The sequence below is a fragment of the Pseudophryne corroboree genome, chromosome 11 (assembly GCF_028390025.1).
Source record: "Pseudophryne corroboree isolate aPseCor3 chromosome 11, aPseCor3.hap2, whole genome shotgun sequence".
Classification (NCBI taxonomy): domain Eukaryota; kingdom Metazoa; phylum Chordata; class Amphibia; order Anura; family Myobatrachidae; genus Pseudophryne; species Pseudophryne corroboree.
The window spans coordinates 199,333,210-199,477,388 of record NC_086454.1 but is presented as its reverse complement, the minus strand read 5'-3'; the positions used below and the strand labels follow the sequence as shown (position 1 = coordinate 199,477,388).

Genomic DNA, 144,179 nt, shown 5'->3' with positions numbered 1-144,179 from the left:
CCAGCTGGGTCCACAGGTTATCCACAGGATAACATTGGGATTTCCCCAAAGCAAATTTTTAGTGGTGGGGACGCTCCTGATTGGACAGTAGAACCTTTTGCCCGAATTCAGTGTCATGAGAGGCAAAGGTATCCAAGGCATAATGTCTAATGTTAATGGAAGACCATGTGGCTGCCTTACATATCTGTTCTGCAGAAGCACCATGTTGTGTTACCCACGAAGGACCTACCTTACATGTAGAGTGAGCAGAGACATTAGCCGGAACAGGGAGATCAGCTCGGGAGTATGCTTTTGAAATAGTCATTCAAAGCCATCTGTCTTTCTGATGGCACTGGTACGATCTACGTAGTTTCTTAATGCACGGACTACGTCCAGTGACGCTTCTCCAGCAGAAAGTCCAGATACCTGAAAAGCCAGGACCACAATCTCTTCATTAAAATGAAACTTTGATACCACCTTTGGAAGATAACCAGACTTAGTTCTGAGAACTGCTTTATCTGGATAAAAACTCAGAAAAGGAGACTTACACGACAGTGCTCCTAAATCTGATACTCTTCTAGCTGATGCCATAGTCAGTAGGAAGAGTACTTTAGCTGTTAACCATTTAAGATCCACTTTTTTTAGTGGTTCAAACAGAGCCCCTTGATGGGCTTTCAGAACCAGACTTATACCCCATGGCACTGCAGGAGGAACAAAAGGTGGCTGAATGCGCAGCATTCCCTGGAAAAAAGTACGCACATCTTGTAAAGTAGCAATTTTCTTTTGAAACCATACATACAGTCAATGCCGACTTTTTCCAATATGCGTGTAAGACGCTGTTAGGAAAAATCACTAAAAACATGGTAAGACTATAGAAATAAATTAAATTTAAAGCTTAGGGCTGCCAAACACAGGAGCCCTGTGACCATGGTCCGACTCCTGCCACACCAAACAAAAAACTGATTTGACTGAGTCGGTGGGCGGGAGTATATGGACGAGCCCGATGCATCCTGGGAGGCCACAAAGCTCGTGATCGATTTGGTGCCAATCCGCTGACGCTCCAGCATATCCCAATGTTATCCTGTGGATAACCTGTGGACCCTGCCAGAGAAAAATTTTTGTTTTTTTTAGAAAACCATCCACTCTCCTATCCATGACATTAATGATGTTGAAGGCAAAAGTAATGTAGATTTTCGCACTAATCAAATTACATGCGTATCTACTTTAGGAGCCACCTCTTTTTAAACAATCCCCAGCTGGAAGAGGATACTTGGAATTCCATTTCTTAGGAAATGGAATTTCCCTAACACTAACTATAGGAGTTCAGGTCCAGGGGGCAGGACACCCCAGAGCCACCCAGCCAGACAACCCCAGGGCATCGCAAGGGTGATACAAATAAAGGGTTAAAAAAGTAGGAGCAGCTGCCTGTACCTGCCGTGGCTGGACGTCCCTGGGGCATCGCAACCTAACACTATTTAATTACACTATGGCACTTAGTTTTATATATATGTAACACTTTCACATTTTCTTTTACTCCTCACATTACTCACATGCAGCAGCAGCTGCTCCTACTTCTTTAACCCTTTATTTGTATCACTCTTGCGATGCCCTGGGGTTGTCTGGCTGGGTGGCTCTGGGGTGTCCTGCCCCTGGACCTGAATCTTTATAGTTAGTGTTAGGGACTTACCAAATGAGAGGCTACCTTGATGCGGTGGGTAAGCTCATAGCCCTGGCCAGGAATATGCTAAACGCCTCTGGTTATTACAGGTTGAGCTAGTGCACCTGCTACTTTTTCCCTCTGCACACTGTATTAAGTCTCAAGCAGAGTAGCAACTCATTACCTAATTAAGGTGTGCAAATTAGGGCCCCCTTCCCCTAGGAAACAGATATGCCAGATGAAAGTCCCATTTCACTGACCGTGCGTTCAAAAGGATCGCTCCGGGGTCTTTTGTTCTTGACCCGTATGCTGGAACTTTGTGGTTCAGATGGAATGCCATGAGGTCTCTCTCTGACAACCCCCACTTGTCTACTAGCGTCTGAAATACTTCTCGGTGTAGAGCCCATTCGGTTTCTTGAATGGTGAGCCGACTGAGAAAGTCCGCTTCCCAGTTTAGGACTCCTGGAACGAACACTGCGGACAATGCTGGAAGATGGAGTTCTGCCCAATTTAGTATGTGACTTACCGCCTTCATTGCCCTTTGGCTGCAAGTTCCGCCCGGATGGTTGAGGTACGCTACTGCCGTTGCATTGTCTGAGCGGATCTGGACTGGTTTTCCTTGCAGAATGTCCTTTGCCTGAATCAGTGCTCTGTGTGTGTGTGTGTGTGTGTGTGTGTGTGTGTGTGTGTGTGTGTGTGTGTATATATATATATATACACATACATACACATATATATACATATATATACACATACATACACACACACACAAATTTATTGGCAGGCAACTTTCCTCTTTGGTCCATTGTCCCTGGAATCATAATTTTCCGGACACTGCTCCCCAGCCCTGAAGACTGGCATCCGTTGTCAGGATCTCCCAATCTGATATCCAAAAGGGTCTCCCCTTTTCTAGATGGGATGTCTGTAGCCACCAGTTTAACAGCCTCTACCGGAAGTACCATCATTTGTTTCTTTATTCTCATGTACTCCATTCCTTCTGGTCAGAATAAGATGTTGCGAAGGTCTTGAGTGGAATTGTGCATATTCCACCATGTCGAATATTGACATCAATCCCATCACTCGCATTGCCGTGTGAACTGATATTGTTTGACTGTGCAACAATTCCTGTGTTACTAACTGCACCTTGGATATTTTTACCACAGGTAAAATTATTTTCTGCAGACCTGAATCCAATACCGCCCCTAAGTGAAACAGCCATTGTGACGGAATCAGAGACTGCTTTGCCCAATTTATGAGCCATCCATGCTTCTGTAGACAAGTTATTGTCTGTTGGAGATGGCTCAAGAGCAATTCCTGGGACTGTGCCAGGATTAAAAGATCGTCGAGGTATGGAAAAAACCTTATCCCCTGCTTGTGGAGATAAGCTGCCATAACCACCATGATCTTGGTAAACACTCTGGGGGCTGTGGCCAACCCAAAGAGTAAAGCCTGGAATTTAAAATGTTGCTGGAGGATAGCGAACCTGAGGTAACCCTGATGAGACAAGGCTATCGGCACATGCAGGTAAGCATCTTGTATATCCAGAGATGCCATGTAATCCCCTGGCTCCATGGCCAAAATTATGGAACGTAATGTTTCCATACGGAACATTGGGACCCAAATGTATTTAACATTTTGAGATGGAGGATGGGTCGAAACGACCCATTTGGCTTCTGGACCAAAAATAGGTTGGAGTAAAACCCCTTCCCCTGTTGTTCCAGAGGTACTGGGACAATTACTCCTGACTGAAGCAATTTGTGAACTGCTTCTTGCAGTGCCCTGGCCTTCGTCTCTATGCGAGACTGGCTGGTACAAAAAAAACCTTCGAGGAGGCTGCTCTTTGAATGGGAAAACATAACCCAGAGATACCACTTCTTGCACCCAAGCGTCTGCCGACCGCTGCCATGTGTGTGCAAACTGAAGATAGCCCCCTACCTTGGAGTCCCCAAAGTGGAGGCCCGCACCATCAGGCTGATGGTTTCTGTTCTGGTTTGGAAGTTGGCCCTCTAGTTGCCCACTGCTTCCTTGTTTTACCAGACTTATTGTGCTGGGTTTGCTTAAACTCATTTTTACCTTTTGCTTTACCTTGCCACCGAAATGGCCTAAATCCTGAACCCTTAGGCTTAGGAGTATAACTGGCAGGAAATTTAACCTTCTTGGATTCAGCTTCTGACTCCAGAATCTGTCAATTCCTTACCAAAAAGAAATGTTCCCAACAAAAGGCAAAGCTTCCAGAACCTTTTTGGCTTCTGAATCAGCTTTCCATGTACGTAGCCAAATTGTTCTGCGAGCAGCTACTGTTAAGGCTGATGCTTTGGAAGCAATTGTACCCATATCCATTGCTGCCTCTTCTAGAAATAGCACAGCCTGTTTCATATGAGCTATATGAGACTCCTGCTCCCTAGTAGGTGCTAAAAGCCCATTCTCTAATTCTTCAGCCCATTCAACTACCGCTTTTGCCATAAAAGCTGTGGCCATAGCAGGCCTTATGACTGCCCCTGACAGAGAAAATATGTTTTGCAAAAAACCATCCACTCTTCTGTGACATTTAATGATGTTGATGGCAAGGGTAAAATAGATTTCTCCTACACTACTTCATGGCAGCCCTTACTCTTGGGAATTGTATCCCATTCCTAAACTTAGACAGGGAATCCTCTCAACACTTTAGGACCACCCACCTTGGGTATATAGCCCTGCTCCTCCCCTTCCTCCATTAGTCTTTTTTCCTGTCTCCTAGCTTGACAGGGGATTATGTGTTTTGTTTTTGAGAACGTTTACCTCTATTCCCAGTAATACGCCTCTGTGTAGCCGTACTGGAAGAGGGTGGCTCCCTGGAGAAGGCAGAGTGTGCTTGGGGCGGTTGTAAGTCCCCGCTGTTCAGCTTAAGGTGTCCGCCCGCTGTATTTGCTGCTGGTCCCTCTCCCTAGCGCCGCTGTCTGAAGCAGTCTCCCCGGGTGCTTTGCTCCGCTAGCCGCAGCGCCTGTATCTCCGGCGAGACCGTAAGTGCGGGTGGCCGGAAGGGCAGCGGGGCGAAGGGGAAGTGGGGCTGGCGGGCAGTGGGGCTGGCGGGCGGAAGCGCTGTGAGAGACAGCGTGCGGCGGCTGGCGGAAGTGCTGGGGCGGCCGTCCTGTAGGCTGGGACGGTCTGCTCAGCGCCGCTCTCTATTATTCTTTTTTGGAGCTTAAATAATGGCGCTGCACACTAGGAGTGAGAGTCTCCTATGAGCTGGGCAGGTGTATGCTTACCAGCAGGATGGATAGAGAGCCTTCTCCCCATAAGCCGATGAGTGCCCGGAAGAGGTAAGTCCTCATAGAGGATATGTTCTTTTTTCAGGTTTTGATTTTTCTGCGTGGTTAGGATTTTAATGTAGTGCTACTGCTGTTCATTTTTTAGTGTGTCTCCTCCTAAGAAGAGGCTATGCAAGAAGAGGCATATGGATATACAGTGTACAGCATGTGATAAGATCTTTTCTTCTACTGAGAATGTGAAGTTCTGTGAGGACTGTATACAGAGTGACATTCAGCAGGCCAGTCAAACCAGTCAGATTCAGGAATTGAAGGACTGGATGAAGAGGTCTTTTGTTACGAGAGAACAGCTGGCTGATTTGCAGGGAAATAAGAGATCTAGGTCCCCTGGCTAGTATTGACTCTCCGGACGAGTCAGCCTCTTTGTATGCTGATTATCAGGTTTCCTCTAGTTCTGGGTCAGAAGAGAAGGAGGAAGTTAGAGAGTTTAATTTGGATCTCGTTGACAGTCTCTTAAAGAATATATTTAAGACCATGAACTATAGGCAAAAGGATAAAGGAGATGAAGATAAGGATGTTTTGTTTGGAGATAAATCCAAAAGGAGCAGATATTTTCCGGTTCACAGAGCATTGAAGGATGTAGTGTCTAAGGAGTGGCAAAACATCGATAAGAGACTTGGAAGTATTAAACGAGTGGATCGGATGTTTCCGGTAGAAGATGAGCAATTTCTGGGCTGGTGCACAGTGCCTAAGATTGATGCAGCAGTGGCAGAAATGGTGTCTAAAACTACGATTCTGTTAGAGGACGGAGCTGTCCTTTAGGATGGCATGGATAAGCGTATGGAGAGTGCGCTGAAAAAATTACATATGTCCTCGGCAGTATCCTTAAAGTCCGGTGTGGCTGTTGCATCTGTTTCCAGAGCTTTGAGAGTTTGGGGATCAGTGTTGTCCACAGATGTTGAAGAGAAAATCTCAAGGCAATATTTGCAGAGAAGCCTGGGTATTATGCTCAAGGGCATAGAGTATCTGTGCGAAGCTTCTTTGGATGTGTTAGATTTCGCAGCGAAATCCATGGCGGCAGGTGTTATGGCTAGAAGAGCTTTGTGGCTTAGATCATGGTCGGCGGATATGCATTCCAAGAACCGGTTGGTGTCATTACCGTATGAGGGTTCCCTATTATTTGGAAATAAGCTTGAGGCTATTATACAAAAGATGTCAGGGGGTAAGTCAGCGAGGCTGCCTCAGGACAAGAGGAATAAATTTCCGTTTCCTTCTTCTAAGCAACAATTTAAGGAAGAGAGAAGTTATAGGCCAGGGCGAGCTTATATGGGAAGGTATTCCTCGGGGACGAATAGGCAGTCCTTTCACCAGGCCTATAGGAGAGGTGGACGAAGACAATGACTGTCGCGGAGTTCCGGTATCCTTTCCGGTGGGAGCCAGGCTCCAGAAGTTTGCCAGTCTCTGGCAGTATTCAATTCAGGACACTTGGGTACTGGATGTGATATCTCAGGGATACCGGATAGAGTTCTCCGAAGTTCCAAAGAGGGACAAATTTGTGAGTTCAAGAAGCCCAGCTGCGAGTCTGGAACTAAAGGCTCTGGAAGACAGTTTGGAAAAATTGATCCAGGTGAATGCGGTAGAGCCTGTTCCGCCTTCAGAAAGAAAGAGGGGATTTTATTCCAGAATTTTTCTGATAAGAAAGGCGTCGGGAGATTTCAGAACGATACTAGATCTCAGACAGCTCAACAATTATGTAAAGACGATAAAATTTTGTATGGAGACGATGAAATCCATTCTGTCAGGGGTAAGGAAAGAGGATTTCCTAGCGTCCATAGACCTAAAGGATGCTTACTTTCATGTGCCGGTACACACACGGCACAGAAGATACCTGAGTTTTTTTCTCATGGGCAAGCATTTTCAGTTTACATGCCTCCCTTTCGGTCTGAAGTCGTCTCCAAGGATATTTACCAAGGTGCTGTCGGCACTGGTAACTGTAATAAGAGGTCAAAGAATTGCAATTTGGGCATATCTAGACGATCTACTAGTGTGCGGAGAGTCAAAACAGGAAGTAAAGATGGCGTTAGAAGTGACGCTGCAGATCCTACAAGGACATGGCTGGTTAATAAATTGGAAGAAAAGTCAACTCGAACCAAGACAAGAAATTCAGTTTCTCGGAGTACAGGTGGATACTGCCAATTATACAATAGGTCTTTCAGAAAAAAGATGCTCGAAGATTCGGAGTCTGGCTTCTTTGCTAAGGGAATGCAACAGTGTGACTCTGCGTCAGGGGATGAGTCTTTTGGGTATGATGGCCTCCTTCATAGACGTGGTCCCGTGGGCGAGATGGAGGATGAGGGGCCTTCAGCTAGAGATACTAGGCTATTGTCGGAGACGTTATTCACTGAATCATCGCATAAGGTTAGGCCAAGGGGCAAAACGTTCCCTAGACTGGTGGATGGAAACAGAACTGGTCGACAGGAAGACGACTTTGTCGGATCGTCACTTCCTCATTCTAACAGATGCAAGTGCAGTCGGTTGGGGGGTGCACCTGTTGCAACAGAACTGCCAAGGAAGGTAGAACCACCAGGAGAGAAGATTATCCTCAAACCACAGGGAAATGAGAGCTGTGTGGAAGGCGATGAAATATTTCCAGAAGCAGTTACAGGGGAAACATCTCAGGATATTTTCAGACAATGTAGCAGTGGTAGCCTATCTCAATCGGCAAGGAGGCACCAGAAGTCATGTATTAATGGAAGAGGTATCAAACATACTGCATTGGGCGGAACGTCATCTCGAATCTCTATCAGCACTACATGTTCCCGGAGTAGACAATTATGTGGCAGATTGTGGCAGATTTCCTCAGCAGACAAGAGGTGTTACCAGGAGAGTGGGAATTGAACGACTCAGTGTTCAATCAGATTGTACAGAGGTTCGGCCAGCCACAGGTGGATCTGATGGCCACACACATCAATACGAAGGTTCCTCTGTTCTCCCGATATCATCTCCCAGGATCAAGCAGGGTGGATGTCTTCTCTCTCCCATGGGGGTTCAGACTAGCATATGTTTTTCCTCCGTTTCCAATGATTGCATGTATTCTAAGGAAGATCAGAGAAGAGAGGGCGCAGGTCATAATAGTTCTTCCATATTGGCCGAAGAGAGCGTGGTTTCCTTCAGTACAGAGGATGGCAGCAGGGGAACCTTTGACGTTGCCGCTAATAACGGAACTGTTGCATCAGGGTCCATTGCTGCACCCGAATTTGCGACAACTTCATTTGACGGCATGGAAATTGAACGGCAATTATTGAGAGATAAAGGGTTGTCTGAGCAAGTTGTTAATTTGCTGATTCAGTCGAGAAAGAAGGTATCCTCTAAGATCTACTATAGAGTCTGGAAAACTTTCATTTCCTGGTCGGCCTCAAGATTTAACCCACAGAAAGCAGAGACATCGCAGGTCCTTCAATTCTTGTTTGATGGATTTGAGAAGGGGCTGGCGGTATCTACCATCAAGGTCCAGATAGCAGCACTGAGTGTCCTATTGGAGAGAAGATTATCTGATGAGAGCTTAGTGAGGAAGTTCTGTCAGGCAATTAAAAGGATAAGACCTCGGCTTCAGGTCGGTGGCCGCTCCGTGGGATCTGAATTTAGTTTTAAATTCATTAATGTTGTCTCCGCTTGAGCCATTGCAGGACGTCTCGGTTAAATTTCTAACTTGGAAAGTAGTGTTCCTGGTAGCCATTACATCAGCCAGAAGAGTTGGAGAGCTACAGGCCCTGCGGTCGGAGGAGCCCTACCTTAATTTCCTCCAGGGTAGACTTGTGTTAAGGACTAATCCAGATTTTTTGCCCAAGGTGGTGTCAGATTTCCATTTGAATCAGGACATCGTGTTACCATCATTCTACCCAAGCCGCAGAATGAGGAGAAGAGAATGCATAGTTTGGATTTAATCAGAGCAATTTCAGTGTATCTGGACAGAGTGAAAGAGTTCCGTAAGACGAAACACCTGTTTGTGTTATATTCAGGTGCAAGGAAGGGTGAGAAACCTACGAAACAGACCATCTCCAGATGGATCACAGAACTCCTGGCGTTTATTTACAAACAGAATGGTCAGGAGGTTCCGGAGCAGCTAAAGGCACACTCTACCAGGGCCATGGCAGCTTTCTGGGCTAAGAAGGCAAAGCTTTCGGCGAAGGATATATGTGCAGCAGCCACATGGTTTTCTATGCATACATTCTCCAGTCAATATGCGGTGGATGTTATTGAGGCACACTTTGGAAAACGTGTCTTTGATGCAGCGTTGAATTAAACAAATTATAATTTTCAGCATTGACAAGATGTCTGTGGTATTTTTTTATTGCCCTCCCTATATTGAGTGTTGGTATATCCCAAGAGTAAGGGCTGCCATGAAGTAGTGTAGGAGAAAAAAGCAAATTATACTTACCGATAATTTCATTTCTCCGAGGTACTTCATGGCAGCCTACAATATACCCTCCCTTAGTAAAGTATAAATATAGCCTGGTCACAGGAGACACTCAAAAGACTAATGGAGGAAGGGGAGGAGCAGGGCTATATACCCAAGGTGGGTGGTCCTAAAGTGTTGAGAGGATTCCCTGTCTAAGTTTAGGAATAGGATACAATTCCCAAGAGTAAAGGCTGCCATGAAGTACCTCGGAGAAATGAAATTTTCGGTAAGTATAATTTTCTTTTTTTCGCACAAGTCTAATGACGTGCGCATCTACTTTAGGAGGCATCTCTTTTTAAACAGTCCCCAGTTGGAAAAGGGTAGTAAGAATCCCATTTTCTTGGAATTCTATATTTCTTATTGGGCGTAGCCCAAGGTTCCTCCATAATTTTCGTCAGTTCTTCTGACCTGGAAACTCAACCCTCACTGTTTTGGGATGTTTAAACACAGGTGCTTTAGTTTTAACTACTGGCTCCACTGAATCTTGAGACAGAATAGCCTTCATTGCTCCAATTAACTCAGCTGTCTTCTGAGCTGAAACCCTCTATTTGTTCTTCATAAGGTGAAGTAGAGTATATGGAGTCATCTGTTGTATCATCTTGTGTAGCCTGTTCCTTAGATGATCTATTTACCCTTGGTTTATCAGCTTGACGACTTGTAGAAGCTGTAGGGACTATACCATAGGATGGGAGCTGCATGTATGGGTTAATCGTATACCCTATTCCTGCGGTTGGAGCTGCAGGAGCCAACCTGTCAGCTATATTGGATAAAGTCTGTGCAAATATGGCCCATGGTGGATCTATTTGTTGTTGAACAGGGATCTGCCTTGTAGTCTGCTGAAATGAAAAAACAATTTGCACACAACCCATTATTTCCTAAGGATTGAGTTATTACCCCCACCTTGCAGGATAAACATGTTTTGAGTGTTGGTGTTACTGTTGTAACTCGTCACCTTTGCCGCTCTTAGACATGATAAATAATCAACTCCTTAACAGTTACTACACAATCTGTGACTGAAAACACTTTATATTGCATAAAGAGTGATAACAATCTGACCCCAACCCAAACACCAGCATTGAGGTTCAGAATAAACACTGACAAACATATAAAGTCAGCAATCACACTAGCAGTCAAGCCACATGATATTAGTCATATGAGCATATTATCAACTACATACACATTTCAAGTATGTAGGCGTACATTTACTGTTCTCTGTAGAATAGTTATCTTATTGTATTCAGACGCACTTGCGGAGAAAAACTACAGCATTGTACCAAACTCATGCAATAGGCACTAAACTTAACTATTCGTACTAACACAGTAGATAGAATTTTAGTGCTGTATAACCCTTACTCTGTCGAGTGGGATACAGGGAGACTCACCCCACTTCCAGGATCGATCAATAAGCTAGCAAACCGCTGAGTTGATCCAGACGCTACTAGTGTACACTGCCGCTCCGGTATTTTTAATTGACACAGACGCTCAGTGAAAGTTTTCGTGTATGCAGGCGCTCATGTCTGCGACCCAGTCCTCTTAGCGGTAAACCTTAATGTATACAGATGCAGCGGCCTATGCTGTGACAGAGTCCCCTCATGGTAGCGTCTGAGATGGAAGTGAGGCAATCAGTTCATGGTGGGAGACGCACGGTAACTGGTCATAAACTGGGGGGAGTGGGCGACCAGGAGAGCGTCTGACTCCCCACTGCTGATATCAACTCTAGGGATCGCGGCCTCAAACTAATCCCGGGGTCTTATGAACCCTAAAGCCTAGCGCTAGAGCACCCGTGGTGACGGCACGCCAGCTTAGCATTTGGTAGTCTCCTCACAAATCAGTGCGGCTTTGTCCGAATCCCCCCTCTAAGCGGAACCGATGCCATACCTTCTCCCCGTGCTCCGGCCACAGCCTGGTAACGTCTGCTGGACCTGCTAGTAACAGCCAACACAGACGCCCTTCCAGACAGCAGTTGTACCGTGGGTAAGCGTTGTTGCGACCCAGCAGAGTTGTTGGAGCGACTTTCCAATATGCGTGTAAGACGCTGTTAGGAAAGCTCACTCAAAAAATTGGTAAGACTATAAAAATAAAATTTAAAGCTTAGGGCTGCCAAACACAGCAGCCCTGTGACCATGGTCCAGACTCCTGCCGCATTAAACAAAAAACTGATTTGACAGAGTCGTGGGCGGGATTATATGGACGAGCCCAGTGCATCCTGGGAGGCCACAAAGCTTGTGATCGATTTGGTGCCAATCCGCTGACGCTCCAGCATATCCCAAAGTTATCCTGTGGATAACCTGTGGACCCAGACAGAGAAAAGCGACTGCTGTGACGCATCTAGAGGGAACTTTAACATGTCCCGTATAGCCAAAATGAGGGGTTCAATACCCTGTGCAGAATGGGAATCCCCAGTAATAGGTTCCAATTCCTCCCCCTCCAGTATTTCCTCATCTGAATCAGAGTGTAAAGCAGGTAACCCACGTTTTTGTGGCCCTGAATTAAGGGTGTGCTCTGCCGTTGCAGCCACGTCTGCAACAGCTTGCTGCAGTTGTTGAGTTTGAGTGAGCGGAGATGACATATCTGACATGTTTTTAATGGCACCTAGCCAGGAAGGCTCTTGATGCTCCCCCCTAGTCCCCTCACTGAGCTGTGAGGACTGACTACATTGTTCACATGATAATGCACCAGACATAGGAGTAGAGAATCTGGTGTGACACTGCATAATTGGTGTTTTACCATCTTTACAGTAAACACATACACAAGTATATGATTGCAAGCCTGCCGTTACTGTATGTGAGAGGGAGATAAGGTACCAGCTAGACAGCTCCAGTGAGGCTGCAAGCGGATATACCATGGTGAAACGCCAGTGTTTTGTGCTATTCAGAACAGATTAGTGTACAAAAGAGGCTCAGCCCCCCCCCCTTTACTACACCCCTGCACCAGTTTTCCTGCGTATCCTGAGTGTCTGGAGGAGCTGTGTGCGCCTGCTGCTGCAGCTGTAAGCAGAGAAAGGCACCAAAATGCTGTTGGTCCAGCTGTGAAGAAGCTCCGCCCGTCTGTAATGGCACCGGAGATTCAGCTATATTTATACTGTCAAAAATCTCCCCATGAGTATAAATCACCACACAAGTGCTAGTTTTACCCACCGCTGCCAGTGTACACAGGGTTCCCGTATGCCGCGCCTGTGTTCTGCCGCACCATGATCCGGGGCCCCCGGTTTGTACACCGATGTCACTTTCAGGCTATCGTTAGGGGGTGTGCTGCAATTGTGACCGCAAAGGCGCAGTGCTCCGTTATACAGCAACCCCTCAGGACGGTGGTACTGCAGCGGGGAAGCAACTGACACCTCGCAAGGCCGGTGATCGACGCCCCCCCCCCCCCCTCCCTCCCCGGCGCAAGTATGCTGTTGCCCAAACAGCGTATTGAAAATAACGAGATTTATGGTAAGAACTTACCTTTGTTAAATCTTTCTGCGAGGTACACTGGGCTCCACAAGGATAGACATTGGGGGTTTAGAGTAGGATCTTGATCAGAGGCACCAACAGGCTCAAAGCTTTGACTTTTCCCAGAATGCACAGCTCCGCCTCCTCTATAACCCCGCCTCCCTGCACAGGAGCTCAGTTTTTAGTAAAACCAGCCCCCTGCAGCAGCAGGAAAAGAGACGACAACAGTTAGTAGCCACATACACCACACTCTCACGACAAGAGAAGTGTCAGCGGCTAATTCCATACCAACCCAAAGAAGCTAAGTGCGTCAGGGTGGGCGCCTTGTGGAGCCCAGTGTACCTCGCAGAAAGATTTAACAAAAGTTCTTACCATAAATCTCGTTTTCTTCTGCAGGGTACACTGGGCTCCACAAGGATAGACATTGGGGATGTCCTAAAGCAGTTCCTTATGGGAGGGGACGCACTGTAGCGGGCACAAGAACCCGGCGTCCAAAGAAAGCATCCTGGGAAGTGGCAGTATCAAAGGCATAGAACCTTATGAACGTGTTCACTGAGGACCACATAGCCGCCTTGCACAATTGTTCAAGGGTCGCACCACGGCGGGCCGCCCAAGAAGGTCCAACAGACCGAGTAGAATGGGCCGTAATGTGAGCAGGAACCGACAGACCAGCCCTCACATAAGCATGTGCAATCACCATTCTAATCCATCTGGCCAACGTTTGCTTGTGAGCAGGCCAGCCCAGTTTGTGAAATCCAAACAGTACATAGAGAATCAGATTTCCTAATAGAAGCAGTTCTCTTCACATAGATACGGAGAGCCCGTACCACATCCAAAGACCTCTCTTTGGGAGACAGATCAGGAGAAACAAGTGCCGGAACCGCAACCTCCTGGTTAAGGTGGAACGAGGAAACCACCTTAGGTAAATATCCGGGATGAGTCCTAAGAACCGCCCGGTCACGGTGAAATATCAGATATGGGGTACTACAGGACAAGGCACCCAAATCAGACACTCTTCTAGCTGAAGCAATAGCCAGCAGAAACACCACCTTAAGGAAAAGCCACTTAAGATCAGCTGAACCAAGAGGTTCAAAAGGAGACTTTTGTAGCGCCTCCAAAACCACCGACAAGTCCCAAGGAGCCACAGGCGGGACATAGGGAGGTTGGATACGCAACACACCCTGAGTAAAGGTATGCACATCAGGTAAGGTCGCAATCTCTCTGAAACCACACCGACAAGGCAGATATTTGAACCTTGAAGAAGTCCAGGCCCTGCTGAAGAAAAGCCAACAACTTGGCTATATTAAACTTGAAGCGTCATAATCGTTAGATGAGCACCAAAGTAAGAATGCCAGACCCTATAGTAAATCAGAGTCGAAGCAGGTTTCTGGGCCCGCAACATAGTTTGAATGACCGCCTCAGAAAACCCCTTAGCCCTTAAGACGGAAGCTTCAAGAGCCACGCCGTCAAAGAAAGCCAGACCAGGTCCTGGTAGACACAGGGGCCCTGAACGAGGTGGTCTGGGCGTTGTGGAAGTAGAATTGGACGCTCTGACGATAGGCCCTGCAGGTCTGAGAACCAGTGCAGTCTGGGCCACGCTGGAGCTATGAGAAGCAGAATTCCTTTTTTTTGCTTGAACTTCCGAATTACCCTGGGCAGGAGTGACACCGGAGGGAACGCGTACGGCAGCCAAAACCTCCATGGCACCGCCAACGCATCCACGAATGCTGCTTGAGGATCCCTTGTCCTTGCTCCGAAGACCAGAACCTTGTGATTGTGTCGCGACGCCATCAGATCCACGTCTGGAAGGCCCCACTTTTCCACTAGTAGTTGAAACTTCTGGATGGAGGCCCCACTCGCCGGCATGTACGTCCTGACGACAGAGTCCGCTTCCCAATTCAGGACTCCCAGAATGAATATTGCCGATATGGCCGGTAAATGGCGTTCTGCCCAATGTAGAATCTGTGAGACTTCCTTCATTGCCAGACGGCTTCTAGTGCTGCCTTGATTATTTATGTAAGCCACTGTGGTGGCGGTGTCCGACTGCACTTGAACAGGACGGTTCTGAATTAAATGCTGGGCTAGGTTCAATGCATTGAAGACTGCCCGCAATTCCAGAATGTTGATTGAGAGGAGGGACTCCTCCTTGGTCCACCAACCCTGAAGGTAGTGTTGCTCCAGCACCGCGCCCCAACCTCTTAGACTGGCATCGGTCGTCAACAGGACCCAGTTGGATAACCAGAAGGGACGGCCCCTGCACAATTGTTGGTCCTGGAGCCACCAGAGCAGCGACAGACGGACCTCCGGAGTCAATGAGATCATTTGAGTCCTGATCCGGTGAGGCAGGCCGTCCCACTTGGCTAGAATCAGCCTCTGGAGGGGGCGAGAATGGAATTGAGCATACTCCACCATGTCGAATGCTGACACCATAAGGCCCAGCACCTGCATCGCTGAATGTATCGACACTTGCGGACGAGAAAGGAAGCAACGAATCCTGTCCTGAAGCTTCAGGACTTTCTCCTGACACAACAACCTCTGGTTGTGAGTGTCCAATAGCGCTCCCAGATGCACCATACTCTGAGCAGGGACCAGGGAGGATTTCTTCCAGTTGATGAGCCACTCGGGGGCTTGTAGAAACCGGACCGTCATATCCAGATGACGTAGGAGTAGTTCTGGGGAATTTGCCAGGATTAACAAGTCATCCAGATACGGCAGCATCCTGGCCCCTTGACGGCGGAGTACCACCGTCATCACTGCCATGACCTTGGTGAAGACTCGCAGGGCCATTGTTAAACCAAAAGGTAACGCCCGAAACTTGTAATGGAGGTTGCCAATCACAAACCTCAGGTATTGCTGATGTGACACTGCTATAGGAATATGCAGGTAAGCATCTTGTATATCCAGGGAGACCATGTAGTCCAAGTTCCAAGGTCAGAACTATAGAGCGAAGGGTTTCCATACGGAACTTGGAAACCTTCACAAACTTGTTCAATGCCTTGAGGTTGAGAATGGGCCCATTCTGTTTCAGGACTAGAAATAGCCGAGAATAGTACCCCCGGCCCCTCTGCGCAAGAGGCACCTGTACTACGACTCCTGTATCCAGGAGGGTCTGTACCACCGAAAGTAGACTGTTTGCCTTTGTCTGGTCCAAAGGGACGTCTGTCCGGCAAAATCGATGAGGTGGTCGGTTTTTGAAGGCTATGGCGTAACGTCAAGTGACAACTTCGCGTACCCAGGCATTTGAAGTGGTCTTCAACCATTCCTGGGTATACCCTAGAAGCCGATCCCCCAGGGGAAGGCCCACCCCATCATGCGGCAGGCTTATCAGCCTTGGAAGCTGGTTGACAGGCCGCCCAATCTCTTCTGGGCTTTGGCTTACCAGGTTTGGAAGTACGGGCCTGCTTGTTGTACGCCTGACCTTTTGCTTTACCTGAAGGATGAAAGGGGCGAAAGGAAGTACCTTTAGCCTTCGACAGTTTTGGCAGTAGCCAAGTCAGCCACTCTTATTTAAGTCCTCCCCAAACAGAATATCTCCCTTGAAAGGGAGTACCTCCAGGGTTTTTCTAGAGTCCAGATCCACAGACCAGGATCTCAGCCACTATATCCGGCGAGCCAGGACTGATGTAGTAGAGGCCTTGGCTGCTAGGATACTGGCATCAGAAGCCGCCTCTTTAATATAGCGAGAAGCTGACAATATATGACAAGCATTGCCTAGCATGGTCAGAAGAGATTTCAGCTTCTAACTCCAAGGCCCATGCTTCAATAGACTCTGCAGCCCATGTTGCTGCAATAGTGGGCCTTTGTGCAGCACCCGTGAGGGTGTAAATCGCTTTCAGACAACCCTCCACACGTTTATCCGTAGGCTCTTTTAGAGACGTGACTGTAGTGACAGATAGAGCTGAGGAAGCCACCATCCTAGCCACATTTGAGTCTACTGGAGGAGGCGTTTCCCAATTCTTAGACCCCTCTGGTGCGTGGGGATAGCGAGCCAGCATCTTCTTTTGAGGCACAAACTTCGTACCCGGGTTTTCCCAGGGTTCCTGACGTATATCCACTAGGTGGTCAGAGTGAGGTAAAACCACCTTCTGACACTTGAACCTATCTGGTTTCTTAGGAGGGACAGATGGCTCGGGATCATCCGTAATCTGCAGAATCAACTTAATAGCCTCCAATAGATCAGGAACATCCACATGTGAACTACCCTCCCCATCAGCCGTATCGGAGTCAGAACCTGTGGGGTCAGTGTAAGTGCAGTCTTCATCAGACGAGGTGTCAGTGACAGCAGTGGATTGTGAGAAGACAAGAGCTCGCTTAGAGGACCCCTTGGGCTTAGGCGAGCAATGGTCAGACTTTTTAGTAGTCGGGGACTGGTTCAATTTCCTCAATTGAGCAGATAAATCGTGCGCCCACGGCGAGTTAGCTGCAGGGACCACATACGGCTGTACCGGCATAAGGGATCACATAGGGGGTGTTCGTTTATTAACTAGCGTATGTAGAAGCGTGGAAAAAGCGGCTCATGGTGGGTCATTATGTACCCCCATTGCCACAGTCCCACTGGAGGGTAAGGAGCCCCCAGCTGCTATATTTTCCTCATAGGGGTCTGTGGCTTCAGCAACACCTGTAGTGTGTTCAGCCCCAGAACCGTTAACCTCAGAAGCAGACGTGATATAACTTGCAGTATCAGGTAACAGTACAATTATCAGCAGCACAATACCTCTTACCCAAACCCCTGTGTAGTGTAGTCAGCACTAGCAGAGATAAAGGAGAGATATGGTGATTAAATCTGTATTAAAGTATATCTTTGTGAAAATCCTATATCAATATAAAACCTGACGCACCAAGCCCCCTCAGGTTATAGAATATAGGGATAGCAAGTTGAGTTAAAGACACGAAATGGACACCACTCAGCTAGCTAATGCACACACAGATAGTCACAGTTTGTACAATGCAGAGGTTATTACTAACAATACTGCACTGTACTAGCATATATTTTATATATATATATTATATATATATATATATATATATATAGTTATGTAGACAATAGATATAACACTGCACAGTAAGAACTGGATGTATATCACAGGGTAATTGTACTAGAAAACCCTGACTAAATGCACTCTCTTAACTAGCACTGTCTAAAAAGGCAGGTAGAATACTTAAGTGTCATGTAAAGTCACAGCACTGACAACCAGGCGGCTTTACACAGGAGCATTTGCCCAAGCAGTCCCAGGAACAGTGAAGCGGAGAGATAATGGCGCCCAGACACTGACAGGGAGTGAGGGAGAGACATATATGCAGCTCCAGGGCGGGAACATCTGCGGGAAATGGCACCGTGGGGCTGGGGCTTCAGGTCTAAGCCCTATCCCCCTGCTGGCAGAACCACCAGGTACTGTGGGCTACTGAAAATGGTTTCGAGAGAAAACCTGACCTGCACCCATGCCCTGGTGATCTAGTGGGATCGCCTGTACAGCGCCACAGTGTCCACCGCCAGCGCGCGCCGGATCGCGATAAAGACCGGGTCCCGCAAGCGGGACCCACTTACCACCTCCGGAAGCACGGCCACGTGGTCCCGGAGAGCCCCCGTCGTGTGTGCCTGACTGAAGAAAACCGGAGTCTACTGCTGTAGTTACCCAGCAACCAGGGCTCAGGAGTGTACAGCGCCGCTGGGGAGAGCTAGAGCTGCAGCAGTGAATGTCTTCTGACATTTACCACCGCTGCTGCCCTTGTAGTCTTCACTTTTTTCTTCAAAAAAAGCTCTTCTTAGGGCTGCCTGGAGCAGCCCCTCTGTTATGTGCCTGCTATCTGCGGCACCAACTACAAAACTGAGCTCCTGTGCAGGGAGGTGGGGTTATAGAGGAGGCGGCGCTGTGCATTCTGGGAACAGTCAAAGCTTTGAGCCTGTTGGTGCCTCGGATAAAGATCCTACTCTACGCCCCCAATGTCTATCCTTGTGGAGCCCAGTGTACCCTGCAGCAGAAAACAAAGATTGAAAAGAAATTGACAAAAACTCTGGAGCTTGCAGTGCGTGCATCCTCTCCTGAGAGCACTTTTTTCTAAACTGCCTGTGGGAGGGGGCATAGAGGGGAGTAGCCAGCACACAGTTGAATTTAAAGAGCACCAGCTCCTTTGGAACCAGTCTATACCCCATCGTACTAAATTCCCTTATGGATGCTAGAGAAACCAAGTAGACAAATTAACATGGTCTCATTGGTGGCTGTCATCAGCCTTGCAAGTGTTGCTGAAACTAGATTTGTGCGCACAAAATAATAAATTATCAAAGCACAGCCACAACTTCATGGTCTAAATGTCACTAAAGCAGATCCAGGAAATATTGTGGACATTGGAAGAGACTAGGTGCAACAACTGGATTCAGAAGTACAATGATGATTGCATGAATGTGGTCATATGATCTACATCACAATATTTAAAATTTTATATCAGATTTGTTTAAATGTGCATAACCTTTAATAGGCTGTAAGTCACCAAGTTACTTAACAGGCTGATATTTATTCAACCAAAAGCAGGTAGCAATCATAGTTTCATAGCCTTGATTAATCATGTGTAAGGTCTTGAGATATTACTCAGCCCTGGAAAGCATAAAAGGCAGCCCAAAGCTCATTTACTCTAGAATAGTAGAGAAAATGGCCTCTAATTAACAAAGCCCTGTTAGTTTAGTTCACCTGCGCAGTAGTCACAGAAACAGTCACTGCCATATCAATGCCACAATTACTGTTCAAATAACTCAAAAACCTTGGGGGGCATGGCTACGACGGCTGAGGAGTAAGCAGCAGAACTCGGGAGCTCCCCGGCCACCAAACTCCTGCAACCGATCCTGATCCTCCTCTGGTGTCTCTGCCCGGCCGGAATCTTCACCACAAGCTGTGGACACCGGCGGGGGCACCTTTTTCCGCGATCTCCGGGACCCGTGGAGCGGCGTTTCCGACCTCCGGCCTACATCTCCTCCGGATCCCCGGCCTCGATTTCGGCGGCCTCGACCGCGGGTCGCCCGGAGCTCGAGCGGCGGGCTGCTGCTGCCGCCGGACGCCACGGGGAGACTGCACACAGGGGGTTACCTCTCTTCTGCCTGTCGGGCTGTGGCTTGGAGCCCTGTTAGCCGGAGAAACTGCAGGTACTCCTGGGGAAGGGGCACGGCGGCCATCTTGGAAGCTGCTTATATGGCCTGCTGCCTGCGCCTGGACATATGAAGAGCTGCCTATTGGGATTCTCATGTGCCTTGTGAACAATAACTAGTGGATTCTAAGGGCTGCTGCTGGGACTCTCCTGTGCCCTGTGAACTATCAATATCTAGATTATCTATAATAACTCAGCATGTTGTTGGAAGCGCAGTCAGATGTTCCCGCTGCACAGCTCTCCCATTCTGTCACATAGGAGCTGTATACAGATTGGAACTGACTACACTGCTGTACTGCACTGATATCCTACAGGGTACTACATACCAATATCCTACCCTTGCCTCCCGGAATTGCTGCAGGATCTTCCCTCTTCAATATTCCCATCCGTATTGTTGCTTTTACACAAGCCTGTATTTTCTATCCATTGATATTTTGGCCTACGGACAGGGCACGGTTGTTTCCCGCCACTGATTGTATACGTCCTTGCTGCTACCGCCTTCTAACTACACTTTTGTTCTGAAAACCCTGCCCTGGGGTGAGTGTGACTGCTCCTGTCCAATATGGTTAAGGGCGGCCAGAGCGCGGCCAAACTAGAAAGATATGCCAGGCAACCCACTCCCAGGGTGTCATCGGCTCCTTCTCAGGGAACCTCTCCGACCCACTCGAACTCCCCCTCTGCATCTGCGGCCGGTTCCCCAGAGGCGGCGGAGGCACAGTCTATTCAACAGGTGCTGGAGGCTATAGCTGGCAGTGAACAGCGTCTCTCCGATAAGATGGAAAAGGTGCAGTGCGACCTCTCCTTGCTCCGACAAGATGTTCAGCGTATCCGTGAGAGAGTGGGTGAGGCGGAGACACGGGTCTCCAACCTGGAAGATATGTGTGGCCCCCTAAAGCAGTCCGTATCCACGGTGACCCAGCAGGTTTCCTCCCTCCAGACCAAGCTTTTAGACATGGAGGGAAGGCTGCGCAGAAATAACGTCAGATTTGTAGGCCTGCCTGAAAGAGAAGAGGGCTCGCAGCCGGAGGACTTCCTCGAATCTTGGCTTAAGGAGATGTATGGCGCTGAGTCCTTTACGGCCCAATTCACGGTGGAGCGTGCACATAGGATACCATCTCGGCCGCTACCTCCTGGTGTCCCTCCTCGCACCTTCATCGCCAAATTCCTGCATTATAAGGACCGGGACTCATTTCTTCGCCTAGGCCGTACAAAGGGCCCGTTGGTCCGTAATGGAGTCAAGGTGTCGGCCTTCCCGGACTTTGCCGCAGACGTCCAGAAGGATCGGGCCCAGTTTATGCCCATTAAACGGCGTCTGCGAGACCTCAACATCCAATATTCCATGCTGTTTCCTTCAAGGCTCCGGGTTGTGGCGGATGGGGAGACCAAGTTTTTTAATTCCCCCAGAGAGGCGGCACAATGGCTGGACAGATTTGCACCAGGTGCTCGACAGCTGGCTCCGGACTGATCTCCTGCGCTGCAGATGCTGGGCTTAGATTACCGGAGGGAACGATCTTAGATCGGGGAGCCCCCCCTCCTTTGCATTGGTGGCTCAAGACTTTTACATCCAAGTGTTGTTGGCTAGAAGAGGGTTAGAGATTTAGTTGAGAATCTAGGCCTTCTTAGCGCTTGGTAGTTTGGGTTGTTGGTTTGGGATATAAGTATGCCGGTGTTCTGGGGGGTGTACGGGGAGGGGAGGGATAATTGGGAAGCTGCCGGTTGCGGCTCCCCTTGCTGCTGTTTTTGGTTTTCTCTCTTTAGTTTGTTATTTTTCTTACCTAAGTTTTTTCTGAAGCAAGGATGTTTACTAGTTCAGACGCTGTGGATTATAACGCAGGGCTTATATACGTCATGTGTTGCTGGTATTAATGATGTTGGTTCTCAGTTACATTTTGGGAAATGTCTATCCGGGAGGTACATAAAGTCTACATGGGGTTATGATTAACTTGAAATTTCTGGCATGGAATGTCCGAGGTCTGAATAACAAAATCAAACGATCTTTGGTTTTAAATATGATTAAGAAATATGACCCGGATATTGCATGCCTCAGTGAGACCCATTTGGAGGGACATAGGTTACTGTCTTTACGACGGGCCTGGGTGGGATGGGCTTACCATGCCTCTCATTCTTCCTTTTCTAGGGGTGTCTCGGTTCTGATTAAAAAGTCAGTGCAATTTGAATTACTGTCGATCAAAACTGACCCGTATGGAAGATTTGTTTTTATGGAATGTAAACTCGAGATGAGCGGATTCGGTTTTACTCGGTTCTCAAAACCGAATCTTATTGGCTATCCAAAACACGTGACATCCGTGAGCCAATAAGATTCGGTTTTGAGAACCGAGTAAAACCGAATCCGCTCATCTCTAATGTAAACTGAGTTCCCAGCCTTATTACATATTAGCGGTGTATGTCCCCCCTCCTTTTTCGTATGCTGTGCTGCAGCAGGCTGCCTCTTTCATTGCTCCATCTCCTACCACCCCAGTGATATGTCTGGGTGATTTTAATAACATCCTAGATTTGTCCTTGGATCGATGGCACTCCCCGCAGGTCGCGCTGGCGGGTGCTGGCCCTACCAAGTTTGCGGATTTCTTGGATAGTATACAGTGGGTTGATGTGTGGAGGCTCCGTCATCCTGCGGCCCGTCAGTTCTCCTGTTTTTCCAGTACTCATGGCTCCTTCTCCAGGATTGACCTGATGCTAGTGTCCCCTGCCCTTGTCCCTGGGATTATTGACATTCACTATGAGGCTCGAGGGGTCTCTGACCACTCCCCTCTGTTGATGACTATTGCTGTGGGAAGTCAGAGGGGGCACTCTTATTGGAAGCTGCACCCCTCTTGGCTGACCCAACTGGGTGACTGCAGCGACCTGGAGACTCAAGTGGGGGGGTACTTTAACGATAATGTAGGGTCAGCCCCGGGTACGATAGTTTGGGATTCATTTAAGGCGTTTTTGAGAGGATCATATATTAGACGCATAGCGGCTCATAAAATATCCTCCAGGGAGAGAGAACAGGCCCTTGAAAGTGACGCCAGGGAACTAGAGTCCCAATATTTGCTAGATGGTACCCCCGCGACGAAGACACGCTGGCTAGTGGCTCAGTCGGCTTGGATGGCCCACCTGTCCGATAAAAACTCACATTCCCTCCTTTTTAAGGCCACTAATATTTACATGCAGGCTGATAGGACGGGGGGACTCCTGGCCCGTCTGATACACTGACCGTCCTGGGTCTACGATCACCCAGATGTCCGATGGGGATAGCTCCTTTGTTGACACCACGCCGGACATTGCACAGTTATTCAGATCTTATTATTCTGAGGTTTATAGCTCACAATTGACGCGCTCTACTCTAGATATCTCATATTACCTGGGGGGTATTGCGCTGCCCGCACTCCCCCCTGAGGCCTGTGGACTGCTGGAGGCGCCCTTGACGCTCGAGGAGGTGACTGCAGCCATTGGTATGTCCCCTAGTGGCAAGGCTCCGGGCAGTGACGGGATTCCCTCTGAGGTTTACAAAAATCATATCGATTTTTTTGGGCCCAGACTCCATGCCCTATACTTAGATATATTTGCCAACAACGAACTTCCCCTCTCTATGTCAGAGGCAATTATAATAGTGATTCCAAAGCCCGGTAAGGACCCTGGGTCTCCAGACTCCTATAGGCAGATTTCCCTGACTCCCACCGACGCTAAGGTCCTGGCAAAGATATTGGCAGTACGGCTTAACACAGTAATCACCTCCCTCGTTAACTCGGACCAAACTGGCTTCATGCCAAGGAAGTCCACATCTATTAACCTACGTAGACTATATACCATTTTGCAACTCCCACATGACTCCCCTTCTGACTCAGCTGTGGTCTCGTTAGACGCGGCCAAGGCTTTTGACAGCATTGAATGGGCTTACTTATGGGAGGTGATGGCTTGTATGGGCTTTGGACCCAACTTTATCAGATGGACTAAATTACTGTATCAACATCCGAGTGCCAGGATCTTGGTGAACGGCTTTGTATCCCCCTCTTTTCAACTGTCCCGTGGTACTAGACAGGGCTGCCCCCTATCCCCCGCACTGTTTGCCCTGGCCATCGAGCCCCTGGCCTGTTTGATACGATCGCACCCAGATATTGTGGGAATCGGTACGGGTCCACGCGAGGATAGAATAGCTCTATATGCCGACAACATGTTTTTGCAGGATTACACCAAGTCAATGCCCACTCTGCTGCGTGTGATTGAGTGCTTTGGTGAGCACTCGGGTCTTAGAATTAACTGGTCTAAATCATACATTATGCCAGTCATAGGCAGCCCCCCCCCCCCCCCCCCTTCTATTCCCAACTTTTCCCTGCCACTATGTTGGACAATACAATTTAAATACCTCGGGATTCAAATTACTAATGACCCTTCTGATTTTGTCCCTCTGAACCTGGACCCAACTATGCAGTGGGTCATGGGCAAAAAACTTGGTGTAAGCTTCCACTGACGGTGTCTGGCAGGGTTAATCTCATTAAAATGATTATACTGCCCAAACTTTTATACATTATTCTCCAGTCCCCGGTATATATTTAAGAGCTGCTTGTCAGTAGTACCTTTTTTGAAGGTTTCCTTCACCCTTCACCCAAGTGAATGTATGTCAAAAAAAATTAAAGGACCTACTTAACTAGCGCTCTGTGGTGCTCTGCTCTTAGCTGAACTTCAACAATCCATTCCTCATTATGTATTAATCGAACCGGATATGCAAAATGGAAAACATTCATATAGTGTAATACAGCTTTAATACATAACTCATAACAAGAGAATAAAAAAATTCATGCAATAGCCCCTTTGACAATGGGCAGTTAATTAGATGTCCAATCTGGAGAACAATTACCGGAGATGTTGGAACTGTAAACAGTTCAGAAACAGCATGAAAGTCCGTGTAAAAAGGGATTCCCGGGATAATCCCCACAGGCAAGCAGCTGTCCTGGTAGTCGTCACCGTTTTTGGATAAGCTTTGAAGTGTCAGGAGTCCACCAACGCGTTTCTACCCTTTACTAGGGTCTTTTTCAAGGTGCAATTAACAACTGACACTCATCCCATTACAATTTAAATACATTCTGTCCAATCGCTGCGCTCCGCCTCCAGCTGAGCCCTATACATTAATTTACTACATGTCCCGTGGTTCTGCTGGCGGCGGGCGTGTTGCCGTGCAGTCATGGAAACCACGGCTCCCCCTTGTCCAATCGCTGCGCTCCGTCTCCAGCTGAACCCTATACCCTTATGACGTCACTTAAAGTGACGTTTTGAATTAGGGGATCGATTTTTATCTTTATTTTTATATTCATGTTTTTATTATTCTAACTAGATGTTAAGATTATCAACTAAATATGGATTTGACTGTACTGCAGTATTTAAGAAACTTTTCTGTTTACATATGCTGAGATCGTAAACAGACGGGAATTGAGAGACGGAGGAGGAGGAAGTACGGGTTTCCATGGTTATAAGCACGACGCGAAACCAAGGGGGAGCCGTGGTCTCCATGACTACATATCCGTCATCCAACGTACAATGACGGCAACACGCACGCCGCCAGCAGAACCATGGGACATGTAGTAAATTAATGTATAGGGTTCAGCTGGAGACGGAGCGCAGCGATTGGACAAGGGGGAGCCGTGGTTTCCATGACTGCACGGCAACACGCCCGCCGCCAGCAGAACCACGGGACATGTAGTAAATTAATGTATAGGGCTCAGCTGGAGGCGGAGCGCAGCGATTGGACAGAATGTATTTAAATTGTAATGGGATGAGTGTCAGTTGTTAAATTGCACCTTGAAAAAGACCCTAGTAAAGTGTAGAAACGCGTTGGTGGACTCCTGACACTTCAAAGCTTATCCAAAAACGGTGACGACTACCAGGACAGCTGCTTGCCTGTGGGGATTATCCCGGGAATCCCTTTTTACACGGACTTTCATGCTGTTTCTGAACTGTTTACAGTTCCAACATCTCCGGTAATTGTTCTCCAGATTGGACATCTAATTAACTGCCCGTTGTCAAAGGGGCTATTGCATGAATTTTTTAATTCTCTTGTTATGAGTTATGTATTAAAGCTGTATTACACTATATGAATGTTTTCCATTTTGCATATCCGGTTCGATTAATACATAATGAGGAATGGATTGTTGAAGTTCAGCTAAGAGCAGAGCACCACAGAGCGCTAGTTAAGTAGTTCCTTTAAAAAATTTTTGACATACATTCACCCGGTATATATTTATCCGCTATTCTTTAGGAAATTAAATAGTGTTCTATCCTCTCTAATATGGGCTAACAAACGACCTAGGATACAGCTAAACACCCTTACCAGGCAGCGCACTGACGGTGGCCTGGCTCTACCTAATTTTCAGATATATTACTACGCTGCTCAGCTGACTCATATTAGTGTGTGGGCGCAGGATTCTGGGGTTAACTCTTTACACTGAGTATATTCGCTGTTACTTTCCTCACCTCTCTCCTGTGCAGGTGCTGCTGAGTGGGAGCATAGCTCGGTTTCTTCCCCCTATTATTTTCCAGGCCTTAAAGATATGGCAGGCCCTGAGAGCCCTCTTGGGATACGATGGTTTGGACCCTGATACCCCGCTTTGGTACTCTGACTGGCTCCCTGAATTACATGCGCTTGAGGGGCGGGAGGTATGGGCCCCTAGATCTTTGGTTTCTATCTCCCAACTTTACCTAGATGGGGTACTCAAATCCTTTCAGCAACTGAGAGATGAGTTTGGGTTACCCAATTCCTATTTTTTCAGGTACCTCCAGCTTAGTCACGCCCTCCAGTCCCAGTTTGCCGAGTCCCCCCCACGAATCGTCCCATTTCCCATCAAGACCTTTGTGGCTACTTTGGGTCGAGCTAAGATGGTCTCCCTTGCGTATGGATATTTGCTTACTAAGCTCCATGCGGACCCTCTGACACGTCTCCGTGGAAGGTGGGAGGAGGATATGGGTTTAATAACTGAGGAGGACTGGGCCCTTGCTCTGGAATACCTTGCCAAAGTTACCAAATCTCTCAGATATCAGAAAATTCAATTCTTCATTTTACACAGAACGTATATGACTCCAGCTAGACTGGCTACTTTTGGTACGGGCGGATCAGGCCTTTGTCCTAAGTGCGGGGGGGAGGTGGGAACATTTTGGCATCTAGTGTGGGATTGCCCGAGGTTGAGGGTGTTCTGGTTGGGGGTCAGGTCAATTCTGGAGAGTACGGGAGTGACTGGCGGACTGCTTACCCCTCAATTCTGTATTCTGGGGATGGGATGCTCTACTTCTCTGTCTGTTTCGATGGGTCTGTATGCTCGCAGTGTATGTGCCTTGGCTAAGGTTTGCATTGCGAGGCTTTGGATGGCCCCTAGAGCCCCTTTGGTTTCTGCGCTTAAGGCCCTAATTAAGGATACAATAATTAAGGAAAGATGTATATATGAAACAAAACGCATCAGCCAAATTTGAAAGGGTCTGGTCTCCGTTGCTTGACTCCCCCCATTCTCACCCGATCCCGCAACTATAGAGGGCACTGAAGTGCTAACTTCCCAAAGATTTACTGTCTAATGACGTTTTTGAGATGCTTGGCGGTTGGGCCCTGCGGGGTCGTCTACTTCATTGCATGATCACTGTGGTCCTGAATCAAAATATTCCTTCTCACCTTGCTTCTGTTTTTTTGTATTTTTTCTCTTTCATTTCATGTTTCTTATAGGTTAGTTTAAGGGCGTAAATATAAAAGTACATGAGGTTTTATATATATGGTTACGGATCTTGCAGACCCAAACGATCTGAACAGGACATTGTGTGTACATTCCCTCATGGACATGTTCAGTTATCCCACAAATGTGAACTTTTTTCAAATGAGGTTCTGCCTCAAGCTAATTGATTTATCTTTTGTGATATGATGATGCTCTGCAATGTCTGTACTTTATTCTCCAGACTGCTGAATAAAAATTACTTCATTAAAAAAAAAAAAAAAAATAACTCAACAACCTTAATTACTTTACTAGGTAAATTACAGACAAGAGGTTTGTTTTATTTTTTTTAAAAATTATTTTAATGTAAGACAGGCTCTTTTTACAGCAGACAAAAAAAGCAAGCATAAAGGCGATAGGATCAGACTAAATGCTACAACTGCTGCTTTTCCTTGACAAAGAACTTTGCACCCATCCACAAGTCACATCAGGGAACGAGGATAGACATACTGCCTTTACTCACACAAGACTAAAGTAACATGGCAAATTAACAATGCATTATTAAAGGTATTTAGAGTTACTAGACAAGTAGTTATGAGTGTGGCAAAGTACCATTTTTGTTCTGCATTGAAAAATAGGAATTAGAACAAAATGTCAGAGGCAGCAATGAGCAACATGTTATCTGTGACAATCCGTAAAAAGATTTACCTATGCTTCACACACTCAGTTTAAATGTTAAAGAACAAGGCTTTGTCATTCTTTAACTAGCATTTAACACCTGTATTAAAAAACTGAATATAAACCATAAAGCCTTACTAGGGTAAAACAAAATGACTACCATCCTGATGGAAGTACAAAGGAGCCCCAACTGAATTCAAAATAAGTGAGCGGTTGGATTGTTAAAGTCTGTATTAAGCACAAATTTATTAAGCATGTGTATGCTGTTCCTCATTTATCATTGGTAGGATTCAACTATTCAGTGTGGAAAATACAGAGTTCTGATGTGAATGGCAGATCACCTTAATAGTGAATGAAAGTAGAAAATGGTGACTCAGTTTTGGGGTGGGGGTGGAGGAGGAGCAGGGGGCATAGAGAATGGAGGTATTCCTGGAACACCCATACCCATCATAGTGACAAAGTTGGAATGATCCATTGGAGGTGGGGGAGGAGGTGGTGGCGCATACAGAAGGCCAGACGTTCCAGGTGGTGGCGGCGGAGGTGGTGGTGGGGCACTAGGGGGCAGTGGGGGTTGGACACCAGGGGGTGGGGGTACAAGAGAGGCACTCGACTGTATGGCAGCACTAGATGAAGCACTAGCCCCTCCTTGTTGCTGCTGCCATGGAGGAAGAGAGCCTGAGGCAGATGTGGTTTGGGAGCCTGGAAGGAAAATATAAAATGAGTAAATTAGTCTAGGATTGAATAGGCAAAACCACCCAAAACTATCTAGGATAGAAAACCTAAGCAAAAAAACCCCAATACTATTAAAAAAGACTAAGAAAAATCTAGTTGTGCGGTTACTCAGCTACTGTACTACCCTGTGATGCTTTATTCACGTATTTTATCAATGGAAAGTCCATACTTACTCTGCTGCCATGGAAGGGGTGCTCCAGGCTGGTGATGTGCTCCTGTAGCTTGTTGTTGCCAAGGAGGCAAAGAGGGACCAGATGGTGGTGGTGGAGGAGCTGGTCCACTAGGTGGTGGAGGCGGAGGTGGCATCAGGCCCATTGGATGTGAATGCAAGAGGCCTGGGGAAGAAAAACAAAAAAAAAAAAAAACTAACTAATGTTGTAGTGATGAAGAAAGAGGTCAAGAACTGCATTCAAGTGCTTACCCATAGGATGACCATGTGGATGTTGTCCATGATGGGGTTGCATCCAGTGATGATGGGGGGCAGGATTAGGCTGGAGGGGTGGACCATTGCCAGCTCCTCCCATTGGATGATGGAAGGAGTGAGGTGAACCATGTAGAGATGGGAATGGACGATCAGTAGCCATCCAGGGTGGCCGGGTCTATATCAAGGAAAACATTTCATAGATCAAAAATCTCCTTCCACTACGATTATAAGTACAGGATTTTTATACTTAAGCTTTTAAGGCCATTCAGGGACACTGGGTTTCTGTTGGTATATAGAAGTTTCAGGAGAGTAAGAGTACATTAAATCTAGATAACTTGTCTACAAAAATAAGAATTTACTCACCGGTAATTCTATTTCTCGTAGTCCGTAGTGGATGCTGGGACTCCGTAAGGACCATGGGGAATAGCGGCTCCGCAGGAGACTGGGCACAACTATAAAGAAAGCTTTAGGTCTAACTGGTGTGCACTGGCTCCTCCCACTATGACCCTCCTCCAGACTTCAGTTAGGATACTGTGCCCGGAAGAGCTGACACAATAAGGAAGGATTTTGAATCCCAGGTAAGACTCATACCAGCCACACCAATCACACCGTATAACTCGTGATACAATACCCAGTTAACAGTATGATAACAACTGAGCCTCCCAGATGGCTCAACAATAACCCTTTAGTTAAGCAATAACTATGAACAAGTATTGCAGACAATCCGCACTTGGGATGGGCGCCCAGCATCCACTACGGACAACGAGAAATAGAATTACCGGTGAGTAAATTCTTATTTTCTCTGACGTCCTAAGTGGATGCTGGGACTCCGTAAGGACCATGGGGATTATACCAAAGCTCCCAAACAGGCGGGAGAGTGCGGATGACTCTGCAGCACCGAATGAGCAAACTCTAGGTCCTCCTCAGCCAGGGTGTCAAACTTGTAGAATTTAGCAAACGTGTTTGACCCCGATCAAGTAGCTGCTCGGCAAAGTTGAAGAGCCGAGACCCCTCGTGGAATGGGCTTTCACTGATTTAGGATGCGGCAGTCCAGCCGCAGAATGTGCAAGCTGAATCGTACTACAGATCCAGCGAGCAATAGTCTGCTTTGAAGCAGGTGCACCCAACTTATTGGGCGCATACAGGATAAAGAGCGATCCAGCTGTCCTGGAAACAGATTTTCAGGGCCCTGACTACGTCCAACAACTTGGAAGCCTCCAAGTCTTTTGTAGCCGCAGGCACCACGATAGGTTGGTTCAGATGAAAAGCCGATACCACTTTAGGGAGAAACTGGGGACGAGTCCTCAATTCTGCCCTATCCATATGGAAAATCAGATAAGGGCTTTTACATGACAAAGCCGCCAATTCTGATACACGCCTGGCCGAAGCCAAGGCCAACAACATGACCACTTTCCACGTGAGATATTTCAAATCCACGGTTTTCAGTGGCTCAAACCAATGTGACTTTAGGAAATCCAACACCACGTTGAGATCCCAAGGTGCCACTGGAGGCACAAAAGGGGGCTGAATATGCAGCACTCCCTTAACAAAAGTTTGAACTTCAGGTAGTGAAGCCAGTTCTCTCTGGAAGAAAATCGATAGAGCCGAAATCTGGACCTTAATGGAACCCAATTTAAGGCCCATAGTCACCCCTGACTGTAGGAAGTGCAGGAAACGGCCCAGCTGAAATTACTCCGTTGGGGCCTTCCTGGCCTCACACCACGCAACATATTTTCGCCATATGCGGTGATAATGGTTTGCGGTTACTTCTTTCCTAGCTTTAATCAGCGTAGGAATGACTTCCTACGGAATGCCCTTTTCCTTCAGGATCCGGTGTTCAACCGCCATGCCGTCAAACGCAGCCGCGGTAAGTCTTGGAACAGACAGGGCCCCTGCTGCAGCAGGTCTTGTCTGAGCGGTAGAGGCCATGGGTCATCTGAGATCAGTTCTTGAAGTTCCGGGTACCAAGCTCTTCTTGGCCAATCCGGAACAATGAGTATAGTTCTTACTCTTCTCCGTATTATCCTCAGTACCTTTGGTATGAGAGGAAGAGGAGGGAACACAAACCGACCGGTACACCCACGGTGTCACTAGAGCGTCCACAGCTATCGCCTGCGGGTCTCTTGACCTGGCGCAATACTTTTATAGCTTTTTGTTGAGACGGGACGCCATCATGTCCACCTGTGGCCTTTCCCAACGGTTTACAATCAGTTGGAAGACTTCTGGATGAAGTCCCCACTCTCCCGGGTGGAGGTCGTGCCTGCTGAGGAAGTCTGCTTCCCAGTTGTCCACTCCCGGAATGAACACTGCTGACAGTGCTAACACGTGATTTTCCGCCCATCGGAGAATCCTTGTGGCTTCTGCCATCGCCGTCCTGCTTCTCGTGCCGCCCTGTCGGTTTACATGGGTGACCGCCGTGATGTTGTCTGACTGGATCAGTACCGGCTGGTTTTGAAGCAGGGGTTTTGCCTGACTTAGGGCATTGTAAATGGCCCTTAGTTCCAGAATATTTATGTGCAGGGAAGTCTCCTGAGTTGACCATAGTCCTTGGAAGTTTCTTCCCTGTGTGACTGCACCCCAGCCTCGAAGGCTGGCATCCGTGGTCACCAGGACCCAGTCCTGTATGCCGAATCTGCGGCCCTCCTGAAGATGAGCACTCTGCAGCCACCACAGCAGAGACACCCTTGTCCTTGGAGACAGGGTTATCAGCCGATGCATCTGAAGATGCGATCCGGACCACTTGTCCAACAGGTCCCACTGAAAGGTTCTTGCATGGAACCTGCCGAACGGAATCGCTTCGTAGGAAGCTACCATCTTTCCCAGGATCCGCGTGCAGTGATGCACCGACACCTGTTTTGGTTTTAGGAGGCCTCTGACTAGAGATGACAGCTCCTTGGCCTTCTCCTCCGGGAGAAACACTTTTTTCTGTTCTGTGTCCAGAACCATCCCCAGGAACAGTAGACGTGTCGTAGGGACCAGCTGCGACTTTGGAATGTTTAGAATCCAGCCGTGCTGTTGTAGCACCTCCCGAGATAGTGCTACCCCGAACAACAACTGCTCTCTGGACCTCGCCTTTAATCAGGAGATCGTCCAAGTACGGGATAATTAAAACTCCCTTCTTTCGAAGGAGTATCATCATTTCGGCCATTACCTTGGTAAAGACCCTCGGAGCCGTGGATAGACCGAACGGCAACGTCTGGAATTGGTAATGACAATCCTATACCACAAATCTGAGGTACTCCTGGTGAGGATGGTAAATGGGGACATGCAGGTAAGCATCCTTGATGTCCAGTGATACCATGTAATCCCCCTCGTCCAGGCTTGCAATAACCGCCCTGAGCGATTCCATCTTGAACTTAAATTTTTTTATATATGTGTTCAAGGATTTCAAATTTAAAATGGGTCTCACCGAACCGTCCGGTTTCGGTACCACAAACATTGTGGAATAGTAACCCCGTCCTTGTTGAAGTAGGGGTACCTTTACTATCACCTGTTGTGAATACAGCTTGTGAATTGCCTGTAACACTGCCTCCCTGCCTGAAGGAGTGGTTGGCAAGGCAGATTTGAGGAAACGGCGGGGGGGAAACGTCTTGAATTCCAGCTTGTACCCCTGAGATACTATCTGAAAAATCCAGGGATCCACCCGTGAGCGAGCCCACTGATTGCTGAAATATTTGAGACGGGCCCCCACCGTACCTGGCTCCGCCTGTGGAGCCCCAGCATCATGCTGTGGACTTGGAGGAAGCGGGGGAGGACTTTTGCTCCTGGGAACTGGCTGTATGCTGCAGCTTTTTTCCCCTACCTCTGCCTCTGGGCAGAAAGGACGCGCCTTTAACCCGCTTGCCCCTATTGGGCCGAAAGAACTGTACCTGATAATACGGTGCTTTCTTTGGCTGTGAGGGAACATGGGGTAAAAATGTAGACTTCCCAGCTGTTGCTGTGGAAACGAGGTCCGAGAGACCATCCCCGAACAACTCCTCACCCTTATAAGGCAAAACTTCCATGTGTCGTTTGGAATCTGCATCTCCTGTCCACTGCGGAGTCCATAACCCTCTCCTGGCAGAAATGGACATTGCACTAATTTTTAATGCCAGCCGGCAAATATCCCTCTGTGCATCCCTCATGTATAAAAGTGCGTCTTTTATATGCTCTACGGTTAGCAATATAGTGTCCCTGTCTAGGGTATCTATATTTTCTGACAGGGAATCTGACCATGCAGCTGCAGCACTGCACATCCATGCTGAAGCAATAGCTGGTCTCAGTATAACACCTGTGTGTGTGTATATATAGATTTCAGGATAGCCTCCTGCTTTCTATCAGCAGATTCCTTCAGGGCGGCCGTATCCGGAGACGGTAGTGCCACCTTCTTTGACAAGCGTGTGTGCGCTTCATCCACTCATGGGGATGTTTCCCAACGTGACCTATCTTCTGGCGGGAAAGGGTACGCCATTAGTAACCTCTTAGAAATTACCAGCTTCTTATCAGGGGAAGCCCACGCTTCTTCACACACTTCATTTAACTCCTCAGATGGAGGAAAAACTACTGGTAGTTTTTTCTCTCCAAACATAATACCCTTTTTTGTGGTACCGGGGGTAACATCAGAAATGTGCAACACATTTTTCATTGCCTCAATCATGTAACGTGTGGCCCTACTGGAAGTTACATTAGTCTCATCGTCGTCGACACTGGAGTCAGTATCCGTGTCGACATCTGTGTCTGCCATCTGAGGTAGCGGGCGTTTTAGAGCCCCTGATGGCTTTTGAGACGCCTGGGCAGGCACAGGCTGAGAAGCCGGCTGTCCCACATTAGGTATGTCGTCAAACCTTTTATGCAAGGAGTCGACACTGTCGCGTAATTCCTTCCACAGCACCATCCACTCAGGTGTCGACCCCGCAGGGGGTGACATCACATTCACAGGTATCTGCTCCGCCTCCACATAAGCCTCCTCAAATATGTCGACACAGCCATACCGACACACCGCAAACACACAGGGAATGCTCTGACAGAGGACAGGACCCCACAAAGCCCTTTGGGGAGACAGAGAGTATGCCAGCACACACCAGAGCGCTATATAACACAGGGATCCCACTATAAATGAGTGTTTTCCCTTATAGCTGCTTTATATATATATATATATCTATCTATCTATCTTTATATCCTGTGCCTAAATTTAGTGTCCCCCCTCTTTTTTACCCTTCGGTAGGTTTCAGACTGCCGGGGAGAGCCAGGGAGCTTCCTTCCAGCGGAGCTGTGAGGGAAAAATGGCGCCAGTGTGCTGAGGGAGATGGCCCCGCCCCTTTTCCGGCGGACTTCTCCCGCTTTTTCTGGAATACTGGCAGGGGTATTTTTACATCTATATAGCCTCTAGGACTATATATGATGTAATCTATATAGCCTCTAGGACTATATATGATGTAGGTGTCATATTGCCCTGAGGGCGCCCCCCCCCAGCGCCCTGCACCCATCAGTGACCGGAGTGTGAGGTGTACATGAGGAGCAATGGGGCACAGCTGCAGTGCGCTACCTTGGTGAAGACCGAAGTCTTCTGCCGCCGATTTTCCGGACCTTTTCTTGCTTCTGGCTCTGTAAGGGGGACGGCGGCGCGGCTCCGGGAACGAACACCAAGGACGGGTCCTGCGGTCGATCCCTCTGGAGCTAATGGTGTCCAGTAGCCTAAGAAGCCCAAACTACCACCTGTTAGGTAGGTTCGCTTCTTCTCCCCTTAGTCCCTCGCTGCAGTGAGTCTGTTGCCAGCAGATCTCGCTGTAAAATAAAAAACCTAAATAAACTTTCTTTCTAGGAGCTCAGGAGAGCCCCTAGTGTGCATCCAGCTCAGCCGGGCACAAGATTCTAACTGAAGTCTGGAGGAGGGTCATAGTGGGAGGAGCCAGTGCACACCAGTTAGACCTAAAGCTTTCTTTATAGTTGTGCCCAGTCTCCTGCGGAGCCGCTATTCCCCATGGTCCTTACGGAGTCCCAGCATCCACTTAGGACGTCAGAGAAAGTTATTTCCAAGGCTACCACTTATACAGCTCCAATATGCAATAGTACAGTAGAGAAACAATTTTGGCAAGACCACAGCAGCAAAAAGGTTGTAGAAATTACACCAAGTTATGTCGAACCGCAAGGGCAATTTAAATAAGAATTTACTTACCGATAATTCTATTTCTCGTAGTCCGTAGTGGATGCTGGGAACTCCGTAAGGACCATGGGGAATAGCGGCTCCGCAGGAGACTGGGCACAAAAAGTAAAAGCTTTAGACTAGCTGGTGTGCACTGGCTCCTCCCCCTATGACCCTCCTCCAAGCCTCAGTTAAGATACTGTGCCCGGACGAGCGTACATAATAAGGAAGGATCTTGAATCCCGGGTAAGACTCATACCAGCCACACCAATCACACCGTACAACTCGTGATCTGAACCCAGTTAACAGTATGACAACCGTAGGAGCCTCTGAAAAGATGGCTTCCAACAATAAACAACCCGATTTGTTTGTAACAATAACTATAAACAAGTATTGCAGACAATCCGCACTTGGGATGGGCACCCAGCATCCACTACGGACTACGAGAAATAGAATTATCGGTAAGTAAATTCTTATTTTCTCTGACGTCCTAGTAGATGCTGGGAACTCCGTAAGGACCATGGGGATTATACCAAAGCTCCCAAAAGGGCGGGAGAGTGCGGATGACTCTGCAGCACCGAATGAGAGAACTCCAGGTCCTCCTCAGCCAGGGTATCAAATTTGTAGAATTTAGCAAACGTGTTTGCCCCTGACCAAGTAGCTGCTCGGCAAAGTTGTAAAGCCGAGACCCCTCGGGCAGCCGCCCAAGATGAGCCCACCTTCCTTGTGGAATGGGCTTTTACAGATTTTGGCTGTGGCAGGCCTGCCACAGAATGTGCAAGTTGAATTGTACTACAAATCCAACGAGCAATCGTCTGCTTAGAAGCAGGAGCACCCAGCTTGTTGGGTGCATACAGTATAAACAGCGAGTCAGATTTTCTGACTCCAGCCGTCCTGGAAACATATTTTCAGGGCCCTGACTACGTCCAGCAACTTGGAGTCCTCCAAGTCCCTAGTAGCCACAGGTACCACAATAGGTTGATTCATGTGAAACGCTGAAACCACCTTAGGGAGAAATTGAGGACGAGTCCTCAATTCCGCCCTATCCGAATGAAATATCAGGTAAGGGCTTTTATAGGATAAAGCCGCCAATTCTGATACGCGCCTGGCTGAAGCCAGGGCCAACAGCATTACCACTTTCCATGCGAGATATTTCAAATCCACTGTGGCAAGTGGTTCAAACCAATGTGATTTTAGGAACCCTAAAACTACATTGAGATCCCAAGGTGCCACTGGAGGCACAAAAGGAGGCTGTATATGCAGTACCCCTTTGACAAATGTCTGAACTTCAGGCACTGAAGCCAGTTCTTTCTGGAAGAAGATCGACAGGGCCGAAATTTGAACCTTAATGGATCCTAATTTTAGGCCCATAGACAATCCTGCTTGCAGGAAATGTAGGAAACGACCCAGTTGAAATTCCTCCGTAGGGACCTTCTTGGCCTCACACCACGCAACATATTTTCGCCAAATGCGATGATAATGTTTTGCAGTTACATCCTTCCTGGCCTTGATCAGGGTAGGGATGACTTCATCTGGAATGCCTTTTTCCTTCAGGATCCGGCGTTCAACCGCCATGCCGTCAAACGCAGCCGCGGTAAGTCTTGGAACAGACAAGGTCCCTGCTGGAGCAGGTCCTTCCTTAGAGGTAGAGGCCACGGGTCCTCCGTGAGCATCTCTTGCAGCTCCGGGTACCAAGTTCTTCTTGGCCAATCCGGAGCCACGAGTATCGTTCTTACTCCTCTCCTTATGATTCTCAGTACTTTTGGTATGAGAGGAAGAGGAGGGAACACATATACCGACTGGAACACCCACGGAGTTACCAGAGCGTCCACCGCTATTGCCTGAGGGTCCCTTGACCTGGCGCAATATCTGTCCAGTTTCTTGTTGAGACGGGACGCCATCATGTCCACCTTTGGTTTTTCCCAACGGTTTACAATCACTTGGAAGACTTCTGGATGAAGTCCCCACTCCCCCGGGTGGAGGTCGTGTCTGCTGAGGAAGTCTGCTTTCCAGTTGTCCACTCCCGGAATGAACACTGCTGACAGTGCTACCACATGATTTTCCGCCCAGCGGAGAATCCTTGCAGCTTCTGCCATTGCCCTCCTGCTTCTTGTGCCGCCCTGTCTGTTTACGTGGGCGGCCGCCGTGATGTTGTCCGACTGGATCAATACCGGTTGACCCTGAAGCAGAGGCCTTGCTTGACTTAGGGCATTGTAAATGGCCCTTAGCTCTAGGATATTTATGTGAAGAGACGTTTCCATGCTTGACCACAAGCCCTGGAAATTTCTTCCCTGTGTGACTGCTCCCCAGCCTCTCAGGCTGGCATCCGTGGTTACTAACATCCAATCCTGAATGCCGAATCTGCGGCCCTCTAGAAGATGAGCCTTCTGTAACCACCACAGGAGAGATACCCTTGTCCTTGGAGATAGGGTTATCCGCTGATGCATCTGAAGATGCGATCCGGACCATTTGTCCAGCAGATCCCACTGAAAAGTTCTTGCATGGAATCTTCCGAATGGAATCGCTTCGTAAGAAGCCACCATTTTTCCCAGGACTCTCGTGCACTGATGCACTGACACTTGTCCTGGTTTTAGGAGGTTCCTGACTAGCTCGGATAACTCCCTGGCCTTCTCCTCCGGGAGAAAATAGGATTTTGGTACTTACCAGGTAAATCCTTTTCTTTGAATCCATAGGGGGCACTGGAGTACTCTTGGGATATGGACGGGCGTAGCCGAACAAAGGCACTGAATATTTAAATTTAGGACTCTCCCCCCCCCCTCCATATCCCCGAGTACCTCAGTGTACTCTGTGTTTTTTACTGAGCGAACAGGAACTATATAGAGAGGTTGACAATGGAGAATACCTATAACATAACGGACAACAACAATGTTGACCCATAACCTTACTGTCAACTAAACAGTTGACACCATAACCGATAGAACTTTATAATTTGAACCAATCGGTGAAAATGTGTTACCATAAGCTCCTCTGAGCTTAATATCAATCAAGTAAAACTTGTTACCCTAAGCTCCCTTGAGCTTAAAACAACCCACGTAAAACTGCTCTGGGTGGGCGTCCAGTGCCCCCTATGGATTCAAAGAAAAGGATTTACCTGGTAAGTACCAAAATCCTATTTTCTTTATCATCCACTAGGGGTCACTGGAGTACTCTTGGGACGTACCAAAGCTTCCCTCGTGGGCGGGAGAGCTGTTTGATACTTGTAACAGTAGGCAGGCCAAAGCTAGATGCTGATGGCGCCACCATTCATAACGTGTAAACGTGCACAAACGTGGTGCACTGAAGGCTATGTAGCCGCGTCGTAGACACTCCACGACCCGCTGGGTCTGACATTCCCACAGAACCTGTGGGATGAGCTATTACTGACGTAGACGATTGTAACTTAGCCTTAAAGTAAGCCTGACTTGTAGTCATTATTATTATCCAACTGGATAATGTCTGCTGAAAAACTGGCTAACCCCAGTTGGCAGTATCATAGAGAACAAACAACGTATTCATCTCACGTACTGTAGACGTTCGGGACATATATAAACGCGTAATGCGTGTAGCACATTCAGAATTCTAGAATGTGCTGTCCACACATGAACCACTATTGGTATATTGATGTGAAGAATACGAAAGCGGAATTCGTCCGAAGATCTGCTTTATCATGAGAAAACTCAAATACGGTGGCTTGGAAAACAAGGCACTCAAATATGAAAGCAAAACCCTTGCCGAAGCCAAGGCTAGAAGGAAAATGTTTTCCAAAGTGAGAAACTTAATCCCCCTTCATGTAAGGGTTCAAAATATGAAAACTATAAGAAATCTGAACCCAACTTCAAGCCACCTGGCGCTGTAGGTGGGATAAATAGAGTCTTGAACTTTGATGACACCTTGTAGAAAAGTGTGTACAGACGTAATAGAGGCAAACGTCTTTGAAAATAAGTTTACCACACAGATACCTGCACCCTTAGTGCAGATAAACGCAGTTTTCCATTCCACCCCGTTTAACAGAATACGGGTAACTTGAAGGATGATGTCGGAAACTTCCGAGGTCTACCACACGAAATTTTGTAATAATGAGCTGCCTAAAGCGGCTTACTAGCTCGTAACCTGGTTGGTATAACCGATACTGTAACGCTCTATTTCTTAAGAGGGCGGTCTGAACCCTCACTCCGTCAACCGCAGCTGCGGTACATGGGTAATAGGTACATTGTAACTATGGTTAAAAGAACGTTCCCTGATGTAACAGGTTGGACGTATTATGAGCGGCCCAAGATCGTGTGCCAGTATTCCTTGGAGATTCGAGAAGCAAGCTCTCCGAAACCCATGAGATATCACCAGTATGACTGTGACGAACTGTCTTATGATCCGTTTTGGCAACGGAAAAAGCAGCGGAAAATGGTGGAGCCAGATACACGATGCTGAATGACCACATGAATGTGAAACACTCCACTGCCACTGCTTTTGTGATCTGTTGTTTTGTACACATACTGAGCTTTTGTAATTTGGCGAGATGCCATCATGTATACCTGAGGGTAACCCCCTTCTGTGGACTCACATATGAAACACCTCTGGATTTAATGTCCAGTTTTCAGGATCCCAATCCTGACGGGTGAGATCATCTGTCTAACAGATGTGCAGTCACGGAATGATCTCTTGACATTTTCACATAATGGTGTTCTGAGCCATTGAGGATTTGAGTTACCTGCCGCATTGCCATGCGGCTTCTTGGTTCTCCCTGGTTGTTGTGTATGCAACTCCCGTTGCCTTGTCTGACTGCCTTGGTCAGACTGAAAACGAAGCATGTAGTGCATTGTAAAATGCACGGAGTTCCAGGACTTTTATCGACAGCAATCTGTCGTGCTTTTAGAACCTCTTTTTTAACTACAACTCCTGAACCTCTGAGACTGTCGTCCAGAGTATATACACCCTCGGCCCTCTGTGGGAAACGCGAGTGAAGGCCGGCGAACTTAAAGCGCTTTGAAACACATCATTATTTTTAACAGGCGAATACACCAATGTATCACTAGTGTGCGTGTTTAGCACTAATTACTAGATGTGCAGTAGGTAAATGTCTTTGATTTACCGTATTTATAATCTTACCTAGGAATCGCTTTGAACATGATCTGCCACCGCAGTATACATTAGTAGCGCAAATTAGAGGAACTGTGTTGAGACAGAGTTTTTATGAGCAGATCATCTAAGTTAGAGGCACTCTGGTGATACAGAGTTCTAACGAGCAGATAGTCTAAGTATGGAAAGATTGTCACTGTCAGGACTCTGAGATGAGCTACCACCAACATCACTCTGGTAAATACCCGAGGCGTTGACCAGAAACCAAACGGTAGACCTGAAATGGTTAATAGTTGTGGCGTTTTGCCAAGGTTAGAACCTATTAACAACCAGAATGGGTAAATACGCATTGTGAAGATCAAATGCAATTATGCAATGTTGTGGCTCCAATATGCAAATGCTAACCGCAGAAAATCCATTTTCAAACTGCATTAAGTGACTTGCTGTTTGTTCCCCCAAACAGAGGGGAATAAGTAACCCTGACTCTGCTGGTGTACTACTGACTGGATATAAAACAGCTGAAAACCAGCAGAGACTAAATGGCAACCTGCCAAATCTGTAAATAGCTGAGACCTCATGAGTTGATGTTTCCCGCAATGTAACGTGTAAAGACACGCTCCACAATAGGAACATGTAGATGGCCTAAGAGGTCATCAAGCCACTGGCTTGCAGACTATAGCGTCTTTACAAGGCGTGACTGTTTTTGTTTTAAAAAACTGAAGTCTAAAGGAATTAAACGCCGGCACAAGTATTTCCGTTTTGATACTGGCTGCAGTAATGTCAAATTTAAGACCAACAAGCTATGGCCTTGTCATGGTTAAACTAGCGACGATGAAAGTGACCGGCGTTAGCAGAAGCTTTACAGCTATACTCTGCAGCTTCTTTAAACCGTGATCGTCCCTGTTTCCATACATATAGTCTAGTAACTGAAATGTATTCTTTGACACAGACGCATTTACCAATGGCGGATCGCGTCATTTTGGAAACTATTAAATAGAGCTTAGAGTGTACTCAGTCTCTGTACAAATAAAGACAGTGACGCACTGGGATTTAGCAATGTATGTTGTCAAAAAACCCCTACTATATGCGTGCTGTGTAATGCACCCTTCTCACTCGTAGTTATTGGTGTGAGATCTGACATAGAATCGTGCATTAAATTATAAGACCAGTTAAATAAACACCCTGGTACCCAAAGGGAATTGGCCCTTTGAAACGACTGTCTTTAGTTAGAGCAGGCGGAGTATCCGAGACTCGGATTTTTACCGCTCTTTAAATTTGAATTGCCAATGTTAACATAGGATCTTTAAAATTATTTTTAGTCTGCGCTAGAGCCTTACTCGCTATGCAGACAGACCCCAAAATAGGCAACGAACAGACACTTGCACGACTTATTGAAGTTCTTGTGTCATATATATATTTTTATTGCTGAAAAGCATATTAAAGGCAGCCGTAGCCAGGCATCAAAAAATAAGAATTTACTTACCGATAATTCTATTTCTCGGAGTCCGTAGTGGATGCTGGGGTTCCTGAAAGGACCATGGGGAATAGCGGCTCCGCAGGAGACAGGGCACAAAAAGTAAAGCTTTCCGATCAGGTGGTGTGCACTGGCTCCTCCCCCTATGACCCTCCTCCAGACTCCAGTTAGGTACTGTGCCCGGACGAGCGTACACAATAAGGGAGGAATTTTGAATCCCGGGTAAGACTCATACCAGCCACACCAATCACACTGTACAACCTGTGATCTGAACCCAGTTAACAGTATGATAACAGCGGAGCCTCTGAAAAGATGGCTCACAACAACAATAACCCGATTTAGTTAGCAATAACTATGTACAAGTATTGCAGATAATCCGCACTTGGGATGGGCGCCCAGCATCCACTACGGACTCCGAGAAATAGAATTATCGGTAAGTAAATTCTTATTTTCTCTATCGTCCTTGTGGATGCTGGGGTTCCTGAAAGGACCATGGGGATTATACCAAAGCTCCCAAACGGGCGGGAGAGTGCGGATGACTCTGCAGCACCGAATGAGAGAACTCCAGGTCCTCTTTTGCCAGGGTATCAAATTTGTAGAATTTTACAAACGTGTTCTCCCCCGACCACGTAGCTGCTCGGCAAAGTTGTAATGCCGAGACCCCTCGAACAGCCGCCCAAGATGAGCCCACCTTCCTTGTGGAATGGGCCTTAACAGATTTAGACTGTGGCAGGCCTGCCACAGAATGTGCAAGTTGAATTGTGCTACCAATCCCACGAGCAATCGACTGCTTAGAAGCAGAAGCACCCAGCATTGTTGGGTGCATACAGGATAAACAGCAAGTCAGATTTCCTGACTCCAGCCAACCTGGAAACTATATTTTCAGGGCCCTGATAACATCCAGCAACTTGGAGTCCTCCAAGTCCCTAGTAGCCGCAGGTACCACAATAAGCTGGTTCAGGTGAAACGCTGACACCACCTTAAGGAGAAACTGGGGACGAGTCCGCAGCTTTGCTCTGTCCGAATGGACAATCAGATATGGCTTTGTGAGATAAAGCCGCCAATTCTGACACTCGCCTGGCCGAGGCCAGGACCAACAGCATGGTCATTTTCCATGTGAGATATATCAAATCCACAGATTTGAGTTGTTTAAACCAATGTGATTTTTTAGGAATCCCAAAACTACGTTGAGATCGCCCAGTGCCACTGGAGACATCAAAGGGGCTGTATATGCAGTACTCCCTTAACAACTTCTGGACTTCAGGAACTGAAGCCAATTTCTTTCTGGAAGAAAATCAACAGGCCGAAATTTGAACCTTAATGGACCCAATTTGAGACCCATAGACACTCCTGTTTGCAGGAAATGTAGAAATTAACCTAGTTGAAATTCTTCCGTGGAGCCTTCCTGGACTCACACCCTGGCACATATTTTCACCTAAGTGGTGATAATGTTGTGCGGTCACCTCCTTCCTGGCTCTGACCAGGGTAGGGATGACCTCTTCCGGAATGCCTCTTTCCCTTAGGATCCGGCGTTCACCCGCCTTGGCGTCAACGCAGCTGCGGTAAGTCCCGGAACAGACACGGTTCTTGCCGAATCAAGACCCTTCTTAGTATCTCTTGAAGTTCCGGGAACCAAGTCCTTCTTGGCCAAACCGGAGCCACGAGTATAGTTCTTATCCTCTCCTTCCTATCATTTTCAATACATTGGGTATGAAAAGCAGAGGATGGAACACATACACCGACTGGTACACCGACGGTGTTACCAGAGCGTCCCAGCTATTGCCTGAGTGTCTCTTGACCTGGCGCTTCAGGTGGGACGCCATCATAACCACCTTTGGTCTTTCCCAACGGTTTACAATCATGTGGAAACTTCCAGATTAAGTTTCCACTTTTCCGGGTGGAATTCTTTATGCTGAGGAAATCTTCCCAGTTGCCCACTCCCGGAATGAACACTGCTGACAGTGTTATCACATGATTTTCCGCCCAGCGAAGAATCCTTGCTGTCATTGCCCTCCTGCTTCTTGTGTCGCCCCGTCTGATAACGTGGGCGACCGCCATGATGATGTCCTACTGGATCAGCACCGGTTGACTTTGAAGCAGGAGTCTTCCTAGGCTCAGAGCATTGTAAATTGCCCTTAGCTCCAGTATATTCATGTGGAGAGAAGTCTCCAGACTTGACCACACTTCCTTGGAAATTTTTTCCCTGTGTGACTACTCCCCAGCCTCTCAGGCTGGTATCCGTGGTCCCCAGAACACAGTCCTGAATGCTGAGTGTGCTGCCCTCTAAAAGATGAGCACTCTGCAGCCCCCACAGAAGAGACACCCTTGTCCTTGGAGACAGGATTATCCGCTGATGCATCTGAAAATGCGATCCGGACCATTCGTCCAGCAAATCCCCTGAGATCTGCCGAATGGAATCGCTTCGTAAGAAGCCACCATTTTTCCCAGGACTCCTGTGCATTGATGCACTGATACTTGGCCTGGTTTTAGGAGGTTTCTGACTAGGTCGAATAACTCCTTGGCTTTTTCCTCCCGGAGGAACACCTTTTTCTGGACTATGCCCAGAATCATTCCTAGGAACAGCAGACGTATCGTCGGAAAACAGCTGCGATTCTTGGAATATTTAGAATCCAGTCGTGCTGTCGTAGAACTACTTTAGATAGTGCTCTTCCGACCTCCAACTGTTCTCTGGAACTTGCCCTTTTCAGGATATCGTCCAAGTAAGGGATAATTTAGATGCCTTTTTTCTTTGAAGAAACATCTTTTCGGCCATTACCTTGGTAAAAGGCCCGGGGTGCCGTGGATAATTCAAACGGCATCGTCTGAAACTGATATTGACAGTTCTGTACCACGAACCAGAGGTACCCTTGTTGAGAAGGGCCAATTTGGACATGGAGGTAATCCTTGATGTCCAGGGACACCATATAGTCCCCTTTTTTCCGGTTCGCCATCACTGCTCTGAGTGACTCCATCTCGATTTGAACCTTTTATGTAAGTGTTCAAAGATTTCAGTTTAGACTATGTCTCACCAAGCCGTCTGGCTTCAGTACCACAATATAGTGTGGAAAAATAATACCCTTTTCCTTGTTGTAGGAGGGGTACTTTGATTATCACCTGCTGGATATACAGCTTGTGAATTGTTTCCAATGCTGCCTCCCTGTCGGAGGGAGCCGTTGGTAAAGCAGACTTCAGAAACCTGCGAGGAGAAGATGTCTCGACTCTCCAATCTGTACCCCTGGGATAATACTTGTACTATCTAGGGGTCAACCTGCGAGTGATCCCACTGCGCGCTGAGACTCTTGAGACTACCCCCCCACCTTGAGTCCGCTTGCATGGCCCCAGCGTCATGCTGAGGACTTGGCAGACGCGGTGGAGGGCTTCTTTTCCTGGGAAGGGGCTGCCTGCTGCAGTCTACTTCCCTTACCTCTATGTCTGGGCAGATATGACTGGCCTTTTGCCTGCATGCCCTCATGGGAAAGGAAGGATAGAGGCTGAAAAGACGGTGTCTTTTTCAGCTGAGATGTAACTTGGGGTAAAAAGGTTGGATTTCCCAGCTGTTGCCGTGGTCCCCAGGTCCGATGGACCGACCCCAACTAACTCCTTCCCTTTATACGGCAATACTTCCATGTGCCGTATGGGATCTGTATCACCTGACCACTGTCGTGTCCATGACATCTTCTGAGTGATATGGACAACGTACTTATCTTGATGCCAGAGAGCAAATATCCCTCTGTGCATCTCACGTACATATATATAGAATGCATCCTATTAAATGCTCTATATGAATAAAATATTTTCAGTCAGGGAATCCGACCAAGCCAACCCAGCACTGCATCTCCAGGCTGATGGCGATCGCTGGTCGCAGTATAACCACCGTATGTGTGTATATACTTTTTAGGATATCTTTCCAGCTTCCTATCAGCTGGCTCCTTGAGGGCGGCCGTATCTGGAGACGGTAACGCCACTTGATAAGCGTGTGAGCGCCTTATCACCCTAAGGGGTGTTTCCCAACGCGCCCTAATTTCTGGCGGGAAAGGGTATAACGCCAATATTTGCTATCGGGGTAACCCCACGCATCATCACACACTTCATTTTATTTTATCTGATTCAGGAAAAACTACAGGTAGTTTTTTCACTCCCACATAATACCCTTTTTTGTGGTACTTGTAGTATCAGAAATATGCAACACCTCCTTCATTGCCCTTAACGTGTGGCCCTAATGAGAAATACGTTTGTTTATTCACCGTCGACACTGGATTCAGTGTCCGTGTCTGTGTCGACCGACTGAGGTAAATGGGCGTTTTTAACGCCCCTGACGGTGTTTCTGAGACGCCTGGACCGGTACTAATAGTTTGTCGGCCGTCTCACGTCGTCAACCGACCTTGCAGCGTGTTGACATTCTCACGTAATTCCCTAAATAAGCCATCCATTCCGGTGTCGACTCCCTAGAGAGTGACATCACCATAACAGGCAATTTCTCCGCCTCCTCACCAACATCGTCCTCATACATGTCGACACACACGTACCGACACACAGCACACACACCGGGAATGCTCTGACAGAGGACAGGACCCACACTAGCCCTTTGGGGAGACAGAGGGAGAGTTTGCCAGCACACACCAAAACGCTATAATTATATAGGGACAACCTTATATAAGTGTTTTCCCTTATAGCATCTTTATATATATCTCAATATCGCCAAAATCAGTGCCCCCCCTCTCTGTTTTAACCCTGTTTCTGTAGTGCAGTGCAGGGGAGAGCCTGGGAGCCTTCTCTCCAGGCTTTCTGTGAGAGAAAATGGCGCTGTGTGCTGAGGAGATAGGCCCCGCCCCTTTTTCGGCGGGCTCGTCTCCCGCTATTTAGTGAATCTTGGCAGGGGTTAAATATCTCCATATAGCCTCTGGGGGCTATATGTGAGGTATTTTTCGCCAAAAAAGGTTTTCATTTGCCTCCCAGGGCGCCCCCCTCCCAGCGCCCTGCACCCTCAGTGACTGCCGTGTGAAGTGTGCTGAGAGGAAAATGGCGCACAGCTGCAGTGCTGTGCGCTACCTTTAGAAGACTGCAGGAGTCTTCAGCCGCCGATTCTGGACCTCTTCTTACTTCAGCATCTGCAAGGGGGCCGGCGGCGCGGCTCCGGTGACCATCCAGGCTGTACCTGTGATCGTCCCTCTGGAGCTGATGTCCAGTAGCCAAGAAGCCAATCCATCCTGCACGCAGGTGAGTTCACTCCTTCTCCCCTAAGTCCCTCGTTGCAGTGATCCTGTTGCCAGCAGGACTCACTGTAAAATAAAAAACCTAAGCTAAACTTTCTCTAAGCAGCTCTTTAGGAGAGCCACCTAGATTGCACCCTTCTCGGCCGGGCACAAAAATCTAACTGGAGTCTGGAGGAGGGTCATAGGGGGAGGAGCCAGTGCACACCACCTGATCGGAAAGCTTTACTTTTTGTGCCCTGTCTCCTGCGGAGCCGCTATTCCCCATGGTCCTTTCAGGAACCCCAGCATCCACAAGGACGATAGAGAAAATTATATGAAACTCATGGTTGTTTCTCTCTACGGAAATCTTTAGTAAAAGGCGAAAGATTTATTCTCTCTGAAGAGAAACCAGAGTATTCTTTATGTGAAAAGTTCACATGGCCATGTGCAATCCGAACCAAATTCCCACTAACACCCCTTCGTCTCTAGTGGCTTAGAGATGTAGGGCAGGAATGTTCCAGAATTATGTGAAAACCTGAACAAAAAATTCCCACTAACACCCCTGCGCCTCCTTGTGGAGTAGAGGCGTATGGCCGGAATGTTCTGGAATTATAAACTGGAAGAAACAGTAATGATTAAACTGGCCCTCCATGCCATGCATACACTGAAAATCACATGACAGGATTCCTGCTGCAGTGTTAATATATATGCTTAATAGCCTATTATACAGTTAATATAGGCTTAATAGCCTATTAAACTGTGATAATCATTTTAGCTTCCCAGTTAATAGAAACACTGTTGTATTAACATTATATGGTAACCATAACAGAAAAAACAGGAAGCATGTTAAAAATGCCTGTGTTTACATCAGAAACATAGTTTAGGTTATTAGCTTAAAAGTGAACAGCCTATCTTATTATCCATGCAGCCTTTATGGTGCTGCTGCTATGGCATTTACTCCCTCACCCTTGCAGCTGCGCTGCTTGTGTTACCTGCAGCGGACGGGAGCGGGTGCAGGGAGCCAAGATGAAGCAGGGAAGCGCTGCTGTAAAGTGCCGGGGAGCTGTGGTCCGGACGAACGGCAGCGCCCTTCATCCTACAGCAGTGGCCGGGTAATCAGCGGCGGCTGCGGTGGCGCTGGGAGAGCGGCCGGCGTCTTTGAGTGACGTGCGGCCGCTCAGAGCTGTGTCCCCGGTAGCGCCTTTCATCCTACAGCAGTGGCCGGGTAATCAGCGGCGGCTGCGGTGGCGCTGGGAGAGCGGCCGGCGTCTTTGAGTGACGTGCGGCCGCCTAGAGCTGTGTCCCCGCGATCTCGTAAAGTGGCTGGCTCGGCTGGTTACAGCGTGTCTAATCAGCGGCGGCGAGCAGCGGCGGGTGCCTGTACTAACGGCTCTCTCATGTAATCAGCGCAGTAAAGTAATACCTTTTCCCCACACAGCAGGGCGGCAGCGTGAGCTGACCGTCCTTACACCCCACCATACCTTGTTTCAGTTTGACGGGCTTTCCTGGCTGTGACGGGGCTTCTTTTGTAAGCTCAGTCCAGCGTGGCTGTGACTGTGACGGGGCTTCTGCTGAATGCTCCGTCCCTCCAGCTCTTTGTCTCTTCTTGGCTGTGACGGGGTTTTCTGTAAGCTCCGTCCAGCTTGCAGGAGACAGTGGCTGCCTGTGGCTGTGAGGGTGCTCTTTGTGAGGACCGACACGCCATGCGCTGCCTTGCAGCGCCTGTGGCTGTGAGGGTGCTCTTTGTGAGGACCGACACGCCATACGCTGCCTTGCAGCGGCACCATCCCGGACCCAAGTTTTTCAAGAAACTGGGAAGGGAAGTGTAAAAATTAAAAATAAAAATAAAAAGTAAAATGAAAAATTTAATAAAATCTTCTCAAATGTGGGCATTCCCACAAGCCGATGTTCGTGCTGTGAGCACCGAAAAAACACAGAGTACAGAGGTACTCGGGGATATGGAGGGGGGGGAGAGTCCTAAATTTAAATATTCAGTGCCTTTGTTCGGCTACGCCCGTCCATATCCCAAGAGTACTCCAGTGACCCCTAGTGGATGATAAAGAAACAGCTTTTTCTGGACTGTGTCCAGAATCATCCCTAGGAACAGTAGATGTGTTGTTGGAATCAGCTGTGATTTTGGGATATTTAGAATCCACCCGTGCTGACGTAGCACTACCTGAGATAGTGCTACTCCGACCTCTAACTGTTCCCTGGACCTTGCCCTTATCAGGAGATCGTCCAAGTAAGGGATAATTAATACGCCTTTTCTTCGAAGAAGAATCATCATTTCGGCCATTACCTTGGTAAAGACCCGTGGTGCCGTGGACAATCCAAACGGCAGCGTCTGAAACGGATAATGACAGTTTTGTATCACAAACCTGAGGTACCCTTGGTGAGAAGGGTAGATTGGGACATGGAGATAAGCATCCTTGATGTCTAGAGATACCATATAGTCCCCTTCTTCCAGGTTCGCTATCACTGCTCTGAGTGACTCCATCTTGAATTTGAACCTTTTTATGTAAGTGTTCAAAGATTTTAGATTTAAAATTGGTCTCACCGAGCCGTCCGGCTTCGGTACCACAAACAGCGTGGAATAATACCCCTTTCCCTGTTGTAGGAGGGGTACCTTGATTATCACCTGCTGGGAATACAGCTTGTGAATAGCTTCCAATACTGCCTCCCTGTCGGAGGGAGACGTTGGTAGAGCAGACTTCAGGAACCGGCGAGGGGGAGACGTCTCGAATTCCAATTTGTACCCCTGTGATACTACCTGCAGAATCCAGGGGTCCACTTGCGAGTGAGCCCACTACGCGCTGAAATTCTTGAGACGGCCCCCCACCGTGCCCGCGTCTGCTTGCAGATCCCCAGCGTCATGCTGAGGACTTGGCAGAAGCGGGGGAGGGCTTCTGCTCTTGGGAAGAGGCTGCATGGTGCAGTCTTTTTCCCCTTCCTCTGCCCCGGGGCAGGAACGAGCGGCCTTATTCCCTCTTGCCCTTATAGGGACGAAAGGACTGGGTTTGAAAAGACGGTGTCTTTTTCTGCTGAGAGGTGACCTGGGGTAAAAAGGTGGATTTTCCAGCCGTTGCCGTGGCCACCAGGTCCGATAGACCGACCCCAAATAACTCCTCCCCTTTATACGGCAATACTTCCATATGTCGTTTGGAATCCGCATCACCTGACCACTGTCGCGTCCATAACGTTCTTCTGGCAGAAATGGACATCGCACTTACTCTAGATGCCAGGGTGCAAATATCCCTCTGTGCATCTCGCATATATAGTAATGCATCCTTTAAATGCTCTATAGTTAATATACTGTCCCTATCCAGGGTATCAATATTTTCAGTCAGGGAATCCGACCAAGCCACTCCAGCGCTGCACATCCAGGCTGAGGCGATCGCTGGTCGCAGTATAACACCGGTATGTGTGTATATACCTTTTAAGATATTTTCCAGCCTTCTATCAGCTGGTTCCTTGAGAGCGGCCGTATCAGGAGACTGTAACGCCACTTGTTTTGATAAGCGTGTGAGCGCCTTATCTACCCTAGGGGGTGTTTCCCAATGTGCCCTAACCTCTGGCGGGAAAGGGTATAGTGCCAATAATTTATTAGAAATCAGCAGTTTTTTATCGGGGGAAACCCACGCTTTATTACACACCTCATTTAATTCATCTGACTCAGGAAAAACCACTGGTAGTTTTTTCACACCCCACATAATACCCTTTTTTGTGGTACTTGTAGTGTCAGAAATGTTCAATGCCTCCTTCATTGCCGTGATCATGTAACGTGTGGCCCTACTGGACATTACGTTTGTCTCGTCACCGTCGACACTGGATTCAGTATCCGTGTCAGGGTCTGTGTCGACCATCTGAGGTAACGGGCGTTTTAGCGCCCCTGACGGTGTCTGAGACGCCTGAACAGGCACTAATTGATTTGTCGGCTGTCTCATGTCGTCAACAGTTTTTTGCAAAGTGCTGACATTGTCACGTAATTCTTTAATTACTACCATCCAGTCAGGTGTCGACTCCCTAGGGGGTGACATCACTAACACAGGCAATTGCTCTGCTTCCACATCATTTTCCTCCTCATACATGTCGACACAATCGTACCGACACCCAGCACACACACAGGGAATGCTCTGATAGAGGACAGGACCCCACTAGCCCTTTGGGGAGACAGAGGGAGAGTTTGCCAGCACACACCAGAGCGCTATATATATACATACAGGGATAACCTTATATAAGTGTTACTCCCTGTTATAGCTGCTGTATTTATATATTAGCTGCCAATAGTGCCCCCCTCTCTGTTTTACCCTGTTTCTGTAGTGCAGGACTGCAGGGGAGAGTCAGGGAGCTGTGAAAGAAAATGGCGCTTGTGTGCTGAGGAGAAAGGCTCCGTCCCCTTCACGGCGGCCTTTTCTCCCGCTTTTTTCAGGAAACTGGAAGGGGATAAATGCATCCATATAGCCCAGGAGCTATATGTGATGCATTTTTTTTAGCCATATAAGGTTTTTATATCGTTTTTATTGCGTCTCAGGGCGCTCCCCCCCCAGCGCCCTGCACCCTCAGTGACCGGAGTGTGAAGTGTGCTGAGAGCAATGGCGCACAGCTGCAGTGCTGTGCGCTACCTTATTTGAAGACAGGAACGTCTTCTGCCGCCGCTTTCTCCGGACCTCTTCGCTCTTCTGGCTCTGTAAGGGGGCCGGCGGCGCGGCTCCGGGACCCATCCAGGCTGAACCTGTGATCATCCCTCTGGAGCCAATGTCCAGTAGCCAAGAAGCCCAATCCACTCTGCAGTCAGGTGAGTTCGCTTCTTCTCCCCTTAGTCCCACGATGCAGTGAGCCTGTTGCCAGCAGGACTCACTGAAAATAAAAAAACCTAGCTTGCACCCTTCTCGTTCGGGCACAAAAATCTAACTGAGGCTTGAAGGAGGGTCATAGGGGGAGGAGCCAGTGCACACAAGCTAGTCTAAAGCTTTTACTTTTTGTGCCCAGTCTCCTGCGGAGCCGCTATTCCCCATGGTCCTTACGGAGTTCCCAGCATCCACTAGGACGTCAGAGAAATAAGGATAGAAATTTTAGGATGTAAACAAGAACGTAGAATACATTGTATAACGCCGTTTGGAATTTTAGTCTACCTTGGCAGACTCCTGTTCATTACTCTGTAGTAAAATGTGTATTCCAGTTTTCACTAACTTCCTCCTCTGCTTTTCAAAATAAATGCCCTGTACACCTGTGTTAAGCTTGTGAATATTACGGCTATCAGTCAAAATCTCTCACTTTCTCTTGATAAATGTCATTGCTTTGCTCTTTTATCTCATTAACATTTCCCAGCATCTCACCAGTGGCTCAGAGTAATGCAGGTCAAAAGTCCTAACCATGTGTTAGCTGTTGTAAATTAACAAAAAAATTGTTCTGTGGAGGAAGCCATACCCCAATATGCTTCTGAACGGTTGCCATAGTTGCTTATTTTAGTCAACTCAGTAAAACGTAGATAGGTAAATCACTTATTTCTGAATACAGGTTGAGTATCCCTTATCCAAAATGCTTGGGACCAGAGGTATTTTGGATATGGGATTTTTCCGTATTTTGGAATAATTGCATACCATAACGAGATATCATGGTGATGGGACCTAAATCTAAGCACAGAATGCATTTATGTTTCATATACACACAGCCTGAAGGTAATTTTAGCCAATATTATTTATAACTTTGTGCATTAAACAAAGTGTGTGTACATTCACACAATTCATTTATGTTTTATATACACCTTAAAAACACAGCCTGAAGGTCATTTAATACAATATTTTTAATAACTGTGTATTAAACAAAGTTTGTGTACATTGAGCCATCAAAAAACCAAAGGTTTCATTATCTCACTCTCACAAGTCCGTATTTCGGAATATTCCGTATTTCGGAATATTTGGATATGGGATACTCAACCTGTATTTGCATGTGCAAGAAAGAGCAGCAGCAGAGGAGGAACTACCACCAGTACAAGAGATGCAGCTGGTAAAGTACATTAATGATACAACCCCTGCAATCACACTAAAACACTAACCGTGCTTTCACTGTGCGTGACCCTAAACAGACTCAGAACAGAAGGACATATCACCATACTACATTTTGTTCTGGAGTTCTGTGATCTACTGTTCTACCCCTAAACGGAAGATTCAATACAGCTTGTTTGGGGCATTAAGTAAAATTGTTAACATATTACACATACAAATAACCGTATATGATTTATACTCAGAGGGCATGTAATAAGGAGGAGCCAGTTAGGACTGATTATGATCGCACATAAATGCAAATTTCAGTAATAAAACCTAAGTAAGATGCAGAAACTTGCCCTTTAAGGAATAAATTATGCAGACAGATTCTCATAAAATAGGAATTGGATCTGCCAGATATACTGCAATACCCTAGATTTACACAAAATCTCTGCAAATCATACTGTAAATATATTTCCAAGTACATTGAGTCTCCACATGCAACTGAAATTCACAAAATTATTTCAAATACAAATTATATTAGACTTCGTGTGTCTGGCTTTGTAACAAAGACCCATATAGAGGAAGTGGTATACGGATACATACCAAGGGTGGCTGGTTCCCAGTCATACCAGTAGGTCTTGGGCTCCCTTGTATGGGATGTGACTGAACCGTTGTTGCACCCATAGAGGAAGGTACCGGGGCTTCTCCCAATTCTGCCATAAGGGAAAGGTATTCTTTATCCATCCTTGCCTTGTCCTGAGCTGATTGGGGCTCTCCAGGACGCACTGATACACTAGAGAAGGAAAAGCATTCATATTTATGTTTTAATTAGGTTCTATACACACACACACAAACACTACCCTGTAAAAATAATTTAAGTATATACACTGTAGCCTTACTACTTATGACCATCATAGCAGACCATCTAAATGGGATCATGCTATATCAGGAAATCCGGTTTATGGTTTTAGAAGTTAAGAGGAGAAGTTGTTCCCACTATTAAATTAATACATAAACTGAGAACACTGCTACATTCTAAAATGTGTTCTAGCAATCACCTTATAAACTTGCAGTCAGAAGCAATATGTCCAGCTCCTCCACACTTCGTACATAGGGTGGTATTCGTGATGCTCCGTGTTTCTGTGCTTTGCCAGGGTCGTAGTATCCTATTAACAAATTAACGTCAGTTTTAATCTTAGATTGGAGCGTTAGGAATACATATCAAAGGGGAAAAAATTAACCTGTTGTCATCTTCACGCAACGTGCCATTGAGGCGCGCTAGCTCGCGTAACTGCATTTTCCGAAGGTCGTTTTGATCCTCTGGAGTCTCTATACCCTGTTTGAGAATATTTCGTATCTGCAGAGAGAAGCAAAGCAACAGATGAGCTCAATAAACCCATAAATGTTTGGGACCAGTGCTATCTTTCAGAAGGAACTGAGCCGCTCGTTGAATATGACACAATCAGGATCCTGAAACTGTCCTGAGCCAAAATGTATCTTCCATAAGAGAAGATCTATTTTACAGTCACTGGTGAATACTGATAGAGACAGATACAGGTTGAGTATCCCATATCCAAATATTCCGAAATACAGACTTTTGAGTGAGACTGAGATAGTGAAACCTTTGTTTCCTGATGGCTCAGTGTACACAAACTTTATTTAATACACAAAATTGAAAAAATTGTATTAAATGACCTTCAGGTTGTGTGTATAAGTTGTATATGAAACATAAATGGTGTGAATGTACACACTTTGTTTAATGCACAAAGTTAATAAACATATTAGCTAAAATGACCTTCAGGCTGTGTGTATAAGGTGTATATGAAACATAAATGCATTCTGTGCTTCGACTTGGGTCCCATCACCATGTTATCTCATTATGGTATGCAATTATTCTAAAATACGGAAAAATCAGATATCCAAAATACTTCTGGTCCCAAGCATTTTGGATATGGGATACTCAACATGTATAGAAACACATCAAATCATTAAATATTGCATTTAAAATTGCTTAAATCACCCAAACATGGCCTGGGTGAGTGATGTTGATACAGCTAGTCACCCCCGAAAGGGAAAGCTTAACAGCTTGTTAAACCCACTTTGGTCGGTTTAGTGCATCACTTTGGTCGTTGAGCTCTCCCTTTCAGGGGAGACAGTGAGCTGCATCAACATCAATCTCACCAATGCCATATTTGTGTGATTTAAGCAGTTTTAAAACCTATATTTAGTTATTTAATATATATTAACCAAGTCCGTAACAAATGATCTAACACACACTTTTGTTGGGTGAACTCTGGCATGAATGTCTCATTCTAGACAAAACAATATATACACACTGTTCTTATTTTGAAAAAGGAGTTAAATCATTTAGACCTCAAGCCACACCAATCCATTGGCCACCACTATATCTAAATTTAGTCTCCACTGGCAAAAGACAAACGCATACGTAAGTATCAGCAGCCATTCCCTGTAAGTGGGCAAATTGTGAACTGCCTGGTATAACTAGCTACCTACTTACTGTACCATCTGGTATTTTCAATGCAAATTAGATATGCATACATACACACATTTTAACCAAGTCAATAACCAATGGTCTAATTGTCATGGCTCTGCTTAGTGAATGCAAGGTTTGCTGAATGGATGGCAATATGGCTTATGCCACTCTTTCAAACACGCGTCGCAGCAGACCACATGAAAATACAAACAAAACAAAAACGTATCCCGTTATAGCAGTCAGCCCATTGTGGCAAGTGCAACTTTAGTGCTGCGTGATTTTGCAAAAAGAGGATTTTCATTACCTACCAGTAAATCCTCTCGTAGTCCGTAGAGGATGCTGGGGTCCACAATAGTACCATGGGGTATAGACGGGTCCACTAGGAGCCACTGGGTTTGAGAGAGTGGGCTGGCTCCTCCCTCTATGCTCCTACCAGATTCAGTCTAGAAACTGTGCCCGAGGAGACAGACATCTTCGAGAGAAGGATTTTACACAGATAGTGGCGAGACTCACACCAGCTCACACACGGGGCAAACCAAGCTAACTAGCTTGAAACATCCGCAACGGCTGAACAATATTACTTACCAAGTAACGAAACAGTACTTACCAAGAACCAAGCAGTACTGAACTAAGTAAAGACTGCAGGATCACAAAGCTCTGGGCGGATGCCCAGCATCCTCTACGGACTACGAGAAAAGGATTTAACGGTAGGTAATTAAAATCCTATTTTCTCTTACGTCCTAGAGGATGCTGGGGTCCATATTAGTACCATGGGGATGTACCAAAGCTCCCAGAAGGGAGGGAGAGCGCGGAGGCTCCTGCAGAACTGATTGACCAAACTTCAGGTCCTCTTGAGGCCAAAGTATCGAACTTGTAGAACTTTGCAAACGTGTTCGACCCAGACCAAGTAGCCGCTCGGCAAAGTTGTAAAGCAGACACCCCGGGCAGCCGCCCAGGAAGAACCCACCTTACGAGTAGAGTGGGCCTTAACAGACGTGGGACACAGCAATCCTGCCGTAAAATACGCATGCTGGATAGTGAACCTGATCCAGCGAGAGATTGTCCGCTTAGAAGCAGGACACCCAAGTTTCTTGGGATCATACAGGACAAACACTCATTTTCTGTGACGAGCAGTCCTCTTCACAGATTTTCAGAGCCCTTACAACATCCAAGGACTTTGAAGAAATTGAGGAGTCAGTAACAACTGGCACCATAATAGGTTGGTTGATATGAAATGCCGATACAACCTTCGGAAGTAACTGCGGACGTGTCTGGAGCTCAGCTCTATCTTCACGGAAGATCAAATAGGGGCTTTTAAATGACAAAGCCCCCAACTCAGACACGACTAGCAGAAGCCAAGGCCAACAAAGTGACAGCCTTCCACGTGAGAAACTTGACCTCAACCTCCTGTAGAGGCTCAAACCAGTCCAACTGGAGGAACTGCAAAACCACATTAAGATCCCAGGGTGCCGTAGGCGGTACAAAGGGAGGCTGGATGTGCAGAAATCCCTTCAAAAAAGTCTGAACCTCAGGAAGGGCAGCCAACTGTTTCTGGAAGAAAATGGATAGGGCCGAAATCTGGACCTTTACAGATCACAACCTCAGGCCCATATCCACACCTGCTTGCAGGAAGAGGAGAAAACATCCCAGTTGAAACTCCACCGTAGGAAACTTCTTGGATTCACACCAAGACATATTTTTTCCAAATGCGATGATAGTGTTTAGATGTCACTCCTTTCCTAGACTGTATCAGGGTAGGAATGACTTTGTTCAGAATGCCCTTCCGAGCTAGTATCTGGCATTCAACCTCCATGCCGTCAAACGTAGCCGCAGCAAGTCCTGATAAGAGAATTGGCCCTGCTGCAACAGGTCCTCCCGAAGAGGCCTTGGCCCTTCTAGCAGTAGATCCACGTTCCAAGCCCTTCTTGGCCAGTCCAAAGCAATGAGGATTGCCTGAACTTTTGTTCTCCTTATGATTTTTAGAACTCTTGGAATGAGTGGAAGTGGAGGAAATCAATACACCGACTGGAACACCCACGGAGTCACTAGATCGTCCACCGCCACGGCTTGCGGGTCCCACAACCTGGAACAATACCGCCGAAGCTTCTTGAGACGAGAGGCCATTTGAGGTACACCCTGAAGACTTATACAAAGAAAATCGATTGCCACAAGGATGTGTGTACTCAAGCAGCTTCAACAAGTAGGATCCCTATACAGGTGTCACCCCACACAAACAAAATAAATGTGTGTGTGTGTGTGTGTGTGTGTGTGTGTGTGTGTGTATATAAATAAATTATATATATATATATATACATATAATAAGAATTTACTTACCGATAATTCTATTTCTCGGAGTCCGTAGTGGATGCTGGGGTTCCTGAAAGGACCATGGGGAATAGCGGCTCCGCAGGAGACAGGGCACAAAAAAGTAAAGCTTTTACCAGATCAGGTGGTGTGCACTGGCTCCTCCCCCTATGACCCTCCTCCAGACTCCAGTTAGGTACTGTGCCCGGACGAGCGTACACAATAAGGGAGGCAATTTGAATCCCGGGTAAGACTCATACCAGCCACACCAATCACACCGTACAACTTGTGATCTAAACCCAGTTAACAGTATGATAACAGAAAGAGCCTCTTAAAGATGGCTCCTTAACAATATAACCCGAATTTGTTAACAATAACTATGTACAGTATTGCAGATAATCCGCACTTGGGATGGGCGCCCAGCATCCACTACGGACTCCGAGAAATAGAATTATCGGTAAGTAAATTCTTATTTTCTCTATCGTCCTAAGTGGATGCTGGGGTTCCTGAAAGGACCATGGGGATTATACCAAAGCTCCCAAACGGGCGGGAGAGTGCGGATGACTCTGCAGCACCGAATGAGAGAATTCCAAGTCCTCTTTTGCCAGGGTATCAAATTTGTAGAATTTTACAAACGTGTTTTCCCCCGACCACGTAGCTGCTCGGCAGAATTGTAATGCCGAGACCCCTCGGGCAGCCGCCCAAGATGAGCCCACCTTCCTTGTGGAATGGGCCTTAACAGATTTAGGCTGTGGCAGGCCTGCCACAGAATGAGCAAGTTGAATTGTGTTACAAATCCAACGAGCAATCGTCTGCTTAGAAGCAGGGGCACCCAACTTGTTGGGTGCATATAGTATCAACAGCGAGTCAGATTTTCTGACTTCAGCCGTCCTTGAAATGTATATTTTTAAGGCTCTGACAACGTCCAACAACTTGGAGTCCTCCAAGTCGCCAGTGGCCGCAGGCACCACAATAGGTTGGTTCAGGTGAAACGCTGATACCACCTTAGGGAGAAAATGCGGACGAGTCCTCAGTTCTGCCCTATCCGAATGGAAGATTAGATAAGGGCTTTTATAAGATAAAGCCGCCAATTCAGATACTTTCCTGGCGGAAGCCAGGGCCAGTAACATAGTCACTTTCCATGTGAGATATTTAAAATCCACCTTATTCAATGGTTCAAACCAATGGGATTTGAGGAAATCTAAAACTACATTTAGATCCCACGGTGCCACCGGAGGCACCACAGGAGGCTGTATATGCAGTACTCCTTTAACAAAAGTCTGTACCTCAGGAACTGAGGCCAATTCTTTTTGGAAGAATATTGACAGGGCCGAAATTTGAACCTTAATAGATCTCAATTTGAGACCCATAGACAATCCTGATTGTAGGAAATGTAGGAAACGACCCAGTTGAAATTCCTCCGTCGGAACACTCCGATCCTCGCACCACGCGACATATTTTCGCCAAATGCGGTGATAATGTTTCGCGGTGACTTCCTTCCTTGCCTTAATCAAGGTAGGAATGACTTCTTCTGGAATGCCTTTCCCTTTTAGGATCTGGCGTTCAACCGCCATGCCGTCAAACGCAGCCGCGGTAAGTCTTGAAAGAGACAGGGACCCTGTTGTAGCAGGTCCCTTCTCAGAAGTAGAGGGCACGGGTCGTCCGTGACCAACTCTTGAAGTTCCGGGTACCAAGTCCTTCTTGGCCAATCCGGAGCCACTAGTATTGTTCTTACTCCTCTTCACCGTATAATCTTCAATACCGTTGGTATGAGAGGCAGAGGAGGAAACACATATACTGATTTGTACACCCAAGGTGTTACCAGTGCGTCCACAGCTATTGCCTGTGGATCTCTTGACCTGGCGCAATACTTGTCCAGTTTCTTGTTGAGGCGAGACGCCATCATGTCTACCATTGGTCTTTCCCAACAGTTTATTAGCATGTGGAAGACTTCTGGATGAAGACCCCCCTCTCCCGGGTGAATATCGTGTCTGCTGAGGAAGTCTGCTTCCCAGTTGTCCACGCCCGGGAAGAACACTGCTGACAGTGCTATTACGTGATTCTCCGCCCAGCGAAGAATCTTGGCAGCTTCTGCCATTGCACTCCTGCTTCTTGTGCCGCCCTGTCTGTTTACATGGGCGACCGCCGTGATGTTGTCCGACTGAATCAACACCGGTTTTCCTTGCAGGAGTGGTTCCGCCTGGCTTAGAGCATTTTAGATTGCTCTTAGTACCAGAATGTTTATGTGAAGAGACTTTTCCAGGTTCGTCCATACCCCCTGGAAGTTTCTTCCTTGTGTGACTGCTCCCCAACCTCTCAGGCTGGCGTCCGTGGTCACCAGGATCAAATCCTGTATGCCGAATCTGCGGCCCTCCAATAGATGAGCCTTTTGCAACCACCACAGAAGATATACCCTTGTCCTTGGCGACAGGGTTATTCGCAGGTGCATCTGAGGATGCGACCCTGACCATTTGTCCAACAGATCCCTTTGGAAAATTCTTGCATGGAATCTGCCGAATGGAATTGCTTCGTAAAAAGCCACCATTTTTCCCAGGACTCTTGTGCATTGATGTACAGACACCTTTCCTGGTTTTAGGAGGTTCCTGACAGGTCGGATAACTCCTTGGCTTTTTCCACGGGAAGAAAAACCTTTTTCTGAACCGTGTCCAGAATCATCCCTAGGAACAGCAGACGTATCGTCGGAAAACAGCTGCGATTCTTGGAATATTTAGAATCCAGTCGTGCCGTCGAAGAACTACTTTAGATAGTGCTCTTCCGACCTCCAACTGTTCTCTGGAACTTGCCCTTTTTAGGTCGTGCAAGTAAGGGATAATTTAGATGCCTTTTTTCTTTGAAGAAACATCTTTTCGGCCATTACCTTGGTAAAAAGGCCCGGGGTGCCGTGGATAATTCAAACGGCATCGTCTGAAACTGATATTGACAGTTCTGTACCACGAACCAGAGGTACCCTTGATGAGAAGGACAAAATTTGGACATGGAGGTAATCCTTGATGTCCAGGGACACCATATAGTCCCCTTTTTTCCGGTTCGCTATCACTGCTCTGAGTGACTATCTCGATTTGAACCTTTTATGTAAGTGTTCAAAACATTTTAGATTTAGACTATGTGTCACCAAGCCGTCTGGCTTCAGTACCACAATATAGTGTGGAAAAATAATACCCTTTTCCTTGTCGTAGGAGGGGTACTTTGATTATCACCTGCTGGATATACAGCTTGTGAATTGTTTCCAATGCTGCCTCCCTGTCGGAGGGAGCCGTTGGTAAAGCAGACTTCAGGAACCTGCGAGGAGAAGATGTCTCGACTCTCCAATCTTTACCCCTGGGATAATACTCGTACGATCTAGGGGTCAACTTGCGAGTGATCCCACTGCGCCCTGAGACTCTTGAGACTACCCCCCCACCTTGAGTCCGCTTGCACGGCCCCAGCGTCATGCTGAGGACTTGGCAGACGCGGTGGAGGGCTTCTTTTCCTGGGAAAGGGCTGCCTGCTGCAGTCTACTTCCCTTACCTCTATGTCTGGGCAGATATGACTGGCCTTTTGCCTGCATGCCCTCATGGGAAAGGAAAGATTGAGGCTGAAAAGACGGTGTCTTTTTTAGCTGAGATGTAACTTGGGGTAAAAAAGGTTGGATTTCCCAGCTGTTGCTGTGGTCCCCAGGTCCGATGGACCGACCCCCAAATAACTCCTTCCCTTTATACAGCAATACTTCCATCTGCCGTATGGGATCTGTATCACCTGACCACTGTCGTGTCCCTGACATCTTCTGGGAGATATGGACAACGCACTTATCTTGATGCCAGAGAGCAAATATCCCTCTGTGCATCTCACATACATATATATAGAATGCATCCTATTAAATGCTCTACATGAATAAAATATTTTCAGTCAGGGAATCCGACCAAGCCAACCCAGCACTGCATCTCCAGGCTGATGGCGATCGCTGGTCGCAGTATAACCACCGTATGTGTGTATATACTTTTTAGGATATTTTTCCAGCTTCCTATCAGCTGGCTCCTTGAGGGCGGCCGTATCTGGAGACGGTAACGCCACTTGATAAGCGTGTGAGCGCCTTATCACCCTAAGGGGTGTTTCCCAACGTACCCTAATTTCTGGCGGGAAAGGGTATAACGCCAATATTTGCTATCGGGGTAACCCTACGCATCATCACACACTTCATTTTATTTTATCTGATTCAGGAAAAACTACAGGTAGTTTTTTCACTCCCACATAATACCCTTTCTTGTGGTACTTGTAGTATCAGAAACACGTAACACCTCCTTCATTGCCCTTAACGTGTGGCCCTAATGAGAAATACGTTTGTTTATTCACCGTCGACACTGTATTCAGTGTCCGTGTCTGTGTCTGTGTCGACCGACTGAGGTAAATGGGCGTTTTTAAAACCCCTGACGGTGTTTCTGAGACGCCTGGACCGGTCCTAATAGATTGTCGGCCGTCTCATGTCGTCAACCGACCTTGCAGCGTGTTGACATTCTCACGTAATTCTCTAAATAAGCCATCCATTCCGGTGTCGACTCCCTAGAGAGTGACATCACCATTACAGGCAATTTCTCCGCCTCCTCACCAACATCGTCCTCATACATGTCGACACACACGTACCGACACACAGCACACACACCGGGAATGCTCTGACAGAGGACAGGACCCACTAGCCCTTTGGGGAGACAGAGGGAGAGTCTGCCAGCACACACCAAAAACGCTATAATTATATAGGGACAACCTTATATAAGTGTTTCTCCCTTATAGCATCTTTTATATATATATACAATATCGCCAAAATCAGTGCCCCCCCTCTCTGTTTTAACCCTGTTTCTGTAGTGCAGTGCAGGGGAGAGCCTGGGAGCCTTCTCTCCAGCTTTTCTGTGAGAGAAAATGGCGCTGTGTGCTGAGGAGATAGGCCCCGCCCCTTTTTCGGCGGGCTCGTCTCCCGCTATTTTTGAAGTTAGGCAGGGGTTAAATATCTCCATATAGCCTCTGTGGGCTATATGTGAGGTATTTTTTGCCTCTAATAAGGTTTTTATTTGCCTCTCAGAGCGCCCCCCCCAGCGCTCTGCACCCTCAGTGACTGTTGTGTGAAGTGTGCTGAGAGGAAAATGGCGCACAGCTGCAGTGCTGTGCGCTACCTTTAGAAGACTGCAGGAGTCTTCAGCCGCCGATTCTGGACCTCTTCTGTCTTCAGCATCTGCAAGGGGGCCGCGGCTCCGGTGACCATCCAGGCTGTACCTGTGATCGTCCCTCTGGAGCTTGATGTCCAGTAGCCAAGAAGCCAATCCATCCTGCACGCAGGTGAGTTGACTCCTTCTCCCCTCAGTCCCTCGCTGCAGTGATCCTGTTGCCAGCAGGAATCACTGTAACATAAAAAACCTAGCTAAACTTTCTCTAAGCAGCTCTTTAGGAGAGCCACCTAGATTGCACCCTTCTCGGCCGGGCACAAAAATCTAACTGGAGTCTGGAGGAGGGTCATAGGGGGAGGAGCCAGTGCACACCACCTGATCTGGTAAAAGCTTTACTTTTTTGTGCCCTGTCTCCTGCGGAGCCGCTATTCCCCATGGTCCTTTCAGGAACCCCAGCATCCACTTAGGACGATAGAGAATATATATATATATATATATATATATATATATATATACATATATATATATATATACACATTATATATATATATATATATATATATATTACACACATACATATATACATACATACACTATTTTTTTTTGCTTTTTTTTCGTTCTCAAATCTTTCCAGTAGTATGTGGAGTCCAATGAACATGTGAAAAAATAAAATCAAAACAAGGTCTGGTATTTTCAAAACAAAATGTCTTCTTCAAACTATACTTCCCCAGTATGGAGGTGTGTATGAGAAGTCAGCAGTGTACCCCAACTCTCACAAGAAGTATATTTACCATTTATATAAAGGTATCTTTTAGAACTTCATAAATCCCATATAGCAGTCACCAAAAATTCAATTAGATGCGTACCCCACTCACTTATAATGAGGAGGTATGTAAACACATAACTATCTTTTATCTGTACATTGTTCCACAGTAAATAAGTGAAAATAGAGTCAATCCTATCTGGGTTTCTTTTTTCCACTGTTACACTCAATCTTTTTCAAATAATCCAAAATTGTCAAAAATCGTGGAGTAGAATATGTGCCCGTTCAAAAAGTGTTTAATTACAAAAACCCCATAATTGGGGTGGAGTAACATCCAAAACAAACCAGGATAAAAATAGCTTAAAAAACAGGAAACAAACCAAGGCACAGACAAAAAGATTTGTTATGCAAGGAGGAATCCGGATCTCCAAACAAAAATTCAAGCTATTACCTTGGGTTCCTGATGTAAAAACGATGTAGTGTCAGTGTCCAATTCTGTCAACGCGTTTCGGCTCTAAGCAGGAGCCTTTGTCAAGACATAAGGACACTGAAAACCATTGCTATTTAAATGAAAGATAGCCAATGGGAAATTACAGGAAGTGACAGATGATAAATTTGCATAAACTGATAACACATTTACAATAAGATAGGCCTACCAAAATCTTTAGCCTAAAAAAAAATTGAAAAAGGGATAATGTCTGAAAAGGAGCTCCATCCTTAGATGGTCCTGTGGAGAACGTCCAACATGATACTTACACCATATTTCATGTTTGATACTGACCAACTGACAAATGTATTTATATAATATGTAACCAATTTTATCTTTGTCGTTTATCCCTTTTGTGTGGTTTCAATTGCTATGAATTAACATATATAAATGTAAAACAGATTTTAATATCGCTTCCATCCTATGGAACGCAAGCGTCGTTTTAGTGACACGTTTTGCACCATTTCTGGGGATTAGAGGTAACAGCATATCATATGTGGCGCTCCTGCTTAGAGCCGAAACACGTTGACAGAACTGGACACTGACAGTACATCGTTTTTAAATCAGGAACCCAAGGTAATAGCTTGAATTCGGGGATCCGGATTCCTCCTTACAGTGAGTGTGGTACGCTTATTTACTGTGGAACAATGTACAGATAAAAGATACAGTTACGCGTTTACATACCTCCTCATAAGTGAGTGGGGCACGCATCTAAATGAATTTTTGGTGACTGCTATATGGGATTTAAGAAGTTATAAAAGATACCTTTATATAAATGGTCAATATACTTCTTGTGCGAGTTGGGGTACGCTGCTGACTTCTCATACACAACTCCATACTGGGGAACAGTATAGTTTGAAGAGATTTTGTTTTGACAATACTAGACATTGTTTTGATTTGTTTTTTTCACATGTACATTGGGCTCAACGACATACCACTGGAAAGATTTTTTGAGAACGAAAAAGAAAAGACCGAAAGGACATACGAGGAATGTATATTTTACTCATTTTATTTTAGCGCTTATACAAGTACCTTTCCATAATCTCTATATCTATATCTATATATATATATACATACACACACACATCTACATCTATATCTATCTATCTATATCTATATCTACACACACCCCAAAGACTTGTCACCTCCGGATGGAGGCCCCACTCTCCTGGATGGAGATCATGTCTGCTGAGGAAGTCTGCTTCCCAGTTGTCTACTCCCAGAATGAAGATTGCCTACAGCGCCAACACGTGTTTTTCTGCACAGAGGATGATTCTTTTTACCTCCGCTCTTCATTCCGCCCTGTCCAGTTTATGTAAGCCACTGTCGTTACATTGTCCGACTGCACTTGAATTGCCCGATTTCTCAGAAGATGGGCCGCTTGGAGAAGCCCGTTGTAGACTGCTCTTAATTCCAGAATGTTTATCGGCAGGCCGGCTTCCAGACTCGACCACCTTCCTTGGAAGGTTTCCCCTTGAGTGACTGCACCGCAGCCCCGGAAACTTGCATCCGTGGTTAGAAAGATCCAGTCCTGAATCCCAAACCTGCGGCCCTCCAGAAGGTGAGGTAATTGCAGCCACCAGAGGAGCGAGAACCTGGCCTTTGGCAACAGACGAATTCTCTGGTGCATGTGCAGATAAAATCACGACCATTTGTCCAGGAGATCCAGCTGGAAGGGCAGAGCATGAAATCTCCCGTACTGCAGAGCCTCGTAAGAGGCCATCATCTTTCCCTGAAGGCGAATGCACTGATGAACTGACACCCAGGCTGGCTTCAGGACATCCTGGACCATTGCTTGTATCACCAACGCCTTTTCCTCTGGAAGAAACACCCTCTGCACTTCTGTGTCGAGGATCATTCCCAGAAATGACAACCTCCTGGTTGGTTCCTATTGTGATTTTGGAAGATTCAGGATCCAACCGTGTTCCTTGAGAAGTTGGGTTGTGAGAGCTATACACTAACAGCTTCTCCTTGGACGATGCCTTTATCAGCAGATCGTCCAGATATGGTATTATGTTCACCTCCTGTCTGCGGAGGAGAACCATAATTTACGCCATCACCTTGGTGAATACCCTTGGTGCTCTGGAGCGGCCGAATGGCAGGGCTGGAATTGAAAATGATAGTCCAACAGTGCGACATGGAGATAAACTTGATGTGGCTGCCAAATCGGAATGTGGAGGTACGCATCCTTGATATCCAGGGATACCAGAAATTCCCCCTCTTACAGACCCGATATCACTGCCCTTAGAGACTCCATTTTGAACTTGAACTCCCTCAGAAAGGGGTTTCGAGAATTTAAGTTCAGAATGGGCCTGACCGAACCATCCGGTTTCAGTACCACGAAAAGGGTCAAATAGTAACCTTTGTTTTGCATCTGGGAAGGAACTGTAGGGTAGCCCTGTCTGCCGGCAAAGCTGGCAAGCCTGATTTGAAGAACCGGTGAGGAGGGAGACCCTGAAACTCCAGTCGGTACCCCTGGGACACAATATCTTGTACCCAGGGATCCAGGCCAGACGACACCCAGACGGTACTGAAATGTTTGAGTTTCGCCCCCACCTCGGGGCCGCACAGTCCACTGTCATGCTGAGGACTTAGGCATACCTGAAGCAGGCTTCTGGTCCTGGTAACCCGCAGCAGGTTTCTTGGATTTTGGTCGACCTCCTCTAAAGAAGCTGTTGGACGGTTTGGCCTTCTTGTTTTAGTAACCCGAAAGGAAAGAAAACTTTCTTCGTAGCAGGTGCAGCTGAGGGGAGAAAAGGTGACTTACCCGCTGTAGCTGTGGAGATACACGCATCCAACGCTTCCCCAAAGAGAGCCTGACCCTGTGTATGGTAGGGTCACCACACCTATCCTGGATTCCACGTCGGCAGACCACTGGCACAGCAACAGTACTCGACGAGCTGAAACAGACATGGAAGATATTCCTGCCAGCGCTGACTGTGCACCTTAATAGGTTACAGAGTCTTTAAACAGCCCCCCACCCCCCTTCTACAACCCCCTGGTACTGTAAGATAGCTGGAGTTGCTGTGGAGGGACAGCTCTTCACTGACAGCATTTCTGCAGGCAAGAAAATGGCGCTGAACACTGCTGGGTCCGCTCGAAGAAGCTCCGCCCCCTTAATGGCGCTGTCTTCCCTCTCTTCATAGGATTATACTGGCCTGAGGAATTGTGCTGGCAACGATCCCGGGACCCTGACAGGCTTGAGAGGTCAGTGTAGGGTGTAGGCGCTGGCTCAGGGCGCACCTCACTATGTACAGCTGAGCCCTGGAGCGCAGTTAGTACTGCGCTCCATACCCTGTTGCCGCCATCTAAACACTGGCTCCCCACTTGCAAGGGGGGCCGGTAACTAACTCGTCACTGATCTGGCTCCGCAAGGGGGTGGCAGCATGCTGCCAGGGTGAGCGATCCCCTGTGGCGGGGAACGTTCTATCCCCTCAGGAGCTCAGTGTCCCGTCAGCAGAGAAAGTGGCTCAGACCCTGCAGGGCGGACACTACTCCCCCCGCCCCCCCCCCTTCCTTCCTTTAGTCCCACGAAGCAGGGAGGCTGTTGCCAGCAGCCTCCCTGTAAAATAATAAACTCTAAAATAAACTTTACTAAAGAAGCTCTGTAGAGCTCCCCTAGCTGTGACCAGCTCCTCCGGGCACATTTTCTAGACAGAGTCTGGTAGGAGGGGCAAAGAGGGAGGAGTCAGCCCACACTCTCAAACTCTTAAAGTGCCAATGGCTCCTAGTGGACCAGTCTATACCCCATGGTACTAATGTGGACCCCAGCATCCTCTAGGACGTAAGAGAAAACTGAAAAGTACCATTTTGTGACAATTTGCCTCTTTGCTTTTACATCTGAAGACCAATTCACATACTGGCAAAAAACAAAGTTGCAACCAGACCATATTAATTCAAAGCTTTACCTACCCATCTAAGATGCAATACTGGCTTATACAACTTGCCATCTTAGTGGTCAGGTGATCTTTCATGTAACAATTACGGCAGCAGGAATACACACCAAGGTTTACCTGATCGACTGCTTTCTTGACATTATCCATGGTATTGGCTGTTACCAGGGCATGGAGTGGCTCGTCCTCCCCTGGTAGCATCTGCCCATCCTTGCGTCCCACTTTACCTTCCTTCACTGAACCTTTACCCCGGATCATTATCTTAGCATTACACTCCTTCTCAATGTTTTTCAGCGTATTGCCCCTTAAAAGAAAAAAGGCATTCCATGAGGAAATATTACATAACAAGCAGGCATTGTATCTATTGAGTGCGTTTCATACCTGGGCCCAATAAGCAGACCCACAAAGTTAATTTCTGGATATTCATCCTGAGGGATCATGACCTTGTCACTGACACGTGTAGCAGGAGGTCTGAAATACAAGGCAGTGTGTGAGTAGTGTATAGTATATACAGACTTCAAGGAAATGGAGCATTACAGACATACAAGGCCAAACGTAATAATCTTACGTTTGGGCCCACAGTTGGGATACAAATAAGGTTACATATCAATGGGACACCTTACTATACATCACAACTAAACCAACACGACTTGACTCACTTGTAGTCTGCAGGGGGTTTGAAGTCTGGGTTCAATCCCACCATTTCAGTGATTAGGTTGTGACGCTCCTCTTCCAGTTTTTTACGCGTCCTGAACTCCCGCGTATTAAGACGTTTCCCTTCACTATTATAAATGGGCTCAGGAGATGGGGATCTGTATGGAGGGAGACCACAGGGCATCAGAACAACGTAAATGCATAAAGTAACACTGAAGAGGCAGTTACCACTAAAAGGAAACTTCCCCATCTTTAAACACATCCTCATGGGTAAACAACATTTACAGTACTATACATGAATGGCATTTTCAGTGTTGTTCAACAGGTAGCTGTACATGAAAGGTTTTACTAATCCCTCTGCCCTAAATCCACTACCTAAACTCAGCACCTGCAACAATACTTTGGAAAGTGCTAGATACATGAAACTAAACATGGGACAACATACACCTTGTAATTAAGCTGCAATACCTAAATGTAAATATTATATTCTTTCCATATTAGCAAGCTATAACCATCTTCATGTATTACTTACAAAAGTCCTATATCAAGCTCTGTAAAATACTTGCAGAGATAACTTCTACTAAGTATTAGCGTAAAGTATTAGACATAAGGGGGTCAGATTCAAGTTGGAGACAAATCTTACAATTTAGAACTATAAATTTAAACGAGGGAAAAGCACCAGTAAAAATAACTAGAGCAGATTTAAGTGAAAAGCTTGTGCCATTTTACATCTTATTTACAACCTGACAGACTTCCATGTTTAGTCTAAGACCATAATATAATGGGGTATCAATTATGGCAACTCAATATTCATTCCTATTATATGTCCTCACAAATAGTGAATTAACTTTTACACTGTACTCGATAGGACGTTAACAAGTTACTGTATAAGTCGTATCAAGTCTGACTTAGAATATTTAGAGTAATGACTCCCTTCAGTAATCTCTAGTTTACCTTACACTATGTAGTAAAAAATAAAACCCTCTTAACTAGCATAATAAGAAGTTTAATTTAAAGTAAAAACAAGAAAGGGCAATAAAACTGGTAGATTTCTCTGAAATGTACAAGTTTTGTTACCATTACATAACTGAATAGATTTAACACTGTAGAGTAACTTCAAACAAATCTTAAGATTTAAGTTACTGAAAAACGTTACAGGAAGATAATCCCATGATCCTGCACTAGTCCCATGTAGCACATGTTTATACAGTGATGCACAGGGAAGAGGGTCAAAAGGCAAACTTGGGCAAAAGGAAAATCACTATCTACTAGAGAGAAAGTCAGCAGGTTAATTATATAAAATATGGTTGAATGTTCGGACGAGAATTAGAGGGCTGCTTTGAGGAAGAAAAAAAAACATTAGTTATTGATACAGTTCTGCTCACAAACCTTATTAAGTGGGGCACAATAGTTTTAAAACCTGTTTAAAAAAGGTGCAAAGGCTGTTAACCATTAAAAATGAAAAAGGGTTAACCTCTAAAACCTGCTTTCCAACAAAAGCAATTGAGAATGCAGTAGGAGCAGAGAGAATAGGGTATGGTTAAAGTTATATAAAATAATAAAGTTGAATTTGGCTAATTCACCCCATAGAGTGTGCACCTATTGACACTGCAATAGTGATGAAGTCAAAACAAAAGGCTGTTGAAGACATTTGAGAGAAACCGGATTGTTAAAAAAAAGAAAGTGGTTATTGATTAAGAAACTGAATCCATAGGTGATTGTTAAACTACTGATGACTATTACAGTTACAAAACTGATATGATCTCTTAGGAACAACCGTAACCTTCAGTTACCTCATTAACTCATGGGGCTGATGCGAATATACAATTCACTGGCATAGACTATTCGCCATTTTCTTTTTAAATGAAAATGCTAATCCTTGTAAAGCATACTTTACCTTAAGCTATCCATCGAGACATTACCCAAGTTATTGATATGATTAACATAACATTTAACTCTGAATGTAAAACATAACCGATATTAAGCTGTATAACTAACTGCTTAAATTGCTAGTAATTCTGAGTTCAGTACTTCTGCTGTCTAGACCTGAATTGTAGTAAATGAGTCATGTGATTGCCGTCAAGCAACAGAAACAAATTTTGCTATTCCTAACTTACATTTTGCATTACTGAATAAAGTATGACTAACACTGTCCCTCAAAAAGGGTTCAAGAATAGTCTCAATGGCTTCAGCAAACACTTTGGAAGCTAGAAACATGAAAACCAGATTTGGCATTAAACTGGAAGAACCGTGAGTCATAAAGGTAAAACAAATATTGATCTCACAACGTAAGTCTACCTTGTGGCCCTGCATGTTTAATGTAATTCTTCAGTTTCCAACTTCCAAGATATAAGACTCCCATTTTCTCATAACTCCCAACTACTTGCAGGCATGAAGAGGGACACACTTGCGTCCAAAATGAGGAAGTTTGGCCTCAGGAATAGTGTCCATGAGCCATGTCTGTTTTCAGTCACTGAGGGGGCATGCCCAGTGCTCCAGGAAACACTGTGCACATGCGTACAGCATATTTACCACAAAGCAGCAAGTAACAGGGTACCCCCGCCTCCCCCAATGCTGCCAGCAGGTCGAGCAATGTGACAGCATCCCTAAAAACAGGACTGTACCACCAAAATAGAGACAGCAGGGAGGTGTGATTTTATAGCACCACCCATTCAAGTGTCTAGAGACCCTTCAAATTATTCTAGAAAGTATACTGAATACTTACTCCAAGTATGAAATATTCTCTAATGGGAGAGGACTGCAGAACCTTATTGGATGGCCTGAAATTATCCAATCTAATGGTGCCATCCAAAGGCACCTCAACAGGCTGACATCTGCAGTCCCTATAAAATCACTATCTTATCAGTAATGGGCCCTACACACTCGGCGATCGGTTGCTGAGCTGCCCGACAGTGGATACAGGCGACCCAGCGGCGGAGGAGTGAAGTTTCTTCACCCCCGCCTCCATAGCAGTGCATGCTAATACGGACGAGATTGTCAATATTGGCCTGCATGCATAAGCGACCCGGCACCAACAATGAACGAGCACGGGGCAGCGCATCATTCTTCGTTGGTGCCTACACACTGAACGATATGAACGAGTTCTCGTTCATTAATGCACGAGAACATTCATATCGTGCAGTAAAATCGGTAAGTGTGTAGGGCCTAAAAGAATGTGGGTTTCAATCAGTGAGGCAGAGCCTTTCCTATCATACTAACATCTGCGCCAGTGTTTTGACTTTATAAAGTATTTGAAAATACAAAGAAATTTGTATTATTCTAATCATTTTATAGTCAAAACTCTATAGTAAAAAGTCTATGGCAGGGGAGGCAGTGCCTACCCTGCCTACCTTATCCACACTTCTCTGACCAACTCACCAAATTTCCAGGCGTTTATACCTCTGCACCTTTGCATAATGCCCACATGAACCATTTGGCTCAATGTGTGTAAATCTGGCTTTGGTACTAGCCAGTGCCCGCTCAGCCATTTACCTCACCACTCGTCACTGGTTTCAATATCAATAAAATTAAAGGCTCAAAATAAGCAAAACTATTATCTCAAGTTAAAATTATATTTTAAAATTACCTTTTAGAATTAAATGTAAATATCAAACTATAAATTAGACTGCATCTTATCTACCAGGTCTCAAACTGGATCATTAAGTTGTGGACATACCAATAAGTTTATAGTGACTAATCCAATGCTGGTAGTATTTCAGTAAACCAAGTAAATCTTAAAATAGTCTTAAACCTATGACAAAAGGTTTATTTAACCTATATTTAAATTCATGTAAATAATTGCTATATTAGCATACTTCCTTCCGACTAATGGAATTAAAAGAATGAAAAAAGTAGCCCTGGAAGTCACTTGCGTGTACATTCTTGTTAGCTTGGATACTGCAATATCCACAATATTGATAACGGATGTAACAAAAGCCAAGCTAAAAATAAGAATTTACTTACCGATAATTCTATTTCTCATAGTCCGTAGTGGATGCTGGGGACTCCGAAAGGACCATGGGGAATAGCGGCTCCGCAGGAGACTGGGCACAAAAGTAAAAAGCTTTAGGACTACCTGGTGTGCACTGGCTCCTCCCCCCATGACCCTCCTCCAAGCCTCAGTTAAGATACTGTGCCCGGACGAGCGTACACAATAAGGAAGGATCTTGAATCCCGGGTAAGACTCACACCGTACAACTTGTGATCTGAACCCAGTTAACAGTATGATAACAGAAGGAGCCTATGAAAAGATGGCTCACAACAACAAAAACCCGATTTTTGTAACAATAACTATGTACAAGTAATGCAGACAATCCGCACTTGGGATGGGCGCCCAGCATCCACTACGGACTATGAGAAATAGAATTATCGGTAAGTAAATTCTTATTTTCTCTAACGTCCTAGTGGATGCTGGGGACTCCCAAAGGACCATGGGGATTATACCAAAGCTCCCAAATGGGCGGGAGAGTGCGGATGACTCTGCAGCACCGAATGAGAGAACTCCAGGTCCTCCTCAGCCAGGGTATCAAATTTGTAGAATTTAGCAAACGTGTTTGCCCCTGACCAAGTAGCTGCTCGGCAAAGTTGTAAAGCCGAGACCCCTCGGGCAGCCGCCCAAGATGAGCCCACTTTCCGTGTGGAATGGGCTTTTACAGATTTTGGCTGTGGCAGGCCTGCCACAGAATGTGCAAGCTGAATTGTACTACAAATCCAACGAGCAATCGTCTGCTTAGAAGCAGGAGCACCCAGCTTGTTGGGTGCATACAGGATAAACAGCGAGTCAGATTTTCTGACTCCAACCGTCCTGGAAACATATTTTCAGGGCCCTGACTACGTCCAGCAACTTGGAATCCTCCAAGTCCCTAGTAGCCGCAGGCACCACAATAGGTTGGTTTAAGTGAAATGCTGAAACCACCTTAGGGAGAAATTGAGGACGAGTCCTCAATTCTGCCCTGTCCGCATGAAAAATTAGGTACAGGCTTTTATAGGATAAAGCCGCCAATTCTGATACACGCCTGGCTGAAGCCAGGGCTAACAGCATCACCACTTTCCATGTGAGATATTTCAAGTCCACAGTGGTGAGTGGTTCAAACCAATGTGATTTTAGGAATCCCAAAACTACATTGAGATCCCAAGGTGCACCGGGAGGCACAAAAGGAGGCTGTATATGCAGTACTCCCTTGACAAACGTCTGAACTTCAGGAACAGAAGCTAGTTCTTTTTGGAAGAATATCGACAGGGCCGAAATTTGAACCTTAATGGACCCTAATTTGAGGCCCATAGACAGTCCTGTTTGCAGGAAATGCAGGAATCGACCCAGTTGAAATTCCTCTGTAGGGGCCTTCCTGGCCTCGCACCACGCAACATATTTACGCCAAATACGGTGATAATGTTGTACGGTTACATCCTTCCTGGCTTTGATCAGGGTAGGGATGACTTCATCCGGAATGCCTTTTTCCTTCAGGATCCGGCGTTCAACCGCCATGCCGTCAAACGCAGCCGCGGTAAGTCTTGGAACAGACAGGGTCCCTGCTGGAGCAGGTTCTGTCTTAGAGGTAGAGGCCACGGCTCTTCCGTGAGCATCTCTTGAATTTCCGGGTACCAAGTCCTTCTTGGCCAATCCGGAGCCACGAGTATAGTCTTTACTCCTCTCCTTCTTATGATTCTCAGTACTTTTGGTATGAGAGGAAGAGGAGGGAACACACACACTGAGCGGTACACCCACGGTGTTACCAGAGCGTCCACAGCTATTGCCTGAGGGTCCCTTGACCTGGAGCAATATCTGTCCAGTTTTTTGTTGAGGCGAGACGCCATCATGTCCACCTTTGGTTTTTCCCAACGGTTTACAATCATGTGGAAGACTTCTGGGTGAAGTCCCCACTCCCCCGGGTGGAGATCGTGTCTGCTGAGGAAGTCTGCTTCCCAGTTGTCCACTCCCGGAATGAACACTGCTGACAGTGCTATCACATGATTCTCCGCCCAGCGAAGAATCCTTGCCACTTCCGTCATTGCCCTCCTGCTTCTTGTGCCGCCCTGTCTGTTTACGTGGGCGACTGCCGTGATGTTGTCCGACTGGATCAAAACTGGCTGACCCTGAAGCAGAGGCCTTGCCTGACTTAGGGCATTGTAAATGGCCCTTAGTTCCAGGATATTTATGTGAAGTGACGTTTCCATGCTTGACCACAAGCCCTGGAAATTTTTTCCCTGTGTGACTGCTCCCCAGCCTCTCAGGCTGGCATCCGTGGTCACAAGGACCCAATCCTGAATGACGAATCTGCGGCCCTCTAGGAGATGAGCACTCTGTAACCACCACAGGAGAGACACCCTTGTCCTTGGAGACAGGGTTATCCGCTGATGCATTTGAAGATGCGATCCGGACCATTTGTCCAGCAGATCCAACTGAAAAGTTCTTGCGTGGAATCTGCCGAATGGAATCGCTTCGTAAGAAGCCACCATCTTTCCCAGGACCCTTGTGCACTGATGCACTGACACCTGGCCTGGTCTTAGGAGCTTCCTGACTAGGTCGGATAACTCCCTGGCTTTCTCTTCCGGGAGAAACACCATTTTCTGTACTGTGTCCAGAATCATCCCTAGGAACAGCAGACGTGTCGTCGGAATCAGCTGGGATTTTGGAATATTTAGAATCCATCCGTGCTGTCGTAGTACTACTTGAGACAGTGCTACTCCGACCTCTAACTGTTCTCTGGACCTTGCCCTTATCAGGAGATCGTCCAAGTAAGGGATAATTAAGACGCCTTTTCTTCGAAGAAGAATCATCATTTCGGCCATTACCTTGGTAAAGACCCGAGGTGCCGTGGACAATCCAAACGGCAGCGTCTGAAACGGATAGTGACAGTTCTGTACCACAAACCTGAGGTACCCTTGGTGAGAAGGGCAAATTGGGACATGGAGGTAAGCATCCTTGATGTCCAGAGACACCATATAGTCCCCTTCTTCCAGGTTCGCTATCACTGCTCTGAGTGACTCCATCTTGAACTTGAACCTTTTTATGTAAGTGTTCAAGGCTTTCAGATTTAAAATGGGTCTCACCGAGTCGTCCGGCTTCGGTACCACAAACAGCGTGGAATAATACCCCTTTCCCTGTTGTAGGAGGGGTACCTTGATTATCACTTGCTGGGAATACAGCTTGTGAATGGCTTCCAATACCGCCTCCCTGTCGGGGGGAGACGTTGGTAAAGCAGACTTCAGGAACCGGCGAGGGGGAGCCGTCTCGAATTCCAATTTGTACCCCTGAGATACTACCAGCAGGATCCAGGGGTCCACTTGCGAGTGAGCCCACTGCGCGCTGAAAATCTTGACGGGCCCCCACCGTGCCTGAGTCCGCTTGTAAGGCCCCAGCGTCATGCTGAGGACTTAGCAGAAGCGGGGGAGGGCTTCTGTACCTGGGAAGAGGCTGTCTGCTGCAGTCTTTTTCCCCTTCCTCTGCCCCGGGGCAGATATGAGTGGCCTTTTGCCCGCTTGCCCTTATGGGGACGAAAGGACTGAGCCTGAAAAGACGGTATCTTTTTCTGCTGCGAGGTGACTTGGGGTAAAAAGGTGGATTTCCCAGCCGTTGCCACCAGGTCCGATAGACCGCCCCCAAATAACTCCTCCCCTTTATACGGCAATACCTCCATATGCCGTTTGGAATCCGCATCCCCTGACCACTGTCGCGTCCATAATCCTCTTCTGGCAGAAATGGACATCGCACTTACTCTTGATGCCAGAGTGCAAATGTCTCTCTGTGCATCTCGCATATATAGGAATGCATCCTTTAAATGCTCTATAGTCAATAATATATTGTCCCTGTCCAGGGTATCAATATTTTCAGTCAGGGAATCCGACCAAGCCACCCCAGCACTGCACATCCAGGCCGAGGCGATTGCTGGTCGCAGTATAATACCAGTATGTGTGTATATACTCTTTGGGATATTTTCCAGCTTTCTATCAGCTGGTTCCTTTAGGGCGGCCGTATCAGGAGACGGTAACGCCACTTGTTTTGATAAGCGTGTGAGCGCCTTATCCACTCTAGGGGGTGTTTCCCAACGCGCCCTAACCTCTGGCGGGAAAGGGTATAATGCCAATAATTTTTTAGAAATTAGCAATTTTTTATCGGGGGAAACCCACACTTCATCACACACCTCATTCAATTCATCTGATTCGGGGAAAACTACGGGTAGTTTTTTCACACCCCACATAATACCCTTTTTTTGTGGTACTTGTAGTATCAGAAGTATTCAAAACCTCCTTCATTGCCGTGATCATGTAACGTGTGGCCCTACTGGAAAATACGTTTGTTTCCTCACCGTCTCTGTATCGACCTGAGGTAACGGGCGCTTTATAGCCCCTGACGGTGTTTGAGACGCCTGTACAGGTATTAACTGATTTGCCGGCTGTCTCATGTCGTCAACAGTCTTTTGTAAAGTGCTGACACTATCACGTAAATCTTTCCATAAGACCATCCAGTCAGGTGTCGACTTCCTAGGGGGTGACATCACTAACACAGGCAATTGCTCCGCCTCCACACCATTTTCCTCCTCATACATGTCGACACAACGTACCGACACACAGCACACACACAGGGAATGCTCTGATAGAGGACAGGACCCCACTAGCCCTTTGGGGAGACAGAGGGAGAGTTTGCCAGCACACACCAGAGCGCTATATATATATATACAGGGATAACCTTATATAAGTGTTTTTCCCTAATATAGCTGCTGTATATATTTCTATGCCAATTTAGTGCCCCCCTCTCTGTTTTACCCTGTTTCTGTAGTGCAGGACTGCAGGGGAGAGTCAGGGAGCCTTCCTCCAACGGAGCTGTGAGGAAAAATGGCGCCAGTGTGCTGAGATAGGCTCCGCCCCCTTCTCGGCGGCCTTTCTCCCGCTTTTTTATGGAAATTTGGCAGGGGTTAAATGCATCCATATAGCCCAGGAGCTATATGTGATGTATTTTTGGCCAACAAAAGGTGTTTTATTGCGTCTCAGGGCGCCCCCCCAGCGCCCTGCACCCTCAGTGACCGGAGTGTGAAGTGTGCATGAGAGCAATGGCGCACAGCTGCGGTGCTGTGCGCTACCTTATTGAAGACAGGACGTCTTCTGCCGACGATTTTCCGGACCTCTTCAGTCTTCTGGCTCTGTAAGGGGGCCGGCGGCGCGGCTCCGGGACCCATCCATGGCTGGGCCTGTGATCGTCCCTCTGGAGCTAATGTCCAGTAGCCTAAGAAGCCCAATCCACTCTGCACGCAGGTGAGTTCGCTTCTCTCCCCTTAGTCCCTCGATGCAGTGAGCCTGTTGCCAGCAGGTCTCACTGAAAATAAAAAAACCTACTTTAAACTTTTCCACTAAGCAGCTCAGGAGAGCCCCTTAGCCTGCACCCGTCTCGTTCGGGCACAAAAATCTAACTGAGGCTTGGAGGAGGGTCATGGGGGGAGGAGCCAGTGCACACCAGGTAGTCCTAAAGCTTTTTACTTTTGTGCCCAGTCTCCTGCGGAGCCGCTATTCCCCATGGTCCTTTCGGAGTCCCCAGCATCCACTAGGACGTTAGAGAAAGTGGTAATACCGCAATGCCTGACCACAGATTTAAGTGGAAGAAAATACTTCAAAGTTTTACCAATCAGGAAAAACTGAAAATCAGTTAGTAGAAATCATCTTGCTCTCCAAACAAGTTTAGTTACTCACCCTGTGCAAGCCATCCAATTAGCCAATTAGGTCATTTAAACATGTATTTCAGCCTTCAAAATTTACTTTAAGCTATTACAAGTATTTCCACGCACAACCAGGACAGAATAGTTACAATGATAATGTGACTGAAAGATGCAGGCACTTTCCATTTCAGTTTTTTTTTAATCTTATTAAAAACTTTTACAGCAGCCTCGAGTATTTATAACGATGCACCTTCCTCTGTGAATTTAAGTAGCTATATGATGTTTTGTAGTAGTTATGGGTCCTATTTAACGTTTTCAAAATCTGGAAATGGCCGTTTCTGCATCACTGCATAAGATCTAGGTTATGAGGCATTTAACAAAATTCTAACCGGCAATAAAGCACAGCTAAATACCTACATTAAAGTCCTGAGAACAGTGGTCTTATTCAATTCATCATGATGCAAAAAGCTCAGCTAACCCTACATGCTAGTAGCCCTTTCCTACGTAAAAACCCATTGTAGAGTATAGAGCAGGGCTGGCCAAACCAGTCCTCGAGATCTACCAACAGTTCACATTTTCCAGACCACCTAGCTGGTGCACAGGTGTAGTCATTACTAATTAAGATGTGCTGCATTCATTCCTGACAATTCTAAAGATCTCCAGTAGGCCTGGAAAACATGAACTGTTGGTAGATCTCGAGGACCGGTTTGGCCAGCCCTGGTATAGAGGAACCTCCTCACATACCTCTTTTCTGTTCAGTATGTGTGCATGTAAAGAACATAGCCAGGGCAGAACCCAGAAGTGGAGTCTGTCTCAACGATCAGATGCAAAAGTAGTTCTTACTATTAACAAGGACAGCTGCTTACTTGTGCTGCTAACCTAGCATAATTAAAATATTAAGGATATCATCACATCTTATTGCTGCAAAAAAGAGGGCAAAGCATAGAAACTCCTAACATAATTTACTGTATACATGCCACCAGAAGGGCACACACCCACTAGAAGTTTTACTGAAGCTCTCTTCTAATGGCATGTAGCTAGCTATTAACTGTGCTCACTGCAAATATCTGAACATAGATCACTAGCCCAGAGGTTCTCAAACTCGGTCCTCGGGGGCACACACAGTGCATGTTTTGCAGGTAACCCAGCAGGTGCACAGGTGTATTTATTACTCACTGACACATTTTAAAAGGTCCACAGGTGGAGCTAATTATTTCACTTGCGATTCTGTGAGGAGACCTGCAAAACATGCACTGTGTGTGCCCCCGAGGACAGAGTTTGAGAACCTCTGCACTAGCCTCTATGGGAAGTGCAGGTACCAAACGCTGGAGAGAATTCAAATCTTATCGCACCCCTGATCTCCCATCTTAAGTGACAGGAGATATTCAAATGGCCCAGGTTATCGCGCTATCAGCACCCATTACACTCTGGTTTAGGTGCGCAAAGCACCTAAACCTGACTTAAGTAATGTGCGCGAGCGTGAAAAGACCCATTTGGGAGCCCAAATAGGTCTCTTTACGCATATTTCACCTCGCTACCCCCAGGGCTAGTGAGCTGAAATTAACTTGTCACACCCATCCACAGCAACTAAAATACTGGGCGCGACAGGGGGCGGAGATTTGAATATCACCCATTCAAAGACTTATGTACAAGATAGATAAAAAAATGCTTCAACAAGCAGCACTTACGGTAATTCCAACCACGACATAATCTAATTGCAACTGTGTGCAAAGTGCTCTTCCGAGAGACAGGCTAAAGCTGGGTACACACTTGTTCGAAAACATGACGATTGTACAGGAGTATCCAGCTTAAGCCAGATCACACTCAAATAGAAGCCACATTCAAATTATTAGTATACACATTCCTTTGGTCTGCACATACTAATGGTGGCAATAAACAATTAACCACGCAATCATCTCAAATGGGAAGAGGGCTAAGTGACTAAATGACCCCCGATATGTCAAACAATGTAAGGACACGATGTACAGTTCACAGCATGTAATCGGCAGGATAACTATTGGTAAAAGCTAGACATGTTTGATAGTGAAATGATCCCAACCATCTTTAACATTGAGCAATCATTCAATACAGTCATACATCAGCCAGATCTGAGCGATAATCATAGTGAATAGGTGGGCAACATGTAGGAGAAAATTTAGCGTAACGAAAAAATCTTTGGTAACGAACGGAGCCCAGGATGTCTATCCATATACACTCAGTTATGCAGTCATCCCAACTAAAAATGAGGTTGCAGCAATATATAGTTAAAAGCCTTAACTTATGTGCAATAAAAATAGCACTTTGGAGAGCAAGATAATCCCACTAAGTGAAAGAGTTTTCTACAGATACAGCCCTTCTAGATGTCATACTTCACAGAATATACACTTTATTAATAAGTCCAAGAGAAGATGAAACTGTTACTGTCAGGCGTTACAAGCGTGTGGAGGGGTTTTCCCAACCTGTCTTCTGGGTTATGGGGTATTCCCAGGTCTCCCGTGCGAAGCTTGCGTGTCAGATCCTCAATTTGTAGTTGAACTGGAAGAAAGCAGGTTAGAAAACAAAAAAAAGGAACGGGAGAAATTTGTTACATTCCCAAAAAGGAGAAATATTAAACCCATAACATTTTGATTCAATAATAGTTATCACCAGGAGAGAAGTTCATAAAAGGATGTCAATAGGTTAGGGTTATTGTTACCTGTTTCATACCTTTAATGGGACAGGGCAATGGCGAACAATATAGAATTAGGCCTAAAAAGTTAATTGGGGGTAAAATTAATAAAGTTCCACACAGAACAAAGGCTTTGTGGTAGCGCTAGAATCTACATCACTTAGCAGGGTCGGTAACCAAAATGTTTTTAACTATGTAGTGTGACATCCTGATTTCTTTTCATTAAGTTCACATTTAAGAAGGCGGTGGTAACGGAAAAAGATTTCAAAGACTTGCATAAGAGCAGGAGTGTTCTATATTTTTTTTAAAAATACAGACTACCAATTAAGTGTGCTGACCATACATGAAACTTTAGCACTACTCAGAACGCAATCCTTAGGACTCATTTAGTTTTACAACTACATTTTTGAGAAGGCATTAAAAGGATATTTACATAGGCAACGCATGTATCCAAAGCCAGACTAAATCATGTTAAGATTTGTATGGGCAATGGTATGCAAAGCAAGAAAGCCACTACCTAAAAAAATACAGTGACCTAAAACCACCATCTCTGGGCATAGCAACTGCCATTCTCATACAAATGTACAATTATATAGTTTACTTCCCAGTTCCTTCTTAAAGGTATATACAAAAGCAATTATTGCTAACCAAGACAGCTGTCAATCATTGCAAAAACTTAACATTTAAATTGAATATGTAAAGCTGAGTATTATACTACTTCATTGCATTCACAGAATTAAACATTTCCTAGAAAACATTTTGCTGCGCTGAAAAACCTTTTAGTCGGACGAGTACTTTTTTCAAATCAAAATGCTAGCACATAAAAATCTATGCTTTTAGGGATACCAGCACCAGAAAAAATTAAATATCTTGGTTTAAAAGAACAAAACAAAATCCCAGGGCCCTACTGCCTTTGAGGAAAACTGGAAGAGATGTCATGTTTTTTGCATCAGAAATAACACTGTACAGAGCAGATAGACAATGTTCTATTCATTGCTCTCACTAAGTGTTGACATTTGAAAACACGTGGACTAACTAACCCAACACGTCACACACATCTGCAGGTTTTTAAAGGGATTAATCCACTTTAGCCTTACCTACAGTTTACACACACTATAGTTCAATCATCTACAGCAGTGTTTCCCAAACCCAGTCTTCATGGAAGCCTAATGCTGGGCATACACTATTCAATTATCACCATGATTGTCGGTGGAGCACCCCGGTAACTATATGAAAATATCAACCCATCAGTCATGCTGAATCACCCACCTGTATACCCGATGCAATATGCAGTTTCAGGTCTGCTGCATTGCTGCAGCCAGCCAGCATTTCTCCTGTTTGCACATGAAAGGAATTTGTTTTGAACAGAAATCCTCTAGTCGAGCATAACCGTGCGATCAATTGAACTGCTGCAGGACATCCTTCCCAATGCTATTAACACCACACAGAACTGAATTGAGCCCCAGAGTAGTTCTGTCTTTTTAGGTGTCATAGTTGAGGAGAGGATTATAGTCCCTACTACCTTTAGTCATTTGTTGTTTTTCATCATAGTGATGTTGGCGTGCATGCCGGCCTCATTTAATGATCAGGTCCCCCCCACACCTGTTTTCAAGACTGGTGTGGTATAGGAAGTCTTTTTTTCCTAAGTCACTCAACTGGAAAGCAAGTCTGTCTCATCCTGCGCAGTTTTAAGGTACATCGGAAGGATGAGTAAGGATTGTCCTTCATAGTGGCGAAGTCATACACTTAAATCAGCAATCCAGAAAATGGGGGGGGGTAAGGAAATTGAGTATGTATTCACGTAATGCTACATCAATGATCAGAATGAGCATAAAAATAATGCACAGCGTTCACAAATAACATTGGCTTCTTAAGCCGAGTGCATTTTATGTAAAAATGCATGCAAATATTGTGAACGAAGAATGGACTAATGCAGATTCTCAAACTTAGTCCTCAAGGCACCCACATGGTCCAGGTTTTAAGGATATCCAAGGCTGAGCAGACAATTAAATCAAATTGATTAAGGTACTCATTATATCACCTGTGCCAAAGCTTGGTTATCCTTAAAACCTGGACAGTTAGGGTGCTTTGATGGCAGTCTGGTAACCTCTGGACTGATCAACTGATGTAGGAATTCCAAACCTCTTTCTAATTTACCACAACAACAAAAAAAAAAAAACAAAAAAAAGACACTGACCGATCAACAGTAAAATCTCAGGTTTATTTAAATGAAACGCCACGGAACAAATAGTAAACTGCCCTCAGAATTCACTTGATGTAAAAGCTGATCTAGATTAATACTTTCAAGATCTCCTCTCATCACTTATCACTAAGTGTGACCATATTTGCATGAATCCATATTACACTCATAATAAAGAAAAGTAAGGAACACTAAATGAGCTGTCTAGGCAAGAAACCACAACCTGGGCAATGTATTCACACACAATCATCCACTTTAGCTAATTTTGGACCATTTACCGATACAAATACCCCACAATCCTCAAATTACAGTAATATGGTTATGTTTTCTGGTGCTGGACTCCTTTAGAAAGACTAATGCGCATATCAGTACCTTACACCACAAAGCATATGCATTTGCTAATGTACAACTAATTAGACTTTGGTAATACGCAAACTTAAAGAAACAGACTGATTTGTTAACAAATACTAAATGTTTAGCCACTAAAATAAGAAGTCTGTTCCCTGAAATACATGAAAACTTGGGCTTAGAGATGGTTACATTTGTTTTGAACACATTAAATATTTACAGTACAAATTATACATATTCAAATACAACTGAAAAATGTAACCTTTTCAAGCTGAGGTGATCACTGTCAAATGTACAAGTGAAAGAGGAAAGATGGTATTACCTATATAAGCTCTTTCCTGCTCACGACTGAGCCCCGGAGGTATCACTGTTGGCATCCCAGGAATGATTGTCTTCTGGTCTGGCGTTTCGTCATTCCAGCGACTTCGCTTACGTTTCCGGGAAAAATCTGGAGACCAAAAAAAAAAATTCTCAAACTAGAAAAACCTCTACAATTTATAGCAAGTGAACGTTCATACAGATGTGAGTTGTTGGCTAAATCTACTGCTATATCAAATAGCTCTCATCTAAGGTGTGATGAGTCCTGGCCATGGGCACAGACCATACTTTCCCAGTAATACTGGGACATTCTATTGAAAAATGTATGCTCAGGTCAGATAGAGCCATGGTCTTTGCTGCATGGCATGCTGGGCTGCAACTATTCGCAGGGGCAAATAAACTGAATCAACCTGGCAGGCCATGCAGCATATCAAATATGAACATGACTACTCTGTACATGACACTGGAAAGATTTTCTGAACATAAATAAATATAATATACTGGTAGATTAATTGCCTCCCAACAAAATAAATCCTAGCGTGAATATGTGGTAGGGAATATAGATTGTAAGCTCCACTGGGGTAGGGACTGATGTGAATGGCCAAATATACTCTGTAAAGCGCTGCGATATACGTGTGCGTTATATAAGTAACTGGTAATAAATAAATAGAACAGAGGTTAATGGGGTATAACCTTTGTAACTGCATTTTAGAGTCATAGGCATGAATATGAATGTAAAATTCACAGCTGTAATTTTCGCCTATTCAACTAGAAATCTGCATTAGGGTAACTTGGTTATCCGTGAAATTTACAGCGGCTTTAATTCAAGACCAGAGTACAATAAAATGCATACTAAAAAATGTGCAAAGACCAAACCCATTTGAATTTTGACTTACATTTTAGTACCTGTCTGAGTGCTGTCTGCAATACATTACTACATGTTGAATAATGTTACAAAATGTTAAACACATAGGGGGAGATTAAAATGTTTGAAAAGTCAGTTGGGAGTCTGTTTTTTCCTATCTAATAGACAGGAGAAAGAAAAGAAAAAAAGATACCCAACCAACTTTTCAAACATTTGAATCTCCCCCTATGTATGTATAGACAAGCTTTTGCATGATCTTTCTTCCATTTCCTGGCCACACACATGTATAATAATTGTCTCAATCTTAATATACATATACCACGGAATTATTTCACGTATGAATTCAAGGACATGTTTAGAAAGATGGGGTAAAGCAAAGCAGCTGGTATGTCAGCATCTTGGCTGCCCAGTCTTAAATACACAACAAACAAAAAAAGAATACAAAAAAAACCTCATGTGAGCAGTATATGCTGATGAGTGGTTAGACTGCACTCTGATGGGAAATGTCTGCAGACTCAATACTGACACCCCCTTAGTTTTTTACTAAAACAGGCAATGGAAGGCTTCGAGTTAAAATCCAAGCCATAGTGAGTTTGAATAGTAAACAGATGAGATACATTGCAGCAATTACATCCCTTGGGTCATTGATGCTACTTCGTTACAATATGCAAACCCTATAATGTACATTACTGTCTCCGGGCTACACCTACACGTAACATACATCACAACCGCCATGCCGAAAGACGTTACGGCAATGAGACGTTGCCCGCACAGTAGGCCCATGCCTTACCCATCACGTGTCCGGGATCCAGCTCGACGGTTTCCCCCCGCCTCACCGCACGATGATGACTGAGCTTAATGCGTTGACTTTAATCTTTTATAAACTCTGTTGCCCCGCCCACCGAAAAGACACAGCGGCGCCGATTGGTTCGGAATAGGATTCATTCATTGGGCAAAATGACCGCCCCTGTCTGCAAAAACAGAGCTAGAAGCCAGGAAGAAGCACTTGCTGATTTGATAAGAAAAATGCTTGTCAAGTCCGGGTCACACCCCCTAGTTACGATTCTCTTGAATACGTGTTAAGAGACGGTGAAAAACCTGTTGCCATGAGTGACATGATTGAGGCGGGGATAGATGCCACCTTCCCATGATTCCTGGTCCAGTCTCAATTGGGGGAACAGTTACGTGACGCGGCTTCGACTGGTGTGATGACGCGCACTTTAGGTACTCATCCACACTGCTTCCTCATTGGTTGCCTCTATCACTCACATGTGTCGCGCACACACGTCACACGCTCACTGCCGCCATCTTGTAGGCTGCTCTTTGTAACTCTGGTTAATTAAGTGGGAAAATGGCGGCAAGCGGCGGAAGTACTGATTAACCATACCCACCAACATGACCCGCCTCACTAGTAGTACGGTACAAAATGCTCTGTTTCTGGACCTCCCTCTTAATTTATGATTGGCATCACCTGTGAAGAAACAGCTTTCTTATCATTTAACTAGTTCAACACAGGTAATGGAAATCATAAATTAAGAGGGAAGTCCAGAAACAGAGCATTTTGTACCTAGTGTGGTGGGTCATGTTGGAGTGTCTGCTGATTAACACATTTTTATTTTGTCAGGGAATGTTGCTAGTAGCTTATTTTGTTGTTGAACTGAAAATTGCGCTAATATGACCGAGCTTAGGTTATATGATCCTACTAGCATACCTCCCAACATCACCCTCTCCAGGAGGGACGCAATGCTCTGTTCCTGGCCTTCCATTTTAATATAGTATTGCCCTCACCTGCTTTAAACAGGTTAAATGAGAACAAAGGCGTTTCAACACAGATGAGTGCAATTTTAAATTGAGAGGGAAGTCCTGGAACAGCATTGTGTCATACTTACCTACTCTCCCGGATTCTGCGGGAGACACCCGGTTTTCGGGTAATCCCCCGCAGCCCCCGGTAGAGTGGGCACCCCTCCCGCATTCTGCCCACTTCCTAGTGAAGTGGGCAGAATAGGGAGAATAACACCGTAAAATCACGGTCCCGTCCGGGGGCGGAGCCTAATGACGCGATCAGATGCTAATCGCGTCATTTTAGCCCTGCCCCTAGCCAAATTTCATCCAATTACCGTCTTTTCCCGGTGGGTGGGCGGGGCCTGCTGATGTAATCAGTTTGGCTCCTCCCTCATCACCGCCCACCTGCTTCTCTCCGGTCATCTCCCGGAGAGGAGATTTAAAATATCGGTAAGTATGCATTGTGTCCCTGCTGAAAAGGGTCACGTTGGCATGTATGTACTAGCAGTGCACAATGCTTCCTGTGTCAGGATGACATGACTGTTTTAGTAATGCATGTAATCTTATAAATAACTGCTGTGCTGCCTCCTTCATACAGGAACAGGAAAAGAGTGAAGTGGCTCATTAAGGGTCAGGTGTACTAAGCCTTGGAGAGGTAAAGTAAGAACCAGTCAGCTCCTAACTCTGATTTTCCAAACACAGCCTGTAGCATGGCAGTTAGGAGCTGATTTGCCGGTACTTTATCTCTCCCCACTTTATCACACTCTAAGGTTTAGAACTTCTGCCCCTGCTAGTAATCTATATTCAATGGGGGGGAAAAACAGGGTTGTTGCATGCTGTCATTACATGCTAGATGCATACCTCCCAACATGACCCTCTCCAGGAGAGACAGAATGCTCTGCTCCTGGACTTTCCTCTTAATTTAGGATTCCCATAACCTGTGATGAAACACCTTTCTTATCCATTACCCTGTTCATCACAGGTGCCGGCAATCATACTTTAAGAGGGAAGTCCAGGAGCAGAGCATTGTGTCCCTCCTGGAGAGGGCCATGTTGGGAGGTATATAGATGACATTGGGTCTGCTTCAGATGTGGACAGGTTAATGGACAAGGGTGGTGGCACTGCGCTATGGTGAAGACAAGGTAAAGTCTATCTTAAGATGCTGCTGAAGGAAGTGGAGTCACTACCTAACTCCACTCGGGTAAGGAGTTGTATGGAAATGGGGTTCTCCAGCGCAATACAGAAAAAATAATAAAGAATACCTGGGTGCTGACAAACAATAAATTCTGGGATATTAATAGATTAACCAGATCAAGGACTGCTGCTTCACTTAAGAGGTCACTGTTAACCCCCAAAAAAGCAAAAAATCCAAAACTCCAAGAAATGAAGCGCTTTTTCAAAACACAAAACATTTATTTTACATTACATAACATACAAACATTAATCACACGGCCGGTGTAACAATGAATTAAAATATTAAAATATATATGGAAAAGCTGGTGGCCACTTCTGAATTAATTTAGCTTAATTACTTCACTAATAATTAGCAGCATGGGTGGCATTTAGCCGACAGATCCTAGCTTCTGCACTTGCTCACTATATAATATAGCTCCAAGATGTTAGAAGCTCAGAAAGCACAGAAGGTTAATGTAATGTAACAATAGTGAGCTGACAATGCCTCGTATTTGTCAAATGGCAGTGATGAGATCAAAGCGTGTAAATATTCATGCAAACTTGGTTAGTAGTAGAAGTTAAGTAATAGTAATTTTCCATATAATCTCTTAGCAGAGATAGACTTCAAAGATTTTCCGCGTATTAATCAATTGGCAATAATAAGAAATCAGAACGTGTAGATATTCATGCAAACTTGGTTAGTTGTAAAAGTTCAGTATTAGTAATTTTCCGTATATTCTCTTAACAGAGATAAACTTATACTTATCAGTCCTGTCAAAGTCAAAAATATTACATAGAGAGACCATATAAACTGCACACATATAAGCCGCTATACTTGCAAATATGCGCAGCGAGCACAGCAAACACCAGACATAATGGAGATTTAGAATTGGCTGATGAATTAATGTCATGGATGTGTATCATTCGAACCGAACCAGATAAACACATCATGTTTGGTATTGAAGCAAGCAGAATGAGGTGTGGGTTAGTTTGAGGCCTGTTGTGTTGTTGTGGGACATTGCAGCGGATAGATATGATTATATGTATAAAAGCTAAGATCATATTGTTAGAACAATGGATGCTCAAGACAACCTTTTACTAAGTTTTCAGGGCTGAACCTGATTAGCACATACAAAGAGAATGGTGACTCAATACAAAGGAGAAAGAAAGACCCCTCCCCCAGGTACTGGTCAAACAGGAAGGTAGTGGTCAGGTGTGGCCTCAGAGAACAGATGTAATGTAGCTACACTCACACACACACACAGCTACCTAGCACCCAGCAGCATGGCGGCTGAATCCCCAGGACATCCTCCAAACTAAAGGCTAAGTATTGAACCTCACATGGCTAGATAAGGAAACAGACAGATTGCTTTCTGGTTTAAATAGGATATTGTAACTTGGTTGTGTGATTGTTGGGTGTTTGTGGATACTCTGTGAAGTCCGTGATGAATTGGAACAGTATACAATCTGTAGTATAGTATTTGTGGTATTTGTTTGCCTATGGAGATTTAAAATAGATTGTGCTGGTTAGTTATAATATATATATCCTGTTAATCATAAATACCACCATGCAGTTACGTTTGTGTTAATTACATTGTGATCTGGTCTTGTGATGAATATGCTCTGGTTATTGAGATACTGAAGTTGTTTGGGATGTGAAATTATGAGATGGTTCTAGGAAGTTGGATTACATTGTGAAAGGTGATTTAGATGGTTTGGAATTGTAAAATCAGAACATATGCATTGTTTTGAGGCTTGGACATTTTGGAATAAAATGGAGTCTTGTGTTTTCTGCTATGTGATTGTGGTGTAGTAGAGCGTGCCATGTGTTTGGACCTGCAAATCTAAAATGGCTGCTGCTGGATGTCTTCCCCTCCCCCTTTCAGGCATGTGGTGCAGTCTTTGGAATTATGGGAGTTTTCTCAAAATGGAGTCTAGCTTCCATCCCATGCTGTATTCAGCATTGACTAACTGCGCAGCGATTGTCTCTCACATGTGTAGTTTTATCTGCAACCATGTTGTCTCTTATTTAACGTTATCATTGTCTTTCTGTGAGCCAATTTCTCTCTCTCTCTCTCTCTCTATCTCTCTCTCTCCTCTTTTCCCTTATATCTCTCATAGTATTATAGCATTGTATTGTATTGTATTTAGGTCTGTGTAGTATTGTCTTTTTGTATTTATTGTTTAGTTCTGTGGTTAGGAAGTCTCTGTTATATTGTAGTGTATCATTTGTACTGTTATCCCCTTTTTACAAGTATATTAGATATAATACAGTTAATAGGCTTTGGAACCTAAACCAGTATCTGTGTATTTTCTATAGTGTTAAGTGTTCACTTGAGCGTCGGTGACGCTCAAGCAGCTTTGTAGATAGTCAGGTTACACAAGGTTGCACTTACACCCTGTACTCACATTAAGGTATTCAGTGTATTTCATTGGTATAAGGTTTTATCATAAAGGTATAGTGTTGTGAGCGTCTGCATCGCTGGTGACCTCCTCGTGGTCTCGAGCGTAAGCTACGCCATAGCGAATCATTACCCTAGACATAACCAATAACGTGTCCTGTGATCGCTGGGCCGTGAGCGAACGTGACGCTTGAGCGTCTCGCCTACGGCTGAGCGATCGTTACGCAACTAGCGTACCATTACGGTACTTCTTAAGTAAACAGCGTACAGTGTTCTTAGCTTCATAAAGGGTTGTTATAAGGCAAAGGAATTTAGCATTGTCAATTGCGGGCTCGTCCTATACTTCTCATATCTGCACTAGGTAGATCAGCAGACATTATCCCTCCAGCAAAGGGTGGGAGGTTGTCTCACAGTGCTGACGGGATAAGTGTCTGCTTCGCTTAGATAAAGAGTGCTGAAGGAACCCGATAACCGGAAGTAAGAACAAAACGCTTGTGTCCTTTTAAAACTGTTTATTTTTCTTTTGTCTTGCGTACGCACGCATATATCTGCATTTCTGTTTCATTTTTCGTATATCACTATTCCTGTTTGCCAATTTTATAGTTGATAGAAAGTGCTAAAAAGAGATTTGCTGTTATTTCATAGTAGAGGTAATAGTTAAAGTATAGAACAAACACACGGTTTGTCTGAGATACAAGGCAGTCAGTGTGGATTGCGGTAGATGATCAGGGATCATTTACATTGATAAAAATATATTGTGTTACGGTGGATGCTTTGCATTGCGTACACGTGTCGCTAACAAAGACTAACGTACGCAATCCAAAAGGCAGACGCACGCAGCGTTCATTACGCAACGTAGCGTCCGGTTACGCCCACGTAGCTCAAGTTGTGATAAAGTGAAGTAACGCAAAGGCGATAATTAACGCACAGCGGTAGATAACGCGAAGCGGTAAATAACACAAATCTATTTTTGGAAAATCTGAAATTTAGTTTAACAGATCCTGCTCCTAATTGGTAACACTGTTGGGCTAAAGACAAATTTCTGCGCAGAAATAGATATAGAAACAAAAGTGTACATGTGTTGAGTGAGTGTGTTTTGTATACAAAAGTTTATATAACTTTAAGGTGGAACCAAAAGGAAAGCCGGGTACTCGTCAAGGGACATACGTGTAAGTGACATATACGGTGGCCAGGGAGGCATCCCTGGTTAAATAATATTTGAGCATTAGAGTATAGCGGACCATAAGGTAACAAGACCAGGAGGTCATAAGGTAACAAGACCAGGAGGTCATAAGGTAACAAGACCAGGAGGTCGTAAGGTAAAAGGTCCGCTATAAAAGTCCAGTGGCACAACGCCTGGGGTGTTGGTGCAGAACCCATATAGGCCATACAAGCTCTGGCTGAAGGAATCGCAGCCGGAAACATAGATTCCATTGATCTTTCAGTACATGACAAGTAGTGCTCGTATACTGAACGATTGGACCGCACGTTATTGTGTGCAGTAGTTAGTAATCTGACCTAATACCATTAGAGTAAAGTGGTCACAAACGCTATCTGTACATTCTGACGTGATTTGTGTAATTTTTTATTTTTGGAAGGGAAGTTCGCTGGTCACTCAGGAACTATCTAACAACCCCAACTTTACTGGAAAGAGTAAGTGTCCTGCGGGTAACCCTCATATGTTCCAGTAAACTAAAGGTTCACAGGGGCCCTAGGTTGGGTCCAGCAGCTCTGGCTACAGTGATTGCAGCACAGGCCAACGTGGGCGAGAAGTAAGTGGGGTACTTGATAAACCACCACCGCCGGCCTGCCCAAGGACATCTTGGTTTGTTTGTAAGGGTTCGCTGAAAGCCTTGATATTCAAGGAGGAATAGGCAACGCCTGCAGATTATGGGGGCCATTTGTTCAGGTAGGGGGCGATCAACCTCGGTTCGGGTTGATTCAGAGAACCGATCCATCGGGTCGGCACGATATGTGATGTGTAAGAAATATGGAAATCACGCTGAAGTTTTATGTGATGAATGGGAGAGAATGACTGTACAAGACAGGGACAAATTCCCAAGAATAGTTAGCTTCAGTCCAGTAGTGTTACAAAATTTAAGGAGGAGGATAAGTCTCATTGAACCAACGAAGAGACAAAATAAACATTATGAATATTTACAGTTATGGCAACAGGAAAGTGAATTACAAAAAGAGTCTATTGACTTTTCTGACTCTTATCTTGAGAGGAGAGATATGGCAGCAGGAGAGGAGTTGATTGCGGAGAGAAAAGCACAAAGGTGGAACAATAAAAACGCTCTTAGCAACTGTAATATAGATTATAAGAATAAGTGTAATAAATGTAACAATGATTATTGTAATACTGTTGAATGTACAACTATTAACCTGTGCAAGCTGCACCCCATGTCAAACCTCCCTCAGGAATACAAACAAGAAAGTGAGCCCAGAACGATGTCGGCACCTCTTCCAGAAGCCATCCTACAAGACATCCAGGTGGACACGACCAAATTGGTAAAGGCAATAATCAAACCCCCTAACGGAGGGTCAGGTGAGGTCGTGTCCACAGGTACGTACAATGTTTTATATCACGCACAAACAAATGTACCCCATATTATAAGACCAAAACAAGGTGATGTAATTGAGTTTAGTCCTGTCAGGGTGATCACAGTCCCCAATGGGAAGACTGACGATCAGGGAACCATTCCCGTCAAGGACAGTGCAATGCGCCATCCCTGGTCCCGGACAGAATTGAGATCAATCATGTCTGATTACCCAGATCCTAGGAAAGATCTAACTGTATGATCAAAGATTCACAGAAGGTATATCAACTCCCTAGACAACGACATAATCATGGTATCCAAGGAATCAGGTAGGTACAGGGAAAGCGGTTGATGATGATGAACATCCGAGCGTTTGAGGAGGCATCAAATCAACCAAAACCCCAGGCCATTGGCACATGGAGGAACTTAAGGATTTGTGATCTGTGCAAAAGAGAAGGGCATTATGCCAGTAACTGCAACAGCCCACATAAAATCAGACCCCCTAGACATGAAAATGAGCAAAAGTTATGACACACCAAATTACAAGCAGGGATCATATAGGAAGAATTTTGGGCCACACCCATAATATATAGTTAGGAAAGGTGATTATTAGGAATGGAGGCAAGCCTGAAGTAACGGTTAATGAAGTGGGAGGTCATTCACTAAAGACACAGGAATGACCAGGTGAAAAGTTGTAAATGTATTTGTGAAAAATGTTTTTCTCTCCCTCTCTCTATCCCCATCTCTGACGATTATTGGTAAGAATTCAAACATTGCATATTCGCTTGGTCCTTGCAGAAGTCTACCAAACCCCAGCATGACCTATCCACCACAATGTATTCTGGCCAGATACAGACAGTGGAATAATGCAAGTGCTGGTGGGGAGGGACTGCTCAAGGAAACCATTAGACACGTAGATACGACAGCCAAATAGTCTGACAATGTTTTCTTAATGTTGACAATGTTTAAAAATGCTTTGTTTCTCTTCTCTTATTGATGGTTATTGTCGAGTTATGTAATGTATATATGCACATGAATTGTTCTCTATCTCTTTTGTTTTTATTTTCTCTCTCTTCTCACTCATGTTTCCATGATTTAAAGATGGTATGTCACCCCTCAGTTGGACCAATGGTAATGCCAGATTTTTGCTCCTTACAGAAAGATCGTCGGTTAGGAAGGAATATTGCATCACCAGAATGATCGTTTTTGAAGACTGAGAGACAACACCTTTGAGAGGACAGCAGAACAAGAAGAACAACAAGACGAGAGAACTTATTATCGTAACGAGTTCTCTCCCCCTCAAACTGATTTTCTTATACCCCATTTACAAATTTCTTCTTTTCTCCTCCTGTAAGATGGACTTGCCCCAAGAGACTGTGATATGGATTTTTCCCGTTAACCATGATGTTGACCAGAGCAGTCTGTTTCGGTGAGAGTACCAGTGAGGTCGAGAAAGGATCCAGAAAGGTCCTGATGACTGAGACGGAGGTGTAAATTTCCAATAGCAACCCAATCACCAAGCAAAGGCGAGTACCGGGCACGATCTAACAACCATGTTATTTGTAAACAACTGTGATGGATTGTTAGCTGAAGAAAATTGTATCTGTAGGCTCTGTGATAATCTGGTTGAAGATGGATGCATAAAGAAATGCCAATCTAGTTTTAATGTCCATATAGACCGGCATCCATTGAGTGACTATCACTCCTTAGTGGGTAACGTGTTAAACCAAACAGATTGTTGGGTATGCTCTCAAGTACCTCAGGGTCACAGCAAATCAGGGCTAGTACCATTTCCTTTGACGTTAGGGGAGGTGCTTGAGCTAAGTGGTGGGAGACCGGTGGACAGGAGGTTTAATATCTCCAGCCCTCCTAGTTTGAAGCTCCACCAATACCATGTGGATAGGTCCCTCATATGTTTTAACATCTCCAATCCCAGAAAACCGGGAAATTGGGAAGTGTCATGGAGCAACCAAACCATGACCTTTTCGCATAGAGCAGATAGAATGCCTACAGATACAGAGCTTGTACGCCACATAGCCAGTAGAGGAAAATCTTTCCGGTATCGATATACCTTAGGAAATAGGATTACTAGAGTTGGAGAAGTATCACCAGGATACTGTGCACATATCGTACAAACCGATACGTGCATTGAGCAGTTGGAAGAATTAGGGTCAGGAGATTTCACCTGGAAGGTTTGTAACATGGTCATGTCCTTCTCCGTCCCTTATGTTCTCCCCGATGATGCATATTTCATATGCGGGAGAAAGGCGTACAAGTGGCTAGCCCCAAACTCTGAAGGATTGTGTTATATTGGAAAAGTATTGCCTGAAGTGATGACTGTTACACATGACAAAATGAAGGACATACACCGTGGTGCCCAAGCTCCTTATACTCACACTCACTACGAGCACCGGGTTAAAAGACAACTGTCAGAAAGGTTAGAGCATCCGGCCTCTGATCTTATCCATGAATCCACCGGGATTCAGGTTCTGGTAGCGTTAGATTTCACTCGTACCGCTCGGGGAGTGATGAATTATAGATACATTTCCGCACTCGCCAATTTGTTAGATAATATCACTGAAATGTATGATGACACGTTTAGATACACTGGAAGAGAACTTCAAGCTTATAAAACAGAACTAGTTCAGCATAGGATGGTTCTTAATTACCTTACAGCAGTAACAGGCGGATATTGTGTTACATTGGCAACACAGTACGGCATAAAGTGTTGCACGTATATCACAAATAGCACCGAGGATCCGGTAGAGGTCATAGACCAAAAGATGGACGATATTCTCCAATTGAAGTGGGAATTTCATCGAAAACACAATCTCACCCTTGCTGCTGTAGGTAATGAGCTGACTGGTTGGGTGTCATGGTTGAACCCGCGAAATTGGTTCTCCGGTTTAGGAGACTGGGCTCAAGGAGTCATAATGGATGTTGGAAAGTTTCTACTATGTATCTTGGGTGTCGTTATATCGATTGGATTGATATTTAGATGCGGGCAGGCTTTAATGAGGTGCAAACAAAGTACTACCTGAGGTAATGAGCTTGAGGAGTGAGGAAACTGTAATTAACCTGGATTTGATTTATGACCCAATGATAGAAACCAGAATGTGATGAAAATGCGATTATACGGTCCGTTTCTTTCACCTGTTTTTCTGCTTTTCTCCAAGATACAAAGACCCCCTTGGACGAGGAAGCTGACGAGACGAGATGTATACAGACAACGGATTGACCAAAGAAGAAGATTTGACAACTTTAAATATGGACACTTGATGAACTTTGCCATAGATCCCCAGTTTCCCTAGTATCTTTAAACTCACGCTAGCCCAACATTTTTGTAAATCTGATGGCTCAGACAAAGCTATTTGCTCATGCCTAAGGAGCAATACAGCGCAAAGAAGACGACTCTCAACAGATACCGAACAAAACTTCGACGACAGATGTACATTTCCCTGACATAGAATATCATTGCATTCTCCATAAGTGTTCTTTATCTTCATCTCTACAACCCTCAGGTAATAACACACATAGTCGACAGGGAATACAGGCACAGATATCAGCAACCACATACCTCCCCCATTCATGTATCATCAACTAAAATGTGCTCCCCCATTTTGTTACAACCACAGCCGAAATGAGCTCGGTAAAGTTTGACAGCCCATCCACAGACCCTTAGTACGGGATAAGAAGGAATTCAAATGTATACTTCGCAATACCTCGAAGCTTGATGTACAACACGTACGGCACGATGATACATGACCCCCCCCCAAACATGGATTCATACACACATGCTTCTGCTTTCTCACTAGGTCATACCCTCTTCACACCTTCTCCTCTCTCCTCCCTTACCCAACCATGGAAATGTATTAACCCCTGACATATATTTTTCTCTTTTTGAAATGTTTTAGGAAGTGGCAGTTATTGGTGACTGCCAAAGGGTGGACTGTCAAAGTCAAAAATATTACATAGAGAGACCATATAAACTGCACACATATAAGCCGCTATACTTGCAAATATGCGCAGCGAGCACAGCAAACACCAGACATAATGGAGATTTAGAATTGGCTGATGAATTAATGTCATGGATGTGTATCATTCGAACCGAACCAGATAAACACATCATGTTTGGTATTGAAGCAAGCAGAATGAGGTGTGGGTTAGTTTGAGGCCTGTTGTGTTGTTGTGGGACATTGCAGCGGATAGATATGATTATATGTATAAAAGCTAAGATCATATTGTTAGAACAATGGATGCTCAAGACAACCTTTTACTAAGTTTTCAGGGCTGAACCTGATTAGCACATACAAAGAGAATGGTGACTCAATACAAAGGAGAAAGAAAGACCCCTCCCCCAGGTACTGGTCAAACAGGAAGGTAGTGGTCAGGTGTGGCCTCAGAGAACAGATGTAATGTAGCTACACTCACACACACACACAGCTACCTAGCACCCAGCAGCATGGCGGCTGAATCCCCAGGACATCCTCCAAACTAAAGGCTAAGTATTGAACCTCACATGGCTAGATAAGGAAACAGACAGATTGCTTTCTGGTTTAAATAGGATATTGTAACTTGGTTGTGTGATTGTTGGGTGTTTGTGGATACTCTGTGAAGTCCGTGATGAATTGGAACAGTATACAATCTGTAGTATAGTATTTGTGGTATTTGTTTGCCTATGGAGATTTAAAATAGATTGTGCTGGTTAGTTATAATATATATATCCTGTTAATCATAAATACCACCATGCAGTTACGTTTGTGTTAATTACATTGTGATCTGGTCTTGTGATGAATATGCTCTGGTTATTGAGATACTGAAGTTGTTTGGGATGTGAAATTATGAGATGGTTCTAGGAAGTTGGATTACATTGTGAAAGGTGATTTAGATGGTTTGGAATTGTAAAATCAGAACATATGCATTGTTTTGAGGCTTGGACATTTTGGAATAAAATGGAGTCTTGTGTTTTCTGCTATGTGATTGTGGTGTAGTAGAGCGTGCCATGTGTTTGGACCTGCAAATCTAAAATGGCTGCTGCTGGATGTCTTCCCCTCCCCCTTTCAGGCATGTGGTGCAGTCTTTGGAATTATGGGAGTTTTCTCAAAATGGAGTCTAGCTTCCATCCCATGCTGTATTCAGCATTGACTAACTGCGCAGCGATTGTCTCTCACATGTGTAGTTTTATCTGCAACCATGTTGTCTCTTATTTAACGTTATCATTGTCTTTCTGTGAGCCAATTTCTCTCTCTCTCTCTCTATCTCTCTCTCTCCTCTTTTCCCTTATATCTCTCATAGTATTATAGCATTGTATTGTATTGTATTTAGGTCTGTGTAGTATTGTCTTTTTGTATTTATTGTTTAGTTCTGTGGTTAGGAAGTCTCTGTTATATTGTAGTGTATCATTTGTACTGTTATCCCCTTTTTACAAGTATATTAGATATAATACAGTTAATAGGCTTTGGAACCTAAACCAGTATCTGTGTATTTTCTATAGTGTTAAGTGTTCACTTGAGCGTCGGTGACGCTCAAGCAGCTTTGTAGATAGTCAGGTTACACAAGGTTGCACTTACACCCTGTACTCACATTAAGGTATTCAGTGTATTTCATTGGTATAAGGTTTTATCATAAAGGTATAGTGTTGTGAGCGTCTGCATCGCTGGTGACCTCCTCGTGGTCTCGAGCGTAAGCTACGCCATAGCGAATCATTACCCTAGACATAACCAATAACGTGTCCTGTGATCGCTGGGCCGTGAGCGAACGTGACGCTTGAGCGTCTCGCCTACGGCTGAGCGATCGTTACGCAACTAGCGTACCATTACGGTACTTCTTAAGTAAACAGCGTACAGTGTTCTTAGCTTCATAAAGGGTTGTTATAAGGCAAAGGAATTTAGCATTGTCAGTCCAGCTTATCAGTCCGGCGTGGCCACGCTAGTTAAATAACCAGCTCGACGTGTCTTCAGACCTGGGGTCTAAATGCAGGGTGACGTCTCACTCCTAATAGCGTACTCCGGTCCTCACGTATATTCGCTGGGTATCCACAATGTTACAGCCGTAACTAGCACTCCCCTCTACGCGTTTCTCCGCCTGTGTGCAAATCGGCGGCTTCTTCCAGAGAATCAGTAGATGAAGGTACTGTGTTATTAGACCACTATTTATACGGGAACCGGCTCTATTTCCACTTCCTGGTCCCATCAATTACGCATGCGCACATCGTGCGTTCCATTTCTGTATTCCGGTACTTTCACTTGCTTCCTTATCAGGTGACTGGTTATTTCATCTCATCACTGGCACTTGCGCACTATGTGCGTTCCAGTCATGCGTTCCATTTACGCCTTTTAACTTTAATCAGAACCTTTACCTAATTTATTTCTGGACTACACACTATATATGTCCAACAATATACCTCATCATTATTCAGATATTTTTTCCATATATATTCTTTATAAAATTATATCATAAAAAATACTATATTATCTAGTTGTATAAAAATCTAAATATCCCAGAATATTACTATACCGCTGTTATCCTACAATTAAATACATAAATGAATATTGAATAGTTAATAAGTATAAATAAATAAGTATCCATATATACATATACACATGGATGGAATAATATCCATATATATATGCATATGCAATTGGCAATTAGTCATACCTATGAATATATATATACATACACATGCCCCATAACTCGACCCAAAATAACCAACTATACATTAATTTGATAGTCCCATGAGCAGAAATATAATGCTGCTAATTATTAGTGAAGTAATTAAGCTAAATTAATTCAGAAGTGGCCACCAGCTTTTCCATATATATTTTAATATTTTAATTCATTGTTACACCGGCCGTGTGATTAATGTTTGTATGTTATGTAATGTAAAATAAATGTTTTGTGTTTTGAAAATTTATTGATCTGGACAGCGCTTCATTTCTTGGAGTTTTGGATTTTTTCTCCAGCGCAAAACTTAAGGATAAAGGCAGGAAACTGTATATTTTTAAAAGACAAAGATTTTTATTGAATCTAATACTGATTTTGTATTAGATTATACAATTAGAAAAATTCTACTGAACAAAATTTCTAAAATATGCTATTCACACTGAATTGTCTGTACAGGATTTAAAAAGGGTAAGTGTATATGGATGTAGCCTGTTACCGGTAAACACAGACAAAAGACATACTACATATAACACAATTTTTTTTTAAATAAAAAGTGAATTTAAAAACAGAAAAAATATTAAACAACGTCCGTTTGCCAAAACATTTGATTCACATGAGCACTTCACTGTAACAGTTGGCAATCTAAAAGAAACAGTCACTTTGACCTGACACCAGCAAGGGAGTGCACTTCCGCTACTTACTTCCTCTGCCTGAATGGTTAAACTTTCACTAAATTTTAAAGTGTAGGTTCTTGTAATGTAGGGTGGTCTGTGCATACACCTGCTGAGAGCTGATAGTGAGCCGCAATTATCTTTCAGGATGCGGGCTGTCAATACACCCCCCCCCCCCCGTGCCATATACGGGCTGTGCACTGGTGCAATTAGATGACAAGTACCTCTAACTCACTTGCAGGGAAGCTTTCTTCAGGCCTTAGGCTAAGTGGTCACAAATGTACCCGTTGCAGGTGCGCTCCGGAGTCCACTGGTGGATCTCCCGAGCAGGCCGTTCGTAGCGCTAAACAGCACTGCTCAGGATCGATACGATCTGTAGTCTACGCATTTCGCCTGTGGTAGGGCTTCTTCAGGCTTGCAGATAACTCGATCCTTCGCCAGCCTGTCTCTTTATAGGTGCGCTATCCCTTTCTTAATGTGTAATCGTTTTTCTCTCTTATTACAATGCATAAGAGAAATATTCCACAAATAATTTAATGGCAAAGACAATTCACACATGTAGTTTCTAGTGATGTGATACATTCATAAAAATGGGACAACAAAAAAACATTTCTCTTACATCCTAGAGGATGCTGGGGTCCACATTAGTACCATGGGGTATAGACAGGTCCACCAGGAGCCATTGGCACTTTAAGAGTGTGGGCTGGCTCCTCCCTCTATGCCCCTCCTACCAGACTCAGTTTAGAAAATGTGCCCGGAGGAGTCGGTCACAGCTAGGGGAGCTCTCCTGAGCTTTCTTAGAAAAAGTTTTTTTAGAGTTTATTATTTTACAGGGAGGCTGCTGGCAACAGCCTCCCTGCAGCGTGGGACTAAGGGGGGGAGCAGTCTGTGGGGTCTGAGCCACTGACTGGACACTGAGCTCCAGAGGGTCTGATTGGCCTCCGCCACAGGGGAACCGCTGCCCCAGCAGCATGCCGCCGACCCCTTACAGAGCTGAAGTGAGTGGTGAGTTAGTCACCGACCCCCCTAGCAAGCGGCGGGCCGGTGTGAAGATGGCGGCAAACGGGGATGGAGCACAGTATTAACCACGCTCCTGGACGGTACCAGAGGCACACTGTGAGGGGCGCCCTGGGCTAGCGCTTACCCCACACAAGCCTGTTGGGGTCCAGGGATCTCAGCCAGCAAAACTCCTCCGGCCAGTTTAATCATCAGAAGAGCGGGAAGACAGCGCCATTAAGGGGGCGGAGCTTCTCAGAGCGGACCCTGCAGCGTTCCAGCGCCATTTTCTTGCATGCAGAAGCTGAAAGGAAGATACTGGTCCCTACACAGCAGCTCCAGCTTACTGTATAACGGTACCAGGGGGTTGTAGAAGGGAGGGGAGTCTGTAATTAGACTGTGTGTCCTATTAAGGAGCACAAGTCAGCGCTGATAAAGGGTTTCTCCTTACTAAAAGCACTGGTGTGGGTTGGCGCCAATCTCTGTCTCTCTCTTGCCATTCTTGGGGGGGGAACTCTGTCTTACGTGTGTGTGTGTGTGTGTGTGTGTGTGTGTGTGTGTGTGTGTGTGTGTGTCCGGGGATACAGGGTCATATGCTGCAGAGGATGATCCCATTCCATGTAATCAGGTTAGCAATGGTTTAGCACAGATTCCAGCAAGTGAACCAGAGTGGTTTTCCTCTATCAAGACTTGGATTTCTCAAATTTCTGACAGGGTTGCCAGTAATGAATCTGCAACCCAGGTATTGCAGTCCTCTATGGCTGTATGGCCCTTGTCTGGTACTTCGGGTCACCCCACTACATACCCCCACAAACGTGTGCTTGTGCAGGTAACACAAGACGACACGGATACCGATTCTGACACTACAGATGGTGATGGGGATGTGTTGCGGGGGTCCGCATCTCTTGCAAGGGGGGTGCAATTGTTTATAGAGGCTATCAGGGATGTGTTAAATGTTAATGATACCACACCTGAACAGGTTGAGGAGGCTTTTTTCACTGAAAACAAGAAAGCCTCGCTATCCTTCCCTGCGTCAAAGGAGCTCAATGCTATATTTGAAAAGGCCTGGGTGAACCCTGAAAAGAAGTTTCAGATCCCTAAGAGGATTCTGGTAGATTTTCCTTTCCCTGAAGAGGATAGGAAAAAGTGTGAAAACCCGCCAATTGTTGATGCATCTGTATCCAGACTCTCAAAAAAGGTGTTTTTACCCGTACCGGGATCTACTGCCTTAAATGAGCCGGCAGATAGGAAAATTGATAATACACTGAAATCAATGTACACTGCTTTGGGGGCCATATTACGTCCCACTATTGCTAATGCATGGATTGCAAATGCTATAGTGAAGTGGTCGGCTGCTTTAATGGAGGATTTGGATACGATGGATAGGGATGACGTTGCATTGTAATTACGCAACATTCATGATTCAGCAGGTTTTATGGTAGTTCCATGGCTGTGGGAATTTCTTCCATGTCTGTTTCAGCTCGTCGGAGACTGTGGCTCCGCCAGTGGTCGGCCGACACGGAATCCAGAAGAAGTGTGGAGTCGCTACCCTATACAGGTCAGGCTCTCTTTGTGGAAGCTCTAGATGCGTGGATATCTACCGCTACAGCGGGTAAGTCTCCGTATCTTCCCTTGGCAGCATCTGCTCCGAAGAAATCCTTCTCAGCTGCGCAGCAGTCCTTTCAGCCGAACAAGACCAGAAAGGCCAAATCATCCAATACCTTCTTTAGGGGAGGTAAGGTTAAGTCCAAGAAACCTGCCGCTGCAGGTTCCCAGGAACAAAAGCCTGCTTCAGGTACCCCAAAGTCCTCCGCATGACGGTGGACGGACCGGCCTGGAAGGGCCGGTGGGAGCGAGACTCAGACAGTTCTGTCATGTCTGGGTATCGTCCGGCCTGGATCCCTGGGTGGTAGATATTGTGTCTCAGGGATACAGGCTGAATTTCAAAGTCTCCCTCCTCATCGTTTTTTCAAGTCGGGCTTACCAACTCTGTTGGAGGAAGCACAGTGCTTCATGATGCTGTCCAAAAGCTGGTGGAGGCACAAGTCATTGTGTTGGTACCACCGCACATGTTGACAAAGGGTTACTATTCGAACCTTTTCGTGGTACCGAAACCGGATGGTTCGGTCAGGCCCATTCTGAACCTAAAATCTTTGAACCCCTTTCTAAAGGAGTTCAAGTTCAAGATGGAGTCTCTCAGGGCGGTGATATCAGGTCTGGAAGAAGGGGAATTCCTGGTATCACTGGATATCAAGGATGCGTACCTTCACATTACGATTTGACTGCCGCATCAAGCTTATCTCCGGAAATGTTGATACTACTCCGCAAGCAGGGTGTGAACATCATTCCTTATCTGGACGATCTCCTGATAAAGGCATCGTCCAGGGAAAAGCTACTGCAGTCCATTGCTCTCACAACGCGGCTGCTCCAGAGTCACGGGTGGATTCTGAATCTTCCAAAATCACATTTGGAACCAACCCAGAGATTGTCATTTCTGGGAATGATCCTGGATACAGAAGTGCAGCGGTGTTTCTTCTGCGGGACAAGGCGTTGGTGATCCAATCCATGGTCCGGGATGTCTTGAAGCCATCCCGAGTGTCGGTTCATCAATGCATTCACCTATTGGGAAAGATGGTGGCCTCCTACGAGGCTCTCCAGTACTGGAGGTTCCATGCTCGGCCCTTCCAACTGGATCTCCTGGACAAGTGGTCGGAATCTCGCCTCCACATGCATCAGAGAATTTGTCTGTCGCCAAGGGCAAGGATTTCTCTCCTCTGGTGGCTCCAATTGCCTCACCTCCTAGAAGGACGCAGGTTCAGGATTCAGGACTGGGTCCTGCTAACAACGGATGCGTGCCTCCGGGGCTGGGGAGCAATTACTCAAGAAGTATCCTTCCAAGGACAGTGGTCAAGCCTAGAAGCCGGCCTGCCCATCAACATCCTGGAACTAAGAGCCGTCTACAACGGTCTTCTTCAAGAGGCCCCTCGTCTGAGAAATCAGGCCATCCAAGTGCAGTCAGACAACGTAACAGCAGTGGCTTATATAAACCGACAGGGCGGAACGAAGAGCAGAGCAGCAATGTCAGAGGTGACAAGAATACTCCTCTGGACAGAAAAACACGCGTTGGTGCTGTCAGCCATCTTCATTCCGGGAGTAGACAACTGGGAAGCAGACTTCCTCAGCAGACATGATCTTCATCCAGGAGAGTGGGGACTACATCCGGAGGTTTTCAAGGAAATAACAGATCTTTGGGGACTGCCCCAAATAGACATGATGGCCTCTCGTCTCAACAACTGCAGTGGCAGTGGACGCCCTGGTGTCTCCGTGGGTGTTCCGGTCAGTGTACGTGTCCACCACTCCTAAGAATCCTGAAGCTCATAAGGAGAACAAGGGTTCAAGCGATCCTCATTGCCCCAGATTGGCCAAGAAGGGCTTGGTGGCGAACCTTGTGAATCTACTACAAGAAGAGCCGAGGACTCTTCCTCTTTGGGGGGACCTGCTGCAGCAGGGGCCATTCGCCTATCAAGACTTACCGCGGCTTTGTTTGACGGCATGGAAGTTGAGCACCTGATTCTTGCTCGGAAAGTGATTCCGAAGACAGTTATTCCTACCCTCATACAGGCTAGGAAAGGGGTAACGTCAAAACATTACCATCGTATTTGGAAGAAATATGTTTCTTGGTGTGAGTCCAAGAAGTTTCCTGCGGTGGAATTTCAACTGGGACGTTTTCTTCTTTTCCTGCAAGCAGGAGTGGATATGGGTCTGAGGTTGGGATCTGTGAAGGTCCAGATTTCAGCCCTATCTATTTTCTTTCAGAAGCAATTGGCTGTCCTCCCTGAGGTTCAGACCTTTTTGAAGGGAGTTCTGCATATCCAACCTCCCTTTGTACTGCCTACGGCACCTTGGGACCTTAACGTGGTGTTGCAGTTCCTCCAGTCGGATTGGTTTGAGCCTCTACAGGAGGTGGAGCTGAAATTTCTTATGTGGAAGGCGGTCACTTTGTTGGCCTTAGCTTCTGCTAGGCGTGTCTCCGAGCTGGGGGCTTTATCCTGTAAAAGCCCTTACTTGATCTTCCACGAAGATAGAGCTCGTCAGCAGTTTCTTCCAAAGGTTGTGTCGGCATTTCATATCAACCAACCTATTGTGGTGCCAGTGGCTACTGACTCCTCAATTACATCAAAGTCCATGGATGTCGTAAAGGGCTCTGAAGATATATGTGAAGAGAACTTCTCGTCACAGAAAGTCGGACTCTCTGTTTGTCCTATATGATCCCAAGAAAATTGGGTGTCCTGCTTCTAAGTAGACTATTTCTCGCTGGATTAGGTTCACTATCCAGCACACTTATTCTACGGCAGGACTGCCATATCCAAAATCTGTTAAGGTCCACTCTACTCGTAAGGTGGGGTCTTTCTGGGCGGCTGCCCGGGGAGTCTTGGCAGTGAAACTTTGCCGAGCTGCAACTTGGTCTTGGTCGAACACGTTTGCAAAGTTCTACAAGTTCGATACTTTGGCCTCTGATGATCTGAAGTTCAGTCAATCAGTTCTGCAGGAGCCTCCGCGCTCTCCCTCCCGTTCTGGGAGCTTTGGTACATCCCCATGGTACTAATGTGGACCCCAGCATCCTCTAGGACGCAAGAAAAAAATAGGATTTTGGTACCTATCGGTAAATCCTTTTCTCATAGTCCGTAGAGGATGCTGGGCGCCCGCCCAGTGCTACGTTTTCCTGCAGTTATTAATTGGTTCAGTACAACTTCGTTTAGTTTAGTACTGCATTGTTACTTGGTAAGTAATGTTTCAGCCGTTGCTGAATAGTTCAAGCTAGTTGTCTTGACGTGCCTTGTATGTGTGAGCTGGTATGAATCTCACCACAATCTGTGTTAAGTCCTTCTCTCGAAGTATGTTGTCTCCTCGGGCACAGTTTCTAGACTGAGTCTGGTAGGAGGGGCATAGAGAGTGGAGCCAGCCCACACTCTTAAACTCTTAAAGTGCCAATGGCTACTGGTGGACCCGTCTATACCCCATGGTACTAATGTGGACCCCAGCATCCTCTACGGACTACGAGAAAAGGATTTACCGGTTGGTAGCAAAATCCTATTTTAACAATATACAGTGTGTTACTAATGTGTTTAATCCGTGTGGTACTTCTCTAATAGTCGACCTTAGTGGCCGGTTTGGCAATTGCCTTGCTTTAAGAGTGACATAGCTTACTTTCATTAGTACGAGGTATAATGTACCTCGTATCTCAATCATAAGTGATAGACTAATATTTGTTATGTAAGGTAAGTATCTCTATGCAAATGTGGAGTTTGTATACCTTTTTAGCAGAATTATGCTACTTTCACATCGCAAACCCTGCTTTTGAAACGGTTCTTTAAACGGTTCTTAAAACGGGTCTGAGCAGTTAAACCCCCTTCACATCGCATGTTGTAACCAGTATATTACCATTTCATTACCGTTTTGGTACCTTTCACACTGAACCTGTTTCACCCATAGAAAACAGTGGTTGTCATTTTAAATGGACTTTTCTGGCCCCCACATTATTAATAATTATTAATTATTAGCTAATTATTAATAATTTGGCTAGTCGTATGATGGAACCCAGCAGCTTCAAGCATCTTTACCATGTTTTTGTAGATTACTGCATCCTTCACTGTCCCAGTGATTTGTCTACATATTTCTTCATCCCCTCTGATCCTAAGCAGCTCCCTAACCTCCTCATCACTCCAATTTGCCATTGTATAATATATTTTGTGTAATAAAACGCTTCTAAACTCACTCTCATGTGTTTTTCCTCCAGTTTCCTGCTTCTGCCTGGTGACATCACGCATGGAGACAGCCTATTACCTTCTGTGGCTTGGAAATACAGTTTCTGAGCCTTTCACACTGCACAATGAAATGGGTCTGAACCGTGTAGAACCCTGCTTTTTAACCGTTTAAAAATACCACTATTTTGAAAACGGTAAATTCAAGGTAGCCCTTTCACACCGTAGCTAGAACCGTTTTGGAAGGCTTAAAAATCGGCAATTTACCAGTGAAAGTGGTATTAGTCTATTTGTTCACAATCAGATACTATCTGTATATCTGTGTCTCTATTCATATATTGACATATCAAGTAATAGACTAATATTATGTGAGGTATGTATATCTTCTCCAATGTAGGATTTATAAATCTTCTTAACAGTATTTAATCTGTTCGTTCACTGTAAGACATTTTTTGGTATCTCTATTCATATACTGACCGTAAACTAAATTAAGTTTCTGCCCCTTTCATTACATGAAATTAGCTTGTTTTATCATGTATTGCTATTTTAGCATACAGTATGTGTGCAACATTATTCTCTTCCCCCTTACAAATGAAGAGGGAAACGTTACTATTCTATATAGTCCTGCCATGTACACTCGAAACCAGGGGTAGAGGAGAGGGTTTCCCGATATATTATTATTGCTGCTGGTGGGTGCAGATATAGTCCCACTTTATTAGGATGCTATCCTGGTTCTATACTGGGTGACTATCCTGACTATATACTGGAAACCAAAGAAAAATATGGCCACTGTACAAATATAATTATCTACTAAGCTTAGTAACTCTGAGGGAAGTTGGACATAAATGGTTTATAGGATATGTATGAATTCATGTCTGTGATATAATTGGTTCTTGAGGTTTCTATCTTCAAGATCATTTTCAAAGATATCTGGTCTTTCCTCTTACTATTCATTTAAGTAAAGGTGTCAAGTCAAAGTCGACATTGAGCCCTTTGGGTGTTAACGTGCCCATTTGGTAGATTAGTTTGGTCTCTTCCCTAATGAATTGTTCCTCCAATTTTCCTCCTCTCCAAGATGTTATGATATTCTTCAATCCCATAAACTGCAACATATGTTGATTACCATTATGTTTTTCCTGGAAATGGGCCTGGATACTTTGATCCTTCTTTCTATTTTTTATGTTACAGAGATGTTCCTGTATCCTGATGTAGAGTTTATGTTTTGTCTGGCCTATGTATTGTAGGCCACCTTGCCGGTGACAGGTCAAAGTGACTGTTACAGTGAAGTGCGCATCTGAATCAAATGTTTTGGCAAACGGACAATGTTTAATAGTTTTTCTATTTTTAAATTAATTTTTTATAAAAAAAAATTTGTGTTATATGTAGTATGTCTTTTGTCTACTTTAACCGGTAACAGGCTACATCCATATACACTTACATTTTTTAAATCCTGTACAGACAATTCAGTGCGAATAGCATATTTTAGAAATTTTGTTCAGTAGAATTTTTCTAATTGTATAATTTAATACAAAATCAGTATTAGATTCAATAAAAATCTTTGTCTTTTAAAAATATACAGTTTCCTGCCTTTATCCTTAAGTTTGCGCTGTGGACAGGTTAATGTTTTTCAAGGATCCAGTCGGGATCCCGGGGTCAGAATACAGATGGCGGAATCTGGACACTACTCGGAATGCTGACACCAGCATCCTGAATATTGTCACCAGCCCGGTGCAGGAATCCCATCCACCAGAATCCCGTACACCACAGGGGGAGGGAGCTTAGGTGTAGGCTGCGGGGTAAGGATTAGGCTGTGACATGGAAAGGGAAGGAAGGGGGGGGGGGGGTGTTAGGAGGCTGCTGTATACTTACTCAGACGGGATTCTGACCACTGGCATTTTGATCTCAGCTCCTTTTTCCTACTCAGGTGCGGAGTGGGATCAAAAGCCAGCCCGGAAAATTTATGAAAGCAGCCCTAATGGGGGTGGAGTCTGTTGAGGAGGAGGGGCCTATCAATAGGTCGGGGTCACTCCTCAGAGGTCCTGATTCTGAAATAGACACAGTTTGCTTTATGTTATGCTAATGTTTACCTGCAACTTTATGCATATGCTGCAACAATGCCCTTCCCTGATGTACATCTGTTCGTCTGAATATACAAGGTCTGATATGCCCACTTTCAGTGTCTACTGACACTGCTGTCATGCCTTTAATCTACTTCTGATTTTATTGATTTTTCATTCTACAAACCCCTTTTCTCTGACGTCCTAGTGGATGCTGGGAACTCCGTAAGGACCATGGGGAATAGCGGCTCCGCAGGAGACTGGGCACAAAAATAAAGCTTTAGGACTACCTGGTGTGCACTGGCTCCTCCCCCTATGACCCTCCTCCAAGCCTCAGTTAGATTTTTGTGCCCGAACGAGAAGGGTGCACACTAGGGGCTCTCCTGAGCTGCTTAGTGAAAAGTTTAGTTTTAGGTTTTTTTATTTTCAGTGAGACCTGCTGGCAACAGGCTCACTGCATCGAGGGACTAAGGGGAGAAGAAGCGAACTCACCTGCGTGCAGAGTGGATTGGGCTTCTTAGGCTACTGGACACCATTAGCTCCAGAGGGATCGAACACAGGCCCAGCCATGGAGTCCGGTCCCAGAGCCGCGCCGCCGGCCCCCTTACAGAGCCAGAAGCAAGAAGAGGTCCGGAAAATCGGCGGCAGAAGACATCCTGTCTTCACCAAGGTAGCGCACAGCACTGCAGCTGTGCGCCATTGCTCCTCAGCACACTTCACACTTCGGTCACTGAGGGTGCAGGGCGCTAGGGGGGGGCGCCCTGAGCAGCAATAAAAACACCTTGGCTGGCGAAAATACATCACATATAGCCCCCAGGGCTATATGGATGAATTTTAACCCCTGCCAGATTACACTGAAAAACGGGAGAAAAGGCCGCCGAGAAAGGGGCGGAGCCTATCTCCTCAGCACACTGGCGCCATTTTCCCTCACAGCTCCGTTGGAGGGAAGCTCCCTGGCTCTCCCCTGCAGTCACTACACTACAGAAAGGGTTAAAAAAAGAGAGGGGGGCACTAATTAGGCGCAGTATAAACAATACAGCAGCTATAAGGGGAAAAACACTTATATAAGGTTATCCCTGTATATATATAGCGCTCTGGTGTGTGCTGGCAAACTCTCCCTCTGTCTCCCCAAAGGGCTAGTGGGGTCCTGTCCTCTATCAGAGCATTCCCTGTGTGTGTGCTGTGTGTCGGTACGTTTGTGTCGACATGTATGAGGAGGAAAATGATGTGGAGGCGGAGCAAATTGCCTGTAATAGGGATGTCACCCCCTAGGGGGTCGACACCTGAGTGGATGAACTGCTGGAAGGAATTACATGACAGTGTCAGCTCTTTACAAAAGACAGTGATTGACATGAGACAGCCGGCTACTCAGCTTGTGCCTGTCCAGACGTCTCATAGGCCGTCAGGGGCTCTAAAGCGCCCGTTACCTCAGATGGCAAATACAGACGCCGACACAGATACTGACTCCAGTGTCGACGGTGAAGAGACAAATATGACTTCCAGTAGGGCCACACGTTACATGATTGAGGCAATGGAAAATGTTTTACACATTTCTGATAATACGAGTACCACCAATAGGGGTATTATGTTCAGTGAGGAAAAACTACCTGTAGTTTTCCTGAATCTGAGAAATTAAATGAGGTGTGTGATGAAGCGTGGGTTAGCCCCGATAAATAAACTGATAATTTCTAAAAAGTTATTGGCATATATCCTTTCCCGCCAGAGGTTAGGGTGCGTTGGGAAACACCCCCTAGGGGGGATAAAGCGCTCACACGCTTGTCAAAACAAGGGCTCTACCCTCTCCTGAGATGGCCGCCCTTAAGGATCCTGCTGATAGAAAGCAGGAGGGTATCCTAAAATGTATTTACACACATACTGGTGTTATACTGCGACCAGCAATCGCCTCAGCCTGGATGTGCAGTGCTGGGTTGGCGTGGTCGGATTCCCTGACTGAAAATATTGATACCCTAGATAGGGACAGTATATTATTGCCTGTAGAGCATTTAAAAGATGCATTTCTATATATGGGTGATGCACAGCGGGATATTTGCCGACTGGCATCAAGAGTAAGTGCGCTGTCCATTTCTGCCAGAAGAGGGTTATGGACACGACAGTGGTCAGGTGATGTGGATTCCAAATGGCATATGGAAGTATTGCCTTATAAAGGGGAGGAGTTATTTGGGGTCAGTCTTTCAGACCTGGTGGCCACGGCAACAGCTGGGAAATCCACGTTTTTACCCCAGGTCGCCTCTCAACATAAGAAGACGCCGTATTATCAGGCGCAGTCCTTTCGTTCCCATAAGGGCACGTGGGCAAAAGGTTCCTCATTTCTGCCCCGTGACAGAGGGAGAGGGAAACGGCTGCAGAAATCAGCCAGTTCCCAGGAACAGAAGCCCTCTCCCGCCTCTGCCAAGCCCTCAGCATGACGCTGGGGCTTTACAAGCAGACAGGGAGGCAGTGTTGGAAGCCATTCACAAGCTGTATTCCCAGCAGGTGATAATTAAGGTACCCCTCCTGCAACAGGGAAAGGGGTATTACTCCACACTGTTGTGGTACCGAAGCCGGACGGCTCGGTGAGACCGTTTTTAAATCTAAAATCTTTGAACACTTACATACAGAGGTTCAAATTCAAGAGAAGGGGACTACATGGTGTCTCTGGACATCAAGGATGCTTACCTTCATGTCCAAATTTACCCTTCTCACCAAGGGTACCTCAGGTTTGTGGTACAGAACTGTCACCATCAGTTTCAGACGCTGCCGTTTGGATGGTCCACGGCACCCCGGGTCTTTACCAAGGTAATGGCCGAAATGATGATACTCCTTCGAAGGAAGGGAGTTTTAGTTATCCCTTACTTGGACGATCTCCTGATAAGGGTAAGATCCTGGGAACAGTTGGAGGTCGGTGTAGCACTATCTCAGGTAGTGTTGCGACAGCACGATTGGATTCTCAATATTCCAAAATCGCAGCTGGTTCCGACGACTCGTCTTCTGTTCCTAGGGATGATTCTGGACACAGTTCAGAAAAAGGTGTTTCTCCCGGAGGAGAGAGCCAGGGAGTTATCCGAGCTAGTCAGGAACCTCCTAAAACCGAGCCAAGTCTCAGTGCATCAATGCACAAGGGTTCTGGGAAAAATGGTAGCTTCCTACGAAGCAAAGCCATTCGGCAGATTCCACGCAAGAACTTTCCAGTGGGACCTGCTGGACAAATGGTCCGGGTCGCATCTTCAGATGCATCAGCGGATAACCCGGTCACCAAAGACAAGGGTGTCCCTCCTGTGGTGGTTGCAGAGTGCTCATCTTCTAGAGGGCCGCAGAGTAGGCATTCAGGACTGGGTCCTGGTGACCACGGATGCCAGCCTGCGAGGCTGGGGAGCAGTCACACAGAAAAAAAAAAAAAAAAATTTCCAGGGCTTATGGTCAAGCCTGGAGACATTTCACATAAATATCCTGGAGCTAAGGGCCATTTACAATGCTCTCAGCTTAGCAAGACCTCTGCTTCAAGGTCAGCCGGTGTTGATCCAGTCGGACAACATCACGGCAGTCACCCATGTAAACAGACAGGGTGGCACAAGAAGCAGTCAATGGCAGAAGCTGCAAGGATTCTTCGCTGGGCGGAAAATCATGGGATAGCACTGTCAGCAGTATTCATTCCGGGAGTGGACAACTGGGAAGCTGACTTCCTCAGCAGGCACGGCCTCCACCCGGGAGAGTGGGGACTTCACCCAGAAGTCTTCCACATGATTGTAAACCATTGGGAAAAACCAAAGGTGGACATGATGGCGTCCCGCCTAAACAAAAAATTGGACAGGTATTGCGCCAGGTCAAGGGACCCTCAGGCAATAGCTGTGGACGCTCTGGTAACACCGTGGGTGTACCAGTCAGTGTATGTGTTCCCTCCCCTTCCTCTCATACCAAAAGTACTGAGAATTATAAGACGGAGGGGAGTAAGAACTATACTCGTGGCTCCGGATTGGCCAAGAAGGACTTGGTACCCGGAACTTCAAGAGATGCTCACGGAGGACCCGTGGCCTCTACCTCTAAGAAGGGGCCTGCTCCAGCAAGGACCCTGTCTATTCCGAGACTTACCGCGGCTGCGTTTAACGGCAGGGCGGTTGAACGCCGGATCCTGAAGGAAAAAGGCATTCCGGATGAAGTCATCCCTACCCTGATCAAGCCAGGAAGGATGTAACCGCAAAGCATTATCACCGCATTTGGCGAAAATATGTTGCGGGGTGCGAGGCCAGTAAGGCCCCGATGGAGGAATTTTCAACTAGGTCGATTCCTGCATTTCCTGTAAACAGGAGTGTCTATGTGCCTAAAATTGGGGTCCATTAAGGTTCAAATTTCGGCCCTGTCAATTTTCTTCCAGAAAGAACTAACTTCAGTTCCTGAAGTTCAGACGTTTTGTAAAAGGGGTACTGCATTTACAGCCTCCTTTTTGTGCCTCCAGTGGCACCTTGGGATCTCAATGTAGTTTTGGGGTTCCTAAAGTCACATTGGTTTGAACCACTTGAGTCTGTGGAGTTAAAATATCTCACATGGAAAGTGGTCATGTTGTTGGCGCTGGCCTCGGCCAGGCGCGTGTCAGAATTGGGGGCTTTATCCTGTAAAGGCCCTTATCTGATCTTCCAGACAGGGCGGAATTGAGGACTCATCCTCAATTTCTCCCTAAGGTGTTTTCAGCGTTTCACGTGAACCAGCCTATTGTGGTACCTGCGGCTACTAGGGACTTGGAGGACTCCAAGTTGCTGGACGTAGTCATGGCCCTGAAAATATATGTTTCCAGGACGGCTGGAGTCAGAAAATCTGACTCACTGTTTATCCTGTATGCACCCAACAAGCTGGGTGCTCCTGCTTCTAAGCAGACTATTGCTCGTTGGATTTGTAGCACAATTCAGCTTGCACATTCTGTGGCAGGCCTGCCACAGCCAAAATCTGTAAAAGCCCATTCCACACGGAAAGGGGCTCATCTTGGGCGGCTGCCCGAGGGGTCTCGGCTTTACAACTTTGCCGAGCAGCTACTTGGTCAGGGGCAAACACGTTTGCTAAATTCTACAAATTTGATACCCTGGCTGAGGAGGACCTGGAGTTCTCTCATTCGGTGCTGCAGAGTCATCTGCACTCTCCCGCCCGTTTGGGAGCTTTGGTATAATCCCCATGGTCCTTACGGAGTTCCCAGCATCCACTAGGACGTCAGAGAAAATAAGAATTTACTTACCGATAATTCTATTTCTCATAGTCCGTAGTGGATGCTGGGCGCCCATCCCAAGTGCGGATTGTCTGCAATACTTGTACATAGTTATTGTTACAAAAATCGGGTTATTGTGGCTGTGAGCCATCTTTCCAGAGGCTCCTCTGTTATCATGCTGTTAACTGGATTCAGATCACAGGTTGTACGGTGTGATCGGTGTGGCTGGTATGAGTCTTACCCGGGATTCATAAATCCTTCCTTATTGTGTACGCTCGTCCGGGCACAGTATCCTAACTGAGGCTTGGAGGAGGGTCATAGGGGGAGGAGCCAGTGCACACCAGGTAGTCCTAAAGCTTTATTTTTGTGCCCAGTCTCCTGCGGAGCCGCTATTCCCCATGGTCCTTACGGAGTTCCCAGCATCCACTACGGACTATGAGAAATAGATTATCGGTAAGTAAATTCTTATTTCTCTGACGTCCTAGTGGATGCTGGGAACTCCGTAAGGACCATGGGGAATAGCGGCTCCGCAGGAGACTGGGCACAAAAAGTAAAAGCTTTAGACTAGCTGGTGTGCACTGGCTCCTCCCCCTATGACCCTCCTCCAAGCCCCAGTTAGATTTTTGTGCCCGCACGAGAAGGGTGCAAGCTAGGTGGCTCTCCTGAGCTGCTTAGAAGTAAAAGTTTAAATAGGTTTTTTATTTTCAGTGAGTCCTGCTGGCAACAGGCTCACTGCATCGTGGGACTAAGGGGAGAAGAAGCGAACTCACCTGACTGCAGAGTGGATTGGGCTTCTTGGCTACTGGACATTAGCTCCAGAGGGACGATCACAGGTTCAGCCTGGATGGGTCCCGGAGCCGCGCCGCCGGCCCCCTTACAGAGCCAGAAGAGCGAAGAGGTCCGGAGAAAGCGGCGGCAGAAGACGTTCCTGTCTTCAAATAAGGTAGCGCACAGCACTGCAGCTGTGCGCCATTGCTCTCAGCACACTTCACACTCCGGTCACTGAGGGTGCAGGGCGCTGGGGGGGAGCGCCCTGAGACGCAATAAAAACGATATAAAAACCTTATATGGCTAAAAAAAATGCATCACATATAGCTCCTGGGCTATATGGATGCATTTATCCCCTGCCAGTTTCCTGAAAAAAGCGGGAGAAAAGGCCGCCGTGAAGGGGGCGGAGCCTTTCTCCTCAGCACACGAGCGCCATTTTCTTTCACAGCTCCGCTGGAAGGACGGCTCCCTGACTCTCCCCTGCAGACTACACTACAGAAACAGGGTAAAACAAGAGAGGGGGGGCACTATTGGCAGCTAATATATAATACAGCAGCTATAAAGGGAGTAACACTTATATAAGGTTATCCCTGTATATATATAGCGCTCTGGTGTGTGCTGGCAAACTCTCCCTCTGTCTCCCCAAAGGGCTAGTGGGGTCCTGTCCTCTATCAGAGCATTCCCTGTGTGTGTGCTGGGTGTCGGTACGATTGTGTCGACATGTATGAGGAGGAAAATGATGTGGAAGCAGAGCAATTGCCTGTGTTAGTGATGTCACCCCCTAGGGAGTCGACACCTGACTGGATGGTAGTAATTAAAGAATTACGTGACAATGTCAGCATTTTGCAAAAAACTGTTGACGACATGAGACAGCCGACAAATCAATTAGTGCCTGTTCAGGCGTCTCAGACACCGTCAGGGGCGCTAAAACGCCCGTTACCTCAGATGGTCGACACAGACCCTGACACGGATACTGAATCCAGTGTCGACGGTGACGAGACAAACGTAATGTCCAGTAGGGCCACACGTTACATGATCACGGCAATGAAGGAGGCATTGAACATTTCTGACACTACAAGTACCACAAAAAAGGGTATTATGTGGGGTGTGAAAAAACTACCAGTAGTTTTTCCTGAGTCAGATGAATTAAATGAGGTGTGTGATAAAGCGTGGGTTTCCCCCGATAAAAAACTGCTGATTTCTAATAAATTATTGGCACTATACCCTTTCCCGCCAGAGGTTAGGGCGCGTTGGGAAACACCCCCTAGGGTAGATAAGGCGCTCACACGCTTATCAAAACAAGTGGCGTTACCGTCTCCTGATACGGCCGCTCTCAAGGAACCAGCTGATAGAAGGCTGGAAAATATCTTAAAAGGTATATACACACATACCGGTGTTATACTGCGACCAGCGATCGCCTCAGCCTGGATGTGCAGCGCTGGAGTGGCTTGGTCGGATTCCCTGACTGAAAATATTGATACCCTGGATAGGGACAGTATATTATTAACTATAGAGCATTTAAAGGATGCATTACTATATATGCGAGATGCACAGAGGGATATTTGCACCCTGGCATCTAGAGTAAGTGCGATGTCCATTTCTGCCAGAAGAACGTTATGGACGCGACAGTGGTCAGGTGATGCGGATTCCAAACGACATATGGAAGTATTGCCGTATAAAGGGGAGGAGTTATTTGGGGTCGGTCTATCGGACCTGGTGGCCACGGCAACGGCTGGAAAATCCACCTTTTTACCCCAGGTCACCTCTCAGCAGAAAAAGACACCGTCTTTTCAAACCCAGTCCTTTCGTCCCTATAAGGGCAAGAGGGAAAAAGGCCGCTCATTCCTGCCCCGGGGCAGAGGAAGGGGAAAAAGACTGCACCATGCAGCCTCTTCCCAGGAGCAGAAGCCCTCCCCCGCTTCTGCCAAGTCCTCAGCATGACGCTGGGGCTCTGCAAGCAGACTCGGGCACGGTGGGGGGCCGTCTCAAGAATTTCAGCGCGCAGTGGGCTCACTCGCAAGTGGACCCCTGGATCCTGCAGGTAGTATCACAGGGGTACAAATTGGAATTCGAGACGTCTCCCCCTCGCCGGTTCCTGAAGTCTGCTCTACCAACGTCTCCCTCCGACAGGGAGGCAGTATTGGAAGCTATTCACAAGCTGTATTCCCAGCAGGTGATAATCAAGGTACCCCTCCTACAACAGGGAAAGGGGTATTATTCCACGCTGTTTGTGGTACCGAAGCCGGACGGCTCGGTGAGACCAATTTTAAATCTAAAATCTTTGAACACTTACATAAAAAGGTTCAAATTCAAGATGGAGTCACTCACAGCAGTGATAGCGAACCTGGAAGAAGGGGACTATATGGTATCTCTAGACATCAAGGATGCTTATCTCCATGTCCCAATCTACCCTTCTCACCAAGGGTACCTCAGGTTTGTGATACAAAACTGTCATTATCAGTTTCAGACGCTGCCGTTTGGATTGTCCACGGCACCACGGGTCTTTACCAAGGTAATGGCCGAAATGATGATTCTTCTTCGAAGAAAAGGCGTATTAATTATCCCTTACTTGGACGATCTCCTGATAAGGGCAAGGTCCAGGGAACAGTTAGAGGTCGGAGTAGCACTATCTCAGGTAGTGCTACGTCAGCACGGGTGGATTCTAAATATCCCAAAATCACAGCTGATTCCAACAACACGTCTACTGTTCCTAGGGATGATTCTGGACACAGTCCAGAAAAAGGTGTTTCTCCCGGAGGAGAAGGCCAGGGAGTTATCCGAGCTAGTCAGGAACCTCCTAAAGCCAGGACAAGTGTCAGTGCATCAGTGCACGAGAGTCCTGGGAAAAATGGTGGCTTCTTACGAAGCGATTCCATTCGGAAGATTCCATGCAAGAACTTTTCAGTGGGATCTGCTGGACAAATGGTCCGGATCGCATCTTCAGATGCATCAGCGGATAACCCTATCTCCAAGGACAAGGGTATCTCTCCTGTGGTGGTTACAGAAGGCTCATCTTCTAGAGGGCCGCAGATTCGGCATTCAGGATTGGATGCTGGTAACCACGGATGCCAGCCTGAGAGGCTGGGGAGCAGTCACACAGGGAAGAAATTTCCAGGGCTTGTGGTCAAGCATGGAAACGTCTCTTCACATAAATATCCTAGAGCTAAGGGCCATTTACAATGCCCTAAGTCAAGCAAGGCCTCTGCTTCAGGGTCAACCGGTATTGATCCAGTCGGACAACATCACGGCTGTCGCCCACGTAAACAGACAGGGCGGCACAAGAAGCAGGAGGGCAATGGCAGAAGCTGCAAGGATTCTCCGCTGGGCGGAAAATCATGTGATAGCACTGTCAGCAGTGTTCATTCCGGGAGTGGACAACTGGGAAGCAGACTTCCTCAGCAGACACGACCTCCACCCGGGGGAGTGGGGACTTCATCCAGAAGTCTTCCAAGTGATTGTAAACCGTTGGGAAAAACCAAAGGTGGACATGATGGCGTCCCGTCTCAACAAGAAACTGGACAGATATTGCGCCAGGTCAAGGGACCCTCAGGCAATAGCGGTGGACGCTCTGGTAACTCCGTGGGTTTTCCAGTCGGTATATGTGTTCCCTCCTCTTCCTCTCATACCAAAAGTACTGAGAATCATAAGAAGGAGAGGAGTAAGAACGATACTCGTGGCTCCGGATTGGCCAAGAAGAACTTGGTACCCGGAGCTGCAAGAGATGCTCACGGAGGACCCGTGGCCCCTACCTCTAAGCAAGGACCTGCTCCAGCAGGGACCTTGTCTGTTCCAAGACTTACCGCGGCTGCGTTTGACGGCATGGCGGTTGAACGCCGGATCCTGAAGGAAAAAGGCATTCCAGATGAAGTCATCCCTACCCTGATCAAGGCCAGGAAGGATGTAACTGCAAAACATTATCATCGCATTTGGCGAAAATATGTGGCGTGGTGTGAGGCCAAGAAGGCCCCTACGGAGGAATTTCAACTGGGTCGTTTCCTACATTTCCTGCAAGCAGGATTGTCTATGGGCCTAAAATTAGGATCCATTAAGGTTCAAATTTCGGCCCTGTCGATCTTCTTCCAGAAAGAACTGGCTTCAGTGCCTGAAGTTCAGACGTTTGTCAAAGGGGTACTGCATATACAGCCTCCTTTTGTGCCTCCAGTGGCACCTTGGGATCTCAATGTAGTTTTAGGGTTCCTAAAATCACATTGGTTTGAACCACTTGCCACAGTGGATTTGAAATATCTCACATGGAAAGTGGTAATGCTGTTGGCCCTGGCTTCAGCCAGGCGCGTATCAGAATTGGCGGCTTTATCCTATAAAAGCCCTTACCTGATATTTCATTCGGATAGGGCGGAATTGAGGACTCGTCCTCAATTTCTCCCTAAGGTGGTTTCAGCGTTTCACATGAATCAACCTATTGTGGTACCTGTGGCTACTAGGGACTTGGAGGACTCCAAGTTGCTGGACGTAGTCAGGGCCCTGAAAATATATGTTTCCAGGACGGCTGGAGTCAGAAAATCTGACTCGCTGTTTATACTGTATGCACCCAACAAGCTGGGTGCTCCTGCTTCTAAGCAGACGATTGCTCGTTGGATTTGTAGTACAATTCAACTTGCACATTCTGTGGCAGGCCTGCCACAGCCAAAATCTGTTAAAGCCCATTCCACAAGGAAGGTGGGCTCATCTTGGGCGGCTGCCCGAGGGGTCTCGGCTTTACAACTTTGCCGAGCAGCTACTTGGTCAGGGGCAAACACGTTTGCTAAATTCTACAAATTTGATACCCTGGCTGAGGAGGACCTGGAGTTCTCTCATTCGGTGCTGCAGAGTCATCCGCACTCTCCCGCCCGTTTGGGAGCTTTGGTATAATCCCCATGGTCCTTACGGAGTTCCCAGCATCCACTAGGACGTCAGAGAAAATAAGAATTTACTTACCGATAATTCTATTTCTCGTAGTCCGTAGTGGATGCTGGGCGCCCATCCCAAGTGCGGATTGTCTGCAATACTTGTATATAGTTATTGTTACAAACAAATCGGGTTGTTTATTGTTGGAAGCCATCTTTTCAGAGGCTCCTACGGTTATCATACTGTTAACTGGGTTCAGATCACGAGTTGTACGGTGTGATTGGTGTGGCTGGTATGAGTCTTACACGGGATTCAAGATCCTTCCTTATTATGTACGCTCGTCCGGGCACAGTATCTTAACTGAGGCTTGGAGGAGGGTCATAGGGGGAGGAGCCAGTGCACACCAGCTAGTCTAAAGCTTTTACTTTTTGTGCCCAGTCTCCTGCGGAGCCGCTATTCCCCATGGTCCTTATGGAGTTCCCAGCATCCACTACGGACTACGAGAAATAGAATTATCGGTAAGTAAATTCTTATTTTTTTTAACCTTATATGTTTCAAAGTACAGGGAGGGAGCACACACTACATACAGCACAATACAGGGAGAGGAGCACACACTACATACAGCACAGTACAGGGAGGGAGCACGCACTACATACAGCACAGTACAGGGAGGGAGCACACACTACTTACAGCACAGGGAGGGAGCACACACTACATTCAGCACAATACAGGGGGGGGAGCACACACTACATACAGCACAGTACAGGGAGGGAGCACACACTACATACAGCACAGGGAGGGAGCACACACTACATTCAGCACAATACAGGGGGGGGAGCACACACTACATACAGCACAGTACAGGGAGGGAGCATACACTACATACAGCACAGTACAGGGAGGGAGCACACACTACATACAGCACCAGTACAGGGAGGGAGCACACACTACATACAGTACAGGGAGGGAGCACACACTACATACAGCACAGTACAGGGAGGGAGCACACACTACATACAGCACAATACAGGGAGGGGAGCACACACTACATACAGCACAGGGAGGGAGCATGCACTACATACAGCACAGTACAGGGAGGGAGCATACACTACATACAGCACAGTACAGGGAGGGAGCACACACTACATACAGCACAGTACAGGGAGGGAGCATACACTACATACAGCACAGTACAGGGAGGGAGCACACACTACATACAGCACAGTACAGGGAGGGAGCACACACTACATACAGCACAGTGCAGGAAGGGAGCACACACTACTTACAGCACAGTACAGAGAGGGAGCACACACTACATACAGTACAGGGAGGGAGCACACACTACATACAGTACAGGGAGGGAGCACACACTACATACAGCACAATACAGGGAGGGGAGCACACACTACATACAGCACAGGGAGGGAGCATACACTACATACAGTACAGGGAGGGAGCATACACTACATACAGCACAGTACAGGGAGGGAGCACACACTACATACAGCACAGTACAGGGAGGGAGCATACACTACATACAGCACAGTACAGGGAGGGAGCACACACTACATACAGCACAGTACAGGGAGGGAGCACACACTACATACAGCACAGTACAGGGAGGGAGCACACACTACATACAGCACAGTACAGGAAGGGGGAGCACACACTACATACAGCACAGTACAGGAAGGGGGAGCACACACTACATACAGCACAGTACAGGGAGGGAGCACACACTACATACAGCACAGTACAGGGAGGGAGCACACACTACATACAGCACAGTACAGGGAGGGAGCATACACTACATACAGTACAGGGAGGGAGCATACACTACATACAGCACAGTACAGGGAGGGAGCACACACTACATACAGCACAGTACAGGAAGGGAGCACACACTACATACAGCACAGTACAGGGAGCACACACTACATACAGCACAGTACAGGGAGGGAGCACACACTACATATAGCACAGTACACTGAGTACAGGGATGAAGCACATACTACATACAGCACAGTACAGGGGGGAGCACACACAAATAGTGAAACACAGACATGGGACCAGCGCAGCGGAATCTGTACCAGTGGCCAATCCGCCCTGATTACATACATAGCCACCACATAATTACATGAATAGCACCACATTACACGAATAGCAATACATTACATGAATAGCAACACATTACACGAATAGCACCATATTACACGTATAGCATCACATTACATGTATAGCACTGCACTACACGTATAGCACTGCATTACACAAACAGAACCACATAACACGAATAGCAACACATTACAGGTATAGCACCAAACTACACGTATAGCACCGCATTATACAACTAGCACCACATTACACGTATAGCACCTCATTACACAAATAGCACCACATTACATACACAGCCACCGCATTACATATGTAGCCACCGCATTATGTTAATAGGCCCATCATCAAGGACAGACATTGAGCAGCTATAGGGCTGAAGGACTTTGCATTAGATTGTCCCAGGGCTGGCTGTGAGTGCAGCCTGATCAGCTGGCATCCTGAGAACAAGGTACGTCCTGCTCATGGCCAGTCTTCAAACCATACACCGTGACCGGGGATGCCCTAACCCTTACACCATCATGATAATGCAAATAATGTAATTAAAAATTACCTCTCGGCCGGGTCCCCTTCAGTGCTCAATGGCCAGTTCAGTGAGAGTGCGGGAGCTGGGATGGCGGCGGGTGTAGTGAACCCGGCTCCGACCATCGCTATGCTGCTGCTCCCGGGCTGGGCTCATTGAATAGACCTTTGGCCGGGGCCAGAGAGAGGATGCTGCTGGGCTGGTTCACTTTCTCCAGGTCCCCCGTTGGTAGAACAGTTTCACCACTTTTCATGGCTAGCAGCACTTGAAAGTGCCCGCTAACCTAACTTCCGGATTACGTTCCAATGAACCACAAGTACTGGAAGCAGTGTGACCCAGCCCAGCCTGAGTGTGAATCGGCCTGGCTGAAGGGGGTAAGGGACCGGCCCATTGGAATCTGTCATGGTGTCCTGGTGGGCCAATCCGCCCCTGTTCCTACTGCACATGTGTCTGTTCTTGCGACAACTATTATAATGTGAAGTAGGATGCAGAGTGGTTGATAGTAACCATTTGGGGTATGTAAGGGGATGGTGGTGAATAAAGCAGATGTTTTATTACCATTTCGGGAGGGTGGTGCAGCCAGAATCTTTGGGTGCAGTTTCACTGGCCGCTGCGTTTAATTGCAAAGGACATTCTGAGCTCATAAGTCCAGTGATGCGAACTGTGGACCTCATTCAGCAACAGCAGTTTCTACTAAAAAGCAGTTGCTGTGCCGAAATAGTGAAAAAACGCCCCATTGCAGAAATTGCGAATGCATCGCAATATGCAGGCTGATCGCAAAACCATAAGCAATTACTGGAACATAAAAGATTTTTCCTGTCTGCGCCAGGCAAGGTCATCCACAATTCTAGTAACATAAGAGGCTGGAAGTGGTCATCGCTGACATCAGAGGCCCTCCTTAAAAACACCTGGGCACACCTGCGTTTTTCCAGACACACCCAGAAAACAACAGGTTTCCGCCCAGAAACGCCAGCTTTGTGTCAGTCAAAAAGCGGCTGCATTGTGATCACGATTTGTACATAATTTCTGTTGCTATTTTTGCTCACACATGTGCAATGCGAGCACTACGCAGTTCGATAATTGGACGGATTGCGATTTGCAAAGTTAGCAATCCAACCTGAATAAGGCCCTATGTCCGTCTTATGCTGCGTCTTTGTATGCAACAGCAGACCTGAGAAGACGACAGCTGCAACATTTGCATATCTTCTGAGATCTGCGTATGAAGACGCAGTAGTGACGCAGTTAGCAACCACCTCTGAATCAGTCCCATTTTTTCCAGTGGATATACTGATTGAGTCTGCCATATCCAAAATGCTTGGTGCCAGAAGTATTTTGGATATCGTATTTTCTCTTACGTACTAGAGGATACTGGGGTCCCCATTAGTACCATGGGCTATAGACGGGTCCACTAGGAGCCTTGTGCACTTTAAGAAATCAATAGTGTGCACTGGCTCCTCCCTCTATGCCCCTTCTACCAGACTCAGTTCAGAAAATGTGCCCGGAGGAGCCGGTTACACTTAGGGAAGCTCCTGAAGAGTTTTCTACATTTATTTTCTGTTTGTTGTTTTACAGGTATTGCTGGGTGGCACCAGCATGCCTACTTTGTGGGACTTAGTGGGGAGAATGACCCAACTTCCTAAAGCGTTAATGGTCCCGTTCCTCCGCTAACGGGAAACTGAGCTCCTGAGGGAGTAATTTGCAAACCCCACCATGGCGAGCATTCCGTCCCGCAGCACGCCGCCACCCCTAACAGAGCCTAAGATAGAAGAGTGGTGAGTACAGCGCCGGTGTCCCGGTTAGCGGGTCGCCGGGCATGAGGGTTGGAGCACAGTGCTGACATGCAGGCTGCGCTCCGGGGGCTCAGGATGACATGCTGCTGCGTGTGTCCCGCTGTGAGGGGCGCGCTGAGCCACCAATGATACCCACATTGACCATCCAACTTACAGAGGGTTTTAACCCTCGGATTAAGTACTCTAAACCTCAGGCCAGTATAAAAAAGACAGAGAAGCCGCGCTCCCCAGCAGCTCCCCAGCGCCATTTTCCCGCTGCAGCTCATACTGGCAGGCATCACAGGGATGCACAGCTCCTCCAAGAAGACTCCACGTCTCCTCAGCGGTACCAGGGGGTCATAGTAAGCGGGAGGAGGTTGTAGTATACTAAATCCCCAGAAGGGATTTAGTGTGGCGACTCAGCTACAGGGGCGCGGTGTGGCTGGCTCCTATTTCTCTGTCTCCCTGCGGGAGGTCTGTGTAGGTTATACTGTGTTTCACTTTCTATGTGTGTGTGTGTGTGTGGGTCCCTTCGCATTACCATGTCCAGGGACTGTGTGTCCTGCACAGCAGAGTGTCTGTCCTCCCCTGGGGACTCGCTACCATGTACCCAGAACAGTACACATTCTCAGGCTAATGGGTCGGTACCCCGATGGTTAGATTCCATAAAGGGGATGATATCTACTATTTCTCTTACGTCATAGAGGATGCTGGGGTCCACATTAGTACCATGGGTATAGACTGGTCCACTAGGAGCCACTGGCACTTTAAGAGTTTGAGAGTGTGGGCTGGCTCCTCCCTCTATGCTCCTCCTACCAGAATCAGTTTAAAAAATGTGCCCGGAGGACCCGGTCACAGCTAGGGGAGCTCCTAGAGCTTCTTTAGTTTTTTTTTTTTTCTAAGAGTAAGTTTAGGTACAGGGAGGCTGCTGGCAACAGCCTCCCTGCTTCGTGGGACTAAGGGGGAGAGTAGTGTCCGCCCTGAAGGGTCTGAGCCACTATCTCCGCTGACAGGACACTGAGCTCCTGAGGGTGATGATCGTTAGCCGCTTCAGGTGACCGCTCACTCCCGCAGTATGCTGCCACCCCCTTACAGAGCCAGAAGACTTTGGTGGTGAGTGAGCCACCTGCCCCCCTGGCTAGCGGGGAGCCAGTGTGAAGATGGCAGCAACAGGGTAGGGAGCGTGGTACTAACTGTGTCTGGGGCTCAGCGGTACATAGTGCAGCGCTGTGAGGGGCTCCCTGAGCCAGCGCCGATACCCTACACTGGCCAGCAAGCCTGTCAGGGTCTGCGGATCGCTGCCGGCAGACATCCTCAGGCCAACATAATAAAATTAAGAGCGGGAAGCAGCTCCATGTTCGGGGGGCGGAGCTTCTCCTCAGAGCAGACCCGGGGGGGTTGTGTAAAGTCTGTGTAGTCTATTGTCACACAGATAGCGCTGGTAGTGTTATTAGATCTACCTCAGAAAGCGCTGTGTGTGGGTTGGCTCCAATCTCTGTGTCTCTCTGTGGCATACTTGGGGGGAAACTGTGTATGACATTTCCGTGTGTGTGTGTGTGTGTGTGTGTGTGTTAATATCTCCCATAGCCATGTCTAGGGACTCTGTGTCATGTGCTGTAGAAGATGTTTCCTCTCAGGAGGGATCCATTCCATGTACACATGATTGTAATGCTTTATCTCAGATCCCTATTCTTGAGCCTGAGTGGTTAACTTCTATCAAAGGAATGATCTGTGAATTTCAAATTTTTTCTAATAAATATTTATAATGCCAGCGTTAATATATGCTGTGGATGCAAGGCGCATCTTATTACCATATACGATAAAAGTGCGCTGTACGTCACAAACACTACATCCTTTAAGAGAAAACAAGCACTCGCACACATTGTATGAGTTCCAACGCTCATTGATGTATATACACTGCTCAAAAAAATAAAGGGAACACTTAAACAACACAATGTAACTCCAAGTCAATCACACTTCTGTGAAATCAAACTGTCCACTTAAGAAGCAACACTGATTGACAATCAATTTCACATGCTGTTGTGCAAATGGAATTGACAACAGGTGGAAATTATAGGCAATTAGCAAGACACCCCCAATAAAGGAGTTGTTCTGCAGGTGGTGACCACAGACCACTTCTCAGCTCCTATGCTTTCTGGCTGATGTTTTGGTCACTTTTGAAAGCTGGCGGTGCTTTCACTCTAGTGGTAGCATGAGATGGAGTCTACAACCCACACAAGTGGCTCAGATAGTGCAGCTCATCCAGGATGGCACATCAATGCGAGCTGTGGCAAGAAGGTTTGCTGTGTCTGTCAGCGTAGTGTCCAGAGCATGGAGGCGCTACCAGGAGACAGGCCAGTACATCAGGAGATGTGGAGGAGGCCGTAGGAGGGCAACAACCCAGCAGCAGGACCGCTACCTCCACCTTTGTGCAAGGCGGAACAGGAGGAGCACTGCCAGAGCCCTGCAAAATGACCTCCAGCAAGCCACATATGTGCATGTGTCTACTCAAACGATCAGAAACAGACTCCATGAGGGTGGTATGAGGGCCCGACGTCCACAGGTGGGGGTTGTGCTTACAGCCCAACACCGTGCAGGACGTTTGGCATTTGCCAGAGCACACCAAGATTAGCAAATTCGCCACTGGCGCCCTGTGCTCTTCACAGATGAAAGCAGGTTCTCACTGAGCACATGTGACAGAGTCTGGAGATGCCAAGGAGAACGTTCTGCTGCCTGCAACATCCTCCAGCATGACTGGTTTGGCAGTGGGTCAGTAATGGTGTGGGTTGGCATTTCTTTGGGGAGCCGCACAGCCCTCCATGTGCTCACCAGAGGTAGCCTGATGGCCAATAGGTACCGAGATGAGATCCTCAGACTCCTTGTGAGACCATATGCTGGTGCGGTTGGCCCTCGGTTCCTCCTAATGCAAGACAATGCTAGACCTCATGTGGCTGGAGTGTGTCAGCAGTTCCTGCAAGAAGGCATTGATGCTATGGACTGGCCTGCCCGTTCCCCAGACCTGAATCCAATTGAGCACATCTGGGACATCATGTCTCGCTCCATCCACCAACGCCACGTTGCACAATAGACTGTCCAGGAGTTGGCAGATGCTTTAGTCCAAGTCTGGGAGGAGATCCCTCAGGAGACCATCCGCCACCTCATCAGGAGCATGCCCAGGCGTTGTAGGGAGGTCATACAGGCACGTGGAGGCCACACACACTACTGAGCCTCATTTTGACTTGTTTTAAGGACATTACATCAAAGTTGGATCAGCCTGTAGTGTGTTTTTCCACTTTAATTTTGAGTGTGACTCCAAATCCAGAACTCAATGGGTTAATAAATTTGATTTCCATTGATAATTTTTGTGTAATTTTGTTGTCAGCACATTCAACTATGTGAAGAACAAAGTATTTAATAAGAATATTTCATTCATTCAGATCTAGGATGTGTTATTTTAGTGTTCCCTTTATTTTTTTTGAGCAGTGTATTTGATATTAAAAGGGTATGCATACAATATATCACATGTGCAGTATATATATGGTTACAGATTTACAATTACACAGGAAGCAGTTGTTACGAAAGAATCCATACAGTTACAGCCAGCATACATACGTTACCCTGTTCCTCAATGCACAGTTTTCTCCATCTTTGGATCTGCCTCAACAGCAGCTACACAGAACAGCAAAAAATAGCATCTCGAACAGCAACCAGAACTTCTTGTGACTGGAATCACCTATACACTGTGTATATTGGGGGGAGAACAGGTATGGGACTGAGGGGCAGATGTATTAAGCCTGGAGAAGTGATAAAGCAGTGATATGTGGAAGGTGATAACGCACCAGCCAATCAGCTTCTAACTGTCATTTTTCAAATCTGTAATGATTGGCTGGTGCGTTATCACCTTGCACTTAGCACTGCTTTATCACTTATTTATCCCTTCTCCAGGCTTAATACATCTGACCCAGAGTCTTCTGTTATTGGTCCAGGGGAGGGAACTTTCTCATTCATGATGTGTTATTGGTCAGTTCATATGCAAGCAACGTCCAGCCTTGAAGATATCATAGGGGTTGTGCACTGTTTTTCTTGGAATGTTCTATGTTGTCATTGAATTGTGGCTTCATATTCATACATTCAATCACAACTAATCGTTGCAATGAGCTACAACTTCACCACAGCTATCAAACCAACACACTCATTCCCTTGATCATTTTGACACCAAGCATGACATGTTTATCTTGTTCCGTTCCATTAATACATATATACATGATGTTACACTCCATTATATAATTTAAAACATTACAATGTCTAGTGCTTGATAGGTTTAATGTAATTGTGGTATGAAATATGTGTTGAATATATCTTTGTGGCGTGTCTGTGTGAGAGTGTATGCTACCATATATCGCAGTGCACGCAGCGCGTATTCACACGCACAGTGACTCATTCGTGTGGAGTTTGTATGTTTTCTGTATGTAATAATTTTGACTTCGACAGTCCACCCTTTGGCAGTAAACAATAACTGCCATAAATTATTAACAGAAGAAAAATATTTCAAACAATAATCAGTGACCTAGACACACGTATGTATTCATTTCGAAAATCAGACAATGGCCAAAATTTACTAAAAATCCGAGTTTGTCCGATTTGTGGGGGTTTTTTTCTAAGTCCCAACACGGGAATTCACTAAGCACAAATCTCGGCAGTGTTTGGGCTATTCGTAATGGTTTGATTTGCAAAGTTCAGAAATACGAATGAATAGACCATCGGTCAAACGCGGCTGTTATTTCATACAACACGGGTATTCACTATTCATTCGTATTTGGGTGTTAGTCTCTGAGTGGTCAAGTGCGGGTGTATTTTTTTGCGAATCGTTAAAAAAAGCAGCAAAAAAATAGACCTGCTTTTTCCAGTCGAGTTTGGATAACCATGCACGGATCAGTGAGATCTGTGCATGGTTATCTATGGGAAAGGGTCTGTTTACTGTGAAAACTTGAAAAATTTTTTGCGTGTGGTCCACCCTCCTAAGCATAACCAGCCTCGGGCTCTTTGAGCCGGTCCTGGTTGAAAAAATATGGGGAAAAATGACAGGGGTTCCCCCATATTTGATCAACCAGCACCGGGCTCTGCGCCTGGTCCTGGTGCCAAAAATACGGGGGACACTAGTCAGAGAGATAATACCACAGCCGGAGGACACTTTTATATAGGTCCCTGGCCCCTGGAGGAGTGGGGACCCCTTAAATCCCCCCCTCCAGCCAACCAAGGGCCAGGGGAGGGGAGAAGCCCGAGGCTGTCCCCCCCCATCCCAGGGCGGCGGATGGGGGGCTGATAGCCAAGCGTAAACAATCAGAATATTGTTTTTAGTAGCAGTACTACAAGTCCCAGCAAGCCTCCCCCGCAAGCTGGTACTTGGAGAACCACAAGTACCAGCATGCGGTGGAAAACCGGGACCGCTGGTACCTGTAGTACTACTACAAAAAAAATACCCAACAAAAACAGGACACACACACCGTGACAGTAAAAGTTTATTACATACATGCACACCTCCATACATACATACATACGTACCCTATGTTCACACGAGGCTCGGTCCTCTTCTCCATGTAGAATCCTCGGGGTACCTGTGAAAAAAATTATACTCACATAATCCAGTGTATCTTCTGTTCTTTGTCTAATCCACGTACTTGGCAAAAAAAACCAACCGGAAACCCGACCACGCACTGAAAGGGGACCCATGTTTACACATGGGACCCCTTTCCCCGACTGCCAGGACCCCCCCTGACTCCTGTCAAAGAGGATCCCTTCAGCCAATCAGGGAGCGCCACGTCGTGGCACTCTCCTGATTGGCTGTGTGCTCCTGTAGTGTCTGTGAGGCAGCACACGGCAGAGATACAATGTTGCGCCTATGCGCTCCATTGTATCCAATGGTGGGAACTTTGCGGTCAGCGGTGAGGTTACTTTCGGTTAGTGCGTGGTCGGGTTTCCGGTTGTTTTTTTTGCCAAGTATGTGGATTAGACAAAGAACAGAAGATACACTGGATTATGTGAGTATAATTTTTTTCACAGGTTCCCCGAGGATTCTACATGGAGAAGAGGACCGAGCTTCGTGTGAACCTAGGTAAGTATGTATGTATGGAGGTGTGCATGTATGTAATAAACTTTTACTGTCACGGTGTGTGTGTCCTGTTTTTTGTTGGGTATTTTTTTTAGTAGTAGTACTACAGGTACCAGCGGGCCCGGTTTTCCACCGCATGCTGGTACTTGTGGTTCTCCAAGTACCAGCTTGCGGGGGAGGCTTGCTGGGACTTTTAGTACTGCTACTAAAAACAATATTCTGAATTTTTACACTTGGCTATCAGCCCCCCATCCGCCGCCCTTGGATGGGGGGACAGCCTCGGGCTTCACCCCTGGCCCTTGATTTAAGGGGTCCCTACTCCTCCAGGGTACCCCGGCCAGGCGTGACTAGTTAGTGATTTAATGCCAGGGCCGCAGGGACCTATATAAAAGTGTCCCCCGGCTGTGGCATTATCTCTCTGACTAGTGGAGCCCGGTGCTGGTTTCAAAAATATGGGGGACCCCTACGCTTTTTGTCCCCCGTATTTCTCTGACGTCCTAGTGGATGCTGGGAACTCCGTAAGGACCATGGGGAATAGCGGCTCCGCAGGAGACTGGGCACAAAAGTAAAAGCTTTAGGACTACCTGGTGTGCACTGGCTCCTCCCCCTATGACCCTCCTCCAAGCCCCAGTTAGATTTTTGTGCCCGACCAAGAAGGGTGCACACTAGGGGCTCTCCTGAGCTTCTTAGTGAAAGTTTAGTTTTAGGTTTTTTATTTTCAGTGAGACCTGCTGGCAACAGGCTCACTGCATCGAGGGACTAAGGGGAGAAGAAGCGAACTCACCTGCGTGCAGAGTGGATTGGGCTTCTTAGGCTACTGGACACCATTAGCTCCAGAGGGACCGAACACAGGCCCAGCCTCGGAGCTCGGTCCCAGAGCCGCACCGCCGGCCCCCTTACAGAGCCAGAAGCAAGAAGAGGTCCGGAAAAATTGGCGGCAGAAGACATCCTGTCTTCACCAAGGTAGCGCACAGCACTGCAGCTGTGCGCCATTGCTCCTCAGCACACTTCACACTTCGGTCACTGAGGGTGCAGGGCGCTAGGGGGGGGCGCCCTGAGCAGCAATAAAAACACCTTGGCTGGCGAAAATACATCACATATAGCCCCCAGGGCTATATGGATGAATTTTAACCCCTGCCAGATTCCACAGAAAAACGGGAGAAAAGGCAGCCGAGAAGGGGGCGGAGCCTATCTCCTCAGCACACTGGCGCCATTTTCTCTCTCAGCTCCGTTGGAGGGAAGCTCCCTGGCTCTCCCCTGCAGTTACTACACTACAGAAAGGGGTTAAAAAAGAGAGGGGGGCACTAATTAGGCGCAGTATAAAAATACAGCAGCTATAAGGGGAAAAACACTTATATAAGGTTATCCCTGTATATATATATAGCGCTCTGGTGTGTGCTGGCATACTCTCCCTCTGTCTCCCCAAAGGGCTAGTGGGGTCCTGTCCTCTATCAGAGCATTCCCTGTGTGTGTGCTGTGTGTCGGTACGTTGTGTCGACATGTATGAGGAGGAAAATGAGGTGGAGGCGGAGCAATTGCCTGTAACAGAGATGTCACCCCCTAGGGAGTCGACACCTGAGTGGATGAGCTTATGGAAGGAATTATGTGACAGTGTCAGCTCTTTACAAAAGATTGATGACATGAGACAGCCGGCGACTCAGCCTGTGCCTGTCCAGGTGTCTCAAAAGCCATCTGGGGCCCTAAAACGCCCGTTACCGCAGATGGCAGATACAGACGCCGATACGGATACTGACTCCAGTGTCGACGATTATGAGACGAATGTGACTTCCAGTAGGGCCACACGTTACATGATTGAGGCTATGGAAAATGTTTCTACACATTTCTGATAATACCAGTACCACTAAAAAGGGTATTATGTTGGGTGAGAAAAAACTGCCTGTAGTTTTTCCTGCATCTGAGGAATTAAATGAAGAGTGTGATGATGCGTGGGTTTCCCCCGATAAAAACTGTTAATTCCTAAAAAGTTATTAGCATCATACCCCTTCCCGCCAGAGGATAGGGCACGTTGGGAAACACCCCTTAGGGTGAATAAAGCGCTCACACGCTTGTCTAAACAGGTGGCACTACCGTCCCCGGATACGGCCGCCCTTAAGGAACCTGCTGACAGAAAGCAGTAAAATATCCTAAAATGTATATACACTCACACGGGTGTGATACTGCGACCAGCAATCGCCTCAGCCTGGATGTGCAGTGCTGGGGTGGCTTGGTCGGATTCCATGACTGACAATATTGATACCCTAGATAGGGACAGTATATTACTAACTATAGAGCATTTAAAAGATGCATTTCTATATATGCGTGATGCACAGAGGGATATTTGCCGACTGGCATCAAGAGTCCATTTCTGCCAGAAGAGGGTTATGGACAGGACAGTGGTCAGGTGATGCTATTCCAAAAGGCATATGGAAGTATCGCCTTATAAAAGGGAGGAGTAATTTGGGGTAGGTCTAACAGACCTGGTGGCCACGGCAACGGCTGAAAAATCCACATTTTACCCCAGGTAGCTTCTCAACCTAAGAAGACGCCGTATTATCAGGCGCAGTACTTTCGGCCCCATAAGGGCAAGCGGGCAAAAGGCGCCTCTTTCTGCCCCGTGGCAGAGGGAGAGGAAAAAGGCTGCAGCAAACAGCCAATTCCCAGGAACAAAAGCCCTCTCCCGCCTCAGCAAAGTCCTCAGCATGACGCTGGGCTTTACAAGCGGTCTCAGGCACGGTGGGGGCCCGTCTCAAGAAATTCGAGACGTCTCCCCCTCACCGTTTCATAAAGTCTGCTTTACCGACGTCTCCCTCAGACAGGGAGACAGTATTGCAAGCCATTCACAGGCTGTATTCCCAGCAGGTGATAATCAAGGTACCCCTCCTGCAACAGGGAAAGGGGTACTATTCCACACTATTTGTGGTACCGAAGCCGGACGGCTCGGTGAGACCAATTTTAAATCAAAAATCCTTGAACACTTACATACAAAGGTTCAAATTCAAGATGGAGTCACTCAGAGCAGTGATTGCAAACCTGGAAGAAGGGGACTATATGGTCTCTCTGGACATCAAAGATGCTTACCTACATGTCCAAATTTACCCTGCTCCAAGGGTACCTCAGGTTTGTGGTACAGAACTGTCACTATCAGTTTCAGACGCTGCCGTTTGGATTGTCCACGGCACCCCGGGTCTTTACCAAGGTAATGGCCGAAATGATGATACTCCTTCGAAAGAAGGGAGTTTTAGTTATCCCTTACTTGGACGATCTCCTGATAAGGGCAAGATCCAGGGAACAGTTGGAAGTCGGGGTAGCACTATCTCAGATAGTGCGGCGGCAGCACGGTTGGATTCTCAATATTCCAAAATCGCAGCTGATCCCGTCGACACGCCTTCTATTCCTAGGGATGATACTGGACACAGTCCAGAAAAAGGTGTTTTCTCACGGAGGAGAAAGCCAGGGAGTTATCCGAACTAGTCAGAAACCTCCTAAAACCAGGCCAAGTGTCAGTGCATCAGTGCACAAGGGTCCTGGGAAAAATGGTGGCTTCCTACGAAGCAATTCCATTCGGCAGATTCCACACAAGAACTTTCCAGTGGGACCTGCTGGACAAATGGTCCGGATCGCATCTTCAGATGCATCAGCGGATAACCCTGTCACCAAAGACAAGGGTGTCTCTCCTGTGGTGGTTGCAGAGTGCTCATCTTCTAGAGGGCCGCAGATTCGGCATTCAGGACTGGGTCCTGGTGACCACGGATGCCAGCCTGCGAGGCTGGGGAGCAGTCACACACGGAAGAAATTTCCAGGGCTTGTGGTCAAGCCTGGAGACATCACTTCACATAAATATTTGGAGCCAAGGGCCATTTACAATGCCCTTAGCCAAGCAAGACCTCTGCTTCAAGGTCAGCCGGTGCTGATCCAGTCGGACAACATCACGGCAGTCGCCCACGTAAACAGACAGGGCGGCACAAGAAGCAGGAGGGCAATGGCAGAAGCTGCAAGGATTTTTCGCTGGGCGGAAAATCATGTGATAGCACTGTCAGCAGTGTTCATTCCGGGAGTGGACAACTGGGAAGCAGACTTTCTCAGCATGCACGACCTCCACCCGGGAGAGTGGGGACTTCACCCAGAAGTCTTCCACATGATTGTAAACCATTGGGAAAAACCAAAGGTGGACATGATGGCGTCCCGCCTAAACAAAAAATTGGACAGGTATTGCGCCAGGTCAAGGGACCCTCAGGCAATAGCTGTGGACGCTCTGGTAACACCGTGGGTGTACCAGTCAGTGTATGTGTTCCCTCCTCTTCCTCTCATACCAAAAGTACTGAGAATTATAAGACGGAGGGGAGTAAGAATTATACTCTAAGAAGGGACCTGCTCCAGCAAGGACCCTGTCTATTCCAAGACTTACCGCGGCTGCGTTTGACGGCAGGGCGGTTGAACGCCGGATCCTGAAGGAAAAAGGCATTCCGGATGAAGTCATCCCTACCCTGGTCAAGCCAGGAAGGATGTAACCGCAAAGCATTATCACCGCATTTGGCGAAAATATGTTGCGTGGTGCGAGGCCAGTAAGGCCCCGATGGAGGAATTTAAACTAGGTCGATTCCTGCATTTCCTGTAAACAGGAGTGTCTATGGGCCTAAAATTGGGGTCCATTAAGGTTCAAATTTCGGCCCTGTCAATTTTCTTCCAGAAAGAACTAGCTTCACTACCTGAAGTTCAGACGTCTGTAAAAGGGGTACTGCATATACAGCCTCCTTTTGTGCCTCCAGTGGCACCTTGGGATCTCAATATAGTTTTGGGGTTCCTAAAGTCACATTGGTTTGAACCACTTGAATCTGTGGAGTTAAAATATCTCACATGGAAAGTGGTCATGTTGTTAGCCCTGGCCTCGGCCAGGCACGTGTCAGAATTGGCGGGCTTTATCCTGTAAAAGCCCTTATCTGATCTTCCATTCAGACAGGGCGGAATTGAGGACTCGTCCTCAATTTTCTCCCTAAGGTGGTTTTCAGCGTTTCACTTGAACCAGCCTATTGTGGTACCTGCGGCTACTAGGGACTTGGAGGACTCCAAGTTGCTGGACGTAGTCAGGGCCCTGAAAATATAGGTTTCCAGGACGGCTGGAGTCAGAAAATCTGACTCGCTGTTTATCCTGTATGCACCCAACAAGCTGGGTGCTCCTGCTTCTAAGCAGACTATTGCTCGTTGGATTCGTAGTACAATTCAGCTTGCACATTCTGTGGCAGGCCTGCCACAGCCAAAATCTGTAAAAGCCCATTCCACAAGGAAGGTGGGCTCATCTTGGGCGGCTGCCCGAGGGGTCTCGGCTTTACAACTTTGCCGAGCAGCTACTTGGTCAGGGGCAAACACGTTTGCTAAATTCTACAAATTTGATACCCTGGCTGAGGAGGACCTTGAGTTCTCTCATTCGGTGCTGCAGAGTCATCCGCACTCTCCCGCCCGTTTGGGAGCTTTGGTATAATCCCCATGGTCCTTACGGAGTTCCCAGCATCCACTAGGACGTCAGAGAAAATAAGAATTTACTTACCGATAATTCTATTTCTCGTAGTCCGTAGTGGATGCTGGGCGCCCATCCCAAGTGCGGATTGTCTGCAATACTTGTACATAGTTATTGTTACAAAAATCGGGTTATTATTGTTGTGAGCCATCTTTTCAGAGGCTCCTCTGTTATCATGCTGTTAACTGGGTTCAGATCACAGGTTGTACGGTGTGATTGGTGTGGCTGGTATGAGTCTTACCCGGGATTCAAAATCCTTCCTTATTGTGTACGCTCGTCCGGGCACAGTATCCTAACTGAGGCTTGGAGGAGGGTCATAGGGGGAGGAGCCAGTGCACACCAGGTAGTCCTAAAGCTTTTACTTTTGTGCCCAGTCTCCTGCGGAGCCGCTATTCTCCATGGTCCTTACGGAGTTCCCAGCATCCACTACGGACTACGAGAAATAGAATTATCGGTAAGTAAATTCTTATTTTTTGGCACCAGGACCAGGCGCAGAGCCCGGTGCTGGTTGATCAAATATGGGGGAACCCCTGTCATTTTTTTTCCCCATATTTTTTCAACCAGGACCGGCTCAAAGAGCCCGAGGCTGGTTATGCTTAGGAGGGGGGACCCCACGCAATTTTTTTCAGATTTAAAAACAATTAAAACACCTTTTTAAGGTACATAATGAAGCCCTACACGGATCTCACAGATCCGGCCGGGATTCCTTATGTTTTATCAGGCAGTGTTTTACTCATCACTCCCGTAAAACACTGCCTGACATTACGAATCACATCGACATCGGAAAAGACGAATGTTGCAAACTCGGCAGCAGGGCCGGTGCTAGGGTGTTCGGCGCCCCCCTGCAAACTATAAATTTGCGCCCTCCCATATTCCTTTGGCGCGCGCCGGGAAAAGGGGTGTAGTCTCACAAGTAAGGGGCATAGCCACACAATAGTACCCCCATTCAAAATTACGCCACAATGTAGCACAATCTTATTCATCTTATACGTAATGCCCCACCTGTAGTAGTAGCGTCCTTATATGTAATGCCCCCCAGTAGTAGTAGCGTCCTTATACATAGTGCACCCCCAGTAGTAGTAGCATCCTTATGCATAATGCCCCCCCCAGTAGTAGTAGCATCCTTATGCATAATGCCCCCCCAGTAGTAGTAGCATTCTTATGCATAATGCCCCCCCAGTACGAGTAGCGTCCTTATGCATAATGCCCCCCCCAGTAGTAGTAGCTTCCTTATACATAATGCCCCCCAGTAGTAGTAGCATCCTTATACATAATGCCCCCCCAAGTAGTAGCGTTCTTATACGTAGTGCACCCCCAGTAGTAGAAGCGTCCTTATACGTAATTCCCCCTAGTAGTAGTAGCGTCCATATATGTAATGCCCCCTTCAGTTGTAGTAACGTCCTTATACGTAATGCACCCCCAGTAGTAGTAGCATCCTTATGCGTAATGCCCCCCCAGTAGTAGAAGCGTCCTTATACGGAATTCCCCCTAGTAGTAGTAGCGTCCTTATACGTAATGCCCCCTCCAGTTGTAGTAGCATCCTTATAAGTAGTGCACCCCCAGTAGTAGAAGCATCCTTATACATAATGCCCCCCCCCCAGTAGTAGCATCCTTATACGTAATGCCCTCCCCCAGTAGTAGTATTGTTATGCGTAATGCCCCCCCAGTAACAGTAGCGTCCTATACATAATGCCCCCAAGTAGTAGTAGCATCCTTATACGTAATGACCCCCCAGTAGTAGTAGCATCCTTATACGTAATGACCCCCCAGTAGTAGCGTCGTTACACGCAATGGCCCCCATTAGTAGCGTCGTTACACGTAATGCCCCCCCTGTAGTAGTAGCGCCCTTAAAGCACACATAAGCGCACACAGACATACCACACACACAGACACAATACACACACACATTTCCCACTCACACTTCACTTACCTAAGCCAGTCTCCCTACACTACAGCAGCCTGGTCCGTGTAGCTCCGCCCCCTTCTGTCCCATTTAGCCCCGCCCCTTCCGTCCCGCTTAGCCCCGCCCCCTTTTATCCCGTACACAGCGCTGTGCTGTCACACAGGTGAGGGGAGGGGAGGGAGGAGGATTTTCATGCAGCAGGTGCAGCAGCCAGAGCACACAGCAGCAGCAGGGGGGACAGGACGGCGCAGCAGGGAAGGAATGCAGAGCAGGGGCTCGGAGCGCCTCTCTGTCCCAGCGCCTCCCTGCACTGCATCCCTTCGCTGAGCGGGTAGCGCCGGGCCTGCTCGGCAGATTAGTAAATGGCCGTATCAGGATTCAAAAAGTTGCAGTAAAATGCACCCGATACCATTCGAGTTCAAACACCCTTAAAAACGGCAAAAAATAAGATTTTACTCACCGGTAAATCTATTTCTCGTAGTCCGTAGTGGATGCTGGGAACTCCGAAAGGACCATGGGGAATAGCGGGCTCCGAAGGAGGCTGGGCACTCTAGAAAGATTTATGACTACCTGGTGTGCACTGGCTCCTCCCACTATGACCCTCCTCCAAGCCTCAGTTAGGACACTGTGCCCGGACGAGCTGACATAATAAGGAAGGATTTTGAATCCCGGGTAAGACTCATACCAGCCACACCAATCACACCGTACAACTCGTGATACTATATCCAGTTTGACAGTATGAAAACAACTGAGCCTCTCAACAGATGGCTCAACAATAACCCTTTAGTTAGCAATAACTATTTACAAGTATTGCAGACAATCCGCACTTGGGATGGGCGCCCAGCATCCACTACGGACTACGAGAAATAGATTTACCGGTGAGTAAAATCTTATTTTCTCTGACGTCCTAGTGGATGCTGGGGACTCCGAAAGGACCATGGGGATTATACCAAAGCTCCCAAACGGGCGGGAGAGTGCGGATGACTCTGCAGCACCGAATGAGAGAACTCAAGGTCCTCCTCAGCCAGGGTATCAAATTTGTAGAATTTAGCAAACGTGTTTGCCCCTGACCTAGTAGCAGCTCGGCAAAGTGGTAAAGCCGAGACCCCTCGGGCAGCCGCCCAAGATGAGCCCACCTTCCTCGTGGAATGGGCTTTTACTGATTTAGGATGCGGCAATCCAGCCGCAGAATGCGCCAGCTGAATTGTGCTACAAATCCAGCGAGCAATAGTCTGCTTAGAAGCAGGAGCACCCAGCTTGTTGGGTGCATACAGGATAAATAGCTAGTCAGTTTTCCTGACTCCAGCCGTCTTGGAAACATAAATTTTCAAGGCCCTGACTACGTCCAGTAACTTGGAATCCTCCAAGACCTTAGTAGCCGCAGGCACCACAATAGGTTGGTTCAAGTGAAAAGCTGATACCACCTTAGGGAGAAACTGGGGACGAGTCCTCAATTCTGCCCTATCCATATGGAAAATCAGATAAGGGCTTTTACATGACAAAGCCGCCAATTCTGACACACGCCTGGCCGAAGCCAAAGCCAATAACATGACCACTTTCCGCGTGAGATATTTTAGATCCACGGTTTTTAGTGGTTCAAACCAATGTGATTTTAAGAAACTCAACACCACGTTGAGATCCCAAGGTGCCACTGGAGGCACAACCGGGGGCTGAATATGCAGCACTCCTTTTACAATGTCTGAACTTCAGGTACTGAAGTTAATTCTTTCTGGAAGAAAATCGACAGAGCCGAGATCTGTATCTTAATGGAGCCTAATTTTTGGCCCATAGACACTCCTGCTTGTAGGAAATGCAGAAATCGACCTAGTTGAAATTCCTCTGTTGGGGCCTTTTGTGGCCTCACACTAAGCAACATATTTCCGCCATATGCGGTGATAATGTTTTGCAGTTACATCTTTCCTGGCTTGAATCAGCGTAGGAATGACTTCCTCCGGAATGCCCTTTTCCTTTAGGATCCGGCGTTCAACCGCCATGCCATCAAAACGTAGCCGCGGTAAGTCTTGGAACAGACAGGGCCCCTGCTGCAGCAGGTCCTGTCTGAGCGGCAGAGGCCATGGGTCCTCTGATATAATTTCTTGAAGTTCTGGGTACCAGGCTCTTCTTGGCCAATCCGGAACCACGAGTATCGTTCTTACTCCTCGCCTTCTTATTATTCTCAGTACCTTTGGTATGAGAGGCAGAGGGGGGAACACATAAACCGACTGGTACACCCACGGTGTTACCAGAGCGTCCACAGCTATCGCCTGAAGGTCCCTTGACCTGGCGCAATATCTTTTATAGCTTTTTGTTGAGGCGGGACGCCTTCATGTCCACCTGTGGCCTTTCCCAATGGTGTACAATCCTTTTGAAGACTTCTGGATGAAGTCCCCACTCTCTCGGGTGGAAGTCGTGTCTGCTGAGAAGACCTGCTTCCCAGTTGTCCACTCCGGGAATGAACACTGCTGACAGTGCTAACACATGATTTTCCGCCCATCGGAGAATCCTTGTGGCTTCTGCCATCGCCATCCTGCTTCTTGTGCCGCCCTGTTGTTTACATGGGCGACTGCCGTGATGTTGTCTGATTGGATCAGGACCGGCCGGTTTTGAAGCAGAGGCCTTGCCTGACTCAGGGCATTGTAAATGGCCCTCAGTTCCAGAATATTTTTGTAGGGAAGTCACCTGACTTGACCAAAGTCCCTGGAAGCTTCTTCCCTGTGTGACTGCCCCCCAGCCTCAAAGGCTGGCATCCATGGTCACTAGGACCTAGTCCTGTATGTCGAACCTGCGGCCCTCTTGAAGATGGGCACTCTGCAGCCACTACAGTAGAGATACCCTGGTCCTTGGAGACAGGGTTATCAGCCGATGCATCTGAAGATGTGATCCGGACCACTTGTCTAACAGGTCCCCCTGAAAAGTTCTTGCATGGAACCTGCCGAATGGGATTGCTTCGTAGGAAGCTATCATTTTTCCCAGGACTCGCGTGCAATGATGCACCGATAACTGTTTTGGCTTCAGGAGGTCTCTGACTAGAGATGACAGCTCCTTGGCTTTCTCCTCCGGGAGAAACACTTATTTCTGGTCTGTGTCCAGAACCATCCCTAGGAACAGTAGACGTGTCGTAGGAAACAGCTGTGTCTTTGGACTGTTTAGAATCCAACCGTGCTGTTGTAGCACTTTCCAAAATAGTGCTACCCCGACTAGCAACTGCTCCTTGGACCTCGCCCTTATAAGGAGATTGTCCAAGTACGGGATCATTAAAAACTCCCCTTTTTCGAAGGAGTATCATCATTCCGGCCATTACCTTGGTAACACCCTCGGTGCCATGTACAGTCCAAACGGCAGAGTCTGGACTTGGTAATGGTAATCCTGTACCACAAATCTGAGGTACTCCTGGCGAGGATAGTAAATGGGGACATGCAGGTAAGCATCCTTGATGTCCCGGGATACCATGTAATCCCCTTCGTCCAGGCTTGCAATAACCGCCCTGAGCGATTCCATCTTGAACTTGAATTTTTTTATGAATGTGTTCAAGGATTTTAAATATAAAAAAGGGTCACACCGAACCATGCGGTTTCGGTACCCCAAACTGTGTGGAATAGTAACCCCGTCCTTGTTGAAGTAGGGGCACCTTAAGTATTACCTGATGGGAATACAGCTTATTAATTGCCTCTAGCACAGCCTCCCTGCCTGAGGGAGTTGTCGGCAAGGCATATTTGAGGAAACGGTGGGGGGAAGACATCTCGAATTCCAGCTTGTACTCCTGAAATACTACTTGAATGAAACAGGGATCCACCTGTGAGCGAGCCCACTGATCGCTGAAATTTTTTGAGACGGCCCCCCACCGTACCTGGCTACACCTGTGGAGCCCCCGCGTCATGCTGTGGACTCAGAGGAAGCGAGAGAAGAATTATGATTCTGGGAACAGGCTGACTGGTGCAGCTTTTTCCCTCTTCCCTTGTCTCTGTACAGAAAGGAAGCGCCTTTGACTCGCTTGCTTTTCTGAAGCCGAAAGGACTGTACCTGATAATACAGTGCTTTCTTAGTCTGTGAGGAAAACTGAGGTAAAAATATTTCTTCCCAGCTGTTGCTGCGGATACGAGGTCCCAGAGACCATCCCCAAATAATTCCTCACCCTTATAAGGCAGAATCTCTATGCGCCTTTTAAAGTCAGCATCACCTGTCCAGTGACAGGTCTCTAATACCCTCCTGACAGAATGGACATTACATTCATTGTGGATGCCAGCCGGCAAAATATCCCTCTGTGCATCCCTCATATATAAGACGACGTCTTTAATATGTTCTCATGTTAGCAAACTAGTATGTTTGACAGGGTCACCGACCACGCTGCAGCAGCACGCTCTGCAGGTTTCAGTCTAGTACCTGAGTGTGTAAATACAGACTTCAGGATAGCCTCCTGCTTTTTATCAACAGGTACCTTCAAAGTGGCCGTTCCTAAAACGTCAGTGCCACCTATTTTGACAACCGTGTGAGCGCCTTATCCACCCTAGGGGATATCTCCCAGCGTAACTTATCCTCTGGCGGGAAAAGGTACGCCATCAGTAACTTTTTAGAAATTACCAGTTTCTTATCAGGGGGAACCCACGCTTTTCACACACTCATTCATTCATCTGATGGGGGAACAAAACACTGCCTGCTTTTTCTCCCCAAACATAAAAACCCATTTTCTCTAACGTCCTAAGTGGATGCTGGGGACTCCGTAAGGACCATGGGGAATAGCGGCTCCGCAGGAGACTGGGCACATCTAAAGAAAGCTTTAGGACTATCTGGTGTGCACTGGCTCCTCCCCCTATGACCCTCCTCCAAGCCTCAGTTAGACCTCTGTGCCCGAACGAGAAGGGTGCACACTAGGGGCTCTCCTGAGCTGCTTAGTGAAAGTTTTAGTTTAGGTTTTTTATTTTCAGTGAGACCTGCTGGCAACAGGCTCACTGCATCGAGGGATTAAGGGGAGAAGAAGCGAACTCACCTGCGTGCAGAGTGGATTGGGCTTCTTAGGCTACTGGACATTAGCTCCAGAGGGACGATCACAGGCCCAGCTTGGATGGGTCCTAGAGCCGCGCCGCCGGCCCCCTTACAGAGCCAGAAGGCAGAAGAGGTCCGGAAAATCGGCGGCAGAAGACGTCCTGTCTTCAACAAGGTAGCGCACAGCACTGCAGCTGTGCGCCATTGCTCTCAGCACACTTCACACTCCGGTCACTGAGGGTGCAGGGCGCTGGGGGGGGCGCCCTGAGACGCAATAATAAACACCTTGGATGGCAAAAAATGCATCACATATAGCTCCTGGGCTATATGGATGCATTTAACCCCTGCCAAAATACATAAAAAAATGGGAGATAAGGCCGCCGATAAGGGGGCGGAGCCTATCTCCTCAGCACACTGGCGCCATTTTCCCTCACAGCTCCGTTGGAGGGAAGCTCCCTGGCTCTCCCCTGCAGTCACTACACTACAGAAAGGGTTAAAAAAGAGAGGGGGGCACAAATTAGGCGCAGTATTAACTATACAGCAGCTATAAGGGGAAAAACACTTATATAAGGTTATCCCTGTATATATATAGCGCTCTGGTGTGTGCTGGCAAACTCTCCCTCTGTCTCCCCAAAGGGCTAGTGGGGTCCTGTCCTCTATCAGAGCATTCCCTGTGTGTGTGCTGTATGTCGGTACTTTTGTGTCGACATGTATGAGGAGGAAAATGATGTGGAGACGGAGCAGATTGCCTGTAATAGTGATGTCACCCCCTAGGAGGTCGACACCTGAGTGGATGAACTGTTGGAAGAAATTACGTGACAGTGTCAGCTCTGTATAAAAGACAGTGGTTGACATGAGACAGCCGGCTACTCAGCTTGTGCCTGTCCAGACGTCTCATAGGCCGTCAGGGGCTATAAAGCGCCCGTTACCTCAGATGGCAGATATAGACGCCGACACGGATACTGACTCCAGTGTCGACGGTGAAGAGACAAATGTGACTTCCAGTAGGGCCACACGTTACATGATTGAGGCAATGAAAAATGTTTTACACATTTCTGATAATACGAGTACCACCAAAAAAAAAGGGGTATTATGTTCGGTGAGGAAAAACTACCTGTAGTTTTCCTGAATCTGAGAAATTAAATGAGGTGTGTGATGATGCGTGGGTTTCCCCCGATAACAACTGATAATTTCTAAAGTGTTATTGGCATTATATCCTTTCCCGCCAGAGGTTAGGGTGCGTTGGGAAACACCCCCTAGGGTGGATAAAGCGCTCACACGCTTGTAAGGGCTCTATCCTCTCCTGAGATGGCCGCCCTTAAGGATCCTGCTGATAGAAAGCAGGAGGGTATCCTAAAA

At 46.5% G+C, this 144,179-nt stretch overlaps 1 protein-coding gene and 1 non-coding gene across 4 annotated transcripts; both read right to left on the bottom strand.

Annotated features, from left to right (window-relative positions):
* Positions 1 to 27,924: 27,924 nt before the first annotated feature.
* Positions 27,925 to 85,962, bottom strand: SF1 (splicing factor 1). 3 transcript variants are annotated; one of them, XM_063945205.1, is made up of 12 exons: positions 85,856 to 85,962; positions 84,205 to 84,330; positions 81,126 to 81,201; positions 69,025 to 69,177; positions 68,747 to 68,836; positions 68,486 to 68,669; positions 54,513 to 54,628; positions 54,330 to 54,437; positions 53,875 to 54,064; positions 29,422 to 29,599; positions 29,174 to 29,335; positions 27,925 to 28,967 (listed from the first exon to the last, which is right to left on the bottom strand). In XM_063945205.1, exons 1-12 carry the CDS (start codon positions 85,857 to 85,859, stop codon positions 28,642 to 28,644), a joined length of 1,713 nt encoding a protein of 570 aa, XP_063801275.1. In that variant the 5' UTR covers positions 85,860 to 85,962; the 3' UTR covers positions 27,925 to 28,641. The 3 variants fall into 3 exon arrangements, with proteins under 3 accessions (XP_063801275.1, XP_063801276.1, XP_063801277.1); XM_063945206.1 differs by having other exon boundaries at positions 85,787 to 85,861; XM_063945207.1 differs by lacking the exons at positions 81,126 to 81,201; positions 85,856 to 85,962 and having other exon boundaries at positions 84,205 to 84,294.
* On the bottom strand, positions 47,589 to 47,701 carry LOC134971053 (U5 spliceosomal RNA). Its single transcript, XR_010190205.1, has one exon. It is a non-coding gene; the product is annotated as a U5 spliceosomal RNA (small nuclear RNA).
* Positions 85,963 to 144,179: the final 58,217 nt, after the last annotated feature.

Bases quoted from the DNA above. Each gene is read 5' to 3' on its own strand.
- SF1 (XM_063945205.1), bottom strand. The intron at 68,837-69,024 runs GTGAGTCAAGTC...CTTGTATTTCAG, and splicing joins AAACCCCCTGCAGACTACAA to ACCTCCTGCTACACGTGTCA. The intron at 29,600-53,874 runs GTATGTATCCGT...TCCTTGATATAG, and splicing joins CTGGGAACCAGCCACCCTTG to ACCCGGCCACCCTGGATGGC.